Raw genomic sequence first — 124,942 nt, 5'->3', positions numbered from 1 at the left:
GTAGCTCAGAAATTCAGGTGCAGATTCTGAACTGTTACAATTTTGCAACATTGATTTTTCAACAGCATCTCTGGAGTATTAGAAACTATTGTATCAATTCTAACAGCTAACTTTAATGAAATGCAGGGATTCAGCTCAGCAGGAATGAAGAAGAAATGTATCGACTAAATGTATCCATTTAGAACAGTTTAGAGGGTCGGCGACCCCCCTTCCCAGAGCTGATTTAGAAGTGAAAAATTAGACTCCACACTGCCATATTACAACGGTCACAAAAAGAAAATAAGTAGCAATTGGAAAATATCTTTATTTCTAGTGAACAATCTGAAACCAACTGAACTGGAAAAAGTGTTTGGAAAGCGAACAACCCTTTTAAGTACTAGAAAATCATGTAAACATTAAATACACCCAATAACCTGCCTTTGCTTCCAATAAGGATTAATATGTTAGTTGGGATCAAGTACAAGGTATTTTTATTTATTAAAAGGAAATCATTTTTAAAAATTTGGATTATTTGGTTATAATGGAGTCTATGTGAGATAACATTCTGGAATTCGGAGCTCTCTGGATAATGGGTTTCCAGATAATGGATCCGACACCTGTACATAAAAGAGCATCCTTCTTAGTATCACTCTAGTTTTGCATTCACACAAATATACCAGTCTCTACACATTACTCATCCACAAGCAAACGACTAAGTTTGCCTCATCCTTAAACAAAACAAAATAGAAACCGCTATTATTTTTGGGAAATAAATGTATTTACAGTATTAAAATACAAAAATTACGCCCAGTGTTTTGGAACACAGGTAGGAAACTTTCTTGACCAACATCATTCAATAACTAGCTATATGTACTGTATGTATACTGTATATATCCAGACATTTTCCATGCTGGATAAAGGTTTTTCAAAATGTAGAAAATATAGCAAGAGAGCAGGAAGGAAGAGGACCAGCCTTAGGCATCAGAAACGGTGTGGTTTCTTCCTAAACCATGCTGGGATAGTGCTGAGTATCTTCTCTCATCAGCATATAGTAGCTGCCATGCACAAACACCAGATCATTTTCCAGCCAAATATGGCAGGGTGCTGCTCTGTGCTGGCATTTTATTTTTTTTAACTTACACTTTAAGGGAATAAATTAGGAGCATTGTCAGTATGCTGATCACAATGTAATTTTAAATATTTTGCTTTATATATTATGTTTGCTTAGTACAAAATAGATTTGACAACTGAATTAAAAATATAGGGCCTAACTGCATAACTACTGTTCCCATCAAGAACAAACAAGGCAGAATAAAAACCCTCAGATGTAACCAGAAACAGTACTTCGATACAACCATAATGATATTAAATAAATCAATTGATTGGCTAAGGGAAAAAAGCCACAAAGAGGGGGTTAAATCTGCGTTCGAGTCCCTCCGTGCCGACACAGATTATTGATCCTCTTACTGTAGACCCGGCTTTTATTGCCCCATTACACGTGATGCAGAAAGTCAGGCGAATAAAAAGGTCAGTGTGTATACAAATACATTCTACACCGAGCACCAAGTTCTGTAACTGAACAGGCAAATAAAAATACAATATACATCTGTGTCTGCCAGTCCTCCTTCCCCAACATAAGTGACTAAAATGGATTTAATGAACACTAGCTTAAATCACATCTAATGGCGCTACATGATTCCAATACGGCTATATACCATACAATTATACAAAATGTGTTAACATCTAAAAATACAACCAAAATAAAGAGAGCAAACAGAACCTATAAAGTTTTTTCTTGTTTTGTTTTTTTTTCTTTTTTACAGGAAAATACTTTTGAAGTATGCATGTAGTACAGTAACTGCCCATTCTTTTAAAGAAAATCTACTGCAAGCAAAGTTATCAACCTTCAGAAGAAATCACGTAGCAGAAGTAAGCATATCCCCAATAAGTGTACAATATGCACACTTGAAATTACAAATAAAAAAAAATTAAAAAAAAATTTGAACAACTGGTGTGTGTCCATTTCGAAGTGTGGAAAGTCCAAATTTAATATGGTGGTAGAAATTCAATGCACCTCGGCGACATTGTTCTCCTGCTTGGAAAAGGGGGTTGTGAAGAGGCAGGGGCACTTTACAAAAACACTCATGAAAACAGGATAACAGATCATCTTAAGCACTGAATCATAAAGAGGCTTCCTTTTAACAAGTTTTCTACAGTACATTATCAAAACGGTCTCTCGGCGGAGCAGGATTCTTTTAAAATTCATTTATTCCTGGAAACCATATACAAAGGAGGCGTATTGTTTAGCATAAACCAGCAAGGGTGCTACGAAGGATAACATGTCTTTCCATCTGTAGTTTTACTGGTTATTTTTGGCTTTAGCATGTGTTAAAATGTGGGATTTCAGATTGGTTGACTGAGCAAATTTTTTATTACAGCCATCGAAAGGGCACACGTAGGGCCTATCACCGGTGTGAATCCGCACATGAGTACGCAAATTGAAGTCCAATGAGAATCGCTTGCCACAGCCTTCAAACGTGCACTGTAAAGAAAACAGAGGAAAATTAAAAATTGTGTTTGCGATCTTATCATGTGTTTATCATAGTCTTAGAGAGAAATATAGTGAAGGATACATAAATGCTGCCCCCGTGTGTGTCCTTTCCTTCCCTGGTTGAAGAAGAGAATAGGGCACACACAGGTTGCAGCACATAGAGCATTCATTATGTGAATATTGGCAGACACACAGTGGGTGAAATAGTATCCATGGTCAGTAGAGGTTCACCTGTAAAGATGTAAGCAGTAAGAGAACTCTAACAAAAGTAAATATTTCTGCACACAATTAGCCATACAGCTACAGTTTGCTACTGAAGAAAGGTGAAACATTCAATAGGGTCTATCTATAGTAATAAGTCAAATCAACTGGACTTGCTGTATTTATCTTTTTCCTTGAAGATGTTTCACTATTCTGAATTGAGAAAGCCAGTCGGATGACTAGTGAAATGTCTTCAAGGAAAAAAAGAAATACAGCATGTCCAGTTGATTTGACTTATTACTATAGATATACCATGACCTGGATGAATGCGTAGCTTCACATTCAATAAGGTCATGTAACTTCATAAAGTAGTAATCCTGATGGTAGGGCGGCAGTTGCTTGTCAGCTTGCAAATGTTTAAGTGGATGTCTGGGTTTACCCAAGGTTGGATTCTGGGTTATCCAAGTAGCAGAGGTGGTCTGTTGAACCCTACTTTCACTATTTCCAGGGATTGGCAGTGGGTAGTAGGAAGGAACCTAAGCATCAGGAGTACTGTGAATGTGGCAGTAGCACAGACCATATTGCCAGCCAATATGATGCATGCTATGCTAATGATGCTATGCTAATGAGAAGAAGCATCCGCTTGCTCTGCTCTTTGTGCAACTGGATGTGGGGAGTACAGCTCTGAACACTCCAGTAAATACCGTCTTTTTAAAAGAAAAAAGGAAACTAGTGATTTTAACTTAACACGTCCCTAAGCCAAAATACAGTATATTATATAGTTTATACTGTATATTTTACTCATTAAGATACAATTTAAGTGTATTAAAACGATGTTTGTTTGCATGTAACAAGTGCACTAAGGGACAGCTTTATCAAAATGTGAGAGAGCTCACCACAGAAAAACTCACCACTGACAAATTCATTTCTATTGGATTTTTACAACGTATTTATCACATGGTGAACTCCAACTTTCATTCATTGATAAATACGCTTTTTAATAAAAATAGGAGGGTTTTTTTTTCAAGGTTAGCTCTTATCTCCATGACCCATTCCCTTAGCCCATGACCCATTCCCTATTTTACAGGCCTGTAGTGTCCCATCTGAGTAAGATACAGCTTGATTGTTATAAAATAGTGTTTGCATGAACTAAGTCTGTGACCCTTTCTCAAAGCTAAAATGTTTACTATTCCTTACCACTATTAGAGACTTCCTACATAAAATCTTCCTGTCAGCATGTGAAATGCATGCATAGGAATTGCAAGAGTGGCCATATAACCACAACAACATGGTTGTGGTTTCCACCTTGCTGCCCACCTTCTGATTTGTCAGGTGAGAGTAATATAAGCAAAGTAAAGTGCACTGGGAAATGAGGCTGGGACCTTCTTTCTAGAGCTGGGCATACACTGAAAGATCCACCCTCTGGCAACCTGCCACTAATGCATTGGGCCAAATTGGTATGACCCACTTAGCAGTCCTATTTGTCAAAGGTTCGATCATAATTGGGTTCTAGGGAGAGTTGTTGGAAAGGCCTGCATCAACATGCTACATGGTCACCCCATGATGAGATTTTCCAAACTGCCAGATTCAGTTGTGCTGGCCAACTGAAGGGCCCTATACACAGCCCAATAAGCTGTGGACATGGTCTAGAAGGGCTACACCAGCAGCTTTTAAGGCTGTGTATGGCCACCTTAAGGCTGTGCCCAAAATACGAGTTCAAACAGACTGTTCAATGGAGGAAAAAAAGTAAATTCAGCAAGTATGAATACACAACTGCCTCATCAGTCAACTTGTAAATAGAGGTATTATATTAGTTTAATACCTGAAACGGCTTCTCGCCAGTGTGGACCAACTGATGTCTCTTAAGTTTGGAGCTTTCGACAAAGGCTTTGCCGCATTCTGCACAGACATGTACTCGTGGACCATGTGTGTGTAAATGTTTCCTCATTGCAGAGTTATCCCTGAACATCTTTGTACATCCCTGTAGAGAAAATCCAGTTATTAACAACATCTAATAAAATTATATATATTTTAAACATGCCCACACATTTTGCAACCCAAACTTGCCCATTTGCTGCACACCTCAGTGAATGATCTCTGCAAATTACAATAGAATATGTTGGTCCTATATAAATAACACTAGATCTAATATCCTAATTTTTATTTAACATTTGTGGGTGCATTATTTTTTACAATACATTGTTAAATAGTAATGTGACAAATTATATCACTAAATAACATTTTAAGAGTATATTTTACAAGTTATTCATGGCTTGTGTATGATAAATGTATTATTCATTTTCATAACTGCAATTGAAAAGTATGTACATACCTTGTGAGGACAGGCAATGGTTCTTGGAGCATCATCTTCTTTTATTTTTCTAGGCTTCATTCTTTAATAGAAACAAAACAATACAGGTTCAGACAGGAATTTTATTTAGCACTAGTATTTCAGCATATAGAATAGTACTAACATATCAATAACAGCAACTCTGCAGTAACCTTTTTTCATTGATGTTTTTGGGATTCATTTTAAGACAGGCTTGAAGGCCTTTTTAGAAAGTGAGAAAATACAGGGTAACTGAAATTAAGATTGCTTCAGATTAGTTTTTTCACCTTCCTCTGGCTCAAACATGTTAGACCTGCTTCATTTAGACAATAAAGTTGAAGATGTTTATTTGCTTTACAACTATGTTAGGTATACTTACTGACATTCATGGTATACAAACTGTCAGACAGGGAGGCTTATACAGCAAAATTAAATCTAGTGTAAGAAGGGCACGCTTTCACAAAATAAATCAATCACGTACATATATTATGGGTGCAAATGGTACATGGCTTTTTCCTTGGGTTAATTATGACTAAAAAAAAACCATAATACAACTTTAAAAAACTCCAATGTACACGTTTGTAAATTTAGCACTAAGGGTAAGGCCAGACGAGGAGATTCGGGGAGATTTTGTCGCCTGGCGACTTATCGCCACGTCTTGTGCGCGACTATCTCCCCGAACTGCCTCAGCGTCTTTTCCCCATAGTCTACAACGCAAAATCGCCTGTGCTAATGCACACGCGGCGATGCGTTTTCAATAGTCGCCCAAAGTTGCCTCAGTGAGGCAACTTTGGGCGACTATTGAAAACGCATCGCCGCGTGTGCATTAGCACAGGCGACTTTTTATTCTAGCCTATGCGGAAAAGACGCGGAGGCAGTTCGGGGAGATAGTCGCGCAAAAGACGTGGCGATAAGTCGCCAGGCGACAAAATCTCCCCGAATCTCCTCGTCTGGCCTTACCCTAAATGGTATATGCAAAAGCAAAAACAGGCTTTAGTAGATTTAAAAATGCACACAGGTTTGGGACCCTTTATCTGGAAACCAGTTTTACAAAAAGCTCGGAATTACAGAAGGCCATATCCCATTTTAATCAAATGATTACCGTTTTCTCTGTAATAACATTACCTTGCACCTGATCCTAACCAATATATAATTACTGGAGGCAAAAAAAAAAAGCCTATTGGGTTTCATTTTTTTTTTTTTTAAGTAGACTTCAGGTATGGAGATCCTAATGATGCCAAGCCAATGAGGGCAACCGCAGATCCCAAGTATTCTGAACAACATGCCCCATGCCTGTACAGAAATACATCTACATTAACAATAATAGCATATACATACCACCAGAGCAAATAATCAAATATAACCGACAATGTGCAAAAAGGTGACAAACCCCAACGTTTCAGAAAAACTCCTTTGGATATTCCATTTAGAAAAGTATTTTTTCAAAAAGGTTGGGGTTTCTCACCTTTTTGTCTGCTAAGCTTGCTAATATGCACTGTGACACTGATGCTATGTACATGATATTGTTTGCACTGTACATGTATTGCTGTATATAGTTTTAAAAAAAAATATTAAAGCATGTTTTTGCTTCCGCATATTCCATGATATGCTAAATTTACTAAGGTGTTCACTGGGCTACTTTAGAAGTGGCAAATATTCAGGCCAACAGCTGCAACTCCCCTTCCTTTCCTTATCTGCCAATAAACAACGCACCTGCCAACACTGTTCATTTCATACAAAATAATTGTATAAGAGAATATAGCCTCACCCCAAGTAAATTGTTTATTACTTATGGAAGGGGAGTTTTACTTGATCCCTCTTATTACCACTTTCTTACATCATTCACATCTATACATAATCTAGTCTTTCTACTTCTGTTTTCTATAACCTGACTGAAAACCATCAATTGTCATAAATTAACTGAAAGGGTACAATCAAAAGTATCAACATTTGTTGCTCACTTGTTACCTCCAGCTTGGTGCTTGTTTTTTTCTCCCATTAATGTTGTTAGTGCATCTCGTTTCACTAGTTAAGAAGAACAAATCTGGTAATGGTGAACTGCAGCATGGCAAAACAATAGCTGCAGTACCATGTGCAAATATAGAAAGACACCAGCAAAAGAAAAATATACCTGTACGCTTATCTAGTGTAACCTGATGGCCATAAAAGAAAAGTGAGAAAGTGGGGTCTAGGGTTTGAACAAAGGCATCATTGTACAGAAACTGTTCCAGTTTGTATGCATGCTTAATTTCATAGCAGAAAATGCTTAATTAATGAAATAAATAAAACTGTTGGGCAAAATGTAGAAAATGTTCTTCATGCAATATAATGGGAATGCAGAGAATAAGACTGGATTACCTTGCAAACTCTGCCAGCTGCTTTGGATCTGACAAATCAATGCCTGGTATTCCTCCTGGTGGCAACTTCTTTCCAGTCATGTATTCGGAATAATCAGGTGGAGAATTCTCTCCAATAATCTGTTCTTCCACTACTGTTTCATGGTCAATGTCTTTCTTATCATCTAAAAACAAACAAAAAAATATTTATACTGATGTTCTGCAATACTTTACAGATATTATACATTATTCACATCAGTGCCTGTCTGCACCAGTGGAATTTACAATCCAAGATCCCGATTACACAGCAGACTGCTTCTTACTATTCATTTTAATAATTTTAAAGGGGTGGTTCACCTTTAAGTTAACTTTTAGTATATGATAGAATGGTCAATTCCATGCAACTTTTGATTGGTCTGCATCTTTTTTGTATAGTTTTTGAATTATTTGTGGCCAAAATTATAAAACAAATGCTCTGTAAGGCTACAAATCTATTGTGATTGCTACTTTTTATTACTCATCTTTCTATTCAGGCCTCTCCTATTCACAATGCAGTCTCTTATTCAAATCGGTACAATAATTTGGGCCCTAGCAACCAGATTGCTGAAATTGTAAACTGGAGAGCTGCTGAATAAAACCAAATGCATACATCACACTAAACGTTAACTTAAAGGAATAAGGTATATGGCACCTGAGAACACCAGTCAAAACACCTGGAGATCCATCTCCCTAAAATCTATAATGTAAGTGATTATATATGTTACACAGCACTGCATATTACCATGAGACACACTGTATTAGCAGAATGGTATTCTTCAGTTACAGGATTTTCATAAAACACGCAGGACAGGCTCGCAGATACATTTACTTTTTTTGTTACGCAAGTTAACTACATATAAACAAGGAAAAGCAAAACTGTGACCGTTTAATCTGTGTAATTGAAATAGGTACCACAAAACTTTCATTGATGTTGGATAATGCTTGAAGTTGCAACTAAGCAACAACTGAAGCCCAAAGACCTAGGTTACAGGTCTAATATTGTATAGTACAAACAAATTTTCATACAACGTGTATGATGGGAGACAAGCCGACAGATATCGGCAGAAGACTTTGATTTTGGTCAGCTCGTCTATCGGACTGGCTGGAAAATTTTGATCAGGCGCCTTTGAAAGCACCTGAACACCGCCCATTATTAGTGCTGAATCGTTGGGTACAGTTTGAATTCTATTGTTTCTACCTGTATATCTGAGGACTCCGCTCTACATGTGTGTATTGAAATTTAATGTAAAGAAGCATACTTACAGTAGTGCTAAAAAATATCTGCTTGCTTGGATAACTGGTGAAGCAAGCCGGTCCAGCCACACATGAGCTGCACCAGAAAAAAATTAAGTCCTTAGCACAGAATAGACCAGGTTAATGCCCTGTGCAAAAGAGTTTAAAAATCTTATTTGCTGATGTAGCATACATGCGAGTGTATGGTACGCCACCACATTTATGTACTGAACCTGGTGGGCCCATGTATGGCCATGTATTTACCACACACGGGTAAAAATTGAGTTTGCCTGGATACTTAATATAAATCTTCAATGCAGCTATAATGGTATCCATTCATGGTTTAATTAGGTCATAGAAGACGTTTACATACACAGTAAAGATGTGTGATATAAACTCAAGTGGAAAAACAGCTTTGTGTGGCAGCGGTCTTAGTGCAATGGCACGATGCAGATTTAAAGAAGAAGGAAAGATAATGAGGCAGATTATTGCCAATAGATTAGCTACAACAGTGCAAGCTAGAACACTATATTTATTCTGTAGAATGCTTTACCACACCTGAGTAAACAGTGCTAGAATCTCTGTGTTTGTTTAGAATAGCAGCTGCAGTATTAGCTTGGTGTGACATCACTTCCTGCCTGAGTCTCTCCCTGCTCACTCAAAGCTCTGGGCTCAGATTACATCAGGTAGGGGAGTAGGAGCAAACTGAGCATGCTCATGCAGATCCCTGTATGTCTAAGCTGAAAGAAGGAAGTCTGATACAGAAGCCCATGTATACACAATAGAAGGAAAGAAATGCAGTGTTTATTTTGGCAGAGGAATCTGAGCAGCCTTACTTTGAGGGATTACTACTGTATTTATATAAACCTTTCTGATAAAGCTTAATTGGTTTTAAACTTTCCTTCTCCTTTATGGATAGGCTGTGCAAAATAAAAAAAAATTCTAATATATTAAGTTACAGAAAAATGTAATGTTTAACGGCTGGAGTGACTGGAAGTCTAACATAACAGAACACTGCTTACTGCTTTTCAGCTCTCTTGGTTTCCACTGACTGGTTACCAAGCAGTAACCAATCAGTGACTAAGGGGGGGGGGGTCACATAGGCCATGACTTGTTTTTCAACCCTGAGCTGAAGGCTGGGGATCAATTGCAAACTCACTGAACAATAATGTCCCCCTTCAAGTCGCTGACTAACTCAGAGTTAGAGAACTGAAAAGAAGGAAGTTTGATTCTGGCTATTATATTAGACATCAAGTCACTCCAGCCTTTATAGATTACATTTTTGCCTAACTAACTACATTAGAAAAATTGTTTATTTTTCACAGTGTATTTATCCAGTTTATATTTTTAGACTGAACTGTTCCCTTTAAGCTGCCGATTCTGCCCTTCCAGACCAATTTGGCATCTTATCTATGTACGGGGCCCTCTGATAGTCCTACCTGACAGATAATCTGGGTGAAAATTAACCAGATGTCAATTGGGAAAAGTTGCTTTTGTGTCAGACCTTGAAGTCAGATGAGCCCCCCTCCCCTGAGGGCCAATTCGAATCAGTCCAATATCTCCCACCTTAACACGGGCATATCAGTGAAGGATGCCAAATGGATCTTATAACGTATGGCCAGCTTAAAGCAGACCTGTCACCTACACATAAAAAGCTGTATAATTAAAGTCCTTTGCAAATTAAAAATGGAACCCAAATTATTTTTTTAATTAAAATATCCATACCTGTTATGAAGGGTTTTAATATTTGAGCTGTAATTAAACATTACCTGAGGCATAGAGGTGGGGCAGTCAATTACTTTCACTTTCCATTCAGCAATTCCTAGATGTCTTAGCACTCCACACATTCCCCCTCCCTCCTAAGGCGCTATAATTGTGTAGGGCACTACGCATTAGGACCCCCATTCTGGTGCATACACAAGATTTTGGGGTGATACTTAATTTGTCTTAACAACATTGCTCACAAAATGGCACCTGACTGTATGCTGGAATTATTTATTAGGGTGCCAGGTCCCCTTTAAAGAGATTGTTGCTTTTTAAATTAACTTTAAGTATGATGTAGAGAGTGATATTCTGAGACTATACGCATTTGGTTTTCATTTTTTATTATTCATGGTTTTATATTTATTTGCTTTTTATTCAACAGCTCTCCAGTTTGCAATTTCAGCAGTCTGGTTGCTAGGGTCCAAAATACTCTAGCAACTGTGCACTGATTTGAATAAAAGACTTGAATATGAGAGGCCTGAATAGAAAGATGAGCAATATTAAGTAGCAACAACAATACATTTGTAGCCTTATTGAGCATTTGTTTTTTTAAAGGGGGGTCAGTGATCCCCATTAGAAAGTTGAAAAGAGTCAGAAGAAGCAGGCAAATATTTCAAAAAATAAAATAAAAAAATAAATAATCAAGGCCAATCGAAAAGTATCTTAGAATTATGATTATGCCATTCTATAGCATACAAAAAGTTAACTTGAAGATGAGCCACCCCTTTAAGTGCTGGGAACGCTGACCACATACATATTGATACTATAAATCCAATATGTACTATAGATATCTTGTTGGTTCACAGCTTGGAAATTAATACAAACCAAACTTGCTCATACACCAGATCTGCCAGTGTAAAGCAAATGAAGAGGAGGTGCAGCTTCCATTCAGTTTTTGTCATTATTCCAGCCCAAATGGTCAGAAAATGATCAGAAAAATAGAAAGGTACATGCCATGTATGGCTCCATTTGAACAGTTAGTCAGAGACTACAAGTATCGGCCGTGTATAGTTATGCCCATATACAAACGAGTAATATAGGACCCAGCGAACATCACAGACCAGCTGTGAACTGGGCATTGCAATTCAGCCAAACTGTCCACTGGTCAAAGAAAACTGCTAGGCATGACTATGGTCTGAATAAACAAAATCTGATGTGAATAAACTAAATCCAGGTACATGGACAAGAACTGCACAAAATGAAGCAGTGTGGGTGGCAGGGTAATTCCATGAAATGGGAGGGTGGGCAGTGGTAAATGTATGGAGCTGCCACTAGTAAGCTTCTAGTGGTTCAATGAAGAATTCCAGCCAGTCATGCCAGCATTTCCCATCAGATGGCATGTAATGTTATTGGCCACATTGAACATTAAAGGAACAGTAACACCAAAAAATTAAAGTTACTTTCAAATATCACGGACTGGTGTCCTGCACTGGTAAAACTGATCTATTTGCTTCAGAAACACTACTATAGTTCATATAAACAAATTGCTGTTTAGCATTGGTGGAAATTGAAAAAAGGCTTTATGGCACAGGCTAAATAATGGATAACAGATAACACCATTATGTTCTACAGAGCTTATCTGCTGTGTAACAGGAGTCTTTTCTCATTTGAATGGCTGCCCCCATTGCTACACAGCAGCTTATTTATATAAACAATAGTAGTGTTTCTGAAGCAAACAGCAGTTTTACCAGAATCTGACTTGCTGAAACTGGTGGCTAGAAGTAATGATTTGCATCTCACCAGAAAGCTGCACTTATAGTAGTTCTTGTGTGCAGCTCTGATTCCTGACACTTTCTCTCCCCCCCCCCCATAACTATTTTGGTGACAGGTCCCCTTCAAGCACTGACTGGAGAACTGCAGGTTAAACATCTTAAAACCTTGGAAGTTTCAGTCACATGTGAGTGGCTCATTGGTCCCTAAAATAAACAATATCACAGCTATAATAAATGAGTCTGACTGTCATGAACGTTAAGAAATGATCACTCAGTTCTAAGGTCCCATAGAGCATTATTAGTATTATTAATAACAGTTAAAAGGTAAGTGCAAATATTATCGTAGAGCAGAAAGCAGGACACGTGTAGTACAAAGCACTGACAAGCCATTATCACAAGCCCATGAAGACAAGGCTGAGCTCAGGAGAGCACGAAGCTGCGGCTTGATGGCTCTGCTGCCTAACGGGCTAAAGGGAAGCCGCTGGTAGAACAATGCACTAGAGAAGCACAATATAGAACGCAAGGAAGGCGCGAGGAAGAAGCCGCTGGTCGGGAGAGAGAGACACCGCACTGAGCACAGCCAGCGCCCGCCCCTCCCCCGCTCTCCATCAAGTGCGCCATTGCGGCCTAGTCCCCGATCCAACAGCAGCGCGCTCGCTCCCGCTAGGCCGCCATCTTCCCCGGCCCCACACGCCATCTTTTCGGGCCGCCATACTGGCCAGTGAACATGGCGGCGCCCAGCAACACCTCAAAACATGGCTTCCTTTCAAAACAAAATAAACATCTCGGCCAGGGAGACGGTTCCCGTGCTGAAGTTGCGGGCAGCACGGGCGCCGGAAAGCGCGGGGACACGCCCTGAGGCCTAACTGGGCCAAAACAATGAAGAAAAGCCGCGAACACCCACCTGAAGCCCACATAGTGACTGAGAACTCCCCCTCCAGGGTCTTGATCTGCACTTGTTTCTGCTCCCATTTCCTCCCGCTCGGCTCCGTCCCACTCAGGTAGCTTTTCTTGCTGCTCTTCTTGCCGCTCCCACCTCCCCCTTTCTTCATGCGCCCGCCAGAAGAGCTCTTGCCGGCCACTGTCACCAAGGTCTGCTCAATGTACTCATCCTCTCCGGCCGGTACAGGCACCGGGATAAGGATCTGGTCCTCGTAGCCATCGTCTGCCCTGAGATCAGAGTCATCTCCTCCGACCACTTCTTCCCGGGTCTGAACCAGGATCACCTCTTGGTGGTGGGGATGGACCAAGTCGTCTGAGTCCAAGGGCTGCAGAGCAATCATAGGCTGCTGGTGGTGCCCCTGGTCGTCATCGTCGTCCTCGTCGTCCCCGACCACGGTGGTCTCTATAGTTTCCACGGGGATACATTCCACCTCAATCTCATGCAGCTCCACGATCTCCGCAGGCATCTCGGAGCCATCTGAGGCGATGTAGAGCGTGTCGCCCGATGCCATGTTCATCCCCAGCTCAGTTTCCCCCCTCAGTTTATCGGCTTGTCCCCCCCACCCGCACCTTGCTAAGAATTAATTCCCCCCAGCCCCAGATATCTTCTTTTTTTACACCCCCCTTTTTCCTTCCTCGTTCAACACAAATATCAACTCGTCCAACCAAATCTCGTCGCCGCCGTCCGCTCCGGCATCATCTCGCGAGAGTAGGCATTTCAACGGCCAGGTTGGGAGGAGGCGGCTGGCGACATCCTGGCTAGGGGCATACAGGGGAGTGGGCGTGGTTCTCCTTGTGTCATGTGACGCGGAACAGTCGTACGCTGAAGCGCTAACGCACTTATGTCATTACTCTGGCTCAGTAGGGTAGTGAGCTGGATCACCGACGACGCCTAATAGTGACGTTAACCTTCGCTCAGCTGTATCGGAGGCCGGGGTACAGTCAGTTCATGTGCTTTATGACATATTGCATGCAGTCCTTGGCTAATTCAGTTTGGACAAGGAGTTTGTCACACATCTCGGGCTGTTTGGGGGTGAGGGTTTAGATAGAAGCACAAGGTATAGTGTCAGACTGTTTAGTTTCAGTATCTATGTTAGAGATACCAAATTTGCAGGCCTTCACTGTTGGCGGACTGCTCCTTCTGCTAAGGAATACTGAGAGTCCTAGATTAACAACAGTTGTGTCCAAAAAATGTATTCGATTTATTGCACAAATACTGAGTTTATGAATAAACAATTTCAGATTTTTTTTTTCATTACAGTGTACGTTTATTTGTATATAAAGTTTTCCCTGTTTTGAACATTTTGCAAACCAGTCACAACTGGTGAATACTAGCTGTATTGTGATTGGCTCTATGTATTGACAACATCTGATTGATTGTTTTATATTATATGAAACTAGACCCTCTGAGGCAGAAAACACATAAGGCTTGTTTTTTGATTTGTTTGTGTATTCCCCTAAATAAAACTTTTCTTGTACTGTACTTTTCCAGTGTTCTGGTCCATTCTTCAGTGCCAGCTATTTATTACCTATTTCTTCCCACCCCATGCTCCTTCCCTGCACCACCACCATTTAGCCTGAAGTGTCTCTCAAGTGCATTCTATCTGGACCAGGCTTCAACTGTGCATGCCCTTTAAAAAGCACCCATGACATCAAAATTGTTTTACACTCCGCTTGAGGAAAACCTGGGCTGTGGTTAGGATTTCCATCTTTTAATAAAATTTCCACCGGTCGGTGGTGAGGACGGGAACAAAAGGAGGTGTGCCGTGATGTAAAAGGGGGTGTGGCCACATCACGCAATGGCCAGAAGGAGGCAAAAGGGTAAGTTTTCAGGGGATCAGGGCCGGGCTAAGCGGTTTTGTAAGGGATATTACAAATTTACCGGCAGCTACATTGCAGGTAAATTTGTAATACCATGGCCTTGGCAGGTGTTTTTAGTAATGGGTGGAGGGCACACCAATTCAGCAAATGCTGTAGGTAAACAGTGCAAGAGGTGCAAACATCAAAAGGGTACCCCTACAATGGGTACCCCACAACGTAACAATATATAGATAGGTATGCACACTCAAAAGAAGGCAAGTATGGTATATTTAAAATAAAGTTTTACTTGTTTATGCAAATAATACACACAAAGCCACAATAGTAGGCCTGTATAATACAATACATAAGCTTACATGGTATATACCTAACGTTTAAACATAGCCACAATTACATAACAGTAAACAGTAAGTATTACAATTATACAGCAAGGAGCAGATACACCTACCACCAGTATGAGAATGGCCCCAACGTTTTGGCGTAAGCCTTTGAATCCCCTTGACAAAGGCTTGTAATACTTACTGTTTACTGTTATGTAATTGTGGCTATGTTTAAACGTTAGGTATATACCATGTAAGCTTATGTATTGTATTATACAGGCCTACTATTGTGGCTTTGTGTGTATTATTTGCATAAACAAGTAAAACTTTATTTTAAATATACCATACTTGGCAGGTGTTTTACCAGCTAGGCCTGTAAAATACTGGCCGGGTGCAAACCTTGCTGTGGGATATAAATCCTTCAACTCTGACTCCTCAGTTTATGGTACCTCCAACTCCTCTTCTTTTTATTATTACATTTTTTTTTATTAAATTAAAATATAAGGTTCTGTTAGTATGCACTATATGTTTGCTTCAGAAAGACTACAATAGTTTATATAGACAAGCTGCTGTGTAGCCATGGGGACAGCCATTCAAGCTGGAAAAAAGGAGAAAAGGCACAGGTTACATAGCACATAACCAATAAAACACCATTATATTGGACAGGGCTTATCTGTTATGTGCAATGTAACCTGTGCCTTTTCTCCTTTTTAACAGCAGCTTGAATGGCTGATTTAATACGTTAAAACACTTTAATGTTTTAATACTTTAAAACACTTATTTTTTGGTGTTATTGTTCCTAATGTAATTTCCATGTTGATTGAAAGACGTTAAGTACACAACATACAAGGCATTTTATCACTGTCAAAGCTTAAAATATAAACCATATCCTTTGATAATTCTAAACCAAAACTCAAAGTTAAACTACATAAACCAAAAACTATTGGAAAACATAAAGCAACTTCTATATTAATTGAATCTGGCATTTAGCTGTAGAATAGCTGATAACTAAAATCCAAAATTAACTAAAAGTATTGTTCTTAGAAAGAGAATTGCTTCTACCATATCCTCTTCCATAAAAGCTCTTAAATCTGATTTGATTATTTTCAGTGCTTATATATAAAGTTATTAGGAGTCTGAGTCCGACTCCAGATACCCAAAATTGCTTGACTCTGACTTCACAGCTCTGAGGAAAACAATAGTATTTCTTTAAGGAAACCCCTCTATCTAGTGCTATGCAGGCCCGGATTTGTGGCGAGGCCACAAAGGCCCGGGCCTAGGATGGCAAACTTTCAGGGGCGGCATGCCGCCCTGCTGCACCATAACGCAGCTCCCCAGCAATCTGGTGTATGCGTGCCTACACGCACGCTCAGGTGGGCAGTCCTCAGGCAGGTTCCACCTCCTGAAAGAGGTGGAAATAGGTGCAAGCGTGGAGCCTAAAATTTTTTTTATGAAAATTTTGATAATACAGTTTTTTTACAGATGGACTTACGTGAATGAATTAACATGTATTCTATATGGACAATAATGAATATGGTAGGATAAAAATACTAATAATTATGTAACTTGAATATTGTAAGCTATTATCTGGATAATGATCAGTAGTGTACTTTAATGAGAAATTGTATTTTCATACCTGGCCACAAGGTGGAGCTGGTATGTCTGATCACCTGACTAGGTGAGGGTTGGGGAGAAGGGTTTATTAAGATTGGTAAACAGTTGTTTTGTTTATTGCACCAGAAGAAGGATCTGTGTGATCCGAAACATGAAGTGCTTTCTACATTTACAAATAAATGTAAAACTTAACTCTCCAGTGGATCTTATTTGATATATGTTACTGACATTGGAGGTGGCGTCTCCGAACCACTGTCTTGAAGAAGTTAATATATGAAAAAGTGCAGAAGTTTCTGAGGACGCTTTACGTGTAACATTGGACAGTAGCACAGAGCACGTGCAGTGAATCAGTAGAAAAGAAGATGGGGAGCTACAGGGCATCTTTGGAGACACAGATCTTCCCTGCTAAAAGTGGTTGCCTTGAGCTGTCTGTTACAGAAGCCCAAAACATAATGTACAAGATTTCTAACCTACTTCTTTAGTTAAGCTTTAGTTCGTCTTTATTGAAAAGTTTATGCCACCTTCAAGCAGGTGTTAAAGGAAAAACAAACCCCTTATTAAAAAAAACCCAACCCCATATACCCCCCTCCCTTCTCCCCCCAGCCTAGCTGCTACACCGGGCAAATGCCCCTAACTTTTTACTTACCCCCTCGGTGCAGATACATGGATAAGCGTTCACAACAGCCACCTTCCAGGTCTTCGGTAATCTAAGAATGAGACCAGTGAAGTGGTGCGTGTGCCGAAGTTGGAGCAATTTTCTGGTTTGTGACAATTGCATGCGCCGAAATTGCAGAAGCGCCGGAAGAAGACACAAAGACCTGGAAGATGGCTGCTGTGAACTCCGATGCCTGAATCTGCAACGAGGGGTAAGTAAGAAGTTAGGGGCATTTGCCCAGGGAAGTAGCTAGACTGGGGGGGGGTCTATTTGGGGTAGGGGGGGAAGGTTTTTTTTAATAAGGGGGTTGTTTCTCCTTTAAAGGTTTGCAATGTGCAATTAAGATTTGCAATGCAATAAAAGCCTAATGAAGAACATTACATTGGGTGTTTAACCTATTTATTCTGCCACAGAAGTAGAACGCATGAAAATTTTGGGGTACAAGCCTTCATTTGTCAGAGTGCCCTAGTTAACATGTCCTCCAATCCTTCATTACATGCATTGACAAAATAAGCAAGTTGGGGCAAAATTATTTTTCTAAGCAGAGCAACATCACACAATGCTACTTTTATAAGAAAATTAATTTTTAGCTGACTGTAAGATAAAATGGCCAGCAGGTGGTGCTGTTATTTCACATTCATTATATTAGCAATTTAAAAACTACTTATATGTTGGAAAACTAGAAAAAAATATGTAAATGGCCAAAGTGCTCGGAAGAGTACTCTGAGGAATTTTACACAGATTTTTGTATTTACTATAAAAATCATAATTAATCAAATGGCATGTAACTATATGCCTGTTTGTTGTAGATACTGGGCAAATGTGCGCCTGGGCAGCAACCTATGGCAACCAATCAGTGAATTAATCTGTCAACTGGAGGCAGAACAATGAAAGCATGGGCTACCAACAGGGCCACTCAATCTGGGAGCTCCCTCCCGGTGTGAGTGTCCTAGCGCTGGAGGGGGGAAATCTTTTTTCAAAACTACTGTAACCAGATTATGGGCTCTATTAGCCTGCACCTTTGGTGGGGAAAATATTTTAAAACCAACAGGCGGCCTTTAAATGCAGTTAGAATTTATAACTATAACAATAGTTGCTAATATTCAACAGATGCTGCTGAAAAATGTATCAACTAAATGTTGCAAAATTGTAACAGTTCAGAATCTACACCTGGATTACTGAGCTGCCAGACTGAAATCCCAGGAAAATTAAACTTAAAACTTCAATTTTGGAAAAACGGTAAGAGATGGAAACAATCTGAAATTAACTCAACTGAAAAAAGTGTTTGGAAGTTGACAAACTAAGCACTGCTTGCTTAGACATGGTGGTAGTTCCATAGTTCCACTGAAATGTAGTTTCAAGTTTCCGCATTCGAGACTTCGGCTTTTCGGGACTTCGGAAGGATGCGGCACGGCTTTGGGCTTCGGCGCTGACAAGGGGGGCCCGACTCTTTCAAAAGTTCAGCACTGCCGGGCCCCCTTTAGGCCCGGGCCCGGTACATTCGTACCCCCTGTGCCCCCTGATGGCGGCCATGATTCTGGATAACAGGTCCCATACCTATATAACCATTCATAAATATTTCATATTTCATCCACACTTTATACGAACCACTAATTGTGGAAAAATCAATGGTTTAATATCTACCAGACACACCAGCATCAAGCACAGCAACACTTGGGTGGGTGGGTTGTAGTGTGCCTACCAATAGGAGAATAACAGCAGATCCAACAACATTTGCCTGGCCTAAATACATTGAAAACCTGGTGACGCTTTTGACTTTTGTGGTACAAAATAAAAACACAATTTGTGTCACATGCACATTGAGGGTTAGAAGTGGATAAATTAAGGATGTTCTTGGGCATTACAATATTCTTTATATAGGAAGCCAGAATAGTTCAAGAAATAATGCATAAAAGCAGTATTTATATAACCCTTAAATAATATCTGATTACTACTGTGAATTGGGAGAGTGTTATATGACTCTGAACAAGGTATGTTATTATGTTTAGGGGGAAAAACGAATTTATGTCAGTGTATGCGCATCATAGGTTAAGGAGAAAGTCACCTATCTGTATAAAAATTAGTGTATTGAGAATTATAGCATTGCCCTATCATTGTCTTTATCAGAACTAACAACACTCCCCATGCTGACTCGACAGCCGCTGATCACCATCCCTCACCCCTGCCTCATATGCCACTGGCTCACAGCTGCAAACCACCGCTGCCCCACACACACCTGATTCTGGCCCACCACAATATCTCACATTACCCATGTGGGCTATCTCTCAACCAAGTCCAGACTAGGATTAGAAATTGGCCCTTGCGTTTCAAGTGTACAGAAGCACAAACAGCCCCACAGGCCCAATAAATAGTGACTATGATATATTACAACAGCCCCTCTATACAGATTGCCATTTTTAATATGCACTCTTAATATGCTTCTTCTTTCAGTGAGATGCCCTATGGAGCCCTCTGCTTGTCTAATTATATTTTCCCGTTGCAAAAAATTCTGAATTTCAGCATGGATCTCATACTATCTTCCTTCTGTCCTCCCTCCCTGTAACTTTAACCTTTAGCTAAGTCTCTACATTTCCCACTTCTGACATTTCTAAATACCTTTAAATAGATCCCCAGCACCGCTCCTCTCAATAAATTTCCCTAATCTTGTTTATATTCTGTTGACAGCCATGCTCCAGAAACACTTTATAGCAGTAAATTGATCAAAGGTGGATTGAAAATACATACAAAAACATATACATAGAAATTAGGCTTTGGAATATTTTTGGAGAAATGTCTCTAGTTTCTGTCCCAAATTACTTAGCTGGATAGCTCTTATAATTTGAGATAACTTAGTAAAGTGGCACAATGATTTAGGTAGATAATATATACATATACAGTATAGTATAATGAAAAGTTAAATATCTGTTGTGATCTTATAAATCAACTTAAACGGGCTGTTTACCTTTGAGGTAACTTTTAGTGTGATGTAGAGAGTGATATTCTGAGATCATTTGCAATTGGTTTTCATTTTTTATTAAACATAATTCATAATAAATAATTCATTTATTTGTATTAGCGTTTTGATTCAGCAGCTGTCCAGTTTGCAATTTCACAAAACTAGTTGCTAGGGTATTTGATTCTGATTTAAATAGACTGGCACATGAATAGGAGAAGCCAAAATAGAGAGAAGAGTAATAAAAAGTAGCAATACATTTGTGGCCTTGTAGAGCATTTGTTTTTTAGACGGGGGTCGGTGACCCCCCTCCCGCATTTGAAAGCTGGAATGAGTCAATAAAAGGAGGCAGATAATTAAAAAGTTATAAAAAGGTAAATAAAAAAAATGAAGACCATTAACAAAGTGAACTTTAACTCAGGGGCGTAACTATAGAGGAAGCAGACCCTGCGGCTGCAGGGGGGCCCAGGAGGAATAGGGGCCACATGAGATCCTAATTCATATACAATTTGAATGAATATTGGTAAAACAAGTCAACCTCTAGATATTTTGGGGGCCTGAAAAAAAACTTTGTAACGCCACTGCTTTAACTTAAAGGTGAACTACCCCTTTAAGTTACCCACCATATAGCTATTTGTAAAAACACGCCCTGTGATTTTGTGAAGGACTTTTACATCCTCTACTACTCGCTGGTGTATAGGTGCGCTTGAACATTGCACTATATTACCTGGCGCATTAAGGATCGCAAGTGGTCAGTGGAGTCTCGCATTAGCCCCGCCCTCAGGTGAAGCGAGGTTATATTAGGGCGTTCTCCTGCGTTGAACAAGGGATTTCTATTGTGTGGAGGTTCGTTGTCCGTTTGGCAGCGGTAACGTAGAGAATGGGCAATACGGTTACTCGGGGTGACTTTGAATGGGTGTATAGCGACCAGCCTCACACCCAGCGCCGAAAGGAAATCCTAGGTACATTTACTTCACGAATTCGTGTTGTGGTACCTGCTACATAAAATAGTTGACCCCGGGCATTGCAATGAATCTTGGTTAATTTAGCCGCCATAGTGCTCATGCGCAGCATTGAAAAGATCAAAGAGTCAGGGGTGTGACTATAGGAGGTCGCAGACCCCGCTACTGCTAACTGTTTTAAGACAAACTGGGCCTTAATGGGCTTAGTCCTATTACTTAAGGGTTATGTTTGGATAGAGATAAAATATAGGCATTTCAGGTACATAGAAGCCCAAACAGCCCCATAAATAGTGACTGGCTATGGCATTTTACAGCAGCCTGTCTGGCCCAGTCACTTCTAGTTTAGCCCCTGCTCAGAGCTGATTGTTGGCCCTGGAGCATTGGCTTAGAATCACAATTTGAATTAGGTCTCATTCCGTCTCTCTATACATGTGTGTAAGTAGGGTTGCCATCCTAATGGTATTTATGTGCCTAGTGGGTGACAATCATGCTCCGCATTACAAAACGCACCATTTATTTTCCAGAAAAGGAACATAAGGATGATGGATTTTTTTTGTATTTTGATGGTGATTTTTTTTTTGTAGTCGTGGAAATCTATTCAAAACACAAATTTGAGAGTCATGTGAATGCTATCACTAAGCACCAATTTAAACCTATTCTATTACTAGAAGGATAAAGCCTTGCTCTTATTTGGCCTTCTGTATAGAACTGCAAAAGACTGGTTATAGTGCCTGTATTTGATAAGTGTCAATTGCAGTTCTTTACAGTGTGTTTGATGCATGACCTGCTGGTTCAATGGCAATTAGATATTTGGAGATTTATCACAAACATTTATAGAGTTGGAATTCTCTCTTGATTCTAATTTGACTAGAGGAAATCCACCATTCACAAATGATTAGGCTTGTCACTGGTTCTAGTGCATGCTTTGGGACTTGGTGTTTGCTGCAGTACATTATAGGGATAGTTAAACATTTTAACCATTTTTTGTAAAATCTAAAGTTAAAAGTTTGAGTAACAATTACCTTAAAGGTGTAGTTCAACTTTTAATGAACAATTAGGATGATGTAGATAAGTGATCCCCAACTAGTAGCTCGTGAGCAACATGTTGCTCTCCAACCCCTTGGATGTTGCTCTCAGTGGCCTCAAAGCAGGTGCTTATTTTTGAATTCCAGGCTTGGAAGCAAGTTTTGGTTATATAAAAACTAGATGCACTGCCAAACAATGTAGGTTGACAAGCGACATAGGCGCTACCAAATGGCCAATCACAACACTTATTTTGCACCCCAAGAAGATTTTTCATGCTTGTGTCATACCTCCCAACATTTTGGAAATAAAAAGAGGGACAAAAAAGTTGGCGCTCGTAGCGTGGTGAAAATTTTTGACCATGCCCATTTTTGTGGTCACACCCCCTTATTACTATGTTCATTTTACAAAATTTGGCAGGTAATAAAAGTTTGTAATAACAAAAAAAAAACAGAAATATGTTCAGTTTTGCTAATGAAGGTGAATTGCCCTTTGGGCTGTGAGTCTAACGTCCCCCAAGGAACCTGTTATCTTATATTGTTACAATTACTTATTTGCTTATCTAGATACATTTGAATTGTTACAAATGTAACTTATCTTGTGCTGTGGCTGTTCTGGGCTCTCTGCCTAAAGCCAATTAAGTTAGAAACGTTGTTTCTTTTTCTGGCTGTTCAGTGCAGAGAAAAACTGGACTTTCCAGTACAAATGAGGGACCGTCCCTCTAAAAACGGGACAGTTGGGAGGTATGCTTGTGTTGCGCCCCAACTCCTTTTACTTCTGAATGTTGCTCACATGTTCAAAAGGTTGGGGATCCCTGATGTAGACTGTGATATTCGGAGACAATTTGCATTGGTCTTGATTTTTTATTATTGTGCATTGTAACCCACCCCTCTAACTTTTTAAATTTAGTGTTAATGATGTGTATTTTGAACGCCCTCTGCAGTTTGGTCCCTGCAGAATAACAAAAAGTTATTTTCTTGCAGCAGGAGCCATCTCAAATGATTGGATATTTTGCTCCTATGACATTAGGAAAATGTGGATTTTTTTTAATAATTAAAGGAATAGCAGAATACATTTTCAGCAGTAGTAATGTCTTAACAAAATTCAATACATATGAGTATACTGCCACTTTAATTCCCTTGTTATAATGGAAGGTAGTCACAAAATACCTGTCATGACAAACACTAAAACAAATTTCCCACATGAAAGAACTTGTTACTATAAGAGCCAAATACAAAAGAAATAGATCATACATGGCTTAAACTTCTGTTTCTCTATAAAAAAATTCTTAATAGATAAGGGCACCCTAGAAATAAAAGTTCTCCAAGGGATAAAACATATAGCCAAAACAGATTATGAGAAGAAAAAAAAAAACAGCAAAAAGTGGACGGGAGACCACATAAATGTAGAAAATGAACAGCACCATCGATTTGGATGTGGTTTAAAAAGCCTTTATTTGTGCTCTTGTGGGCATCCCCCGCGACGTTTCAGGCCATGTGGCCTTTTATCAAGCTGAAGCTTATGAAGCTTGATAAAAGGCCACATGGCCTGAAACGTCGCGGGGGATGCCCACAAGAGCACAAATAAAGGCTTTTTAAACCACATCCAAATCGATGGTGCTGTTCATTTTCTACATTACATGGTCTGTCAATGGAAAGTGGTCGTTGCAGAACGTGCACCATCAAGGCAAGATACTAAGAATCGGTGTGCTGACTAAATTTGTTCTCCAAAGGGAGACCACATAAAAACATCTAATTTTATGGGCATTTATAGCCACTTTAAGTTGCAATGTGATTTATCAATTAGGTCTTACAGACTTTCAAATTTTGTACAGTGAAACCTCAATTTTACATCCCGTTATTAAGTTTGCCCTCATTTTACACAGTTTTTTTGTGGTCCCACCCATATATTATACTTAATACATTTCACTGATTTTATATTTTCCTTAATTTTACACCCTTTTTTTCTGGTCCCCTGAAAACATAAGAGGGGAGTTCTGCTGTAACTTATAATGCTAGTTGTCTGAAATGAGGATTGTATTATTTAAGCTATCTGTATTTTTCCTCCCGTAGCCAAATATCCAGAAATCAAGACTTTAATGGGGCCTGACCACCAACTGAAATGGATAGTTCTAGGAATGGTGTTTGCTCAGCTTGTTGCCTGTCACCTTGTAAGAGATCTGCCATGGAAATGGGTGCTGTTTTGGGCCTACGCCTTTGGAGGTTGTGTGAACCATTCGTTAACACTGGCAATTCATGATATTTCCCACAATGTTGCCTTTGGTAATCGGCAGGCAAAATGGAATAGGTGGTTTGCAGTGCTTGCTAACTTGCCCATTGGGATGCCTTATTCTGCTTCCTTCAAAAAATACCACATTGATCACCATCGCTACTTGGGAGGGGATGTCTTGGATGTGGATATACCAACAGACTTTGAAGGCTGGTTCTTCTGTACTCCATTTCGCAAATTCCTTTGGCTGGTCCTTCAGCCTCTCTTCTACACCTTGAGACCGTTGTATGTGAACCCAAAGCCTATCTCCTGGATGGAAGTATGCAATGCCGCAGTTCAGTTTTCAGCAGATTTTGCTCTCTATTATACATGGGGCCTTAAGCCAATTGTTTACTTGTTATCTGGCTCTGTTTTCTGCTTGGGGTTCCATCCTATAGCTGGACATTTTATTGCAGAGCATTACATGTTTTCCAAAGGCTATGAAACATACTCTTACTATGGACCTCTGAATTTCCTTACCTTTAATGTAGGCTACCACACGGAGCACCATGATTTTCCCAGCATCCCTGGAAGCAAACTGCCTATGGTGAGTATTTATGCTTATCCAATAAATTGTACAACCCCAAGCAAATGTTCTGACAATGACATAACAACACAAAAAAGCAGGTGTGCAATTAAAACTTAGACCAATGATATTATTTGGATGTTAGTTATGTTAATTAATACTTATATTAATGTTTTTTTGGTTTTCTGATCCAAGTCATGAATGTATGTGTAATTGCAAATAAAGTGACACCAACTATATGCATCATAGGCAATGGGGATACACAGTGCTTCCTACTCATCAATTGTCAAGCGGCAAATGTTTGGCAATGCACTGTAGTTTTAGAGCTGTACAGTCTGTAGGTTGTAGTAAATGCTGGGAAATTTGATTAGAAAAGGGGGATGTACATTTTGGTCTAGAAGAAGAGCCTCTAAATGGGCAGTTCATTTTAAACTGTTGCATTGGTATTGAGCTAAAAAATGTAATGTATGCTTTCAGTTGTGCATGAAATGTTGAACATGCAGCAGCTTTATATTTCACTGATGCTATTTTGTTTATCATACCTGGGATCAAAGGTGTTTTCGAGCCCCAGTAATTGTATTCCATTGTCATGGCAGGGGTTATGCAAGCAGGTTTGGATTAGGAGTGTGGCAGCTAACGGCTCCCAAATGTGCTGCTAATGCAGCTAATACAATTGTAGCCTGATAATTATTTATTTTAGATTTTGACTAATGGCGAGAATGGTAATGTCACACTATAGCCAGGGCCCTTTTTGCATGTGGACCTTGTCTTGTACACATTTTGTTGGGTGACTTCAGATGCAGTAATATGCAGTGATGAGTATTTATTATTTGCTTTTTCATATGGCTGATATGGGTGTTGGAATACTTTTTTTACTAAATATATGTAGTTTAAACACTGTTTTGCATGTATTTGCTTAATTTAGTCTAATTGAGTTGCTTACAGATTAGAAAGCATTCAGTGTAATGATGTTCAGATGTAGTAATAGGGGCACTTATGAAGGGAGCAAATACTTTTGCAGAGTGAAAACTAGAAAAAGTGGTGCTGTTTTATGCATTGCCCCCTGATTAATGATACTGCTCTTTGTTTAGGTAACCCAGATAGCATCAGAGTATTATGACAGACTTCCTCAGCACCAGTCCTGGACGCATGTTCTTTGGGACTTCATTTTTGAGAAGGAACTTGGACCTTATTCAAGAATTAAAAGAAAATGTTTACTTGTGAACAGAAGCTAAAAATCAAATGGAATCTTTGAAATATTTTACGGGCATATTATATTAAAGTCCTTACAAACACAATTCTGTTTTGTTTTGCAAACTGATCCTGCCGAGAAGATTGAATAAATTAAATAACTAATGATATGTGTTGATACAACTAAAATATGTATTGATTTTAGGGTTCATGAGCTGCAGTTGTGTGGGTGAGCTTCTTTTTCGAAATGAGGAATGCCTGTAAAGTTTTTTGACACATCTCATCAATTTAAATGCTGGAGGCTTGTTTTTGTGGGAGTTTTTTTTTTTTTTTTTGAGCTTGGTAGCATAAAATGTCTGGCAGCTCCTACACATCTCTGTTTACGGAATGGACAATAATCAAAATACAGGAGAAAATTTGTCCTTATTATCAGAGTTTTTCTGTCTTCAATTGTTTTCTAATGCTTAACCCTGATTTTATATACCCCAAGTTTATGCTTTCCCAGATTATTTGCAGTTTATGTTGCTTGGTCACTTGAGAAACTGTATACACGGCAGAGTATACAAGCATAGCTTTCTGAATGCACAGAATATTCATTTTCTGTATGTGTGTCCATTTACAGAAGGGGAGCTGCTCTTTTTTTGGGCTTTTTAGGGTCTTCCCAGTCCTACTCCGTTCTGTTGAACTTTGTGGTGTATGATCTGAGTTTCAGTCCTACATAGGTTTTATTTACCTGTTTCAACTTGACCCGTGTTTCTAGCAGCTTGACACCTGCGATAAATGTTTGCTCAATCTTGAAAACTCACATGCCCCTGATCTGGCATAAGAAGCAAAAAGCATCACTTATAATATTACAAGTTAGGTTTTACCGTGAAAAGGTTATTAAAAGCACCTCATTTAATGGGTACCTACTCTTATGCTGAACATTATATTAAACAAGTGATATACGAGATCTCCTCTCATATAAAGAATACTACAGATAAACTGATCTTTCCATTGATATGATATTTCTGTGTCTCGAGGGAACATGCCCATCAAGACATGAATTATTGTCATGGTGTTTATAATAAAGGCCAAATACTGCATTAAACACTAATGCATTTGCAAGTCTGCTTGGGAGTATTTTCTTGTTTGTCTGTTTGTTTTGTGTATACAAGACATGATTAAATCTTTATGGATGTGGCTACGTACTCTATAGGGTGTTCTGTAATTCCTAAATCGGAGCAACATGTCAATAGTGGACTTGGGCCTGTTTTTTAATGGTGGCACTGGGTAGTACAGCAAATCTGTGAGCAGCCACTTCTCGAAGGCCTGTTACACCATTAAGTGAAACTATATATTTTTACATTTAAAAATTGTATCTGTCCAACCAACACCTACCTATAAATAAACTATTTCTAAGTAACAAATATCTGTTATAAGCGAGGGTTTCATCCTATATTTTTAGAGCACCCAAAAATACCTTGCTGTTGGGAACTGCAAGAATTGCTGGGGCAAAACATATGAATCAAGCATAATTACAGAAGAAGCCATTTTCTTGTGTTTATGCAATGCATACAGGCCCGGATTTCAGTCTTGGAGCCCCTAGGCTGCTGGATCTTGGCACCCCTAGGCCTCGCGAGGGGTTGTTCATTTTCCCAACACTTTTTTCAGTTGTTTTCAGATTGTTCACCAGAAATAAAGATTTTTTTTTTCAATTGTTTTTGTTGTTTTATTTTTCACCATGTTTACAAAATGGAAGTGCAAATGTTCATGTTCCCGTCTCTAGTGTTTCAGTCTGGCAGCTCATTAAAGTAGGTGTGTAATGTCAGCAACAATTGTATCAATTCTAACAGCTGCCTTTAATGAAACGCAGGGATTCTGCTCAGACCTGATTCGCAACCCGCTGACCACCATTAAACCGGAAGTGCTCTTGCTGCAAACCGGAAGTGACATCAAAAGTGGGCGAGGAGAGAAAAAAGTTTTGTAAAATTTTAAAAGGAGTAAAATAAAGATAATATAACAAGATCAGAAATTTAGATGAGACCCAAAACCAGACCCACATCTATACCCGCACCCGAAAATCCTACCATCATCCCGCTGCAGGACTTTAGCCTGTGGTACTGTTTGCTGAGCACTGCACTGCTATCTTCTTTCATTCTCCCAGGCATCCTTTGCTACAGTTCTGTATTGCGCATGCACTCAACCATGCCTGGAAGACTGAAAAAAACATGCAGCCAGGTTCTCTGCTAACTGTACCCTAGGCTGGTGCAAATTTTAAAGAGTATTACCAGCTTTTAGTAGCAAGTAAGCGACTAGAGTGACTGGTGTATTTAACAACCTCACCCCACATAGACCCTCCTCCCCCCAGCCTAGCTGCTACCCAGGACTGTATTTAGGTCCGATGCTGCCCTAGGCATCGGACCCAAATACGGCCCCTACGGCATGCGTGTGACAGCACATTGTACTCATGACGTCACATGAATGAACATCGCGGAAGTGACGTCATACGCTGCATGCGTGTGAAGTCACTTCCGCAAACTAGCCCAGCCCCCTACCCTTCACCCCCCAGCTCTTTCACTGGATTTCCAATGGAAAATAATTTATAGGCACCCAAGGGCCGCCCTAGGCGCAGGCCCTCGGGTGCAGATTCAGGGATCGGAGTACACTGCATCCATCTTATGGGGGGGGGGGGGTTACACAATGTTGTTTGAGTAGAATTTCCACTTTACCCTTTGATTATATGTTAAGCAATGCTGTGAGTTATTGCCCAGCAACATATGGTGGAAACAAGGTTTTGAAGCTGAAATGTAGTGAGTGGTGAGCCCAGCCCGATGACCATTTTGAGTGAGAGCTGAGCTGAATTGTTGTGTGTGCCCTGGATCTGTTGCACAGTGACTATGTATAACTACAGTAGAAAACTGATTTTTATGTGCCTGGATTTTACTTTTCCCAGAATTTTTTCATGGTCCTATACAGTCAAGTAATGTCTTGCACCAAACTCCCCCCCCTGGAATTTACATTGTTTTGATGCCGTAACCTGGGAAATGTAAAATTTTAGCTACTCTGTTTTTATATATTTTTACATGGGTTTTCTCTGGGTACTACTCCACATTAGACGTTAGATTGTAAATTCTACATTGGCAGGGACTAATGCAAATGATGTATAATCTCTGTAAATGCCCTGCGTTGAATGTCTCAACAGTACATAAATAACACTTACAGGAATGGGACCTGTTATGCTCAGGACCTGGGGTTTTCCGGATAACTGTTTCATTATTTGGATCTTCATACCTTAAGGCTACTAGAACATCATTTAAACATTATATAAACCAATAGTTGGGTTTTGCTTTCTGGATAACGGATTTCCGGATAAAAGATGCCATACCTGTATTAACAATTACAAAAGAATTCAGAAACCTCTTGTATACAGATATTTTACCAAAATAGATTATGTAATTAGTCTTTTGCTAGAAAATACTGTGGGCCAATAGCCTACCTGAAGCCAAGAGGCCCAGCCCTGCCCTAAATTCCTAAATGTTAACATCCCTTGAATAGTTGGAAATGTGCAAAGGAAATATTCAGTCAAGGTATTTGTAAGTAAATAACTGCAATTAGTTTCTTCTTATTGCCACATAGTAAGAACTCAAAGTAACGAAGAGGGACTTGAACAATAAACAGTTTATTATCAATATGATTACATCTACGGGTGTGCACCAATGTACCATTTTAACATTGTGATGATGTGGAGACTTGTGTTGTCACCTCACAACACGTCTCTGGTTTTCTTGTGATTCTGCATTAAATTTTGGTTGGCAAAAGGGTCGTAACACTGCAGACTATCAGTACACTTACTTGGAAGTCATCCTAGAAAAGCAAATGGTTCACATAGTTTTTCCTTTAATCTACTACTAAATGAAAAATTATACATTTAAATAAGCAATTATATCATACAAATTAAAAAATAAAAGGCTGACGAATCTCGATGTGCAATGTCAGTTGAAACCAGGAAAAAAAAATCCAGAAATAATTTTATATTAAGACTTTTGAGTAAAGTAAATCCAAGGCAGCAAGCTTCAAAGTGTGCTGAGTCTGCTAATAAAAAGGGAACGGGAACAGTGCAGGGATCTTCAGTGTTCAATTCAACACTCCGGGTGAATCTGTTTGTGGAATCTATTGTACATTCCTAGACTGCAGTCTTAATGTGTCATTATGTTGTACTGATTCTGCTCAGTTCCTGCCTGATCGCTGCAAGCAAACAAACAAATGCATTATGGAGGCTCATCATCATAACACCATACAGTCTCCTGTTTTTCTCAGCTATAATGAATTAATCAGAAACTGTTTATTGTAGAAATAGATATGCAGACATGTCTGATCTTGTTCTGTATCTCAGTATTTTGGGAGAAAATGCAGAAAAGTCAAATTAATTAGACAAAAGTGCTTAAATATTTAAGGGGAAAACTACCCCAGTCACTAAAAATCTATAGGTAGATGTTGCAGGGCCTTATCTTTTACAACCAGAGAAGATAAAGGGGTGCAATAACATTTACAGTATATCCATTTGAATTTATGCAGCTGCTTAGATTTACATTTTCTTTCATTATGTCATTATGTAAATAGCATTGTGCCTTTCTTGTCTCATACTACACAACTGCTCTGTTTTTAAATTAACTGCAAGATTCATGAAGGGCAGGTGTAAATCACAATGGTTTTTTGCACTTTTCAAATACACTAGAATAGAGGCAAGCACACCAACATTGTAAATGATTCTGTTCAAACACCGAAGTACTGACATATGGGCCAAGTAACCAATGTTTGTATTTAGTTCTTTTCCCCAAATCGTATTTTTTAGCACTAAAAATCATGACATACTAATTATTTTAAACAATGAAAAAATTTGGACTTTATTAAACGAATATATAGGTTTGCAATCTAAAAGCTGTAGTAGAGGTCATGTAAAAGTCAATGGGATTTGTCCTTTTCAAATTGTAAAATCTTTCTTTTATTTGAGCTTTTAAAGGTTTTCGGGGGGGGGGAGGTTGCAGATTCGAAGGTTTACCTATTAGTATTGTGATTAGTTTTGCATTTTAGTTGTTGTGCTTTTTATATATGGCTCTTTTAATAAATTACTTGTTTAATATACAGTAAAACCACTAAAAACATGTGGAAACACTGTATACATTTCAGTACTGCAATACAGTATCAATTTATTACATTCTCCATTGGTTAGTGGGGCACTACACATCATATTACAGTTACTTGTTAAGTCAGTGTAATATCTTGTTATTTGTAACTTAGTAGTGCTGCAACCCCGGACTTCAATGATGTTCATAGCTTTTTCTTGTTAGCTGCTTCTAGAATCAGTAAATCCTTTGTTTACAGAATTAGGATTTCCGGTAAAGCCACAGCTATAGCTCTATATTCACATGTTAAGTGTATGTTTTAAGGGACTTTTAGTTAGAATAATTCCAAATATGTCTGAAACATCCCCCCTTAAAGTGAATGAGAATGGCGGTGGTGCAGATATGCAGGGCTATATTTTCAAGTGATACACATCTGTTGCATGACAGGACAGGGCACGTTCAGGTCATTCACATTTACTTTGAATATTGGGATTTTTTGCCCCCTCTCAAATTAAGGAACAAAAAAGTCAAAATATCCTTGTCTGGCACAAGATAAACACAGGTTGTAAATAAGTAACTTTGCATCAATTCTGAGATCTGACTGGTTGCTGTGAATGACTAGACCCAATAAACAAAGAGGAAGCCTATTATTGCATTCTCTTTCTAATGTTTAGTTTAGTAGTTACATATTCCCAAGCAACTGCACCAAGGACTTCATTTTCTTACCATCAATAATCTCTTCTTTGACCTTGTGCAACTCTCTGACAACTTCCTCTAGAATTTCCTTAGAGAAAATACAAAGAGACATTAATGTACTGATTTTCTTTAATCTGAAATACATTTGTCAAAAGGCAAGTCACTATCATTAGTTTGTACAGGCTAGGTCTCTTTCTGCAAATGTTAAAACCTTGTGTCTAACAGCAAGATCATTGAACCCCATGTGAAAGAGTAAGTGATAGCATTTAGGAATGGAGCAAATTCCCCACTGGCATTTTTCAGCTCATTTAGTTCGATGGAATCTGCCTGTCATGAACAGTGACATCCAGAATCAGCATGAAATGCTCAAATGCAAGTAGGGCTGAGAAATGAAATGTTAGAATAGGGGAAAGCCTTGGATGTGTTAAAGGAACAGGAACACCAGTAGATTAAATTGTTTTAATGTAATTTAAATAGGGATACACCGAATCGAGGATTCGGTTTGGGATTCAGCCTTTTTCAGCAGGATTCGGATTCACAAACATTCGGCTGAATACCGAACCAAATCCTAATTTGCATATGTAAATTAGGGGCATGGAGGGAAATAGTGTGACCTTTTTGTCACAAAACCATGAAGTAAAAAACTTTCCTCCTTCCCACCCCTAATTTGCATATGCAAATTAGGATTTGGTTCGTTATTCAGCTGAATCTTTTGTAAAACGTTCGGCTGAATCCAAAATCGTGGATCTGGTGCATCCCTAAATTAAAATATAATGTACTGTTTCCCTGCACTGGTACAACTGAGGTTTGCTTCAGAAACACTGTTATAGTTAACACTGTTATAAACAAGCCACTGTGTAGCCATGGGGGCAGCCGTTCAAAGCACACATAGCAGATAACAGATGCAGAATCCCATTGTATTCTATTAAAGAGCGTATCTGTTATCTGCCTGTGCCTTTTCATCTTTTTTAGTTTGAATGACTGCCCCCATGGCTACACAGTAGCCTATAATGGTCTAAAGCAATACATAACTTTTTTCAGTGCTTAGCAACAGTACTTTATATTTTAATTAGTTTAAAACACTTTTGTTTTTTGGTATTACTGTTCCTTTAAAGAGATACTGACACCAGAAATCAAACTCTTTTTTTCCATCTATTATAATATTGCCTTTGAAAGCTACTAATAACTTTGCCATAAAGTATTTGCACAATGCTTTTACATGACCTGCCTGATCCCCCATGTTCCTGTATGAGGGGGCTGCCATATTTGTGTAGCAGGAGTCAGTTAGCATTAGGAACTTTAACAGACAGGCTGAGATGCGACAGTCAGGTTGACAAAAACGTCAGGTTTAGAAAATTCAACAATTACTTACAAAAAAACAAACCTCTTGGCAAAAAACAATCAACATGACCTATAGGTAACTTTTAATGTACATTCATATTTTAGTTAGTATCACTTTAAGGTGTATATGTTTCCCTTATGATGCATGTTGGCTTGATTAGAATGCAAATGCAATACTGGATTATTTTAGGCACCTGCTCACAATGCACCAAGTAGCCACTTTTCAGATGACACAATTCTCATTTTAATTCTTCTATATTCACAACCAAGTGGAAATGAGCAGGTTTTTTTTGTTTTTAAAATTTTAGGGTACACAGGCAGATTCAGGGAGATTAATCTAATGGGCGACAAATCTCCTCTTCTTCGGGGCGACTAATCTCCCCGAACTGGCACAGTAAGCAATTCGTTTTCGGAAGTTGCCTGACGAGTAAACTTTGGCCAACTTCAGAAAACGAATTGTGCCGAATTGTGCCGGCGATTTACATTTAAGCCGACGGGAAGACAGTTCGGGGAGATTAGTCGCCCCGAAGAAGAGGAGATTTGTCTCCGGGGGACTAATCTCCCTGAATCTGCGTGCGCTGACCCTTACTAGACTATATGGCTGAACCTACAGATATTTCCAGCACCAGGCAACCAAATAGCTGCAACAAATCACTTGTCAAAAGTAATATTTTTATTAAATGGACAATAATTGACATCATAAAAACGATAGAAGTGTCTTCTTACTTGCTTCATTCGGTCAAAATCTAAGGCATCCGTAGACACATCATTACTGCTGCTCACTGGTTTCATCCTAGTTAGAGTGGGGTAGGGTAAATGGGAAAGAAAAATATAATACCAGCAGGGTAGATAATATGGCTTGCACTTATTATAATATGCAGTTTTCTGGCAGCTTAAATCTTGTTACTTATTTATATCTGCCAATAGATGGTGGTTCCAATTTATATGGTACACTGTGCCACAGAAGGAACGGCCTGATTTTTGCAATGTCTGTCTTTCTGTATATATAATAGGCCAAACCATTTTAGTAATGCTACAAGAGCAGGACATGATACATTTCAGGAACTGCAAAGGCACCCAATACAATCTCCTGTACTGAAATCATGTGAATAAAGGGATATCCAGGGCCAGGCAATATATGCAGTGGGTTCCCACAGCACTGTAGATGCCACAAAAATAAAGGAGGGTAGTTGCTGCATGTGTGGCATCTAATATTTGCAATATCATATTTTATTCCCCAGTTATTAGACACAGAGCAAGGTAAAACCCATTGGAGTTCTTAAATGGGATGTCAAACCAAAATAAAAATTTGCCTAATGAAATATAATGTCATTCAGACACTAGGGCAGAGAATATTAATACAGATGCTGCTTTCAATAGTATTTGCAAATAACTTAAAAACCACTGGAAATATATATTGGAAAGTTGTGTACAATTACATTTTCTTTCATTAGGCAAAATTTTATATTTAGTCATTTCCCCCAAGCCAAAAAAATCCATATTTCCTAAACCAAAAATTGCAGTGTCATAATATACACATTTTCATCAGTAATACAGCACACATGAGGCTGTCTACATGTGTTATGTACATGCCATAAATAAAGAGATGATTGGTTATTGATATCTTATATCTAATTCTAATGTTGAATAATACAATGCATTTTTACTGATTCACATTTACTGTTCAATACAATTTTCACCTTTATGTTCACTTTCAGTATGTTATAGAATGGTCAATTCTAAGCAAATTTTCAATTGATCTTCATTATTTATTTTTTGTAGTATTTGAATTATTTGCCTTCTGCTTCTGACTCTTTCCAGCTTTCATATGGGGGGTCACTGACCTCATTTAAAAACAAATGCTCTGTAAGGCTGCAAATGTATTGTTATTGCTACTTTTTATTGCTCATCTTCTATTTATATTCAAATTAATGTATGATTGCTAGGGTCATTTGGACACTAGCAACCAGATTGCTGGAATTGGAAACTGAATAGCTGCTGAATAAAAAGCTAAATAACTCAAAAAACACAAATAATAAAAAATGAAAGCCATTTGCAAATAGTCTCAGAATAACACACCATACTAAAAGTTAACTCAAAGGTGAACAACCTCTTTAAAGGGTTGCCACCTTTCCTAGAAAAAAAAATACTGGCCTTCCCATATTTTTATCTTTCTTCCCTATCAATAACTTTAGTAATAAACATAATTTTTATCTGCCAATGGCAGCATTATAACTTGGTTAACTTTGTTCTCTCTCAACAGTCTAACTGCCCACTGACTTCTTTGCAACAGGCTGGAAATGTAAAAGGCCAGATAGTACCATACAGGAGACCCCAAAATTGACCTTCCTCCTTTGTCCCCTGGGCATCTAGTTTGACATAAAGTGTGCTATGTCTCAGGCAAATGCCTCTAACTGAGCAAGCCAAATCCATGAAAAGTGTAGCCACGTTGTTGTGTTAAATATTGAAGGTGGATTGTTGAGTATTTTCTCGAGTTCAAAAACTTTTTTTTCTGTGAAAGCAATTCATGCTTGTTGGCCACAGGCCTAGCCTTTCAGAGGTTAGTCGAAACAGCCATAGTTGTCCATGTATTGCCAGCCCTAACATGAACTGAACCTTTCCTTACTGTGCCGTAAACCTGCTTGTGTAGTGAGCCAGCCTCATGGGTTTTGATTTATCTTTATTGATACCATGAGAACATTACATTCTGTATACTATATTTCCCATGACATAATGCTGTCAATTTTGCATATGGAAACAATATGGGGGACTACAAAGTGAAAAACAGAACATGCTGCAAACAAAGAGCAACACCAAGACGACACTATACAAGGAATGACATGAATTTGCACGGGACAATGTGAAACATAGATCTGTGCTTCGGTTTGGTACCTAGAGGGTGGTTGAGATTGTATGGGACTCTTAGCTTCTGGACTCTTCACCACTGGTGGGGTTCTATGTCAATGGAATGAGATAGCACATGAATTTAGCGCTCTACAGAGTAATCTCATGCATTAACAATATAGATGATGATCCCACTTACCTAGAGAGTAATGAGGGTACAGGCTTTTCAACTGAATTGCTCCTTTCCCAAGGTTTTTTACCCAAGTCTGTAACATGATCACATGAACTATTAATATGTAAGAAAGTTATGGAATAAAGCGCAAGGCATGCAAGGCTGAATTCTTATACTTGGGCTGATCATGAATATTTAGTAAGGTACCAGGAGTTTCATTAGTGTTCTCCCCATGCTGTTTTAGCAAGGCCCAGCTACTTTCCCCTGCTGCCCATCTCTGCTCGGAAGGACTGTGTTTGCTGAAGTGCACAGACCTATCAGCGCTTAAAAACACATATATTCTAGAGTGGGGAGAGATGGGAAGGCATGTTATATTTATTTATTTTCTCTCTCCAATTTTTTCCCTTTTTGGTGTTTATTTTCTGGGGATAACTCTGTTCATTATCAGTAGTGGTTGGTACCCCTGTTTAAGGAAAGCTGCCCTATAGCCCATGGCATACCAGGTGATTGACCACATCAGTTCTGTCTGAGCAGTACTGCAGTCATAAGAGCTCTTCCGCACCTATTCATTCTTCCCTTAAATTATTTTTCCTTATTAATGAACTTATTGTAAAGCTGTGCACAGAAGTCTTCTTTCCACACATACTCAATCTGACACACTGGCATTGTGTCTGGCAAATACAAATAGACAATTTGATGTTAAGCACGTGGTTCATTTTGAAGCATTTTAATGTTTGTTAATCTGCAGCTACGTGAAGGTCTATACCTTATATAACTCATTATCCACCTGATAATAAGGGGGGTAAGGACTATTTGCACCGTTTAGTGTTTATGGCAGATAGTTTTGAATCTTTAGGATACACAACAGGGATATTCAACCGTCTGCATTCCATATGTTTCAAGAATAGAATTATCATTATATTTATATATAATTTTCTGGTATTGGAGGGATACTGGTAGTTGTGCAACTATCAGTCGTGCTTTATAATCATCATGATATTTCTAACAGACAGAATAGAGAGAGCTTCCTGTTACAGTAAATGGGAACCATTAAAGGGCAAATCAATCGCAAAATAAAAATTTGTCTAATTAAAGAAAACATAATTCTGAGCAACTTTGCAATATACATTTGTTACACATTTTCTATGGTTTTTAAGTTAAATTTGTACATGGATTGCTATTTGTGTTTGTCCCTTTCTATTCTCTGCCCTGGTGGCACAGACTGTTGATACAATATAAGACAAGGCAGCTGATTAACAGACCTGTCTTTGCTGGGGAACTATGACTTTTGCAACATAGTTTTAAAAGTAACAACCAGGCGTTACGCAAATGCTGCTTTCAATAGCAATTGTTTTTACAAACAACTTTAAAAACACTGCACGTTTTTAATTAATGTATATTGGAAATTTGCTTAAAATTATGTTTTTCTTTTATTAGGCAACTTTTTTTATTTTGAGTTCACTTGCCCTTTAAGCATTTCCCCAAATACCATGAGGTACAATTCTTGGAATTGGGGAATCTCATCTCTACTAAGACTGAAATGACCTACTGCCAATACCGGGTTTTGATTGCAATAATACATTTCCTCGAGGAAATACATCTGTGATTATCCCAGCTGCCTTTTATGCTCAAGGTTCTGGAATACTGTATGGTAGAGCACTTTTCTAGCAGTCTATGCATGATATCAATATAGGAAAAAGTGAAAGCGTTGATTGTTACCGGAAGAATTCTGTGGTGTAGGGCCTCGAGTAACAGGAGAAGATGAAAGACTGGCATCCTCCTATAAATAACATATTACAAATGATCTATGTGATCAATTAGGGCACATAATTCTTTAGACACATATTTATCCACATATCCTAGCTTGTCATATGCATTACATTATTAACTGTAAACATTACAAATTTTAGTCTAGAGAGAAAATTAAGAATTGGGGGGGGGGGCTGAAGCCTGTGGGGTTACAGTAAACCACTTACATTTTGGCATTCCTCTTCTTTTTTGTCACCTGGTTTATCTGTATACGATGCTGCTTTCCTTCTATAGTTTACAAAAATAGAATTGTTATAAAATATTAATCTGTTTGGCCAGTGCAACCATCATATTGGTGCTGTTATATATTTTATTGTTTGTAATATAGTTTAAGCAAATAGGTTATGAAAATAAAAAAAATATCATTGTATTCCACCCTCGTTAATATCCTGATGCATCAAGCACAATGTTCCAGGTCTCATTCTATGGGGGGTTGAGGGGCTAAAATAGTCACAGCTGTTTTTGTTGCTATATCATGTTTTTGTTTACTTTGATACCCATGTTAGAATGCTGTAAATACAATAGTAAATCAGACCTCTTTGCCAGCAATTTATTCATCTCCTCCATAAGTCCTCCTCCACCTCCACCACTACTTGTTCGATTGGCATCAGTTTTAGTTGCTCCACAAGGACTCGAGCTTCCATCTTCTGACTAAAAACAAGACACTAATTAGAATAAGGGATGAAACTCAACAGGGGGCTTATAAGATGCATATGAAGCATGGGAATGATAACTTTATCGCAAAAATGAAAAATTAATAAAAGCTTCAGTATAAATTTGGTACAGTTTCTGAAATAATCAAGTTTATCTTCACTTTCTCTCTCTCAGCATCGGTTTCTCCTCATTCTGTCTTCATTCAGGAGTTGGGTTTCAAATGAATGATCCAATATATCTTATAGGGGGGCTCCTTTTGTCTGGAAGATGTATTAGAGCTCACTCTATTAAAATCACCAGAAATCCTGTCTCTCTACATGCAGGGTTTGTGCAAACGGCAGTTATTTTGTTTGATTTTGTTTGTTCTAGAATCAGTTATTTCAGTGAGCTCTAACATATCTGCTAGGAAAGGAACCCCTATTAGATATATTGGATCATTCAACTGCTGCATGAAGACAGAATGAAGAGAAACAGATGCTGAGAGAGGGATAGTGAAGATAAACGTGCTTATTTAAGAAACAATGCAGAATATTTAATTGATTGTGTTTAGAAAGCTTCTTATTTCAATATGAGGAAGCTTATATTAAATTTTCATTTTCACGATAGTTCCCCTTTAAGTATGCTGGCTGTTTTATTTTCATTATTCAAATGGGATAAACTATAGACCTGATTGCATGAGCAATACAAGTCAAGAGCTCAGACTTGCTCAGTGGGCACAATTTACAGGTGAAAGGTAGGGACCAGAGTTCTGAAACAGATTTAATATTGGTCCATCAGATGTAATTCAAGACTCTCCTCTTCTCAATAATTTTCTGACAACTGTTTATAGCAAATGATCACAATCAGCCAAACTGCTGCTGCTTCAAATTCTAGAGTCCAAGTCATAACTGTTCTTTTAAATGCTTCAGCACCGATAATTGTCAGAAAGCTCACCCTTTGTACTTTCCTCAATTTGGCACCAGCCAGAGCTGCAGCCAGCCCTGACGCAGGACTCTCTTCATACACTACTCCTTGGCTTGCCCCAACTGGGAGAGGGGGGGCAGGTGGTGGTGTACCTCCTGATGGTGGTGGTGGCCCAGGAGGTGGAGGAGGTGGCGGACCACTAGCTGGGGCAGGGGCTAAGCCTACCGATGCTACCATTGCCGCAGAAGATGGATGACCAGGTGGAAGCACAGGACCTTCAAGAAGAAGGAGATATATTCTGTTAAAACACATCAAAAACATCTTCTTCCTACTATAAAAAACATAGAGTATGGCAATGCAAATACAATTTGTATTCTGCACTGGAATAAATGGAGTCAAACGCAACATTATGTAGGGCATTTATGTCTTGGCTATTCAATTTCATTTACAACATATAGTTTCTGCTTCATTGTGTTTATATTACTGAATGGTACAAATGCAAACTATGTTTTAATGCAATAGTTTATAACTATTTGGGTTTATCTCATCATCATAAAAATGTTTCTTTCATGTTCCAAAACAACAGTAGTTGGTGCTACTATTCCTAAACCCTATATTATTGAGTGTCTTCATTGTGCAGAGCTGAAAAGAAAAGGAAATTTCAAGGTCTATATTATTCAGAAGCGCCTACAGCACTTAGTTACAGTGTTTGGGATTTTCAGACTACTGTAAAGTGAGGACAGTTTTCTGTGTCAAAACACTTGTAGAAGATATGCAAGTGTAGAATGCTTTACTGCAACAATCACACCCCCCCCCCCCCGAATCATTAACAGTTGATTTTCATCGTTCTCATCTCCTGGAGCCATTCCTAAAGAAAACATGACTGCGTTGGTTAGTTATCAGTGACAGTCATTCCAGAAACAAGTACTTACTGAACTGGGTAATGGTTGATGATGTCATGTAAGGTGTAGTTCTCTTGGGCAAAGTCAGCTCAGACACAGCAGCATAAGGGGGAGGTAATGAAACAAAGTGTGACATGGATTGGTATGATTGCTGTGAAGGATGAGTGGAAGATTGGAAGGGCTGAGGAGAAGCCTGGGTAAGAATGCCAAAAGGACTGGTTATCATTGGCAATTGAGCAACAGGTACAGTTTCTATATAGGATAGGAAAGAACGGTCAACGCATTTAACCTGCGTCCGGGGGGAACTTAAAGAAATTTGAGAAGTTAGAGGTTCTTCTGCTTGGTCGCTTGGGCCTGTCTGAGGTACAATTGGATTTTGGACCATTTTATCTGAGCATCCTCTGATCCTGCTATTCTGGACAGGAATTACAGGTAGGACCACTGGAATAGGTGACTGTGGAGATATATTCTTCTGCACTGATGAGGTCACTGAAACAGGAGGAGAGGAGGAACAAGGAGAAAATGACAGAGAGGGATGTCTTACAGACTGATGCAGGGATAATGGAGAATGGGAACCTGGAGCAGGCGGTGGGGATAAAGAGATTTGCTTGATGCTCCGGGATACAGTCCCATTGCTTGGCCTTATTGGAGAAAATGCAGAACTTTGGGATGTTGAAGGCTCTGATCCACAATGGCTGTTCTGCAGCTCTGGGGGTTCGCTGGTTCTGTTACTGGACTTGTTTGTGGATTTACTACTAAGTTCAGGGGAAGCAGCTGCTGAAGAGATAACTTTTGCATAAGATGGAGGAGGGACAGCGCCAGTAGAAGGAGAAGCACTGAAGTTACTGTAGTCAGGAGGAGGAGACTGGCAGTGGGAAGGGGAAGAAGACACGTTTATCTGAAGGGTAGAAACTAAAAGAAAAAAAATGAAAAGAACAAAATGGGCATATATCAAGGAAAGCAAACAAGGCAGAGTGATTAGGAGAGCTGGAACGGACAGATGGAAACAGAAAATTAAAGATGTTTCATGCACAGATTTGTTAATGACGTACAAATGAAATAAAACAGTTTGTCTGCTTTGTTTCAAAACCATTATTATAGGGAGGGGAATTGACTCAATGAGAAATGGGTATCAACTTATCCCTCTAATCAGACACAGCAACATGCCATTTTTATGCTGTTTTGACCTTTATTTCTTCAATGTCGACTCTACCACTACCTGAAAAGACAACACTGCAGCACTCTGGTGCTTAGCAATTCCTTAATGCGTATTAGCCCCTTAACTGTGCTATATAGCAGCAACAATTTGTGGACACTGAGGGGCAGATTTATCAAAATCCGAGTTTGTGGATAAAAACTATTCAGAAAAAAGTCGCATGCCAGTGAGAATCTCATTGTCCCATTCATTTTCAACAAAGCTGAAATTCTCGAATGTTTTAATAAACTGGGAAAATAAATGAATAAAAAAAGTTGTCAGAGAACATTGCCATTGACTTCTGTACAATCTCCCCAGCTTTAACATGCCAATTTTTTTCTGGCAGCCTTTCATGGTTTTATTCTTTAACAAATGTCGACTATAAGGTTACAAAGAATATTCTTGAGTATATCCGTACTCGCGTTTTATCACTGCATTTTTTCTCGAATAGTGAAAATACCTAAAACTCGATTTTTGATAGTTTCATGTTTTGTGCTAATAATACGCAACAGCTACACACTGAAGAGCTGCAGTATAACCTTCTTTGCATTATGATAGCACTCTCTGGCAGAAGCCCTAATTGGCTTTTCAGTGGTCTGTTGCACTTGCTACTGCTTGATACACTCAACTTCTATGTCAATTGGTTTATTCTTCATGCATGAATAGGGACCAATTTTTACTGTAAGATTATTGGAAATGCACCAAGCTGAACAAAGCATCCTAAACTGCTAGGGTCTCTAACTGCAACCGGGTATGTGAACACAGATGGACAGCACTCCCTGTATGGCCTGGCACAGGGGCGTAACTACAGAGGAAGCAGACCCTGCGGCTGCAGGGGGGCCCAGGAGGTACAGGGGGCCCCATGAGGCTCTCATTGATGAGCAATTTGAACATATATTGGTAAAACAGGACAAAAACACTGGATATGTTGGGGGCCTTAAAAATAATTTGCTGTGGGGCCCAGCAACATCTAGTTACGCCACTGGCCTGGCAAATGGGGAGGTGCAGTGAGTTTCTTTCCCAGATTACCCTATCACGTATCATTACATTGGCTTTCTTAGTATTCTTTCCTGAACAATAGCATTCTTTGTTGGTGTAGGTAAATTACTGTTTATAGCAAAATTTTGAACTTTGTGTTCCTCTGTGTACTACATGCTGTATCTTTTATATTTAATGTCAGCACTGAAATCACTGGGACCATGTGCAGCTACTGCCAAGTGTAGATTGGAGGCAATGTCCTAGTTGTCAAGTTTAAATTTTTTTAAATCGTAAATTCAGCTCTTTTATTAATGCAGAGCTCCCAATTTTCTTTGCACTAATGATGCACCCCACCTCCAAGTGTGAGGTATGTGCAGGTGAATGGGATCTGAGGCTGAAGCAGCTCCTTAAACACCCCAGAATTTCATCAGATATTGCACATGAATATACAGGGCAACATTTAACAGATGTTCCTGCACACTGTTTTCTTGGCACAGTAAAAGCTATTTCCTTTTATAGAATACCTACCCAGTGTTTATGTTGACATATATAGTGGCCAGGAAAGGAAAATAAAGTATGAAGACAATTTTCCCTTATTGTGTGCAAAGAGACAAACGTCTGACAGCCCCACATCTACTATTCAATCTTCACAACACTCATGGCCCCAACAGTCCTAACAAGTTCTGCTGTACTTCTTGTTATGCCCTTCATAATACATGATAAGGAAAATTCAATTTACTTAAAGTGCAATGCAAACAAATGCACCCGCTTAAACTCTATTCACATCTATACTTGCATTTATACACGCTCCCTTATTTTTGTAGCAAAACAATGGTGGCTTGCACTTTGTGAATAAAGTGCTAGGTGAAAAGTACAAGGGTACAAGGCCACAAGGGAGCCCTGGAATTGATTCCTGTCTAACAGAGGCAGTATACACCTAAATACATATTTTATTTTCAACATGAGCAAGAAAAATAAACTTTTACAGAAAATACTTTTGCCTATTCCTTTAATTTAAAAAAAATGCATATTTCTTAGTTATTTCTATTATAGAGCAATAAAGGAGTATTTTTTTTCTTTCACACTATTAATTAGCTGGTTTCACTAGAATTAATTTAACTAGCGATAATGTGCCCTGTATGGACAACCTCCTCCCTTCACCCTTTGTTGTGACTTTTGGCGGATGCCACTATTATTGGACATAACACTGCGGGTCATTTGCTGTTGCTTGGTGATTAAGCTTGGATATGCTGCTATGTGACTGTAACAAGCGGGATACAATGGGCAAGTAGAACCTGCTCCTTTAGGCTGCTGAAATGCAGCAAATGCTATATTAAAGGGGTAGTATACATGTACAAAAAGGTATTGTTTTCATACAGTGCTTCAATCACATTCAATAAATTATCATTTACAGTTTCCCACAATGAAAGATTTGTAAAGGAATAGTTGTTCCTCTGCTTTATTTCCCAGTAGCTGTTCAATGAGAAGTGTCCAATACAAAAAGCACTGTCCTGCATGTGTGTTTTACCCTCATTACTCTGTCAGTAGCTTTTACATGTGTTCTGTCATCTTATGTGCCACCTCACCATATTTTCCTTTATTAATAATACCTCCTCAATACAGGAAGCTTTGTACTTAACTAGAAAGAGATCCCAGGATATACCCACCTATGTGTTCTTTGCATAGTTACCACTTTGTAATCAGGGATAGATACACACCTTCAATTAGAGAGGCCTTGAGTGAGCAGGGCAAATTCCCAATAGTGTAACCAGCAAGTCTGATCTCACTCACAAGGCCCCTCTGCTTGAAGCTGTGCTGGTGATGGACATTGGTTAGTAAGTGAAGGCTTGGGGAGGCATTGGAAGTCAGACAACTCAAAAAGTTGGTTAGCCCTGGGAAGGTTTATATAGGCATAGTGACACACTCCTGTCAAAATCTGGAACATGTCACTGGGTCTTTAAATGATTGGTGTCCATGATCTTTGTCATGAAAAAGAGACCAGCTATATAGCTCTTCCATCAGTTTTTTGGTAATAATTTATTTGAAAAGAAAACATTTAAAATGTAAAAACATTTGCTTGTTATTTGCAACACAAATCAAAAGGGGGCAGTCACATGGGATGTGGTTTACAAAGCAACAGCTATTTGCAGCTTCACAACAGCTGTCTCAGCTAAGAACTACTGTATGATCGTGGGATGGTCTAGTAGAGTATATTTCTATACTGTAAATATGGCAGAAATGTTCCACTTTAAGCAGTACCTTTCAGCATTCCTCAACACACACACTGTTCTCTGACAGTATAATGTTTTTCTTCAAACATACACTGCCTGTCCAACATCTCATTCCCAAACCAAGGGTAGTAATATGAAGCTGGTTCTCTCTTTTGCGGTTTTAAAAGCCTTTGCTCTACTGGGAAGGCTAATATATATTGGAACTTTGCTGGTGGGATTTGCTTCCATTCAGCTAGAGAGCAGTGCCGGGCCAAGTCGGCCAGGTGCCCTAGGCAACCAGGCTGACTACGTCACCCCCACCACTTGTGAATGTGCATGTGCAAAAGAGCGGCGAGGAAGCAGGAACAGGCATGCGCGAAACAGCATAAGCAATAAAGACGCGGAAGTGCACATGCTCCGAAGAGAGCACACCCACATGAACTGCCACAGCTTCTGCACAAAATGATCTGAACTAGGGAAAGGCATCAGAAGAGGTAAGTGCCTGGTGCCCCTCTACTTTTCCGCCCTAGGCACGTGCCTCTTCTGCCTAGTTCTGGCCCTGCTAGTGAGATTGGGGATTGCTGTTAAGGATGGGGAAATGCCACGTATCACTCCAGAGAAAGCCTTGCCACTGCTCCATAGTGCAATGGGGTGAACTTTAAACCACTCCAGCAGACACTTGGCATTGTACATGGTGATATTAGGTTTATTTGCACGTGATCACCCAAAAAAGTGCCTTTGCTCCATATGAATAGTTCTTGAGCTGACACTTTATAGAATTGGTTTGGGATAGAGCAGTGAGCATTTCAGAGCATGTCATTTCTGATGGAGTATCTGACTAAAAATGTGTCCGAATTGGTAAATATGGTGTATACTTTTTAATTCTAAAACAGTGTGATCTGTCACATGATCTAACAGTTGCTAAAGCATGCATATTAATATCAAAACAAAATAAACAGAACCTTTTTAGGAGAGCAGATACTATAGTTACTCTTCCAACTGTGGTCATATTTACCAAGCCGACAGAACATCGTACAACAGACATACTGTACAAGCATTGACAGAAACGTGTGCACACTTACCTGTAGTAGAGGTCCTTCGTTCCAGGGTCTCTTGACGTTGCTGTTGCTCCAACATTTGCCTAAATGATCAGCGAACAGAGAATAAATACAGACTCTGCACATGCCACTTACTGGTCACACAGGCACATTGGCTAAGGCTTCTGTAATGATGTTGTACATGTAATGATGTTGTACATGTAATGATGTTGTACATGTAATGATGTTGTACATGTAACAATGTTGTACATGTTGGTGCATTGCATGCAGTTTTCTGTCTCACCAGAAACCTATAGGGCATCTCCGGCTTCCATGGTAGAAAATCAAGTAGGGGCAAAGCTTAGTGTACATGATAAAACTATGAGAATAGGATCTAAGGACTGCACACTGGAACTTCTTCCCATAAAGGATTGTTCACCTTCCAAACACTTTTTCAGTTGGTTTCAGATTGTTCTTCAGAACTAAAGCTTTTTTTTCGATTGCTTTCCATGTATTTTTTTTACCATGTTTCCAAAATCTAAGTTTAAAGTTGTTACAATTTTGCAACATTTAGTTGATATATTTCTCCACAGCATCTCTGAAGTATTAGCAACTATTGTATCAATTCTAACAGCTGCCTTTAAATAAACTCAGGGATTCTGCTTAGCAGGGCCAAAGATAAGAAATGTATCAACTGACGTATCAATTTAGAACCCCCCCTCCCTGAGCAGCTTTAGAAAGGTGCAAAATTAGACATACGCTTCAATATTAGAAAAATGGTCACATGTAGAAAATAGAAAGTAATTGGAAAACGTCTTTAATACTGGTGAACTATCTGAAACCAACTGAACTGAAAAAAGTGTTGGAAGGTGAGCAACCCCTTTAAGACAAAAGCACATACAAGAATCCTTTATTCATAACAAGAGTTTAAGGAGAAGCCAATGAATTTTTTATTCATCTCATTCATGCACAGTTTGTAATTGTGACCACTAGAGGTCCTTCTTTTCATTAGATACATATGGGAGATCTATTTGCAGACAATAGGCCTCAATTACTATGCCAGAAGCACCATGGAAAGAACGATATTCATATACTTTGACTTGTGCCCTAAAGCTGGCCACAGACGCAAAGATCCATTCGCACGAATCAACGTACGATCGGACTTCCCCATCTCCCGACCTGCCGCTAACCATTCTGATCAAATAAAGTACAAAAGAACAGATCAGCTCATGTTCTGCCCCTGACAGCAATCGTACGAAAGTTATGTCCATCCAAAGCTGGTGATAGTCTCCCTCTGAAAATCATACGATCGGCAATACATGCAGAGATATTACCCACAGCCGACAGAAATCTTTTAATCTGTCCGATTGACCAAACGACCGATCTCCGTCGGACGGAAAATGTCGGGACTCTCCACACACAATCGGAAAATCTTACGAATCCTCGATTCGTATGATCAGATCTTTGCATCTATGGCCAGCTTTAGGCACGGCTCTTTGCGCTCCTATTATGGAAAACAATTGTGTCTTGCAGGTGCAGGGATGTATTTAGGTCTGGTGCTGTCCTAGGCACCGGCCTGCCCCCTTTTCTTGCTCAGTGCATGTGCACACAGTCCTGTTGTATTGTGCATGTGCCGATCTCTGCTACCCAACCCGGTAACTCGTCCTCCCTCTCAGCTTCACCTCCAGCCTGAAGCAGGCCATAGACGCAAAGATCCGATTGTACGAATTGAGGATTCGTATGATTTTTGGACCATGTGTGGAGAGTCCCGACATTTTTCATCCAGCGAAGATCGGTCATTTGGTCGATCAGACAGGTTAAAAGATTTCTGTTGGCTGTGGATAATATCTCTGCGTGTTTTGCGGATCGTACGATTTTCAGTGGGAGACTTTTGTCGGACATTACTTTCGTACGATTGCTGTCAGAGGCAGAACATCGGCTGATCTTTTCTAATTTATTTGATCTGAATGGTTAGTGGCAGGTTGTGAGAATCCTCGAATGATCGGATCTTTGCATCTATGTCCAGCTTTAGACACAAACATCTTGCAGTAAGCTGGGTAATTTTTCCTATGGAAAAATGTCTCTTGGTCCTACCCATCCATTCGTTTTTATAAGAGATAGATTGGCATGACCAAAACATTCATCTCCTTATCCTTCTGATTGTGGCTTTTATAGGAGAAAGGTCGCCCACTTCAACACCTATTATTAAAGGAATAAGACCACCATTAAAGTGATAAGAAACAACTAAAAAGACTGATAGTAGTGAGTCAGGACAGTGCAACCATGGTTTTACTATGTCCTGCTATGCGGTAGCCTGAAAACCTGTAACTAGCAGCACACAATCATAATTATATTCATGCTCTATCCACTAACCACTCTGCAAGCTCAGTTGTTGAAGAGCCATTTTCCTTTGTACAGGCTCAGGCAACTGTGCTCATAGGGGAAAGTGCTACAATATTGCACCATTGGGAGCCCTCAAGGCTTAACCTGCTTTAACCTTTAAGTAAAACAACACTGCACATTTGCTATGGTGTGTTGCCATTAATAACATGCGGCACAGTATAAATCAAAGCAAAACTGAAAAGTAGAATATGTGCTTCAGCGCTATGGTACTTTTACACTGATGTATAGATTTACGATCTAGGGCACTAAAAGGGCTAATAAATGCTCACATATTACTACTAATAGTTTAACAACATGCTATAAGATACATTGCCACCCAGCCTGCAGTCTAATTATAGGCAAGTCAAACTCAAGAATGCAAGGCCTCCCCTACATACAGGTGCCACTGTCACCCAGGCAGAGTAACAAACTGAGAAGTTGAACCAATGCTTTAGAGATGGAATGTGATCCTTAAGTCATCGCACAGCACTGAAGCTGTTTTGCAGCTGTAGTTGCACAATTTTGCCTATGTGCTGTGTATTTATTATATTACTTCCTTAAAAACACAGTGACCACTAAATCCAAACCACAATATGTGTTTTTACATGTGATTTTGTTACAGCTGCCAAGTGGCTGTGCCTACAACTCCTCCAGCAAAATGCTCAAGGTGCAAATGGCGTGACAAAGAAGACTTAAGGTGGCCATACACTGGCAGATTTCATCTGCTGATCTAGGCCCTTTATACCGATTCAGTAATTTAGACAGGCCCATCTGACCGACATCTGACCAGAAATTGGCCTGATGTCAATCAAACAGGTTTGATTTTCCTGTCAGATGGGGAACTGCATCTGCTAGTTGATGCGTCCCTCTCTCCAATATACCCACCACTGTAATCTGATCGGATTAAAGATCAATATTGTCCAATTTAGTTGGGCATATCATCGAGGTCGCTCAACAAGCAGATCTCACAGAAGCCACCTTAACACAAACCAAGGGACAAAGATAAGCTAAGTTATAAGATAAGTAAGGCTGCCCCCCCCCAGGTGTCAGTGTGGCTCCTATCAGTTCACCTTCATTATCCATCCATGATCATCACCTTCACAAATATGTCCTATTTCCCATATATATATATATATATATATATATATATATATATATATATATATATATATATATATGAACTGCTCATTGCACACACAGCACAATACACTTTTGGGATTCTCACCAATTGTAGGCTCTATCCCCTCTACTGCTGTGGTTTCCATACTTTCTGGGTTCCTGAAATACTTTGTGGCCCAATAAATTATTTAGTACCAAGGTTACAGAAAAAAAACTTTTTTTTTCAGTCATCCTGCTACTAGTCTTTTTATTGTGCTAACATTTTTTAAGGCAGCAATAAACATTTGTCCAAGGCTCATCCCACTTGGCCTTATATTTGGGCTTTAACATCCCCTGCTTTGAGACCCCTTAACCAGGGGAGCTAGCCCCACACTTTAAGAACCTTAAGCAATGCGTTTTTTTTCCATTAAAAATAACTGTGAATTTCAGTTGAACTATTTTTCCGAACCTGTAGTTAACCTTTAAACATAACCGAACAGTGATGTGATATAATTTTTGCACCCTAGGTGTCTCTCAGAAAGGAAGAGGTTAACCATATCCTTAGCAACACTGCTTTGCACAGGAGTTAACTGTCTGTACATAAACTGCACTTGTATGTATGTACAGTAAGTTACTGCAGCTCCTGATATACCCCAGCATCCTTTGGCTGCAGTGAGATTACTGAGAGCTGTAGTTCCAAAGTTTTGGGAGGCTGCTCATTTCTGCTCCACAACACTAGGCATTTTTGTGTACCCTGTGCTCTATTAGACTAGGGATGCACCGAATCCACTATTTTGGATTCGCCCGAACCCCCGAATCCTTTGTGAAAGATTCAGCCGAATACCGAACCCTAATTTGCATATGCAAATTAGGGGTGGGAAGGGGAATTTTTTTTACTTCCTTGTTTTGTGACAAAAAGTCACGCGATTTCCCTCCCTACCCTAATTTGCATATGCAAATTAGGATTTGGTTCAGCCGGGCAGAAGGATCCGAATCCCAAACCGAATCCTGGATTCGAAGCATCCCTAATTACGACCATATTACACCTAGAATACTTTGCTATTGATGCAGGTGAGTAGTGAGGAAAACAACAGCAGACATGGATATCCTGAGAATTGGTTGAAATGAGGCATTAATAAACCAAGCCAGAAGAAGTTTAGCGGCTTATTTAGGGCACGTATCTGTCTGTAAGATCACTTGGTAAAGAGCTACTGAATAACCACTGCATATCAGATATTATCCTATATATACAGATGTATCTATTTTACCAAAGAGAGGAGAACTAACGAGGCCATGCACAGACACTCCCTAACTCCACTCTAATCCCTGCCAGCCTCCTCTCCTCACTGGGACAACTGCCCCTTTTCACAAAGAGAGTGAGAATTAATATGAGGTATAATGCTGCTCCTGGCCTCCTATTGTTTGAAGATATAACATAACATATTTCATAATGTTACTAATGCAAACATGAGTCTGTGTCAGTGTTGCTTCTTGTCAGAACTGACAGAACCTTTCCCCCACCAAGCCCTGTAGTGCACCAACACAATAATATATGAATCTTCTTACCTTCTCTGTATTTCCATGTCATCTGGGGAGGGTCCATTCTGTATGTTCTGAGCTTGGCGCTGGGCAGCAGGACCTGAGCACAGGGATATGAAGAATCATGAAGTACAGCACATAGTGGAGGAAACATCTTTGTTTTAAGTACATGAATGTAAAGCAGAGCTAAAGCTTTAGCTAAAATGTACTATTATTGGACAGCCCTCCCTCCTACCACCTGAACCACAGCAGTTTTCCTCCTTCACCCCACACACTGAGATAAAGCAGAGTAGAGCAGCGGGCACCATCACACACATCTAACTCTTCACTAATAAGTGAATTTATACAGGTAAAACTGATTGACTTCAACTGCACATGCTCAGTGTCGGCAATCATAGGCGCAATATTTTAAATTTCTACTAAATGCTGCATTTTATTGGCAAAGCATACTTTCCTGTACCTGAGCTACAGTATGTGCATTCCTTTAGGATTAGAAAAAACTCTCTTTCCCAGCATTACTTCCATTTTTACATGAATCTTTCTGATGTCAGATCCTTAATTTTTCAATTCTAAGGAACTAACAGGATAATCAGAAGTGTAGTATCCTCCGGCATCCCCCTCCCTTAGGGTTGCCACCTTTTCTGGAAAAAAATACCGGCCTTCCTATATATTTATCTTTTTCCCTATTAATAACATTGGGATCAACCATAATTTTTACCGGCCAGGCCTACCCTACCCTCCCTCCCACCCACAGAATCGAGCTTTGCATAGAATCAGCCATCACAACATCATTCCACAACCTCCCTGCCCTCACTGTGAAAAAAAACACCTTTGTTGCTTTAAAAGAAAGTTCTTTTCCACTAGTCTAAAGCTGGCCATTGACAGGCGGATTTCAGCCTCATATCCGACAAATGATCTTACTTCGCAACTTCCAATCTGCAACTAACCATTCAGATTAAATAAAGTAGTAAAAGAACAAATCAGAAGATGTTCTGGCCATGACAGCAAACATACGAAAGTTATGTCCGACAAATAGTAATGACAGTCACCTATTGATATCATCAGATAGGCAGTACATGCAGAGATATTATCATTAGCTAACAGAAATCTTCTAACGAAACACATTTTCGTGCAACTTTATCTCTACGTCTATGGCCAGCTTTAAGGGGTGTCCTCTGGTATGTTGCAAAGAGTCGTCATTCCCCCTCACAAGTATCTTCTTTCCAGGTAAAACAACCCCAACCATGACAATCTACCCTCATAGTTTAAATCTTCCATCCCCTTAACCAGTTTAGTTGCACGTCTGTGCACTCTCTCCAGCCCATTTGTATCCCTTAAAGGAGAACCAAACCCTTTATATTAAAATCCCCTACCCCCTACTCTACATAGACCACCCTCCCTTCTCCCCCCCAGCCTAGATGTTACTCTTGATAAATGCCCCTAACTCTTTACTCCCCCTCGTTGCAGATTCAGTGCATCGGAGTTCACGGGCGCCATCTTCTTCGCTTCTGTAACCTTCGTGAAGTAAGCACCTTATCAGCGCATGAGCAGTTGGAGCAATCATCGGGTTGTTGTCAACTGCGCATGCGCCAAAAGTGAAAGAAAGTGCTGAAGCGCCGGAAGAAGACCCGGAAATTACTGAAGAGAAGAAGTTGGTGCCATTGAACTCCAATGCACTGAATCTGCACCGAGGGGTAAGTAAAGAGTTAGGGGCATTTACCAAGGGTAACACCTAGGCTGGGGGGAAGCAGGGAGTAGAGTAGGGGGATTTTAATATAAAGAGTTTGGTTCTCCTTTAAGGACTGGAGCCCAAAACTGCACTGCATTCTCCAGGTGAGGCCTTACAAGGGACTTACTGTATAAAGAGGCAAAATTATGTTTCTGTCCCTTGAGTTAATGCCCTTTTTTACACATTGTGAAGAATAACAATGTAAATAATATGTGGTTGAGCAAATAAATTAATTAAAGAATGAGGTAAAAGATATAGGGGTAAATTTATCAAAGAGTGAAGTTCCGCCACTAGAGTGAAATTCCGCAGCTCTCAATTCATTTCTATGGGATTTTGAAAGGCGTGTGAATGGGTGAAAGTGAAAGTTCACCCTTTGATAAATACGCCTATAAAAATCCCTTAGAAATGAATGGAGAGTGGCGGAATTTCACTATTAACTTCACTCTTTGATAAATATACCTCATGAGGTCTCATTATACCATTCATAAACATGTTTTCATGTGCAAATCCATCATATTGATTTGGCTTGGTCAGCGGAATGTTAAACAGCTGTCCTAGTTAGTAGTCCATTTTATCACTGATCAGGCCAATAATGCTCTCATCACCCAGACTAGAGAATTTTAGAATTAGCTCCAGAATGCTGCTCATTCTCTGCACCTACTGTTAAACCACAAAAGAAGAATATATTACAAAATATGCAGATGGCTCAGCATTTAGACTGCTGGTAGTTCAGCCAGTTTCTTAACTTAAATAGTTACAATTGTATCTTTGCTTGTGTTAAATAGTTACAAATGTATCTAAGTGCAGGTGCGAATATTCTGGGCTCTCTGCTAAAAGCCTCTTATTTAATTACATTTCAGAAACTGTGTATGTTTTTCTAGCTGTTCAGTGCTGCAGATCAAAGAGAAACTCGGGACATTCAGTAACAACCTCGGGACTGCGGGCTGAGCTGTCAAAACTGTGACTGTTCAGTGAAAAACTGGACAGTTGGGAGGTAAACACTAATAATAAACTTGGTACATTTTCTCTCTAATAAAGAAGTCCATATACCACATAAAAACACTTTATATAGCATGACATATACTGAACTACACAAAGGGGCCCATTTACTTAGCTCGAGTGAAGGAATAGAATAAAGAAAAACTTCGAATTTCAAATGATTTTTTTGGCTACTTCACCTTCGACTACGACTTCGATTCGAACTAAAAATCGTTTGAATATTCGACCATTCGATAATCGAAGTACTGTCTCTTTAAAAAAAACTTCGACCCCCTCTTCGCCACCTAAAACCTACCGAAGTGCCATGTTAGCCTATGGGGAAGGCTTTGTAACAATTTTTAGGTCGAAGAAAAATCGTTCGATCGATGGATTAGAATCTTTCGAATTGAATGATTTTTCGTTCGATCGTACTATTTGCGGTAAATCCTTCGATATTCAAAGTCGAATGATTTACATTCGGCAGTCGAATATTGAGGGTTAATTTACCCTTGATAATCGACACTATGTAAATCTGCCCCAAAATGTTGCCAGACACAGTTGATTTACTATGGGAAACTCATTGTCCAGCATTAAGTTGTCTTTTTCATACCTGGATGGTAAAGCTACCGATATATAATTCAGTAGAGAACTGGAAACAACAACACAGTTAATGCCATACATACACCAGCTGGTAGAAGAGTACACAAGGTCTGTATCTCAATGGAACAGGAGATATTCTCCATCTGCTTGAGGCTTTTTTTGTAAAAACTGTATTCATAGGGTTGCACTGGGGGAAGATGCCTAAGGGGAATAATGGTATTTGTGTAACACAAATACACTTTCCAAGGGACACTGACAGCTTCTAATGTTTCACTGACTGTTATTCTACTAAAAACTCTGATAGCTAATATTTAGAAGCTGAAATATGCTGTATATTAATTACAACACATTGAGCAATGGAATAATGGAATTAAAGACAATTTTCAGTCAGACCTCAATACATCCCATATTTGTCTATAAATCAATAACTAATAACTATCTCTAACATCTAGTACCAGGCATGGAAAACAACTACAAATGTTGTTACACTACAACTCTCAATGCCCACTGACATCCTTTGGCGCTTGGTGGGATTCTGGGAGTTGTAGTTTATTTACATCTGGTGAGTAGCAGTATAGATATCAATTATATATATGGTTTCAGTAATATACTGAATTTAAAGTGAGGAAGCATGACTTGTGCCTGTCTACCAGTTCCTAGAAAGCCATACAGTTACTTTTTATAGAGGATGCAGGTTAACCGGCACAGAACCCAGGCAAACAAATATAAATCATAATGTGAAACACCTGAAGAAAATACAATCCTAATCAAATTTTGTTAAATTTCTACCAGTACATTATTACAAGAGCCCTCCTCTCCTAGTGACATTTAGACAGCTAGTATAGGAACCATCACTTATGCACACAGAAAATTAAAGTAAAAGTAAATTAAAATATGTCCCACAACTCTATTAAAGTAGAAGGAAAGGCTTGGTGCACGTGGGGGGTGCCAAATGTTAGGCACCCCAAGTGATTGTATTGACTTACCTGAAACCCCGGGCCAGTGCTCCTATCAGCAGAAAACTGCACCGGCCCAGGGTTATATCAGTGAGCACCACGGAGCAATCCTTCTTCTTTCTTCAAATTTCCAGGGCAAACGCATGTGCAGTTGAACGAAAGTCGACTTTTTCATTAATGTTTGGCTATTCGTTCTACTGCGCAGCCGTGTGAAGAAGGAGGAAGACGGAAGAAGATCGCTCAGTGGTGCACACTGGTATAACCCCGGGCCAGTGCAGTTTTCTGCTGATAGGAGCACCGGCCCGGGGTTTCAGGTAAGTCAATACAATCACTTGGGGGTGCCTAACATTTGGCATCCCCAAGTGCACCAAGCCGTTCCTTCTCCTTTAACAGACATTTTAGGTATGACTACTGTACATATGGAGAATTAAGTCAGACCCTGACCCTGACCTACTGGCAATGTAATGAAAATGTGCTCCCTGTCATTGTGTTGAAAGACAGTGACCAGGTCATCAACATAAGAGAACATGTAATCACACACACATATATCTGGGTGTGTGTATACTGTATATATATATTATATATATATATATATATATATACAGTCCGAAGCTGGTGCACTCGTTACACAAAGGTAATGCCTGGGTGCTGGTTAGAAACAATCATCTGTAGTGCACAAAAGAACCGCACACACAGGTCTTTGTAGTGAAGAAAATAGTTTGCTTTATTGCGACGTTTCGGCTCCTAAACTCGAGCCTGATGACGGCTCGAGTTTAGGAGCCGAAACGTCGCAATAAAGCAAACTATTTTCTTCACTACAAAGACCTGTGTGTGCGGTTCTTTTGTGCACTATATATATATATATATATATATATATATATATATATATATATATATATATATATATCATATACCATTGAGTAAGATCCGCACTCGCAGGTCTTAAAAAATGAAAAATTGTATTCTTAAAGAGAGGACTAATGTTACGGCCCCCTCCAGGGCCTTTCTCAAAGTGGTAAGTACTTAATGAAAATGCCATATATATACACATGTTGGCGGGAAAGCAACTACTTAATTAATGATGACATCTCTTCCCCCACCCCCAGGGCAAATACTACCTAGACTTCACACATTAAAACATATAAAATGTGATCAATGCATGAATGCCTATTGTATAGATAAATAACATCCTAATCTGACCATTACATTTACACTGATAAAAACAAGATACTTTGCAACTGCATACTAAATTGCTAGCAGCAAATCAATTACTTGTGTATGTTACTAAAGTATCAAAAAACTTGAGCTATTAAAAAGTCTGTTCTGGAGAATATGTGTGTGTGTGTGTGTGTGTCTATATATATATATATATATCTACACACACATTTTTCAAATGTAATGAACATGAATTACATTACATATGTAATATGTAATAAAAGGCACTAAGTTTGCCCAGGAGCAGTAACCCATAGCAACCAATAAGATGCTTGCTTTAAAACAGGTGACCAATAAATGCTACCTGCTGATTTGTTGCTATAGGTTACTACTCCTGGGCAAACTTAGTGCCATTTATTACATAACCCCCTAAATCTATTATGTCTATACAACCCTGAATGGACAATAAGGAGCAGCTCTGGGATGCTGTAAGTAGCTGTTCCCACTTTGCTTTCTCACAGATATCAGAAACATATCTGGCTTTGTAAGAATCTGTAATTACACTGCTAATTTACAGCTGGAATACACATATACATAAGAAGTAAAAAGCCAATTTCATCAGTGCTTTCAAGTGACACACTCTGTGACCTGTTTGCACTGATTAATAGTAGCGATAACAATCCAAGTTATAGAGTTTATAATGAGACGTACAGATAAAGTGGAAAGGCTAACTCTATGCTTATCGTTAGAGTAATTTGTTAATAAGCATTACTTAACCCAAATACCCTCTATTATAGATTGCCAAGAGATATTCTGCCTTAACTTACCATACAGTTGTCTACTAATGCTATGTTTTTTCTTCCAATATCTCCCCCGTGCATAAAATGTAAACAAACACATACCATCCAGCATGCAAGCAACAGGCATGATAAACAAGAAATATGGCAGGAAAAGGCAACCTTGCACTCTGTCAGGCAAAGGATTAAGCAATAGAAATTGGAAAGCCGTCATCCATCACCTACAAGACATTCTGCACAGGATGAGACAGTCGCAGTGGCACAGGCAGAAACAATGAAAGACCCACTCCCTGCTGACCATAGTATAACAAGGCCTTGCTCTGAACAATTCTCAATGCAGCCTATTCATTCCCAGCCCTTACCTGCCCTCCCACAGGGTACCAGGTTACACAAAGTGTAATCAATCCCTAACTCCAGCAGAGAAGTGCACTTCCCTTTAAATATTTCATTGTAGTCAGTTTGCCAGCCCCAAGACTACAAAGTATAAAGGCAGGTGCTGTTTAGTGACCATCATTTTATACATACAGTCATTTGTCTAATCTCAGCACCAAGTCCAGTACAACCATCATGATCAGTCTATAGAATTCAGCAGTTATCGGGGGATCATTATGGGAACATAAGGTAACAACAATTAAGGTAGCACGTTTTTGGAAATTAAATATTAATTACTCAACTTCACCATCTGTCTTCTGATGTTTCTTTCAGTAACCTGTTTGACTAGATACATACTCGGGCAATAAATCAGTCTGACAGTGCTCCTTCCATGATTAAGGGTCTAGGTTTTTCCTTTCCATATATGTTTCCTAATGTTATGTCTGCGTCTCACAACTCTAAAGGCTGTACCAGCTGCTGATGGCTTCTGTGTGAGATTGATGTTTATATAAACCATCATGCTAAAATAATGAGTGTTGTAATCTCCTTGAGACTGAATGAGTCCATAACTGTGCAGCAGAATCTCTGCCACCTCAGAAAACTGTCCAATCATCTAATGTATATGCAACATCTCTCCATCTAATACCTCCTTAAGCGGCATCTAGCAGTAACTGCTTTTGTAAATATTCATCTTTCCAGGTATGCACAGAATTCAGGATTCGGCCTTTTTCAGCAGGATTCGGTCGAATTCTTCTACCCAGCCGAACAGAATCAGAATCCTAATTTGCATATGCAAATTAGGGGCGAGGAGAGAAATAGCATGACTTTTTGTAACAAAACAAGGAAGTAAATTTTTTCCCCTTTCCACCCCTAATTTGTATATGCAAATTAGGATTCAGTTTCAGCTGAATCGCACAAGATTTATGGCCAGCGTTAAACTGAAAGAAAAGATTTTCACTGGCACACAGGATTTTTAGCTGCAGAGCAAGCCCTTGCAATTTTTTAATGCAGTGCAGGTGCAAACTGAGCTTTAAACTGAGTCAACCTTATTCCATAAGGGAAAGACGAAATTTAGTCATGTTTTTGCACCTTTTTTGTTTACGTATTATAAAACTGCCTTTCTCATATCACTCTCATTTACTGTCTCAAATGAGACAGTAAATGCTGAAGTCATTTCTCCAACATTGTGGTCATTAGGTAATAAGGTTAGACTGAATTTTCTGTTTTTGCCATTAGATCTCTTTTTAATATACAGTATCACCTATTTCACTATTTCTATGCATTTTCCAGAGATTATATATCATTCCCATCTGTTCCTGCCCTACTGGACTATCCCCATTCACGCACAGTAGGGCCAGTTAACCTGTCTGTATGCCTTTGGAGCCTGAGCCACTGGTGAACAACACAGTTTAGCTGTGCCCTAAGCAATCATGGCTTATTCATGTGTGCATGTACCTAAAAAATGTAAGCACAGAGGATGAGGGTGGGAGAAAGGCTGTCTCAGCACAGGGACCAGAATCTCCATTGGGTATGGTCTGGTATTGTGTTGCAATGAGCACAAGTCTATACATTGAAGTCTTCAAAGAGACAATTTTAGTTACTTTGTTTTTCTCATTTTCTGATACCAATCCCACGTATTGGTCCTTTACATACACATTGTCTGAGTGAGAGTCCTACCCGAGGTTGTATTTTTATTTGGGTGACTCTTAATTCTTGTGCCTTCCTGTCATTCTCTCTTCATATGTAGAGAACTTCTCAGGAAGAAAATGGGGGTCAGAAAAAGTAATTGTTTGGTTTCAATGCTCTGCAAATATACTGTAAATCTAGTCAGATTCTGTGCTAAGCGTGGGTTTAAATGTTGTGACAGGAGGGACAGATGTTGCTTTCAAGTTATAAGGGGGGCCCGGCCGAGCTGCGCTTCCTGGATTAGCCAGGCCCCCCTGAGTCACTGAAGTAGCAGCCAAAGCCACTGAAGGATGCCTAAGCTGTCAAAAGGATTAAACCAAATGGATGTTATTGGTACATTATAAATGCAGAAAAATTCTAAAACTATGTGCACTTTAGGTCAGAGAAAGAACCTTCTTAGAGAGGCTACCTTGATGTGGCCGCAAGCTCCTTTGCCAAAAGTGTGTTTACTGTTTAGCACTCATGCCTGGGTGGCCTTTTTACTGTGGTGTGGGCCTGTGTCTGGTTTCTGATGACAGCCCCATGCTGTGCTACTATATATCTTATTTGTTTCCATGAAACAACTGGTTCCATTTCTGTATATAGTTAGAAGGTTGTGCAGCATCACGATGAAGTAAAAGGGGACAAATGAATCCTTCATTGAGACAAAAATACTGTTTTAAGTGAAGTTAGTAGATTGTCTATAATTCTTGTTACAAGTATTTAATGTATTTATACTGAAAGCACTGTTAATATTGCTTGTTAGTCTCAGCCAATCTCACTTCTGCCTTCAGCATTTTGACAGGGAAGGTAATTTATAGCTGCATATTGACTCCACTTGGCTAAAGGTCAGTCCTTCCTCTCAGGGTCAGGGGTCACTTCTTTATGAAAAGGCTCATTAGCTGGATGACAACTTTTTTCCTTCTTGCCTTATGTGAAAATATATCAATAGCAATACCTACTATATGAGTGAGTGGAATATATGGTACACTCCAGTATTAGTATTGGTTTTCACATTATTGGAAAATCCTCATCTTGGTGATCAATCTTTTTTAAAATATATTTTTATCTATTAATACCCCTGCCTTTCTAAACCTGCATATAAATTTGACCTCTGTAAATTATAACCAGTAAGCTGAATAACTCTTTCAGCTCTCTAGTACAGCAGCTCAGCAATCCAGTATTTGTGTCCATACACCACAGTATTGCTAGCACCATAGGATTACCAACAACTACCTTTAATGAGCTCAGATGTACATAATCATTTCCAGACAAAGGCTATTATTATTATTATTATTATTATTAGTGAAAATACAGGAATTAACATTATCCATAAAAGACAAATCTTCTATTAGCAGATTAGCGTTCCTAAAAAAAATTGTCAAAAAAAACGCTTGCGTCTCTTCCTTTTTCAGGGTGATAGGCTGAAAAAGAGCGTAATTTTTTTTTGAGGTAACCGGTTTCCCCCCTACATTTCCTTACATATGACACATAAACTATACACTGGGCTCATGTGTAGGGCAATATAACAACTTTATTTTATTAAGGTTTCCCGGGCTTGTGTAGTGTAATGCATTTGCTGCAACATATACGTCCATTCAACTTTAACTTCCCACAGTATGCAAATTAGGCAACGGTAGTGCAACTTCGCTTTGCTTGGCGCAGTAACGCTAGCGCAACTTCGCCAGCGTTCGGCGCCCTGGATGCAACTTTGGATTTCAGTGAATTAGCGTTGTCCTGGTGAATATACGCCTGGTGAAGTGTTGCACTGTGATCGAAGCCGTCGCTGGCGAATTTTCGGAGATTAGTGAATTTGCCCCTTTTCTGCTAAATCAGCCTCTACCAGATACTCTTCTGGGAAAGCTTTCCACTAGATGTTGGCAAATTATTAGATGAGATTTTCTCATCGAAGTAACAATATTCACCCCCCCACATGGGTGCTCCCAAGCCACCTGGAAATTCACTGCCCACCACCCATCACCTTCTTCTTCTGGGTCCCCCTGTGGCTGTGGGGGTCTACTTCCACCAAAATTTTATGGGATACCTCACCACCAATTTGTAGGGGGTCCCTGACCACCAATGAATTTTCTTTAACGTGTATTGAGGGGGCCCTGGTCACCAATGTTTTCTTTTAACGTGTGGGGAGAGCCTTGGCAACTAATGGATTTTTTTAAAGTTGTGTGGGGAGGGCGCCAATATTTTTTTTTTGTCTGGGTACCCTGGCCACCAATTTTGTGTATGGGGCCTATGATTTCTAAAGGCAGCCCTTGGCATTCCAGTGCATCCCAATAATGATCATTTGTTGTCTGCAATGATGCATGACACTTAAAGGGTGGTTCACCTTAAGTTAATTTTTAATGTTATACAATATCCTGCAACTTGCTTGCCAGGTATGCAATATTTATTCTGACTTTTCATCACTTGTAATTGGGAAGATGCTGACATACAGTAATGTGCCTGTCCCCTCCCTGCTGAATATTATACATGACATCCCATATATCATGTGCATAGCTGGCAAATAACAAGTGAGACTTTATTCAGACACAACTACAGGTGGATAACTGGAGCCATCTAATAACTGTGAACAGACTAATATTGGAAACAGCACTGTCTGTAATTTCCCTTTTAGCCCTGCCAGATTTAGAGCAAACCGTGAAGCATCCAAAGTGTCATTCTCAGATTAGAAATGTGGTGCGTAATAAAAATAAGATTAAAACTCCTTGGAGCTGGTTTGTGTTGGTTGCTAGGAACGTAAGCCTTTAAACCGGGACTCCAAACCATCTCAGAATTCCTCCTATAATAACAATGTCCCTCATTGATCAATCCCCCGGGAGAGATAGTTTCCTCTCCAGAGGGGTATTTATTGCACGAGTGAAAGCATCGCTGCTCTGGGAAATGCCAGCCAAGATATTCCTTTACTGAAACTGCAGAATTGATTGTTAATAAAATAGCTTTTTAAAAATAGGGCTTTATGGCTCGGCACATTCTCTCAGCTCATCATTGCTGCTTGAAACCTACTAAATTTCCAATATTACGTTCCTGTAAATGTGACATTCCAAACCATCAGACCCTTTCCCAGTGCTCCTTCTAACTCCAAGTGATACAGTGAATGAAACCAGTTCTTCCACATATTAATGGAGCAGTATATTTTACAGACTTCAAAAATCAGTAGAAATGAATGTTGTCTTGTTACAGTATTGGCAGTGACCATAAAAGAACTACAAATGTGCTTCAGTTAAATTCTCGCTTTACTGTATCCACAAGAACAGTCTCCCTCCTCCCATAAGCAGTATTTCCAACATAATCACATCTAGGTGTATCTATATACTGAACATAGAGTAAATGTTATATAGTATTGTTTATATAGTATTGTCTAGTGAATAATGTAGCACATATTGTAATACATAAGGGCATTAGAAGTCACCCAGAAACTCTGTAGCCAAAGGCCAATTGATTTCCTACAGGTCAGGGAACTTATTTCTATACTAGCTATTATCTGTGAAACTGTAATTCACAGATCATGTATCAAAAGTGATCTCACTAAGCGTTGTTAATAACTGATGACATCACCATGCAGTGCTTATAAGGACATATTTTGCAGGGTATGCATGGTTTTCATTTACTAAACTCAGCTTGTAACATATTGTTTTATTCATAGTCATTCATATAACAATTTCAGAAAACAAGCAAACCAACATATTACAGCAACTTCTACAACTGTAATGGTATAATGACATATGTCTTGTTACAGAAGGATGTCAAGCACACAATAAACAATGTTTGGCAGCAGAATCCCTTCAGTTAAGGGTTGGAAACAGCCACAGATGCTCACCCACCCCTGAGTTATGTTACTACTTGAGTTAGAGTCCTGTGCGGAACCAATTTGTTAAACCCTGAACCCTACCCGCAACCTGGACCTGCAACCCGCATACTTACCTGATTGGACCTGCTAGCCGACACGCAAGTACCTTATCCGCAACCCGATCCGCGACCCGCTGACCATCAAGAAACAGGAAGTGCTGTCATTGTAAACCGGAAGTGACATTATTAAAAGTAGACATGATCAGAAAAAAGGAGTAAAACTTGCTATTGAAAAGACCCACAACCAGCTGACCCGCGTCTATACCCGATCCTGAAACTTCTACCTGCAACCCGCAGGGTACCACAGGTTTTTGCAGGTAACCCGCCGGTACCCAACCCGCTGCAGGACTCTACCTTGAGTCTAGAGTGATCACCATCCTTTCCCCAAACTACATGCAATTGATGCAGAAAGACCTCTCCCAGGTCTCCCAGTCTATCACTGGCACCCTCTTCTACTATAACACACATTGACCTGCGCACTTACATAAAGCTGATTGGAATTACATTAAAGGTTCTGTCTGCAGGAACATTGCTATAAATTCTTTTACCAAAACCTTACGGGACTTCATCAACCACTAGAATGAACAAACTTGAAGCATATGAACAAGCTGCAACAGTTCTGCACAGAGAATGAAGACCTTTCGATAAACACATTTTTTTAGGTAAATGATGCTTGAAAGCATTTCTTAAAGTGATACTGACACCAAAAACTACTTTTTAAAATATGAATGTACATTAAAAGTTACCTATAGGTCATGCTGGTTGTTTTTTGCTGAGAGGTTTGTTTTTGTAAGTAATTGTTAGTTGAAGTTCCTAAACCTGATTGTTTTGCCAACCTGACTGTCCCATCTCAGCCTGTCACTTAAACTTTCTAATGCCAATAGACTCCTGCTGCACAAATATGGCAGCCCTCTCATAGGCGATCACAGGGAGTCAGATAGGTAATGTAAAAGCATTGGGCAAATACTTTATGGCAAAATTCTAATAAGCATGCAAAGTCAATTTTATGTAAAAAAAAGGTTAAATTTCTGGTGTCAGTATCTCTTTAATTCAAATGCAAGGCTGGGCGTGTGTAAAGGAGCACATAAGTACGTATTGAGATTCCAGCTATCAAATGGAGTCACTAACCCCATCAGCCGAAAACTATTACTTTAAGAGTTTATACATCTTCCAGTCTCTAAAACACTACCTGGTTGCTAGGGTCATCTGAACCCCAACAACCAAATAGCTGCTGAATTGCAAACTAAAGAGTTGCTGATCAACAATCTAAATAGTTCAAAAACACAAGGAGGTCTATTTATCAAAATTCAAATTTAGGTTTTTTCAACCATGACTAAACTCAAAATAAAAAAGCATGAATGTCTACTTATTTATTAAAAAATCCCAATATGAAACGCACAAACGAATAAAAACATGGAACGAATCCGAATAAGAATATGAAAACCTCAAAATCCTTGTTTACTCAGAATTTTTCATGCATTTACAAGCAAAAAGAAATTTGAAAAATTCTAAAAACCTTGAAGTAACTAAATATTATAAATTTAAGGACAGATCCCATTGGCTTCTACAAGACCTCAGCAGCTTTTTCATTACAGTTTTTACTATTGAAAAATATGGCAAATCTTCAGTTTTAAAACCATTCTTCACATGCAAGATTTTTGGCTCTAGAAAGTTTGAAAAAATACAAACATTAATAAATTGGCCCACTAGTCTCTCATTCCAACCACTGGCTGGTTGCTAGTGTAAATTGACCCTAGCTGCTGAAATTCCAAAGTGAAGAGCTGCTGAACAAAAAGCTCATTAATTAAAAAAATGAATACCAATTTCAAATTGTCTCGGAATATCACTTTCTACATTATACTAAGAGATAGTATATGAGGTAGAATATTGCCTTTAAAGGGGAATAAAATAGAATAATGCTAGAAATGTTGTATTTTGTTTCTGACACATAAACATGAACTTACTGCACCAGAAGCCTAATAAAACAAATGATTTATGCTTTCAAAGTTGGCCGTAGGGGTCATCATCTTGTAACTTTGTTAAGCATCTTTGCAAGACCAAGACTACGCACATGCTCAGTGTGGTCTGGGCTTCAGTTGGGAGGTTAAGCTTAGGGATCGTCATAAATTATCAAAACAGCACAAGTTAAATCATTTCTATTATTACAGCAAGACTGATTAATAATAAGAATATGCAGACTGCACTGGGCCTACGGATACAAATCTCTACACGGTCACTGGCTCCTGTACAGGGAAACAAACAAAGCTGCTTGAGTTCTGGGAAGTAAGGTGGGGGGCTCTGTTTCCCTGCAGAGCAGTTAGGGACCGTCTGAAGTTTCCGATCCACAGCAGTCAGAGCAAGTAAAACGAAGGGGGGAATTTCACTGCATACAGTCATGTTTCTTATAAAAATTATACACATTTTTTTAATTGGAGATAGATTGGAGAAAGTAAAAATTGGATTTTTTTTTTTGCTTTTACATACTCTTTAAGCATCAGTGAATATATTTTCTGTTTAGTAGAATATCTACTGTTTAAGTCTGTTTAAGAGTGAATATTAAGTCCTGGGCTCTACTGTATTTGCCTTGGTAATGGGCAATGCTTTCCGTATAAGTTTATAGATACAATGTTGGGCCCAAACGCACCCCATCCCATAGTAAATAAACTCTATTTTGATTACAGAGGACAGAGAATTAGGAAACAGATAACATTTGTTGTGGAGAATAGATTGCAGGTTTCAGGATCATTTGGGCTACTGGGTTTCATTAGTGGTGATGCCATGTGGCCATGGATAAGATTGTCACCACCTGACACCACAAGTGATATTCCTTTGCATGAGCCTGGCTTTTTTGCTTTCATCTACAGCCTCTTTTTGGGCATTTCCCTGCAAACTTCACTGGCTCCTTTGCTGTGCAAAGCACATGAGTGACATTCCACAGAACCATAAATTCAAAGTAACAGGAGGCAAAAAAACGATATAATTAACATTATTGTATTTTGAGCACATCTTAAGTTGCAAACTTTTTTGTAATTGGAGCCACGCAAGATTTGGATTTTAAAGAACATATTATACATATTCCAGCTATTACAGATGATCTCATACAAAGATGCGGCAGTAAGCAAAGACTGTGAAGGGTAGCTGGGAGTTGTAGTTTACCAAAAACTGGAGGACTGCTTCTGGTTTGTCACCACTGTCTAACAGAGATAAATAAGCTTTTTATGTCAGAGAAACATCACTGAAATTGCTGGTGAAAGCATGTTTGGTTGGGTTACTACTATTCTGGTTTGTACTGGGCCAATGGGAAAAAAACCCAGTGGGCCCCGTTGATCAAGGTCTGCCTCTTCTGCCGACAAGTGCTTGTGATTGGGGATAGAACACTGCTCCTATTAGATACATAGGGGCATATTTATCAAGGGTCGAATTTCGAATTAGAAAAACTTCAAAATTCAAAAAGACCAACGAAAATTAAGTTGAAGTTTTTTTTGGCCAAATAGGTCCGTTTTCGATTGAATAGGTCCGTATTCGACCGAATTAGAATCGTACGAATTGAAGTAATAACGAATTTCCCAAAAATAACTTGTAACTGATTTTTCAAAGTCCACCAATTGATTCCAAATTGATTCTAGGAGGTCCCCATAAGTTAAAACAGCAATTCGGCAGGTTTTAGTTGGCGAATGGTCAAAGTCAAAATTTTAAAGAGACAGTACATGATCAATTTCAATATTCGAATTTTCAAATTTTTTTCAAATTCAAATCAAATTTGGACTATTCCCTAGTTGAAGTACACAAAACATAGCTCGAAATTCTAATTTTTTGAATTCGAAAATTCACCTCGACCTTTCATAAATCTGCCCCATAATGTACAAAAACACGGAAAGGCCATTGATCATCAACAAAACACCCAGTTTTCACTAACACTATGGCAAATTGTTATAAAACTAAATTTACATGAATGATAGCCACCATATTGTAACTGGGCAAAAATTATTTAGGGGTAGATTTATCAAAGTGTGAGATTAGACACCACAGACTACCACCCTTCCACCACAGACCACCCATTTTCTATTAATTCCTATGGGATTTTTAGAAGTGTATTTATCAAAAGATGATCTCTAACTTTCACCCGTTGATAAATACACTTCTAAAAACCCCACAGGAGTTTCTATGTGATGTGCTCAAATCTTGCGCTTTGATAAATCTGCCCCTAAATCTTTATTCCCTGATACACAACAATTATATTTGTATATTCCACATATTTAAGCAAATATATTTATATAGGCATACATCTATTAGGCCTCCTGTTAATTGTGGCCCCATTATTAAAGGTTCCAAAGAGGAAAACTGGCTACATTTTACAACTATATTTCACACTGATTTCGACAAATGTGCCTTCATTTGGATAAAGCAGAACTAGGTTGGATTTTCTTGTGTAAGAGGTTAAACTTGCCATTTTTCAACCAACTATGAAATTGTAGTTCAGTGGACGTCCTAGGATCCAGTCTGATATGCTAGCAGTTGGAATGAATGCAAACAGAATATCTGAAGGCAGTATTAGCCATAATCACAAACCAGTGATAACAGTGCTAGCACAGACTATTGTGCATTTTACCATGTGTAGTTTACAGCTGGCTGAGAATGATGGGAGTTGTATACAGCAGCAATATATATGCCAAGGCAATTCTGAATGTGATTAATTTGTTGGTGCTGGACTGGCAGGGTCTACCAGTATTAGTACACCATACTACTCCCTCTAAATACCCATGCTGGTAATGCAAGGGGTGCAAGTAATTTTAGGATGGAATGTAACCCCCCTTCAGTAGCTGGGAAGACACATAATACAGTGCAGAATAACACAGCCATTATATCACTATGCATTATGATACTTGCAATTTGTTATTAATGAGGTAGGGGGTTACTGAAAAAAGGGCTTATAAGAAAAGCCTTATACTTACACATCAGGTCGATAGTTGCCCAGCTGACTCGTTTAAGATGACCTTGTCGAGCCCGACGGACTGGCATCTTAAAGGAACCAGATTATCTGGCAAATTCCACCATGAAAATGGGCAGATTAGCAAATCCTTCAGATTATTTCCCGCATAGGACAGAAAGGAGAGTGTATCCAAATGACACATCAGGCAAAAGTATACCAACACGCTGGGTCCGAATTAGTGTTGAACACAAATGAGGAAATCCCATGAGCACAGCAAGGGAAAATAAATTCAGTTGAAATCAAGCCAAGATTCACCAACCCAAAACTGCTTGGGATATTTTGGACTGAAAGCCCTCCAATCACGGAGTGGTGACAAGAAAAGCTAACAGCAGCCCCAGTACACCATATATGTATTAGATTGTAGCAGACTGGGGACACTGAAACTGGAGATGGGTCTTCCAGATCAGACCTTGCCTCCCTATAAGAAGCATCACATGTCACTTGTCAGTGTGAAATAGAGTAGGGTTAAGAGGTCCTGTGTGAAACTCAGGGCCATGTGCAGAGGGACATATGTGAAATGAGATTTTAATCTCTTCTAAAGAAAGAAATCAGTGCAGCTTGTCATTATAACAATCCAGACTAGCTAATACTCACATGGAACTCAGCTCATAGCTGCCATTGGTAACCCAAAGCCCAGTCAACACAACGGCACTCGATGGCTAGTGGCATGGATGGCAAACTTTACTAAAAAACTAGGAATACTTACTTTAAAAAAAATTAAAATAATGCCAACTTTGTTATTTAGTGGCTATTAAAAGCACTATCTGTATGCTTTGCTCTTCTATTCACAACTTGCCTGATTATGGAAACAAATCAGTGGTAGAAAGCTGTCTTCTGGCTAAGGTGTCCTTTCCCACAATGCCTGGCACACTTCTGTTATTGTCTCAAAGAACTCTCAATGCATTGTGGGAATTTAAGCCTATGCTGGAGGAAAACTGACAACCCATATAATTACATGCTCTTTCATTATGCAAATCAATAAGCAAAAAACAGATTAATGTGTGAGTTTGGCAGAATGTGTTCTGTTCTATGATGTGAGAGAGAAAACTCACAGGTCCATATCGTGGCCACTCTTTCGTTGTGTTCTGTTCTATGATGTGTTGCACAGTAAAGCTTTCTCAGCCTAAGCCCACACTAAAGTGCATTTTGCACAGTGTATACATACAACTTGTCTTAACAAATTCATTTTGCACCCAAGTGGATGATCCTAATGCTTGCACCCATTTAGATTTGTCTGAAATGGGGTTGCCATATCCTGGTAAACTCTATGTAAGTATCCTGAAGAGAAATGTTCTGCGCATACAAATTACTATGCGCTACTATACAGTGTATATTAGACCAAGCAAATAGCACAAAACCACCATTAAAACTATACACTATATAAAGTTTATAAAACATTGTTCAAAAGGATGTTCTGCTGTATGTCATGATCTTTATAGCCATGGTATGCAGGCAGCCATTGTCAATTGTCTTCTTTTACAATTATCCTTTTTTTATCCGTCTTGCTGTCCTAATCTGACACAGATTGGCATTTCCTATTACAGGTATGGGACCTGTTACCCAGAATGCTCAAGAAGTATTTCCATAATTTGGATCTCCGTACCTTAAGTCTGCTAAAAATGAATTCAAACATGAATTAAACCCAATAGGATTTTGTTGCCTCTAATAAGGAATCATTATAGCTTAGTTGGAATCAAGTACAGGGTACTATTCTATTAAAAATAAGGAAATGATTTTTAAACATTTGATTTAATTAAAATGGAGTCTATGGGAGATGACCTTCCTCTAATTTTGAGTTTTCTGGATAACGGGTTTCTGGAGAACTGATCCCATACCTGTATGTGCAGCAGGATTTCCTAACCTTTTTGGATGAGATTATATCTAGATATTAGCTATGTAATCAAAGATTCTCTTTAGAAATGCCAATGTACATCATTGTATTTACTGTCATTATTTGAACATTTCATCTTATTAGTGTTAAACTAACGCATCATTACCTCCATCTTGCGAGTTCATGATATTGAGAGCAAACAGCATTGCATTGGAGAAAGTGGTGGCTTCTTCTTTGCTTGCAAAGTTCAGACCGTACACCTGCCGGGCATCCCTCCATTGGTGGAAGGTTGGCGTGGCCTGATTGTATTTCAGACCTTTCACAAGAGAATAATTAATAACTACCTGTAAAGAGAAGGGTTTTTTTTTTTACTTAACACTGAAGAACAGCTTCTTGTAAAAACAAAACATATTTATAACCCATTTATAAGTAGGATTTTATTTTATTTTCCTGTTAAGTGTTCTGTAGTTGGTACTATAATTAAAGTCAAACTAGGTGTAAGTATGTGCCCTTAACAACAAATCAGCTATCAGTTTTGCAGTGCATATTTAGAGGAATCAGTTATTTAAACATTTGTATTAATCAATACAGGGAGCTGCAATCTCACACACAAGTGATCTTGTATTACTCAATATGATAAATGGCCAATAGTTATAAATGGATGTAAGGTAACAGGTGAATCACTTCTCCATAGAACCTAGCCAGGAACATGTGGAACAGTTCAAATAATGTCCCATATTTCAAGTGTATTTATTGGGGAAATGCAGGCACCTCAAATCATAACCCTTTCAAGATCAACTACTCCCTTATCTGTCCATTTTCACTCACTATTAAAATATAGAAAGAAACAAATTGCTCCATGGTTTGCTGTATTATTTCTGTATTTAGGTTTACTTATAAGAATAGAATCATAAACACCGATGGGTAGAAGCAGTAAATCTTTCCAGGTCTCAAAAGTGAAAAACACTTGTAACCCTTTCTTGGCAAAAATATCCAGGGCCACACTGTGGCGCTAACAGTATAGATCCCAAGCCTCTGCTAAGTGGGAGATTTGCAGGGTTTGGATAAGTTAAGTGCCTCCAGCCAGGGCTAAAGCCAGATATTGGTGGCATACAACTACCTGGGAACTGCAATAGCAGTGATTTTGGTACCAATTGTAGCAGACAATAAACCACACAATAGGCAGATATGCAGTTATATGTAATATTAGAAATGCAATATATGCAATGCAATAAGTGAAATAACAATAATACAATGAATATTAGACAATATCACCCTTTGTATGTTAATATCCACTGTCACTTTAAGAATGGTGAGTGTGCACACTTGGGGTCTGCAGGATATAGCAAAGTAGTAATATCAGAGGTATGTGTTGCAACACCAGATTGATGCACCCCGGGGTGTGAAAAGTAAAGGTCAGATGTAAAGTAAAAATCAGATGAAAATTGAGTGTAGGACTGGCCAGATATGGGATGACTTTGACGTAGTTGGCCAGCTTAAATATATTGCAATATACAGTATGGACAAACAATCCCTGTTTTGTTTAAAGGGTAAGGCATTTTTCAGTAGCAGTATGCACAAAATGTTTCTGTCTTAAATATATTGATAATGGGTTGAGCGCAGAGGACTCTTGTATTTGTCTAATGTAAAGCTCTCACCAAGTCTCAGTGAAAGAAGAAAGAGATCCTGTGAGGCAGAGCAGATGCAGGGAAGCAGTCTGGCAGCTTTAGGGTTGGGGCAGACAAGCAGATTCGGGGAGATTTAGTCGCCTGGCGACTAAGCGCCTCTTCTGCGTGGCAACAATCTCCCCTTCCGTCTGCCTTCCCAATGCTTGAATGAAGAGTCACCTGCGCTAATACACTCACAGAGGTTCAAATTCCACCAGGCGACTAAATCTCCCCGAATCTGCTCGTCAGCCCCAACCTTAAAGCTGCCAGACTGCTTCCCTGCATCCACACTGAGCTTGGAATGCTGGTGTAGGAAAAGACTTCCTGAATTCCTGAGGAGATCCACTGCACGTGCCACGGAGGCTGATGGGAAATCCACAGTCCAGATCCGGTGTGCACGCTGGCAACTCACTACAGGGCTGAAGGCCTATCTATCCTACAGGGATTACTTCCCTAGCAATAATTCAGGCAGCTGCACTAGTTCCAGTCACTATGATGTGCTCCCTGTGCTCTGACTATGGGATTCCCTATATGGGTAAATGTTCTATAGGTGAAATCCTTAGCTTCCTACTCAAATAAATCAGCAGGGACACATTGGCCAGGCTGTGGCTGAAAACTGTCTCACTGCAGTGCAAGCAGCAGCCATGTATTTGGTGGCTCCAGATTTAAAGTCACAGGGTTATGCAGTTAGGGAAAGAGCAAATAACACTTCCCTACACACTCACCAGTTTAAGGAAGAGGTCCAGGTGCACCAACCTGAACTTTCAGCTGAGGGAACCAATCTTCCAAGCAGACTTTTTCAGTTAAAAAGTATTTATTTATTGAAGAGCACTAGGACACAGCCTAATGCGTTTCGTATCAACAGGATACTTAATCATAGGCTCTAAGTGCCTGCTCATTTTCTACAAACGGTTTGCTTATAAGAATGACTGGCCTAATGCTGACCTTTTATTGCTACTTACTTCTTTTTTGAACTATGGCAAAATAATAACCATTACTGGAGATTTTGTTTTCTTTAAATTCAAGTGATATTAGGGTTCATTAAATGATATGGTAATGTCATTGTTCCTATCTGATAACAGAACTTAATCCCCTATATGTAATAAAAGGCACTAAGTTTGCCCAGTAGCAGCAACCCATAGCAACCAATAAGATGTTAGCTTTTATACAGGTGACCAGTAAATGCTACTGGCTGATTGGTTGCTATGGGTTACTGCACTATGGCAAATTAAGTACCTTTATTACATAACCCCAATGAGTCTACACTGCACTTCTTATAAAACCTTTGAGGCAAATGTTTATACTGTAAAATGATTTGTTTCCCTTTATTGATATTGTTAGAGAACATAGAGTAATACAGTAGAGTAATACAGTATTAAAATTAGCCACCGAACTTCAAACTCCAAAAACCAAAATTTGATAAAGAGGCCCACATAACACAGAAACCCCTAATATACCCATCACAGTTATCTGTTTTATCAAAAAGTATGAATAAATGCCATTTTCTATGCTGAAATTCAGCTGTTTAACAGTTCTTCTCTTTCTGCATCATTTGAAATCCTGGCAGGGAAGGAGGGACTAAACACTGATGTTACAAATTGTAACAACTTTTCCACAGCTTACAGACAGCATGCAGGAACTACATAACCCACAATGCATTGCACTGTGATGTTCCTTTCCTTATTGAAATCACACATGCAGGGAATTGTGGGATTTGGAGGATGCAGGCTAAGGACAGATGGTTGCTGATACAAAGTAACAGTAGTCAGCCAGCTCAGCAAAGTAGTCAGACAGATCAGCAGAATAGCAGGGGGCTAGGCTTAGGGAACTGTTCCAAACCATTAAAAATCATGAAAAGTGTGCATAGTTTTTAGTTGATGTATATTGCAAAGTTGCTTGAAATTATGCTTACAAGTTATGTTCTTGTGGAGTTCCCCTTTAAAACAGGGAATAGTTTGATATTAGAACTGTCTCAGTTGCATCTAGATTTTCATATGACATATCTGCTGCTCTTACCTCAAGGATTATTTCTTGTGACAACTATATTATAATGCATAAAGGAGAGGGGCTTTCAAAATTATCTCAGTTTTATTAATTTACTTTTTGGCCAATTAAAAGAATATTTATAGACAGGATAAATGGCAGATTTGATTTTTAGAATGATTGCACCATTTAAGGAGTACCAGTGTGAAACCTAGATATTTATGTAGTATATTTACTGTAACTCTGCACAGCATACTGTAATAGGCCAAGACTAGATACCCAGTCACTGCTGGTGCTATTGATATTATTGAATTCAGTTATTTGCCTCCGTAGTAGAGGAGAGGGCTTTCTATTTCAACATTTATTAATTGTGCATTGTTTATGCTGATTCTCTGATATATGTAAAACTGATGCTCTACGCCCAACATGTCCATTTGTTGGTGTAAAAAAGGGGGTTGTGGGTGCACAGCAAACCTCGACGTGGTATGGTGGCTTATCAATTTTATGATCATAACTTTGTAACAAAAAACCCTGTTTTTAAAATTACATGCACTTGCATATTTACTTGAATTACTTAGACAGGGCTTTAGATATTTTGAAATTGGCCCCAGGTGTGCACCCACAACCCCCCCTGTTTTGTATTCATTTTTTGGTGTGCCTCACTTGCATATATTGATAATGAAGAATAGAAATGAAGATATCCCTCGCATAGCATAAAGTAGTTATCCTGCAGAGAAAGTATTTAGAAAATCTACAGGTACTTACTTGTTGATCCTGAAGTTTAACACCGACTACTCTAAAGGTATTATTGGCAGTGTTGTGATATATATTAATCCTGCTGAACCCCTGTTGGCCTGGCTTGATTGGCACCCATTTTTTACTGGTGTCATCATAGATCATAACGGAAGCTCGCGCTTGGCAGATACTCTGTTCACTGTAAAAGAAGAGAGAAGAATGTATTCATTATGATATTACGATTACATGTTGGCTCACAAAATATTTCCAAGGGGGTGTCAATACTCTAACAGTAATGTCCACCCTGCAGCCGTCATTTACAGTTCCTAGCATACCTTATATAGGCGGTACAACAGCAGCTAGCTGAAAAGCAGTCACCCCAACAATATTCCATATGGTACAAGTAATTTATAATTTATTTAAAGGGGTTGCTCACCTTTGATTTAACTTTTAGAATGATGTAGAGAGTGATATTCTGAGAAAATTTACAATTGTTTTTCATTTTTTATTTGTGTTTTTTAGTGGTTTTTTTTTTTTAAATCAGAAATTACTAGCAATATTATTTGATATTTGCAACCTATATATTCCTCCCATGATATTGCAAGCAGTATTTCTCAAGTCGCAGGAGGGGAAACTCAATGCTTGTCATCTGTGTAACAGGAGATGAGAAGAGAAACAGCTCTGATGCATTAGTTCCTGTCATATGAAGGTGTACATAAGCAGTTTTTTAAATATAGCAAAACACATTCATATTACACAAACATACCTCCCAACTGAGCGGGACAGTCCCGCTTTTGACAGCTGAACCGCAGTCCCGGATTTGTACTGACATTTCTCGAGTTTGTCTTTGATCTGCTGCATTGAACAGCCAGAAAAAGATACAGAGTTCTAACTTAATTGTCTCTTGGCAGAGAGTCCAGAATATATACTTAAGATACTTTTGTAACAGTTTTAGATAAGATAACAAGGAAGACTCACAGCTTAAAGGGCAATTCACCTTCATTAGCAAAACTGTAATAACATATAAAAACCATAGAAATGTGTTCAAACTTTCATAACCTACCAAATTTTGTAAAATTTTGGTAAATAGGAGGTTTGGCGAGGTCAAATATGTCACCGCGCAAATCTTTTTGTCCCTCTTTCTGTTTCCAAAATGTTGGGAGGTATGCACAAATGAGTTTGACTACATTCAAGTACACCAATGTTCACTAATCCAGTGATTTAACTGTTAAATACATTCAGGTTGAAGATCCATGTAGCAACATACTGTCAGTTCTTTAATAGTATATACAGAGGCAGTACACTGTGTGCCTGAGTTAGAGATTATTCCCTTATAGCTAGTGCAGTCTCAAGCATCTACGTGCAGTAAGGTGGCTGTGGGATGCTGTCCTTTTGCTAAATAAAGTAGCTGCGGCTTGGAGCTCAAGGGAAGTGGACACAGTTGCTGCGCTTGAGGAGACCTCTGGTTTTTGCTCTAAAATACAAACGATCATGTTCCTACCACAATATACATACATAGCATACATAATATGTAAGATTCACCAGATGAAACTGACCCTAATGCCTTTGTGACTGTAATAAAGACAGTGGCGGAACTACCGGGGGAGCAGGGGGTGCGAGCGGGCCAGGGCCCGCACCCCCTCAGGGCCCCCGGCAGCTCACCCGCCACTGTCAAATGCGGCCAAAATCGGCCGAACGGAGGGGGACGGGCCCGGCGGCGCGGCACGCACCAGGGCCCGTCCCCCTCTAGTGACGCTACTGAATAAAGATTTAAGAGCCTAAGCTCTGCTGGGGCAGGGAGTGATGTGACTGATGAACAATCTTCATAAAGCACTGTGTAATGTGTCAGCTCTTTATAAATGAAAGATAAGAACAATAATAATGAAAATCTGCATACATACAAATGTGATTGGCCTGACTGTTTACAGCGGAATGTTTGATTCAGTGAAAGAAACACAGCACCCTCTGCTGTCCCTGAGTTCATACTCAGACTCCCACTGTTCTCTTATTCACACGCGACACTGTACTGGATACATTAAAGAACACAAGCATGGGAAAGTTCCTCTACTGTTAGGCTTCTATAAAGTCCCTGCACACTGGGTCTTTTCTTTTTGTGTCCTGCAGCAATACTTTTAAGTAGCGAATGAAAACTCCAGACTTAAACATCATGATATAATTTACAATATTTCCCCATATTTGTTATGCTTTGCTAATACAAAATTCGTAGAAACACATGGCAATTTGAGAATGTACTCCTAATTCAAACACAGACACCTAGATATGTAATTCACCAGATAGATAGATAGATAGATAGATAGATAGATAGATAGATAGATAGATAGATAGATGGGCAGATAGATAGATACTGAATATACTAAGTGCCACTGTACGTGGTTGTACAAACAGCGCACAAACTTAAACCTTAGCAAGGGTAAGTGAATGCAAAAATATCCTTAGCTAAAGGGCTGATTAGGACGAGCAGCTTGATCCCTATTAAGGAATATACATTGGGCTAGAGACCCAGCAATAGGTGATCAATTAAATACATCAATTAGAGATGTGTTCAGTGCACAGCAGAACAATATGAGGTATTTATCTGAGTAGGCCCATTAGCTTGTGTGACATTCCGAAAAAGGCCTCAGAGCACAATGGTGAGTTATTCTTTCATTTCTTATATTTCCTGTGGTGTACTCTAATTGACATTTAAAGTATTTTAACTGCTTGTATTAGTTATTGTTTAATAGACAACTGTTTGTTTGTTGGTTTAGGTCCCCCACCAAAAAAAGGTCTAAAAACCACAGGAGTGCAATGCAATGTGGCGGGGTCCAGATTAGGCTTCTTATATACAATGTTACTGCCTATTTAGCTTTATTGAGGCATTCTGCAGGGTGAGGGGATGCTCTGGAATTACTGTTGGCGATGTGGATGCTAATTTGTCCCCACGTGGTTAAATTGCACAGAAGGTGCATTCATGTTTTGTTTACATCAGTAAATGATTGAAAAAAAATTCTGGAGCAAGGAGATACTTGCAGCATTGGAAAATGGCTCTAATGTGCAATAAAGTGGGTGCAAGTCATTATGTTTAGACACATCAAATCAGATGATAATTCTAGGGTTCCCTTGTATCTGCCGACCTTGCATGGTAACATTAGTAAGTTAGGGTGAAAAAAGACACAAGCATCAAGTTTAACCTTTTAGGTCTATATATAACCTGCCTAACTGCTAGTTGATCCAGAGGAAGGAAAAAACCTCTTATAAAGCCTCTCCAATTTGTCTCAGAGAGGGAAAAACATTCCTTCCTGACTTCAATATGGCAAATTGCACCAGTACCTGGATCAACTTGCATTATGAGATATTGTCCATAACCCTGTATTCCTTCACTTGCTAAAAAACCATCCAACCCTTCCTTGAAGCTATCTTGTGCAAATCACAACACTATTCCAGCCTTGTCTCGCCCACTTCTTTGCTCTCCAGAGGTAACCATGTCACCCAAGTGGTACCTGAAATTCCATGGTGCCCTAGAAGAGAGCTGCAATAGAAGAGCTCAATGTATTTCCACAGGGATAGGAGGAGTGAGCACATAGAGAAACTCTCCAACTTGGTGTGATGGGAGCATTTCCTGCATAAGTATCACTTCTATATTTCATGTGTTAATTCTATCTCATTCAAGAGTCAGAAAGCCTGGCTCAGTCTTATCTGCCATGAATAACCAGGAATTGACTGCTGTTATTTTGCAATATATTCTGCTGCTTTCAGCTCTTAAAGTATTCTGTACTGCAGAAATCTTGCCAATGGGTTGGTCCCTTCCTGTATCTGCTGACTTTGTGTGGTCAGCACTCAGCTTTGGCTTTCACGTGGCCATTTTATAAAACCTTATTTATAACTCCAGTAAACACAGTGTTATGAGACATTGCCAGTGACCAAATACCCACACTCTCCCGTGGCCAGACCACACTCTCCAAACTATTTCCAGGATCATCGCCCAGACTTCTGTTTTTCAACAATTCACCCAAAGAGCATTTTAATGCTCCCTCTGTTAGATTTCCTAAACCAGCAAGCAAAATATATGTAAGCTAAATTTTAAAGTATTTACTAGCAATTAGATAACAGGGTATATAAAATAGTGTTCCGTGCAGCCATTCAAGGTTGCCATCCAGTTTATTTTTCCAAAAATGACCTGCCACATTTTATATCAGGAAAACAGCCCTGTTGTGTGTGTATGGTGAGTTTGGTGTTCAGTTATGCCAATGCACAGATATACAGCATACAGTACAATGCGCAGATCTTGTATCTTAGAAAAGAAGACTCACATATGATATGTGCAGCTCATTAAAGGGTGAATGGAATAGTAACTTGGTACTAAAAAAGTACCACTGACCCTGCTGATTCCTACTGATTTGTTTGTATTTGTGTTAATCTTTAGGCATATGAAATGAGCGTGTTTTGCTTGGTGAATATTTTCTACAGTCAAAAGGCAGTTCATTACTTAAACATTTTCAAAATATGGCCATTCATGGTCATGCAAAGTGGCATGCTGCATGGAAATAGCTCTCTCTCAGTACAGAGGGTTTTTATGTTTTTATTGAAAACTTTACAAAAGAATAAACATAATATAGACTAACATTACAATAACATACACTCATACAGAACCAACCCCCCCCCCCCCAGTCCACTGGCCAAATATCCTCATAGATAGAATGGCAATCTACAGTCTCAGTCTTATGATGAGTTCTCAGTTTTCAATATGAACTTCTTTATTGTATCTCACTCCATTCTCTCTTACCCCAGTTCTTAAGATTTTTTTTCAGTTATATGAACAGAGAATAAAAGCTAAATATGTGTCTGATCCATAGATAGGTATGAAAATAGTTTTGTTTATTAAGTAAATTTACATCAAAATTCATCTTGTGCTTTGCACTAAGTGCCAGTCAGTTCCAAGGAACATATACACATTGCTTCACAATTACTGTATCCCTTTCTAAAAATATAAAAGACAGTATAAAATAAACAGCACAGATAAAGACCCCACAGTCAGTAAAACCACTTACAATAAAGGTTCTTGCTTCAAAATGTGCCCCTTTCACTTGCACACTTGCTTCTAAAGAATAGGGTGCAGACACCAGAATTTACACCAGACGTACTTCTGTCTGGACAGAAAGATCAATATCCAAATAACTACACTGAGGTTACTGTATGCCAGATTAAAGGGCAACAAATATGTTTCCTAAATTCCAGAACCAATTCATTGGTATCAGGTGCTGGTGATTAATTGTGCTCATTGCACTTTTTATAGGTAGAGCTTGTTCATACCAGCCCTTGCCTTATCATCACACAGAGCCTCATTTCTTCAAGTACCAAGGATACAAGTTTTATCTTCTAACAGCTAAACAACATGGCACAGACTGAAGACATAATACTCTTTGTGGTTTTCTATCATAGAATCAATATCTCTCTGCAGAATAAAAAAATATCCCTCAACAAGCTTTTACATAGGCAAACCTCAATAACAATTAAGCTTTATGTCCATGCCATTGAACAATGCTTTTGACACAACCATTGTTAATATGCTTCACAGTACCCTGGCCCATTCACTCCCAGCACTGAATTCAAACTTTTATGACTATATAAAACCTGCCTAATTGCTAGTTGATCCAAAAGAAGGCCCGTCCCAGCTTTTCACCTAGATTTTAAATCACTCGAGCACTGTGCAGGTGAGTTGGCGCCTACGCAAAATCGTAGGTGATCTAGCTGGTGTCTTAGGTCACCCACAATTTTGTGGGTGGATTTGTGAATGATTATGCGAGAGAATTGAATATCTGAACAGAAGGAGAATCTTCAGTTTTAAAAAAGAATTGGTTACATATATATCAAAATATTATTAAAATACCTCTTAAGGGAGGGGGTGGGGGAGATAGACAGCTGCCATCTGGTGTCATTCTCTCTGGTGGTGGCCACTAAGCCAGTTGTCCAGCTCTGCATTTGTAAACCAACTAGTAAAGAGATTTATTCAATAGCAGCGTGGGGCATTATGGAATCCCCTTGCCTCCTTTCTAAATATATATAGATCCTAGAATATAGTTGGAGCCCTCCTTTCCATGCAATATACAAAAATCTGAATTTATATATACATTCTGCTTTATAGTGTGGTATGGTGGCAAAAAGGTCCCCAAAAGTGATTGATGGCATTTACATTGAACCACAGATTCTCAGGCATTTTTACTGGTGAGGTGAGGTGAGGTGAGGCCAGTAGTGTTATTAGCAGAGAAACACTTTGACTCTCTGCAGGGTTTTTGTAATTTGTGATCTGGGGTGGTTTTAATGGGAATCCGCAAGAGTAGCGTGGGATGGATTCCCAAATCCACAGACCATGTTTTCTGGAGGCCCTAGGCCTATTTAGTAGACCTGACACTGAGCAGCAGGTGTGTGTAAGACAGACTGCTGAAGTGCTCAGTGTCGGAAGGAACAAAAGCATTTATTTTGTGTTAGCCAGGAGGCTGGACATTTCTGTTGAACTGTTACTTCTTCCACGGTTACCTTCCCCCTGCGAGGGGAAATTCTGCAGCCGCTGGAAAATAAACGCGGGCAGGAAGCCCTAAAACCGATCCTGGTGTGTGGAGTCGCCTCATTGCAGCCTACCATCGAATGAACTCCCCACAATAGCTTCATCATTAGTGTTATTTATTGATGAGTTGACACCCACACAGTCATCCTCTCCACCATGAGTAGCCTGCCAATACTGATATTTCTTTGGCCCACTACAAGAGAATATGAAATGTTATTTATTCACTAAGATAGCTTGAATGTTTAATATAGGATCCTCTTGGTTTTAGCTTTTGTTATTTGCAGCCCATATATTCAATTATTATAAATTAATAATGCTGTTAAATCCTAACAAAATACTATTTAGCGATATCTAGTAAGAAACAATGGAATTTACTTGTGGGGGATGTAATTTAACAATATCTGCTTCAAATTGCCCATAGCTGCTTTTATGAGCTCTGTACATCTCAGTATGTGGTTCATGTATAGATTTTTGTTTGCTCTGAACCTCCCCCCCATTCCTGTGTACAATTTGGGGATTTTCAAATCTATATCAAGTGACCCAAAACTGTGAGATGAGCTCTTGCCTTGCTGCATTGCACTGACCCATAAAGAAGGAAGTATTGTATTTTCACAATAAATCCCATTCAGCTGACATATATATATATATATATATATATATATATATATATATATATATATATTTTTTTTTTTTTTTTTTTTTTTTTTTTTTCTTTCTAAAACAATTAGATATTCATAAAACCATGTAAGGAGTGCAAATATTATTACACATAATTCCCCAAGATCAGTGTAGCCTCTGGAATGAGAGCAAAAGAGAGAGATTAAATGAATAGGAATGCTGGATTTTATTCTCCTGAAAAGGTGGCAACCCCACTTTCAATTTCCTATATAATATCTATATGCTGAAGTAGAATCAGCAACAATAACCAGTGATCATAAAGACACTGTCATGACTGAGATGGTAAAATCACAGTGTATATATTTGGGATTTATTAATCAGAATGCTTTGGTCCTGGCGTTTTCTGTCATTTGGATCACTATACAGACTATAAGGTTACCATATATAATAGGGCTACTAAAAAACATTTAAACATTAAGCAAGTCCAATAGAATTGTTTGCAACCGAATTTAGAAGATTATTAAAGGTCAAGTATAAGGTACTGTTTTATTATTAGGGGAAAAAGATGCTCTGGGTATCAGGTATCCAGATAAGGAATCTCATACCATAGTAAACATACTGTAAGCCCTTGACTGGATGGCAAAGTAAGGGTTACACATCTATGATGCTTGTACTACCATCCCCTGCGCCCTGTTATACAGTTTTATTGATTACCTCAGCCGGCCTACAAAATACATATATATATACATATATAACTAAATTGTTGTCTACCAATGTAACTGAATAAGGTATGCTTAGTACCATGCCAGAGGTGGGGAAAAACAGTGGTATCCCCAGTGCACAAATGCTTTTGGAACCCTGTGTCTCAGAACATTTATGTAAAATCAATTGCATACATATATTTTATCGGGCTCGTAAAAATCACTGGGCGCTTGTACAAACCTCTCTGATACACCAGCCCCATTCCCTACCTCTTACCTCCCTTTGTCTGCATGGTGAATAGAAATACAAGTATGTGCCTTATCCACTTGACTTGAGTGGTGAATAGTAAACAAAGCAACATTCCTGCCACTGTGCTCTTCCCAAATTTGTGCTTATGTACCTGCTTGGCTTTTGATCTCCAAACTTGTTTCACATATATGAATAAACACTCATTGCCAGCGGGGGGGGGGGGGCAAACAACATTAAAAATAATTCTTGTACAGGTAGGGGATCTGTTATTTGGAAACCCATGATCCAGAAAGCTCCAAATTACGGAAAGGACATCTTCCATAGACTCCATTCTAATATTTAAAAATGATTTCCTTTTTTTCTGTAATAATAAAACAGTACCTTGTACTTGATCCAAAGTAAGATATAATTAATCCTTATTGCAGACAAACCAAGCCTATCGGGTTTATTTAATGTTTCAATGTTTTTTTTTTAGTAGACTTAAGCTATGAAGATCTAAATTACAGAAAGATCCATTGTCTGAAAAACCCCAGGTCCCAAGCATTCTGGATAACAGGTTCCATACCTGTATATATATATAAATGGTCAGATATAAAATATGAGACATAGTTGTAGGTGTCTGGAAAGGTGTTCCTCTTTAAGGATATTCTTCGTCTCGATGCCTGGCTGCTCTGTGCAGTACTTACCTAGCTGCCATGGCTGATGTTATGAAGCGACTTTGCTTGCTCAGAGTTCAGAGAGCATGACGGTTCCAATATGGATGAGCTCTTCGAGCACAAGAGCAGTATGTGCTGTTCAGCTTCACATACATTGCTATACCCAAACAGGAAAAGGATGGTTTACCCGAAGCAAACACAGCAGGAAGTAGGTATTGGTTAAGAAGCTTAGGTACAGAGAACCGAAACAAGTCTCTTATGCTTCATACTGTATACACACTTCATATATTGTGCCTTCCTGTGAAAGTAGCACTTTAAGTACCTCATTAATGCAGTGGTTACTACTTGTTTCAGCACCAGTATGAAACAAAAATCCCAGCATTGCTTGTCTAATCAATGAACCAACATCCACAGTACAAAGACATCAGTCGGGATTGTCACCCCAGTATACACGTACCACAAATTAAATGAAACATCTGGCTGGCTTAATTAAATACCGATCAAGGATATGAAAACCAGAGAATTAATGCAGTGGCCATGGCCAATCATAACAGCTAACACACCACAAGATGTGACAATTCAGTCAATGGATCAGGCGCTGGAGTATCGATAGTAAAGTAATAACTGAGCCAAAGCACAGAAAAGATAATATTATAAAAGGTACAAGATTTGCTACAGTGCTATTAACCATGTAGGCAGCATTTACTGTTCTAGTGTGGGAAAGCCAATATATCCGCTTGGTTGCTATGGGTTACTAGACCTGGAGTAAAGGATGTGCTGCTTATTACATTATCCCCTTGTGAAAAAATTATCAAGAAGAATAAATACAACATCCATATATCATATATTAGAAGCAATACACACAAGTAGTACTAAGGTCATTAAATACAATTTGAATCTGTGTTGTGACTATATATTAAATCAAATAGAAATTTGCTGATTCCTGAGTGAAATACATTTCCTCTTTGATTAGGACGGAAAATGTTCATGTTCAGAGAGTGAAAAAAGTAGCAAAATATTTCTGTTGCTCAAGGGCTGTACAACTGGAGCTGATGTGTCCTTCTAAGGGGCCAATAGACTTCTTTATATAATACCATCATTTTATTATAATCCGCCCATTGAACATGTGGTGTCATAATCTGTCTGTCTGAGGGGCAATGCCTCAGACAGACAGATTATGACACCACATGTTCAATGGGCGGATTATAATAAAATGATGGTATTATATAAAGAAGTCTATTGGCCCCTTAGAAGGACACATCATACATTTTTCTTGTATTATAAGGTCCTCTGCCTGATATTTGAAATTATATACATGACCACGTTTATTGTAAAAACCAAAAACTTTTCAGACATTTTTCCCACAACAGCATACAGTTCAGATGATATTCATGGGGAAATGTACCTTCAGTTTTACCTTTGCTCCCACTAATGATTTATAGGCTAAAATTAAAGGCAACTTGAATTTTACTATACCTTTCAGATATACTTTCTGCAAACTTTCCTTCCCCAAAACCTGCTCAAGTCACACCCCTTCATCTGACTTCTGCCAGTAACATAACTGCACCAACCCACGGTGCCCATACTCAAACCCACATGCCCGTATAATCCATAATAGAATAATGTTCTGCTTTTACGAGATTTGAGGTCACAGCTCCACTCAGCAAAATCGACAGTCAGTATATGAGCTAGATATGAGCATGATGGGAACAGAAAGACTCAGGGAGGGACTTGGGTGGTGGCTTGACAGCTAATATAGAGTACTGGTTGTCAATCAATACTATACAATATATACAATAACACACAATCAGCCCTCATTTCTGCCTGGCCTCTGGAAAGGTTCTCTATGCAGCTCAGATATAACCACTTCGCTAAAAGCATAGAATTGTCGCCTCCAGTAGCCGTCTGAATCAGTGGAGCATGGAGGAAATATATGTCACATCATATATATATTTATTTGGCAAATTGTATAACAAAAATATATCTATAGTATCTATAGCACCCATACTGCACATTACTGCAGTATATGTAATATATATATTATTCACTAAATACCCTGTAAAGACTGTAATGGGTTATCTGCATTAGTACGTTGCATTTGTTTATTTTTAAGAATAATTCTGTTTTATGTTTATGCCAGGGAAGGGTTAAGCAGCCATATTTAGTTGGCGTGAGGCACAAATCAGATAAGTCTCAAGGGCTGACCTCTTTCTATAATTAGGAAAGTAATGGCTTGATTCATATCTGTAGCCAGGGGGCAGTGTGTGAGACATTTTCTATATCCCACATATGACGGTCTGTTCAAAGCCATGGTTCTATGTTTGTGTTACACATTGAAAACTGTTAATGTCACTGCTTTAAACATGATCAATTGAAAGGTAACCTATTAATGTATAGACATCTAGTTGCCCTTTATATTACAGTATTCTGTATTGACCAATAAAAGACAGCAGCCTTTGTGTAATATGTACTCATTGCAGTATGTAATAAAAGTCATTAATGTGAACAATATACTGTATGTGTGTGTGTGTGTGTGTGTGTTCTGTGCATACAAGCACCCACAAAATGATTAATAAAACTACCAAATCGCATGTACCATTTCGCAAGCTCCTGTCTGGTTGCTGTTGATTACTGGGGAAGACTTTGCACCTAGTATTTTATGAATGTATATTTTAGACACCTTTCGTTTATGGATGAAAATTTTACATGATGACTGAGCTGCTCGTATCAGAATATCTGACTTCCAAAAACACTTTCCCTCATTTGAATTTCACTCGCCAGCAGGAAATCCTGTGTCACTCTAAAAGCAACTGACGCCCAAAACACACAGTGGCACGTGGTGGGTGCTTGCAGCTATTAGTCAGTGCACCTGCAAGGGTGGAGCGTTCATTCCCAGAACCAGGCGCTGAACTCACGCTGACTTATTGCCAAATGCAGCTTTCGAGAAGAACAGCTGCCACCCTCTAGCTTTGCTGGGTGCTATAATTAAAAGGTAATTACGCAGGAATGATCTGACTCGTCTGATAGAACTGTTATCTTTATCTGTCACAGAAGCCCCATCATTGTATTTGGGAGGAATGTGTCACTGGCACAGGTAAATGCAGATATAAGAGAAGAGAGGCCCTGGCAATGCAGAAAGGCTTGGGCCTACTTTAGCGCTTGGTGGGATGCTGGAAGATGTAGTTCTCCGTTCTCCTGTGTCACTATGCAAAGTGGAATTGTGCCTAAATAATCCCGTGCAGATTTTGACAGTGAGCTACGTAAATAATGCCATCCTGAATAAGAACATTTCATGGCAAATGCTTCCAATTTGTGTTGAAATACATGCAAAACTTTGTTAAGTTCTATGCATCAGCAGCAACTGCCCCTCGTGGCCATAATGACACTGGAGAAGAAATTCTGCATTCTTGTTAATACAAACATGGTGAATTGTGTTGAAATTTCGTCGCACTTACATAAGTAATGACCCTGAAGTCTCATAAGTCAGAAGATACGAGACAATAGGGGGTCATTCATGACTCCTGGGGGCATAAGTGTAAGAGCACTAAGGGCAAAGTGAAAAAAATGACCAATTGCAGTCTATTTTTGCATTTTGCATACTGCGTGGGCTAATTTTAAATGAGCCCCAGTATACCCCTGTGTGCACTATAACCCAGTCAATACCTTAGAAAGTGGCAATACCCTTTTAATAGCTCAGAACTGGGTTTCGTGGAAGCTTTACTTCTCTTAAGTCAAGCTCATCAAGAATGGGACATATTTACTCCAAAGTTCTATTATGATTAAAGGTAACAGATGTGATTTCAAATTTTGCTAGCGAAAATTCGCCAGAAATCTCATCCGCAGGGACATTGCCAATTCACAGCCGTAGAAGACAATTCGCTAGCAAATCAGACCGCCGATAACGTTCGCACCCTATCGCCAGGTGACTTTTTTTTACTGAACGTTACCTATTTCCCAGAGTTTATTTCACCACCACAGACCAGGTGAACTGATAAAACGAAGCTACCTACATCTTCCTCAATCTTATGACATCATATCCTGTATGCTGGAAATGCATTAAAGTTGTAAACAAACGCTGGCAACTTTATTTTAATGCGGGATCGCCTTCAAAAAGATTAAAGATTTACGTGTGAACAATTTTTTAAGACTAATTTGAGGGGCATGTCATATTTTTTTAAGTGTGGGCTCATGTCTAGGGCATTAGAGGATCTCTTCTGTCTTTATTATGGCTCATTATACGTGTTTGAAAAAGTGGCCACTTCAAGCATTTGCACCAACATTACTATTAAAGACGTCCATACGACTTTTAGGTACCCGCCCTATTCGAATTAACCTAAGCGCAAGAGTGTTAGGCAGAAATGAATGCTAGCGAGAAATGCTTGCCCAGCCAAAATAACACTAGCGAAAATTCGCCAGCGCCCAGCTGCTGAGGCGCAACTTCAAATTTTAGTGAATTAGTGTAGTGGTAGCGAATTTGCGCCTGGCAAAGTGGCACGGAGTGTCGCGAAGCCGTCGCTGGCGAAAATTCGTCCATTAGTAAATTTGCCCTATTGAGTCCTTGTAGTTCAGTAGCTCTAGGACAAAAGCTAGACCATGTACAAGAAGATCCTTGAGATTGACAGAAGACGTCAGCAAAGCAGCTACAGACTTCCTGTAATGTTCTTCTTCTATAAATAAACCTTTAACACTTTTTTCCCCAACAGTAAAAAGATGAACATTGAGGCCAATGATTTTATGTTTCATTCAGCTACTCAGGTAATTGGAATACAGCCAGGAAAGCATTAATACATTGAAAGCACAGGATATAAGCTGCCTGTCCTTCACTGAAGCACAAAGAGGACTGTTATAATTGCTGAGTTAGCAAGGAGTTGATTGCACATATATTCTGCACACGCTTAGACACACTTTGGGTGTTAAAAGGTGCCCTCCACTCCATAAAAATTCCTTTTTTCCTAGACCCACGCCTAAGTTTCTGTAAATTTCATAGGGCAATAAGGCAGCAGCTTTTCACTGTGTAATAAAATAGAGGAGGCCCATATCTGCTACAAAGAAGCAAAACAAAAGACTGAATGAGGCATTTGGTGGACAAGATTCTTCTCCACAGTAGTAATATCCAGTGCCAAAGTATGGTTAAGGTAATATATGCTACAGATATACATATACAAGTGTATAGGGATGTAAAACAGGTGTGTTGTTGAATACTACATGATTTTAGGGAATACCTTATTAAAGGGGTTGTTCACCTTTGAGTTAACTTTTACTATTATGTAAAGAGTGATATTCTGAAACAATTTGTATTTGTAATTTGATTATTTGTGTTTTTTGATTTATTTAGCTTTTTATTCAGCAGCTCTCCAGTTCTTTCAACCTGGTCCCAATTACCCTAGCAACCATGCATTGATTTGAACAAGAGACTGGAATATGAATAGGAAAGAGCCTTAATAGAAAGATGAATAATAAAAAGTAGCAATAACAATACATTTGTAGCCTTACAGAACATTTTTTTTAGATGGGGTCAGTTGAAAGCTGAAAAGAAAAAGGCAAATCATTCAAAAACTGTTAAAAAAAATAAATAATAAAGACCAACTGAAAAGTTGTTTTGAATTGGCCATTCTATAAAATACTAAAAGTTTACATGAAAGGCTGAACCACCCCTTTAGTTAGAGAGAATGTGTTTGTTGAAGTGACCAATTTAGTTCCTTCACAAGGCTAACTCAGAATATTTAGGGGATATTATGGGTAGAAGGCTATTTAGGGTCTGGCGTCATGGGCAGAATCGGGGAGATCAGTCACCAGTCAGATCTCCTCTTCTTCACGGCGACTAATCTCCCCAACATGCCTTCCCCTGCCTTCTGCCGGCTAAAATGAAAATCGACTGGGGGCAGGCACTCGGAGCGCTTCGTTTTCTGAAGTTTCCTTAGAAAGGCAATTACGGGTGACTTCGGAAAACGAAGCGCTCTGAGTGCCTGCCCCCAGGCGATTTTCATTTTAGCCGGCGGAAGGCAAGGGAAGGCAGATCGGGGAGATTAGTCGCTGCGAAGAATGGGAGATTTGTCTCCTGGCGACTAATTTCCCTGAATCTGCCCGTGTGGCCAGAACCTTAAGAGAGCCCAAAAGAAATGGGAACACACCAATTAACACACTTTTCATACCCTCTTACCAAGCAAGTGCTCATTTTGCTACTGGTTTAACTATGAGCAGTTGCCATCTGCAGCAGACAGCAGTTTACCCTTAGATACTAGAGCAGCTTTTCTTTTCAATGGTATTTTCCCCTTTGATCCATAATATACATTTCCCTACATATTACTAAAATGAAAATCCCCTCTACAGAAACATCTATACAGTTGCTTATGAATTCCTTACGCAGCTCTCATAATAGCAAGACAACCAAGACCACTTTCGGACAAATTATACATTTTTATATTATGACTGTGCCCCCTACAGCTTCACTGTGGGTTGTTCTACAGCTGAACACAACTGCTGCATTCTGTTACAGAGGAGGTATAAGATATCTTGTACTGGGCTCTATAAAACAAAAGAAACAGAACAACTATATTCTCTGATAGTGATCATTGAGGATACAAGGATTACAGGCTTGCCATGAAAATTAAAGATAAACCCAGGATCTAATATGTTGCGGGGGGAACATAGGTTGCTAATAGTTACCTAAACCTATCTTGAAACCCATTATAATGAGAACTAATGAAGAGTTGTAGAGTTCTACAGCTGGAGCAAAGAATCAGTTAAAATGTATTATGAGCTCTACTTTAAGAGCATCTCCCATGATCCCTGAGCTTTATTTTTCTTTCTGTATCAGGATACAATTGATATGATTTGTTCGCCAAGATAACAAAATCGTTTTCTTTTTATTAAACTCACATTTATTACTGGGGTTCCTGTAAAATACCACTGTTCTTATTTTTTTGCTAGTGAAATGCAGACAAATCCGTTAGTCTTGAGGATAAAAATGAAGAAATTGTTCCCAACCTCCTTCGTCGTATTTATAGTAGTTAGCAGCCAGGATTCAACCTATGCAGCTGGCTATTTTAGTTCATAAGACAGACACACACATATATATCTTAGAGCCCTGTGGTTTTATACTACATTGGTAGACTCATACACCTTAGCATCCCCAATAGCAATGCATCCAACAATGCTAATTCTGGACACAGGTCTTTGGGGGGAAATATGAACATCAGGTTACAATTTTTCCTAATATGGAGACTGTACTAAATTTGATTTGTCCCACTAACTAACACATAATAGTAACTACTGTATGTGTGTATATGTCATCTGTGTTTGGTGTGTGTGTGCCCTCTTCTTTTGTACAGTGTTACAGAATAAGTTGTCTGAATACCGGTAAGTTAAATGCTTCTTAGTATTAATAATAGCACTGATTAAATCACATTGGCTAGGGAACCAATCATTTATCCCTTAATGCAGACAGCTTCAACTTGGTCATTGAGCCAGGGCATTCTGACCATAGAGCATAGTGATCACAAATCCTAATGTAAACGTTAAAGGCGCCCTGCCAAAAAAGCCCCATATCTGCCCATAAGCTTTACTGTGAATAGCACTAGGAACCACTTAAAAGTCCATTTAATGCAGTGCTGCACGTTCTTGGCACAGTTGCCTTCTCAAGTACGACAGCAAATGCAACAGACTTATCAGGGTACGTCCTGCTACAGCCTTAGGTCGGCTGTAATAAGACGGTGTGTGTATGTATTCACTTTGTGACGTGATAACTGGGAACTTAACAGCCTTTTATCACTACTGCTCATATTTGTTCTACAATATACAAACATAACTCTTCACAGCCTGTGCCACAACTGGGAACTTGACCAATCTAAAAATGCTAAGCATTTGGGTTGGCAACTGGCCCAACCACAGGTCAAACCCACAACCACTTTCCTATCAACAAACTAATTAGACCAAATTTACATTATTCCAAGCTGATGTATCCCAGTGCCTAGTACTGCTAATGTTGAACAAAGATTTACAGATCTTATACACAGTGGAGCTTACAATCTACAGACAGACCAGATCAGTTAAGCTCCCCATAGATGCGATGATTCTTCTTGCCGAACGACCGATTATAGGGAAGCCCGACCGATCCTTTGAAATTATCGTGCAGTTAGTGGGATTTGAACGATCGTACATCTTATGATTTTTTCTTTTTAGTTGATGGTAAATTCGTACGATTGTACGATCGTTCTGAGAAGATTGTGGTCTCACGATCAGGATCTGATCTTTTAAAAATCTCAACATCTATGGCCAGCTTTAGACCTTTCTCTAAAGCAATGAGTACCATTTAAACAGGGCCATGAGGCCGTTGCTTTTGTTTCTAAACCCAAGGTGCAAATAACGGCCATTACAATGGCACTAGCAGCAATGTTTTGCACTCCCAGCCATCTACATTCAATTTGAAGGAAAGTGACTGTTATGTCCTCTCACCATTAATGTTTATACTGATAACTGAAAGCTAAGTATTTCTGACAGCAGGTCTGGGGTGTGTAGAATACAATCTAATAACGGCCTCGCAGAGATCTAAACAGCTGCCTGCGATCCTCACAGGGATGGAATTCCTAGCATGTGTTTCTCACACCACATTGCACTTTTCTAAGACCTTGGAAGAAGCTTTATATCCAAATAAGTCCTTGTGCTACCGTTTTCTGCTGCTTTAGTTTAAACAGGCACAACTGATTGGTGACGGCAGACAAAATATGAAAGGAAATGATGGACAACATTAGGCTGTGAGCTTGATAACATTTACACAAAGGGAAATAAATATCTTACACTTATTCCCCTTCAGTCACAGTGTAAGACATAAATTATTTCTTTGTAACACTTAGGGGCACATTTACTAAGGGTCGAATTTCGAAGTGAAAAAAACATCGAAATTCGACCATCGAATTGCAATAGTTTGAAATTCTACGTTTTTTTTTGATCGAATATGGCTATATTTGATCGAAGTAAAATCGTTTGATCGATTGATTAAATCCTTTGATTCCAACGATTCAACAATTTAATCGATCGATCGATCGAATTTTTTTAAAAAAACCTTTGAATTCTAAAAACTTAGCCAAATGTTGGCTATAGCTTCTAGGAGGTCCCCATAGGCTAGCATAGCAATTTGGCAGGTTTAAGGTGGCGAAGTGTCGAAGTCGAAGTTTTTTAAAGAGACAGTACTTTGATTTTCGAATGGTCAATATTTGAAGTTTTTCCAATTAGAATCAAAGTCGAATTTGGCCTATTCGATGGTCGAGGTACCCAAAAAATTACTTGAATTTCGAAGTTTTTGAATTCGAAAATTCACTTTGAATTCACTTCGACCCTTAGTAAATGTGCCCCTTTTAGGGAAAAGGGGTATTTGCCCAGGGTCCTCACCAGCAGTCATAAAAACGGCAATAACCTTGATTCAACCATCCCCCCCACAAATGGTAGGCTCCTCATTTCAGCTGGACGATTGTTACATTATTATATATAATAAAAGGGCTATGTGGCTCCTTCAAAAGAAGTGAAAACAAACACACAACATGACACCTGTTTTGAAGAGGAAGCATGAACTGAGCTGGATTTCCTTTTAAACACTTGCATCTATAGGCCAGTTGATACATTCTGGGTCATAGAAAAATCACACACAAGGCACTAAATGAATGCTATCTACTCCTTTATTCCCTTTAAGATGGATAAAAGAAAATACAAAAACCTTCTGGGTCTAAAGAAAGAGGTTGGCAGAGGGGAATGATGAGCTGGCAGCATGGTCTATGCAGAAAAGTGATAATAGGCAGCACTGGTTTGAACAAAACCCACTTTTATTCCCACTAACAGGCACAGGTGCCATTTCGCTAGCGAACAGGACCGTCGCTAGCGTTCATTTGCACTCTATCGCTATCGTTACTCCCCAAATTCACTAATATGTGGATTTTACTGAACGCTACCTCTTTCACCAGAGTTGACTTCACCACCTCAGACCAGGCAAAGTGCTAAAAAGAAGCGGGATCTTCCTCAATCTTATGTCACTTACATCATATTCTGTGTGCTGAAAATGTATTAAAGTCCTTTTTTTAAGCGGGATTGGCTGCAAAGGTCCCAACTTACTTTTTTGGTTAAGTGGTTTTCTCCACATATTTTATAACATATGGAACATTAATTTTACAGTGGGCTCATGTGTAGGGCATTATATTAACTCTCTTGTCTTTATTAAAGTTCCCTGGACATGTGAAATATAAACCGGTAACTTTAACCATTTACAGCAACATTTATAATAAAGACGTCAAAACAACTAAATTTCCTGCCCTATGCAAATTGACCTAAGCACAAGATCACTAGCGAAGTTTCGCTAGGCACAAACGAACGCTTGTGCATCTTCGCTATGGAATGCTCGCACAGTCAAAGTAACGCTAGCGAAAAGTCGCAGGAGTTCAGGCGTATGGGACGAAACTTTGAATTTTAGTGAATAAGCGTATTAGTAACGTATTTGCACCTGGCAAAGTGGTGTGATGGGTGCGAAGCTGACGCTGGCGAAAATTCACCGTTAGTGAATCTGCCCCCTGATGATTACAGCAGAAAGGTTTAAGAGGAAGCCTTTTACCTTACAAGCTGAATTATATAATAATGAACGTATTCATGGATAACTGCTATTTCCTGACTTTATGCATTCCAAGGCCAAACTTCATTTTGAGATTTATATTTTATTTCCCATTCTGTTAAATGAAAATAATAATGGGAATATTTATTGCATCTCTTTATTCCCGTGAGACCCCCAAAGCATTTTACATCATTTAAGGTCACCAGATTAGTCTGACTGCCTTCTCCTGTCCGTTCATTTGTAGCTCTAGTGTGTTTCTCCCATGGCCGGAACAGTTCACTGTTCTCATAAAGAGGCATGTAAACTAAAGATTAAAAATGTGATATTGCCACTGCAGATGTTCTTAGACTTTGAAATACTTCCTGTCCAAAAACCAGTGGGAATATTTTTATTGTATTATGCACTGTTTAATAGAAATCATATGAACAGAAATATGTCACAAATATAGGGCACAGATCAGAGGTAATCTGATTTTACAGAGGATGTGGTGGGGTAAAATAAATCACAAATAGAAGGGGTGCCACAAATAACTGATATAAGTGCACTTACCAAAGTATAGTGGTTGTCCAGGTGCACAGCCCCAGAACTTCAGCTAAGGAGGCGGAATAAACCAATAGCAATACGGTTGTTAGGGGAGTTGCAGGCACTCTGAAAAAAACCATGGGGGCCTCAAAAATATATTAAAAAAATCTCTGTTTATTTGTTTACAATTAAAAGAAGTGAACATTTCCCATGGGCCCTAAGTGTTAGTCATAGACTTGGGGTAATAGAAGTCAAACATGCATAAGAATTAAAAAGCAATTAAAAGGCAAAAAAGCAATAAATTCATCTCTTATGGTAAAAACATTGTTCTGCTTTACATTGAAGCAAAGGTTGCAGTATTTGCAGGGCTGTATTTGAAGGGCCACTGGTTGCCCAAATTTCTGGTACTGGGACACTTCAAAATGCCATGTCTACTGGAGCTCAGGAACTGCGGTTTTTGTGTTTGTTTTAGCACCCACCAGCTCTCTATTTAATGTCTGAGGAAGGAGGTTATCAATATCTTGCTGACCCTAAAGTCTGTGAATATAGGCTAAAGCTCCCCATAGACGCAAAGATTTTTCTTGCCGAACGACCGATTTTAGCAAAGTCCGACCAATCCTTCGAAATTATCGTGAAGTTAGTGGGATTCGAGCGATCGTACATCTTACGTTTTTTTGTCCGACATCTGTCAGAAAATTGATTGACCAGGTTAAAAAATCGGTCCCAGTGCAATGTATCTATGTTTGCAGGGCCAAGCAGGGAGCTATCCTTTGTTTTCCTGGCAAATGGTTATAGTTGATGGACAATTCGTCCGATCGTAAGATCGTTTCAAGATAATCGTGGTCTCACGATGACGATCGGATCTTTTAAAAATCTTTACATCTATGGCCAGCTTACCAGACTGAGCAGTGCAAAAGAACTCTGGCACTCTAGATCTAACAGTAGACCTTTAGCTGGTGATCAGTAGATCTCAAGACACTCAACAAACAGCTTGTCTAAATCACCCTCCTATTCATGCTTTTCATTCAGTCAATATTTAAGTAATACTTTCCATGGAACAGAATGCTAACAATGCTTTTATATAGATGTAGATCATAATGGGACAACATCAATAAAAGTAGTTCTCACATTAGTAAAGTATGGGCACTCCTGATTGAGAGGGTTGAACTTGATTGATTTTGGTCTTTTTTCCAACCCAACTTAACTTAACTTAACTATTACAACATGTCCCAACAGTCTTTGTGAGCCTGAGATACTAGAAGCTGCAGTATAGTAACAGCTGGAGACCTGGCATTTGAACATCTCTATCTGGAACATTTGCTGTAGAACAAAAGACATTTAAGTTAAAAGGTCTCCAACTCCTGGTGAAGTCCCAGCATGGAAAGCCAGCTGCTTGTCATGGAGAACCCTCAGAATCCTCTAGCAGCAGCCGTGTGCAGTTCAGCAGAGAACTAAACAGCCGCAGGTTTAAAGTCCCAGCTTTAGGGGCAGTTTCCTGCTGGTCTTAGCAAAGCTGTTATAATTGCTGTTACACAACCTGACCAGCTTCCAGCAAAATCCTTTCACTGAGGCAGCAGTGTGTATTATAAATAGTGTTAACAGCTATTATCTGCTGAATTCTGCTAGCAGGGCTTGAAACCTGACATGCTTCTTGGGCTTTGTTTTACAGTATTTTTATGCTTGTGTACCAGCGGCACATTATCCATGACTATAATATTTTATGCACATTTTAATGACCATTACCTGCATTGGCAATAAACACTCTTTATTTTCTCTCTGACAATTAAAAATAAGCACATGACAGCATTTTACCACCAGCCTCATACACAAAGCCAAACTGCCCCACATGGAAACCAATGAGCTTAATAATTGGACCCTGAGAAATAAGGCAAGTGATGACCATGAAGGTGTAAAACTGTGTTCGGTTAATACCAGAAAAACCTTTGTCCCTGCCTCTCCTGCCAAGGTAATACACCTATCTCACAGCAATGGACCTTACATTTATATAGTGGCATCACAAAAAATCTACCTTTCATGATGATTTTTGGCCACACAGTTTTGGGAATTTTTCTTAAAGTACAGACAATCAAGAAATATAAAGGTCCTAAAACTTATAAACAACCAAGAGGCAAGGTGCAAAGGGAAAATAACAGGCATTGTGTTGTCTGCACTTAGAGTGCTGTCTATAGGTGAAACTCTTTTCGTTTGCAGAATGGAAGGTTAAGCCTGTTTATATAAGTGGCACCAGGACTGCACACTACATGGGTGGCACATGGACTTTCCACAATGTCTTTTGATGCTGCAGAATGGCCGCAGGTCTCTGCTCTTTTATAAAAGCTCTGGACACAAGTGCTATGAGGCATCATATTGTACCTCCTCAGTGATCAATTACTGAGCACTTACATCTGCTGGACACAACAGAACCTTGTACTGACACCTGCAGGCAGGCATGTTGGAACCCCCTACCTTGGGACACATTTACTAAAGGATGAAAGTGAAAAATTTGGAGTATTTTCACCAAAAATAAAGATTTCCCTCAACATCACCAATTTACTAAAGGACGAATACACCATGTCTTGGAGAAATAACTTTATAGTGGTAAAAATTCTCTTTTCATCTGTGTAAATTCCCCTCTTCTCCAGGTGAACTTTCTGCAGTGAAAATTCTCTTATTCACTAAGAGCACAAGATCATGTTTTCACCAAGAGAAATTTCTCCAGGTTCAGGCTTGCAAACTTTCATTATAAAGTAGGGATGCACCAAATCCACTACTTGGCATTCAGTTGAATTCCCGAATCCTTCATGAAAGATTCGGACGAATAACGAACTAATTCTGAATGCTGGTTTGCGTCTACAAATTAGGGACATGAAAAAGTGGATAAAAAACATTTTTCTTCCTTGTTTCATGACAAAAAGTTATGTGATATCCTTCCTGCCCCTAATTTGCATTTGCAAATGTGGATTCGGAAGTGGTTCAGCCAGGCACAAGGATCCGGTCGAATCCGGAACCGAATCCTGGATTTGGTGCATCCCTGTTCTAAAGACAGAGCAGGCACATTTAAATGTCATTATGAACATCGCCCTTTCCATGCTAATTTTCTCCATGGCGAAAATTCTCTAGAGAATTTTCCCCACTACCATTGTATGGGGAAAATATACTGGTGATTTTCACAGAGAATTTACACCAGGATAAAATGCACCACATTTCTCTTGAAAAAAAATGGACTTACGATTTTTAGTACATATGAGATGTGTTGTGAAAATACACTTGGCTGGCAAATTGAAGTGAACTTTGGTGAGAATTTCATACTTTAGTAAATGTGCCCCCTTGTGTATCTAAATGCAAGGGGATATGATGACCCTTACTGGTCCTTTGCGCCCATTTTTGCACTGTTCACTGTGCCCCAACAATAGTAAATGATGCCCTGATTCTCTCACCACCATGCTGTGTTCTAAAGTACATTACACTCTGCTTCCACACAAATACAAACTTTATTTTTGATGACAGAGTGTGTTACAATAATGGTTAACAGAACAGTACTGGACAAATCCAGAGAAGCAAAGAATGTTCTGTTGATTCCCAGAGAATGGTCCCTGCTGATAAATAACAGAGCAATATCTTTGCCCGAGAACTGTTCCACTTTCATCTTGATAAATGCTCCCCAGTGTGGAGAATGGATAGGGCTGCCATTTGCGTGCAGTTTGTAGTCATATGTGATTGCATCTTTTATTTCTTAACATGGGAGCAACAATTATAGGGAAACAGGTCATTTCTCCCCACTCCTACGGTTTCTCTCACACTCTCTGATGGAGATTGAAATACGCTTTTTTAGGCACATTTTTGATTAAAGAATTCTAGGTGCAATTACATTGTACTCTCACAAGCTGCTCCCAGACACCGTTTTTTAATGCAGCATGCCGAATAAAGGATTGAATGATGCTAATATATGAAAAACAGGGGTGGGATGTCACCTTCCCGTGGTATAATTAGGGTGGTATAATTCAAATGTAATGAACCAGCAGCACTTTTGCTTAATTACACTGACAAGAAAGAGTTTATGAAGAAACCCTAAGCTGTAAAGGATCATTTATTTAGTCTAAGCACAAAGATATCAGATTAGAGAAAGCCCTACCTGAGTTCTTCAGAGGCAAACATGGCCTATAGACATTCTCAGCTGAATCAGTATAAGCAGTAAGTCCTGTGTCAGTCCATAGATGGGTGCATGCAGGTGGTGGGTATGCAGTATGCAGGCAAACCTATTACCCCAGCAGCCTCTGGTTTATGTAGCAGCTAACAGCAATCATATAGAGAGGCCCATGTGATCATTCCTGCATGTCTAATTAAAACATCTAGTGGCCTTCTGCTCATGGAATGTGGGGGACTAGAGATTTGTACTAGGCAAACAGTAAAAAAAAAGAAAAAAAAAAGTTGAAGCTTTTTCAAAGCAGAGAAGCAGCAAGAACAATGATATCCGTGTTCTATGGTCACGTTCAGGGATTCTGTCTTGCTCAGCACATTATTATTGTAATTCAAAGCTCACAAATGGAGATGTAATGTATCTGTCGGGATATTTTGCACAATTCCCTGTGGGAGCAATTTTAAACTTAAATGGGAAATTAAAATTTAATATAAGCTTCATCTTACTGAAATAAGACACTTTCTAAATATAATCAATTAAAAATCCTGTACCATTTATGAAATAATCAAGTTATTCTTCACTCTCCCCCTCTGAGCAACTGGTCTCTCTTCATTCTGTCTTCATGCAGTAGGTGGAGTCAGTTTTTGATTGACAATTAGGTCTAATACATCTATGGGTGGGGTGTACTCTTAACCCAGGTGTTCAGGCAAAAATTACGCCTCTGATGGAAATCCTGTTTCTCTGCGTGCAGAGTCTGTTATTTTGTTACCTTTTGTTTGTGCTGGAGTTGGTTATTTGAGTTATTCTGCTAAGAAAGGGAGCCCCCCCTAAAAGACGTATTAGACCAACCTGTCAATCAAAATCTGACCCAGACCTCAGCATGAAGAGTGACAGGTTGTGGATAGTGAGAAAACTAACTTGATTAATTCTTAAACAGTACAGAATTTTTAATTGATTGTATTCAGAAAGTGTCTTATTTCAGTGAGATGAAGCTTACATGAAATTTTATAAAAATTAGCAATAGAAAATGAAAATTTGATATAAGAGTAAATGAAAATGTAATATAATCTTCATCATACTGAAACAGTCCTATAAATTCTCATTTACTACAGGAAGCAAAAACAACGGGAAACACTTTGATTGAGAGACGAAGTGGAAGTCATTGAACATGTACATACTGTTAAAGGAAGGGTCTTGTGATACAAAAAAGCATTTAGGAGGCTAAACCTTTATGGTACTGGCTGACAAATCCTCACCAACAAGGAAACAGGAACTGCCTAATCCAATAATGATCTCTGAGCCAGAAATATAACCCTATGATCCTTTGGGGACTAGTACCAGGATAAAGAGGGAGGGCAGGCTTTAACTGCAGATAGCTTCCATTGTATACACCCTACACCCACATATAACAGATGTGCAGCACCTGGTCTTCTCTAGAAGCTAAGTTGACCCCATCCATTGACTACCCTACAAATAAGACTCTGCTGGAAACCTTGCAAATATACTGATTGTGATAAATAAGTTAGTGTTTAGTTACACCTGAGAATCACTAGTACACTGGGTGAATATCTGTGCTTAGTTGCTACAGACACAAACAATAAATGGTTGTTTAGGAGATGGCAAGGGCCTCTTGTTCCACAACAGCTGGCATCTGATAGGCTGTGCATCCTTTCTTTAGAGGAATCCAAATAACATTTGGAAATGAAAAAAAAAACGCAGTCATGGTTATTTCCAAATCCCTGGCTTAGTCATTTCTGGGCAAAATATCCAGCATTGTCCTATACCAGTCCTGAGGTAGATGTTTCTTTAAATGTGGGCCTGAGAGCAGGTTGTTACTTAGAACTCCCACATTAGTCTATTAGGAAGAATATACCCATATCTTATTAACTTCAAATATTTGAATAGGACAATGAGTCTGGAATTCCTACTGTATTCCCAGCTATTTGCTATCAGAGATAAAAGGATTAGATACAAAGCAAATACAGCTGTGCCCTAATGCGCTCAAGACATTGTCATGCATGACAAACTCTACATGTGGCATGATGCCCTATTTTCTCATGTTCTCTTGTTCCTATTTCAAATTTTTTCCAACGACATCTAAGAAAGAAAAAAAATCAAAAAGAAATGCACAAGAATCTGAACACAGAGATCACAGATAAAGCATTAGCTGATCTTTTTCACATCTCTTTGCCATTGATGTAATTAGAGTGCAGCAGACCCAGTGGTCGCAGGAGGACATGGATTGCAGGGTCTGCTGTGTAGAATTCCCCTTCCTACCTGGAACTTTACACTGCACAGTGTTCAGGGAAAGGGGTGGTTAGGGAATGCTATGCACAATGGTCCCCTCAAAAGATTGTTTTGTGGGGGGTGTGGGTCGCTGTCTAGTTAGGCCATTGGTATTTGCTTTGATCCCCAGACTTAAATGGGGGCACTTGTCCAATAAGTGGTGTCCTTTGTAAAAGTGCAAAAAATATATTACCTTCTCTTTATTTAAACCAGGTATCTTACAATAAAGAGAACTTGACAATTTATAGGAGGATTCAATGTAGGAAAAGCCGTGAACTTACATAGAGTCAGTGTCAGGATTTCCTTACACTGCTGCACATTAATAGGTGTATTAAGTCTAGGGGCAAGACAATTTAGATGCAACCTTATAGTGTATGTTGTATTTGCTCACTTTGTGTATTCTCTTATCAGCAGACTGGTGCAATTAGTTGTCCAGAATTAGGGTTGGGGGAAGTCCACTTTCCAGGACCATGGAGAGCAACCCATTCAGTAAAGAATCCCATATATGTACAGAAATGATCTACAGTCTGGGGTTGCCAATCTGTTTCTAGAATCAGTCTCTTACTGTGTCCACACTCATGTCTATTGGGGGGTTTCTGAGATATGTAGCTCAGCATCTGAAAATCAATCAATACAGTTGTAGTTGCATGATATAAAATGTGGGTTTTGTCATGATATGCGGTGAAACGTCTGGATCAGATGTTCAAATACCAGCATCGCTGTAACAAACTAACCTGCTATGCCTTCCCCAATGTAACCATAATCAACGTGCCCACCAAAAACCTTTCTCATGAATACACACTGTGCACTTCATTTATTGTCAATAACCACAGCAATAGAGGACATCATTTATCAACACCGGCACTATTTATACTTTCAAAATTAAGACTGCTGCTTGTAAAAGCCTTGGACACTTACAAGATTAATGACTGCCAAATGACACAAGCAAGTGCCAAATAAAGCATCAAACCTCGGAAACTGGATTTTAAGTCTATACTGTATATGACATATATATGGGAGGCCAAAATAGCAACATTTTCTCTGCACACTTTAAGAAACATTATAAATGGGGCATACAGATTTATTCCTCTAGTCAAATAAATCTCTGGATATTGTAGACATGTGGCATTTGTTTGGGCATATATTAAATACTTATATTTAAATGCAATAATAGATCAATAAAAGGTTTTAATTCAGAAACTCTAAAGTTCCCAGAGGGGCTCAGAGCGGGGGAAGCAAAGCTCCAGTATGGGGGTATAGAGGGTGATTTGGGGGAAATGTCTATTTATACTTCTGACTGTTTAACTTAAAGGTTAATTTATGTTAGAGCTGACATAAATGGGGGTCTCAAACATAAAACTATCCAAAAAACACTACTCTCACCAGGGCACTCCCTGGTGTACAGCACTGCAAAAAAAATCATTGTGCGTTTATAAATTGGCAAATAACTCTTTCAAAAACAGTTAACTCTTTGGTAAATTGAATACAATCTTTAAATAGTCTCTACATTCTAACATTTTCTTGGATTTAACATGTCATTTGATTGAGTAAACAAGCATTTGTATTGTGGACTGAAGCATTTTGTATAAGGCAGACAGGCTGTGGCTACGCTCAAAGTGAAATGTCAATAGTAAAAACCACAGCATTCTGTTTTTACAAAAAAAAGTAACCGGTTCTCACGTGCTGTGATATTTGCACACTCACTGTCACAAAGAGTAAGAGCAGGCGTGTCCAACCTGTCATTCGCCGGAACGGTGGTATAAAATTCCCCGCAGGCCACTGTCTGGACATCCCTGAGTTCATGTGAAACAAACAAGGGGACAGACAAGGTAAATTTCAGCAGCTCCCAGTAATTCAGGGCCCCCACAAATAAAGAACCTTAACCATATAAAATTCCTTAAATTGTGTATAGCAGCACTATTTTATACATGTTAAATTCTATTAACAGTGAAACCTCAATTTTAAGTACCCTGATTTTAAGTTTTCCCGCATTTTCCATTTTTTTTTTGTGGTCCCACCAATTTATAATGCATTTCAATGGGTGCATTTCCCTGATTTTAAGTAATGTTTTCCCAGGTTTTACATCACAATTTTTTTCCTGATGTACCCGAAAACTGCTTTTTTCCCTCTATGAATGTTGTTTGTGAAATAAAGAGGTTTAAAAAAACTAATCAGTATATTTTGCCATGGTTCTGCTTGTAAATGGGCAGTTCCAATTAGTCTGCAGTCCTGCACCAATCACTTATTGCTTTAGGTTGTGTATGTGACTGAGGCCTTGCACTTGCCCCCCCCCCCATAGTGTAACATTACACTGCAATGTTTAACCCTTGTTATTAACTTAGTAAATATTGTATCTCAAAGTGAAATGGACTCCTGTGCTTATATCCTTACAGAACTTTAAGAAAAAGTTAGTTTAACACATTTCCCTGATTTTACATTTTCCCGGATTTAACATAATTTTGTCCTGGTCCCCTAAAAAAATAAAATGGGGGTTCTATTGTAAATATTTAGACTTCCATAGTCCCCAGAAGCCTAAACTAAACCAGCATTTATGCTACAGGCTTGTCTTTGCATGTGTCTTGCAAAGAAGCCACATTAACTTTACTAACATGAACACTAAGGGCATCATTTACAAGGTGCAGGACAGGGTGCAAATTACAATAAATAGGCACAACCCGCCATGTTTGTTTGAATTTTTGCACCCCATCCCACACTTTGCACCTTGGGTGCAGGTCTTTACATTGCACAATGAATATAGAAATTCCTGTGTTCACAGTGCTGCATTTATGAATGCCAATTTGAAGAGGCACATAGGCATGTCCTTCCCATCCCATAAATTGTGCATCATTGCTTTAAGTAGTGGCAGCAGTCATAAGGTGCAGGGTGCAGCAATACCTGTTCCCAAGTGCTCAGCGAATAGTAATTTTCTTATGCTTAGGTGGAAGTGCCAGAGCACTAATGAGAGCAAAATAATACATAGTAAAGCATGCACAGTAAAGTTTAGCGTCCTCTCCCATCTATGAGGATGATCAAGATAAGGGTGTTGGATTACATACAAATGAGGAAACCTACTTTTCTTCAGATGCCAGTATGACATTCCTTTCACATAATATGGCAACATTATCCCTGTTTTCCTATGATATAATATCAGAGGATCATGTAACAGTAACCTACTTAAAATGTGTTTCTCCTTGTCACAGGCTTTCCTTGGGCTTTTGGGTTTCTGCCTATAATATCCTTCCTAATCACCTGCCATACCTCCTTCTCTCCTTCACCCTTCACGTCCTCTGTGCACAGTGTTTCATAGTTATATTTCACTGTTATTTTGTCCTTCAAAGTCAGCCCTTCTGTTCCTGTTTATCTACAGTATCTTGCATTTGCATCTATGATTATTAAGCAACTCAGTGTTGGACTACCCCATATTTAATTATGGATAGCGTAATAAAATAGTTATCAGTATTTAATTTTTTAGCTGGCATCTCCATAGTTTTACTTCTTTCACTGTTGCCAAAGAAGGTAAATGGCTCAGGTCTTTCATAAAGGTATTGCCCAACAGTTGACAATCACTCTTATAAGATTTAGAATGGATGGGTGGGAACTTCGTGGTGGGCAAAACCTTGGGACATCTCTTTCTTACAGTGCTAGTTCATTCACTGGACCAAAATATCCCTGGAACTATAACAGACTAATTGATGCAATATATTTACATATACTGTATCTGTAACCTACAAAAAAGCAAACGATACTGCAAACAAGAACACCAAAAGCTATCATTACTAGTATTATATAAGGTTTACTACTTCAATTTTGTCAATTGTACATATATATTAGTACTTTCCATTACTTTCTTACTGTAGGTAATTGAATTTTTTGATACTTCTAGTATATCAGATGTGCATGTGTGGCTGGGAAAAGAAATTGTAAGCGTTCACTGATTTGAATCGCTTAGGGTTGCTACATCGCAGATATTTTACTGGCATCATCTGTTGTTTGATGCCACTATTATTAATAGAGGAGAAAGATATAGAAATGTTGGTATTTTTTCCAAAAAAGGTGGCAGTCCTAGCTACAGAAATAATACTTATAGCATTACAATATAGTGCATGGGAGGTACTTTGTGATCCTGGTAGTAGAGATTAATATCCTATTAATCATTTAGAATAGAAGTTGCATGTTTAGTTTGTTTTTGGGCAAGGCATCCTGGTAGCTGTAGTTCTAGAACTGCATGGAGCCTATTTCTGCAGCAGAGAGAGCAACTGATCAACACTGTAGCTGAGATTGTCAGCCAGGCCCTCATCATTATGTTGGAATAAAGTAAAGAAGAAGAAATAACACTGGTTCACTAATAAACCCTGTGCAAATGTAGCACCATAGAGCTGTCACAATGAGGAACCTATGCAACTGGTTGACATGGAAACTGATTCTAGTCCTGCCTTTTTGCAGGCCTGTGACTGAAGGCAAGCTTTTAGCAGTCACACTAGGATGCCCATACTCAGGCAGATAACTGAGCGACGATTGTGCCTTTCCTAACTGTCAGCATCTTATTGGCTCATGCATGGGGCACAGATACAGGTCAAGCTGCATTAATAAGCCAGTTGCATTACTCTGACCCATCCAGTAATGGGGCCAAGGGTTGATAGGTTATATGAGTCAATTTAACCTACCATGCTGATGGCTGAATTGGGTAATGATCCATTTGTTATTGGCCTGGCCAAGCTTTACGGATCCCGGCTGTTAGGTATATATGTGTCTACATTTTACTTTATATGCCATTGGCTTTTAACCAGCTGGAATAATAATACATGCTACTAAGAAAAGGATCTCATCTATAGCCATCAACCAACAAATGGACTTTGTGATGGTGGGAATGAGAAGGAGCCCTATAACATTATCAGCCTATTGACACCCCATGAAAAAATATTTCATTTATGAGTAAACACATGCATGGTTTATGTCAAAGTAGGCATTTACCCTTTGTCCCTACCCTGAATTAGAATCCCTGTGCTTATAATATGTCCTAATTGAAAATACATTATCAAGCCACTGGAAATTAAATGTGGGTGCCCTTTAGACCTGTACTAAGTGGAGGGATCATAATATGCATGTGCAAAGGAACCATGCACTCTTCACAGGGTATTTGGTACTTTCAGTACAGGAGGGCCATGCGTGTGGAACCTGAACGGAAAGTGGAGCAGTAACTTTACACAGTATTAGGATACTTGCCATGGGAGGTGACACAGACGCCCCTTGCCATAATATGATTTAAAATAGACAATCTTTATGGCAGGATGTAGATTCACTTCAAAAGGTACTGTAAAGTTAGAAATGAACCCGATCTTAAAGACTATGACATATAGTCATGTCTTAAACTGTGTTTTTTATTCTTGTGCTGTTGAATCACAAGAAGTCAGTGAAATTTTGGGGCTAAAAGAATACAATCCTGGGGGACATTCTTGGGTAATTATACATTAGTATCTCTAAACAGACAAAGACTATGAGGTTTAAAGCTCAGCAGCAGCAGTTCAAGGCCTGGAAGTTACACATGCAAGAAATCTTTGCAATTCCTCTATTTGTGATTCCCCTGACAGACTGGAACTTGTGTGGCTTGAATGAGGAACATGAAACTGACTATCCATAATGGATAGGGACCCTATTTTGCTGGCAGGAACGATATAAAAACAGTAAAAATGTGTGCCCTGGCCATATAATGATGGACAGTTTTGCAGCTCTGGCCAATGGTTGCACAACTCAGACTTTTATATTAAATATCCTCTTGCTTTAAACACATTGTATTTCATAAGGTGCAACTGTAACAGCATGCTCTTGGAACATGTGGGAGTTGTGTTTGGAAAGGAATGTAAAACAATATTTCTTTAATGTCATAAAACTTGTTTTATTCCACAGAGCATGTAGTAACATTTATAACTTTCTTTATGCTTCACATAAACACTGACCCAATTGCAGAATAACCTGTTTTCCCTTGTCTGTAAACAAGGGCAGGGATCATTTCTAAATGCCATAATGCGACTTTTCTTTTAATTAAAACATTATTACATGATACTAATGATAAAGGCACAAGTGCACTTACACTAAGAGGTGCAAAGTTATGCATCTACAGAGCACTTGCACCTCTATGATCATGTTCTGGTTAAGAATCTGGTGCAAAATGCAGACAGCAAGGGTATCTGTGCTTACAGCCTGCATATGGCTCCCTAGTTGGCACGCCTAAATGAAGTATAAGCTTAGGATTCTGCCAAGGTTTGACTGCATCTAAACATATTAGTTCATTGATTTAATTATATCCTGCCTGGTCTCATGAGCATGTTGTTGTGTTTTATTCCATTTGCCTTGCTACATTTTCTTGCACTTGATGTGCTATTAGAAGATAATAAAATAGAGTTTTTTTTAAAATGGACAAAAACGCACTAATAATCTTTTTGGCACTGATTACGTTAAGGAACTGATACCTTAAGCACCATCATGTAGCTCTCTCAAAAAAGTACCAGTATATTGCGCTGTCTTTAGCATATATAAGGTCTTACTTACTTCCTTCATCTACAAGCACCCTCTCCTGTCTGGGTTTGTAATCAGGCTGCTGCCACAAAAAGAAAGTGTTTTACGAAAGGGAATTCTGGGAAATGTAGTCTTTCCTCCATATATCTGCAATTTGGATGGGGCAGGGCTCTGAGAACTGTATTATTACTGATAAAAGAAGCAGCCCCTATGTCCTTGTTAATGCCTTGTAAGATTGATATAAATGTAGTTAAGTCCTTTACTATTATAAAAATAAACTTGCTAATGTTATTTGTTTGGACCTTCCATTGGGTGGAGGAGCTGCAGGGATAGATGAAAGCTCTAAAAAGCCAAGAAAGTTTAAGTTTTATTTTGGATATCATCATCAATGTCAAAAAATAAAATATTGGTTTTAAGGTGGCCATACATGGGCAGATATTTTTGTGTGAAATGTCTGATTTTAGCAGGATCCATAATCGCCTACTTATCATTACATTGATTATTTGTGTGAGATCTTGCAGCCTAAACGACAAAGATATAACCAGGCCTGCGCTGCCTCGGGGCTATCGCCCACTAAATCTGGCGCTGCACAAATAGTTTACCATGGATAGGTGAATCGTTTGTTCAAATGATCATCTTTCTAGCAGATAGGATAGTTGTCATAGCTGCAACAAAACCTGCCTGTGTATGGCCAGCTTAACAGGTAACCAGTCGCTATCAATCCCTATTTTCAGTAGCAGAAATAGAGGATGTTTTTGGTAAGTGACCATTGGGCTCCAATAGTAATAGAGAGAAACCGAGTGGCCCTCATTCACAAACATTGCAAAAAAATGCATGAAACCTTCGAAAAAGATGTATGAATCTTCAAAAAAGATGTATGAATAAACAAACCTCGGCCTGTACACATGTTAAGTTTAATGCACTGTTTATTAAATAGGGTAGGAAATAGCACTGACCTGTGCCAATTTGGCCTGTTGTTTGTGCCCTTGAGTTGTAGTGAAGACGATGGGGCTATCTGGGTAGAATATTTTGTGCAGAAGTGGTGCTGATAAATATTTGTAAGCCTTCAATCATCCCTTTCACTTCAACCAGGTCTTTTAATGAAACCTATATCACTTTAGACATTATCAGTATGTGTGAGAATCTGCAGGCAGCAGCAACAGGCCCAGTCATCCACCTTCTTGTCTTTTGCTATCAATGCTCCCTGTAGCTAAGTGAAACGTCACATATACATATAGAGATGGCCTTTCTAAACGCATTCTTTTTTGTTCTACAAATAGATTTCCAGTAAGAGAGACCTCAAGCTTGCAGTGTTTGGATCTAGCGCAGAGCTGTCCATGGAAAATTTAACGATATGCAATTTCTCATGTTCAATTCCCTGTTGACCTTTGTGTATAAGAGTCTTGTAGGAAGCCTTTTACGTGTTTATGTATTTATACATCCACTGTATATTAAAGAGTGCCAGGATATCATCTTCCCCGTGTCTAGTCTTCAGTTTAAAACATTTTAAAACTACTTGGAAAGCAGCCCAGAGACGATTGGCCGTGCATCTAGTTTGAGGGATTAATGCGAGTTATAAATCTTGTGCGTAACACAAATCAGCCAGTCACTGGAGAGTGATGCTACTTTTATAACAGAAGGAGATCATGCACTAAACTGAAAACCTTGATTAGGTGCACGGAAATTAGCATTACATACACCTGACCTTTGCAATGATAACAAGTGCTGTATGGTTAGGAAGCCATCATTATGGCTTGTGGTACCACCCATTAGAATTTGAGCAAAAACATATACTCAGATGGAGAAATTTCCCTTATTTCATGAGAAAACGACAACATATGTGTGGTTTCTACTTCGGTAGGTGCCACAACATATGACTAGGTATGGCTCAGCAATAAATTAGTTCAAGTAACACCACGTTATAGTAGCTCACTAAAGAGTGCAAACATGCAGAAAATACTGCGATTTTTATCAATGAGATGATGGCACAATTCACAAAACATACTTGATGTTAACATCACATCATGTGGTAACAATGGCAACAACACTTTATTCACGACAGTGAAAAACAGGCCTTGGAAGTGTTAAGAAACACGTCAGAATAGGTGGTTTGAATGCAAAATGGACTGTATTAATAGCATATAATGTCGTCAATTAGTGTGTTTAATACAAAACAACTATTAGTATTCATTTTGGCTCTCTTCTGCAGTCTGTTTGTCACAATTTCTCTCTTAATACCTGTCCTGGTTGATGCTATTTTATCTATGGGGGTATTTGCCCTGCAGAAATCAACAAAACCTATTCTATCCAGCTAAGAGTAGCTGCTACTTATCACCAGCATATATTTTGCAAGTTTATTGTTTACTTTAGAGAAAAACTTTGAGTGGAGTAACTAGATGTTACTTGGCCCCATAGCAAATTAATTTTAGGGCCTCCAAAATATCAAGGGATTGTCCTGTATTTGGGCCTCATGGGGCCCCCTGCAGCCGCAGGGTCTGCTTCCTCTCTAGTTACACCTCTGGAAACTTTCCATGCTATATACAGTACATCAGCGCTACATGCCATAGAATCCTAAGTGCAACAAGAATGTACAAGTGGTAATATTGCAAATCTAAGTAAAAACATGCCATTATTCACAGTAAAGCCATTGAGAGACAAATAAAGAATCACGGCCAAAATGTACTGTCAGTAAATTAAAAGATCTTTCCTTTAAAGGAAGATACTTGCAGCATTTTGCAATATTACCATATGCATCCTGAAAGCCATACAACACCTTGCTTATTTTGTGTCTACATTTCACAATTTTGGCAGATATATATATATATATATATATATATATATATATATATATATCTGCCAAAATTGTGAAATTGTGGAGGACTGTCCGGAATCCCCAAGGGACGTGCACCGCTGAACCTGCTGTAAAGCGTGAGTGCTGTTGCTACTTCTTTTTGTACACATATATATATATATATATATATATATATATATATATATATATATATATATATATATATATATAATGCTGACTCTAAATTCCTATTGACTGTGTACCAAAAAATTATAATTTTGCACACTTATAAAAACTGTGCACTGGCCTAAAATTTGTGTGTGTGCAAATGCCCTCTCATTTTAGAGGTTACACTGTGTGCTTGTAATAAACCCATTTATAAATAAGGGATGAACCCAATCCAGGATTCAGTTCAGGATTCTGATTTGGAATTTCCACTTTTTCCCTTGTCAACCCTAATTTGCATAGGCAGATTAGGGTTTAAATTTGTTTCTGTATTCGGCCAAATCTTTCATGAAGGATTAGGGGATTTGGCCAAATCCCAAATAGTGGATTAGGTGGATCCCTGATATAAATAAAAGTCTTTTGGAACTTCCAGTCTGGTGCCAACGATAAACAGTACCAAATCCCATCAAGAAATTTGTTTCAATAATTCTGTGTCAGGAAGGGTACCCATGGAATAGCCACACAGCAGTCAGGACTCGGGTGTGTGTGACAGTCCATGGGCACTCTTTAGGGGCAGTTGGTCATGGATTGAGTAAATTGGTACAGGTTCGGGGGCAGGTCTGTGTGCAAAGATGTTTGCTTTTGTTATTCTACACTAAATCCATAATGTGAGCTGCTGGTTGGTTACTTTAGGTTACTGGACCTGAACAGATATCAAAATACTTGTGGAGCCATGACACTGGAAATTCAAGTTCATCTTTGGTCCAAAGAGAGATAATTTATAGCAATCATAATTAAACAGTCTAATTAATTCACCTAAACCTAACTTTTAGGTTCAGGGTCAGACTGGGGACCCCAGGGCCCACCGTGGCTGCTGTCCAGGGACCCCCACCCCCTGTTGTGCCGCCGGGAGCACGCTACTGACGCAATATGCAAAATAGGATTCGGATTCGGTTCGGCCAGGCAGAAGGATTCGGCCAAATCCGAATCCTGCTGAAAAAGGCCGAATCCTGGCCGAATCCCGAACCGAATCCTGGATTTGGTGCATCCCTAGTTTTGATGTGCAGTTTTATTATTGCAGTTCTCTCAAAGGAATACAGTCAAATATCCTTAAGTTTTGGCATACACTTCCCATCTTTCCAAGGAAACAAGACTACTCAAAACAGGCATACAAAGGCAGAGAATAATACAACGTTGTTTCCAGCTATACTAACTCAGGCGTGCCACAGGCAGTGAGCTTCCCGTTCTGTTGATGTTTTTTGTATCTAGACAGGGGAGCAGCACTGAGCGCTAACACTACACAGAGCTGGTTGGTCAGAGCTAATCAACTAACAGGAGTATCAACTTTAAAAGTCAGTTAAGTTTTCATAAATCATAAAGTAGACCGAGCTGCTGAATTCCTTCTGGATTCCCCAGTTTGATCCTTAATAAATCTGCCCCACAATATAAGCAGGGGTGCTTCGCCAATGAGGCAAGTTGAGGCCGTCGCCTCAGGTGGCAGCACCCCACTAGGTACCAGGGGCAGCAAAAATGCTGCTCCTGGTACTTTAAGAGCGAATTTCCGGGGGAGGGGGGGGGCAGCAGCAACTGCTGCTGCCTCAGGCGGCGGAGGGGCCAGGATCGCCCCTGAATATAAGAGCCTCTCTACCATCTCGCAGAATGTTTCGATTGCCAGCTTTGGCTAGCACCACACATTCATGTTTATTTGATGTCAAGGATTCCACTACTATTTGTCACCTACAGCTCCCTAAATTCAGAACAAGTGCTAGGCTAGGCTCCCTGGTCATGGTTCAATCTTCTGCCTGTAGCAGCCGCCTTTGGCCTCGGGAGGAGCCCTCAGCTACTCAGATGCTGCAGCAAAGCAAGAGTTCTGAATGAGCAAACGTTTGTTTCCAAGGTTTTGGATGGAAGGCAACACCAGATTCACATGGATTAAACAATAAAGCGTAGTCAGGCAGGCCGGGGTCGGTACAGGCGGAGTTCAAGGATAGTGAGGCAGGCCAGGGTCGGTACAGGCAGAGTTCAAGGATAATCCGGGAGGCCAGGGTCGGTAGAGGCGGGGGTTCAAGGATAGTCAGACAGGCAAAAGGTCAGAATTGGAAGAGTTCAGGATAGTCAGACAGGCAGGGATCAAAATCAGGATATTCAGAAACAAAATCACAGCCAGGAAACTAATCAGATTACACCTAACAACGGGCAACGATTAGAGGCCCGCAGCTCCTTTAAATATATAAAATTTTGTGCCACCGATTTGATGATGTCACGCACCCGGCACATAAAACCTGAAGTGCACATGCCCAAAGAGAAACCAGCATGAGAGGAGGAAGAGCAACGTGAAGGGCGTCCCCGCCGGCCCACCGGACCACCAGGGTTACCCGTTATACTATCAAATCAAACCTTGACAAACCTATTCTATAACATCTATTATATTTATTTAAATGGTTCCATTCCTTTACAGAGCTTGTTAACTGGGATCCATAGAATGCTTGAACTGGTCTCCTTCTGCAATGATAGCTTGGCTCTGTGGGTAATGTTTAACTGATTTTTACAAGGGGAGATATAGGTATAGTCAGTTATTACTGTCTGCTCTACTCAGCTTTCATAACAGAGTATACTTTACTTAATGAGTTTAGGGACTTTATATCAAGTGACTCTCTTCTGGACATTGCTAACATGGTTATGTGCATCCAACAACTCTCCTGTTTATTCATTCAGAAAAGTTTCCGGTTCATACTCACTTGTCTCTTTCCTCATTGCTCAGTGGCATTTTTTGAAGGATGTTTTTTCAGATTAAACATTTCATATAGTTAAGCTATTAGGCTCCAGTTTTGGAATGTATATTACAATTGAGTTTAGAAAATCTGATGATTTGTTTCACTAGCAATACTTGAGGGACTCAGAGCTAACTTTTAATTAAATGGCACCCTTGCATCAGAAAAAAAAGATTTTTTTCAATGACTTTTTACTGTTTTCTATTTCTGACCATTTTTCTAATGCTGCAGAGAAATGTATCAACTAATGTAGCAAATTGTAACAGATCAGAATCTGCACCTGGATTATTTGAGCTGCCAGACTGAAACACCAGAGACATGGACATTATACTTTCAACTTCAGTTTTGGAAAAACAATAAAAAATAACACATGCAAAGCAGCTGAAAAAAGTCTTGATTTCTGGTGAACAATCTGAAAACAATTCAACTGGAAAAAAGTGTTTGGAAAGTGAACAATCCCTTCGAACATTAAATAAATACAATAGGATTGTTTTGACTTCAATAAGGATGAATTATGTTTTAGTTGGGATCAAGGTACATTTTATTATTATTACAGAGAAAGAAAAAAAATATTTCTCTATAGGAGATGGCCTTCAGATAATTTGGAGCTTTCTGGAAATTGGGTCTCCGGATAATGGATCCTACACCTGTACCATTATTTACTTTGTTAGACTAAATAAATGTCAACATTTAACTGTGGTTTCTTACTAAATCCCATTAGATATGTGACCACTAAGGCTGAATTATTTATAATGTGGTTCTCACCAGAAGCCCATCACAGGTATCACATCAGTTTTCAGAATCAGGGAGCTGGCCTTCTGATACTATACTGTCATATATCCAAAGCTGATAAGACTTGAGACATTCAGTGGTGTATCTAAAATGATTTGTATCTTGAGTTCTATAGAAACTATCTCATGCATCTCAAGCATACAAGAACCATGCAACCTCTTTTGCTTCTACATGTGATACTTTGCAATAATTTGACCTCAGTGGAAAAGCTTTCACTCTTTTATTAACACCATTTGTTCTCATATGACCATCTGCTAATATTCGTACATTACAGAAAACCTACTTACTTCCTGTATGAGAATTCTTAGATTATTTCACTACATGCCCTATTCTGGAACAAAAAAGTTACTATATGATAGTCAGAAAGATCGGATGAAATTAACATTACTACCATTTAGTATTCTACGAGAGTAGCACATTCATCAAATACCCAGATATATCATTTGGGAGAAATTTAAAAACATAGGGCAAATTCACTAACCGGCGAAGTGGCTAACGCAGCGTTACGTAATTTTGCCACTTCGCCAGTTTCCTAAAAGTCCCTGGCTCAAAAAAAGTCCCAAAAAACAAGTTTTTTACTTTATATAGGGTGATAGGCTGAAAAAGCCTTAGGGTACCCTCCTTCCCCCCTACTTTTGTCAACATATGGCACCTAAACTATACTGTGGGCACATGTTTAGGGCATTAGAACACCTCTATATTTTTATTAAGCTTCCCTGGGCTTCTGTAGTGTTATTTATTTGCTGCAGCATACGCGTGCATTTAAACTTCTATTTCGCGCTGTATGCAAATAAGCTTTTGCTAGCGTAACTTCGAACTGCTGATCGTAACATCGCTAGCGCAACTTTGCAAACGATCGGTAACTTGTGCACAACTTCAGATCTTCGTGAATTTGTGCAGCCCTGGCGAATCTACGCCTGGCGAAGTGCGGCGAAGTCAACGCTGGCGCAACTTCGACCACCTCCAACCCAACGCCATCTTGAAGTGTCATAAGCAGCAAGTACCAACAGGCTGCAGGTGCCAGGGGCAGTTTGGTATAAGAAGAAGATGGTGTCTCTAATAAATATAATATTGACATGCTCCCTATCACTCTAACACAGTATGTTCTTTTTCAGGGACTTTACACATCAGTGGAAAACAATTGGATTTTACTGCTCAATGCAGTCAAATCAATACTAACTAATTGATACATTTAAAAATGCCTGGAAAAAAAGGCTTTGAAAAATGTTCCAAACACTTTTCTCATGGTCAGGAAACTGTTAATAACTCCCTCAGGGAATCCCTGCATTACATTTTAATACATCTGCCCTGTAATTATACTAGTATTTGTAAAATTTACAAAAAAAAAAACCTCCCCATGGTCTCAGACTTGATTGGCAGATCCGCAATTTCAATGAGAGTCTATAAATATGAGGGGAAAGCATTGTTTTGTACAGAGCCATAAAGCATTGGATACTGTGCTGACGTTAAGGAGGAGTGCCAAAGCAGAGCATAATGGTGAGTAATGTACTACCTGCCTGTGCTGCTGTTGCCAGGCCATGTGTCCATGGAGTTTCATTTTCTGGCAGACTGTAACTATTGGATGAGATGATGAGAGATCCATGCAGCGTGTGTGAGCGAGGAAACTGACTATGTAATCACTCCCTGGGCTTTCTACAATCACATTCAGGAAATTTTGTAAAGCAAAAGAAAGATTCTGAAAAATCACACAGCTGCAGCACAAAGCTCTATATATGTGCCCCAGGTGATGCTGGAATTCTGGGAAACAATGAAGCATTGTGGGTAAAATACATGATGCATTGCTTGCGAATTTAGCACTTAACGTCACTTGTGAAGCAAACGCAACGGGTCTGGAATACAATAAACTCATGGCGTCAAACAAAGAATTCAGCGGAACACAAGCAGCTGGAGACCCATAAGAGTCCTATGAGGGCCCCTCGGCCCCAGTTGAACAGACTAGGCCCTGAATTGTCCACATCTTACATCATGTAATGCTATAGGCTAATATTCTGTGGTATATTCCACATTTTCAGTGCAAGAAATGACAACCCGTAAATTAGGGTTAGGACGCAGATTATATTATAGCAATTAGGCAGGTTAATATAGAGTTAAAAGGTTGAAATTGATGGACGTGTGTTAATATGTTACTAACGTCTACCATATACAGGTATGGCAGTTCCCAAAGAGTAAGTTTAAAGTTGAATATTCCTGTCTTTGGTGTTTTGAGTCTGGCAGCTCAGTAATTCAAGTGCAGACTCTGAGCTGTTACAGTTTTACAACATTTAGTTGATACATTTATCAGCTCCTCTGGAGTATTAGCAACTATTCTATCAATTCTAACAGCTGCCTTTTATGAAATCCAGGGATTCAGCTCAGCAAAGATAAGAAAGGAATCAAGTAAATGCAGGACCGCCATCAGAAATCACAGGGCCCCATACAACAAAATTTCCTGGGCCCCCGGGACTGCGCCCACTGCAAGCTCCACCTACAGGTCCGTCCTCCCCACCACACAGTAAAATAACAAAAAAAAATATTGGTGGCTAGGGTTCCCACATGTTAATAAAAAATAAAAAGATATTGGTGGTCAGGGCCCCCCATAAAAAAACATTTGTGGCCAGGGCCCCCCATTAAAAAATATTGGTGGCTAGGACCCCACATGAGAAAAAAATAATTGGTGGCCAAAATTGGTGGCCAGCCCCCCCCCCACACACATTATAAGAAAATTGGTGGCCAGGGCCCCTTAAACGTCCACGCCTTTCCCAAAGTCAGCAGCTCTCAGAAAGATTGGGGCCCATCTAATCAAGTAAGTGTGGCGTGGCCGGGCCCCCCTAACCCTCGGGGCCCCTACAACTCTCCCCCCTGTCCCCCCCTGATGGCTGCCCTGAGTAAATGTATTAATTTATATCAGTTAAGATAGAGAGTCGGTAACCCCCTCCTCCCAGAGCTGCTTTAAAAGGTGAAAAATGACACTTTACACTTACACTTCAATATTAGAAACTCGGTCATACACATAAAATAGAAAGTAATTGGAAAAAGTCTTTATTTCTGGTGATCTACCTGAAACCAACTGAACTGAAAAAAGTGTTGGAAGGTGAACACTTTAAGGAAATAATTCAAATATGTCTTAATGATTTCCTTTTTTTCTGTAATAATAAAATAGTACCTTGTAGCTGATCCTAACTAAGCTGCATGAATCCATATTGGTGGCAAAACAATCATATTGGGTTTATGTTATATGGTTTTTAGTAGACAAAGTATGAAGACACAAACTAAAGTAAGATCCCTTATTCAGAAAACCTCAGGTCCCAAGTATTTTGGACAATAGATCCTATACCTGTATAATGAATGAAAAGCTGGTAAAGATATTTTAGTCTGTTAAACTACAGCTCCCATCATACACAGCAAACCACAGTGTTTATCCTTATTCTATTAATCCCTGTTTCTTTCATGAATGTATGTAACAGTCACCAGGCTCTCTTTCACACACCAGCAAAGAATGAGAGTCCCTTTAAGGGGCAGCGGATAATTATTTAAAGTTATGTGAAAGCACAGAAGTTGCCCATCACTGGGATGAATGGTCAGACACCCCAGAGGGCCTCAAACGAGACATGCACTCTGGTGATCCTCAGCCTATTTTAAGTCTGCTTCTCTTGTAACCTTATAAAATAAAATGTGCCAAGCCAGAAAGAATGAGAGGCCAAACCCTTGTAAGCTCCAGTAATATGCGTGTGTCACTCTCTCTTGCTCGATGTAAGTGCTAGGGAATAAGCATGGGTTTAATGCATGTCTGTGCGCACATAGCAATATTTAAAGGAGATTAGGGCATTAGATCAAGAACGCCGATTACAACAGATGATAGGAATGGTGCATGCAAATCCTGGGAAACCATTCAGCCTATAGTAATCTAGGTCAGGCAGCAAAACTAGAAGCATCCAAGCATTTGTGTACTACAACTCCCACAATTCTCCATTAATCAACTAGTGAATGATTCAGAACTCAAGTGCATCACCCTATGTGTCCAGGTCAGGGTTAAAAGGGCATATATCTCAGCTGAGTAGCCATCTAGGGCTCCAAGGCTGGGAAGTCTAGGTTCTTTACCCACCAAAGCGCTGTAATATTCTAGACACAGGTCTATCCAATCAAGCCTTGCTACTTTTTGTAAAAGAGCATCTGATTCTTTAGACCAAGACTCTCCACATGACAGTGAGCAGTGTGACTAATGATATTGCATTGGGCCCATAGTAGCACTGCCTTTATCCATTCCCACACCTGCACATCACATTCCCATAAGGTGACAATTTCAGCTCAAAAGTAAAAATCCTTAGAAAATCTGCCTGGCAACGACCTTGACCTTTAGTAAATCTGGAATTGTATGGTGGTTTTCCATTGCTTTGGCAGAGATGCCATAGTATGATGTCTGTTAAAGGCAAACTCCTCAGCATTCCCCTTTATTGAAAAAAAAAAACAGCTGTACATTTTGCAGTAACATCTTTGAAACACAAAATCAGGTGCATTTCACTCTTTAACTGGGAATGTGCAAGGAATACACCTGTAACTGGACTGTGTGGAGACTTTAATGCTCCATGCACAGCTGTGTGTACCTTTGTCATGGGGAATGTTGCAGGGACAGTGTGATATTGTGCAGCAAGTGACTTATGTACATATCTTGGTAGGTCAGATCCCCCACACGCACTCACACGCACACACATACACACACATTCTCACACATACACACATACATACACACATACACAAATACACACACACACACACATATACACACATACATACACACACACATACACAAATACACACACACATACACACACAGACACACACACACACACATTCACACACACACATACACAAATACACACACATACACACACAGACCACATACATACATACATACACACATACACACACATACACACACAGACCACATACATACATACATACATACATACACACACAAATACACAAGGGCATCTCCACTACCACAGTACAATGTAGTAGAGGACAGGGATATTGCCATTCCCAGCCCATAGAATTGGCTATAAAGGTGTCACTGGGCAGGTTAGAGGCATATTATTAGTGGAGCTGATGAGGAAGAGCAGTAAATGACACGTGTGCAGTGCCAGGCTCATACACAATGCCGGGATACAGTGTGTAACCCACACAAGGGGCACATATAGGTGTCACAGCTATAGATACTTCTGTGGCTGTGGATTAACTGTATAAGACCTGTGTGTTGGGCAAAAACTATAGGAGCGCCCCCTAGTGCTCAGAGGGTCTCAGCTCACGCTTAGCATCAGGCTCCATTAAATGGTATGACATATATGCGGCTGATTAAATGCGCGCTACAGTCGCCTCTAAATAACCACCGGCAATAGATCAAGGACGCCGCAAGTCATTTCAGCACAGGACGGGTTAACTTAACCCTCGCTGCGTAAGAAGCGCCTGTGAGACCATTATTGTTATTTTCTCGGGTTAGTTGGGGGGATGGGGGGCTAGCGAGCGATTCCCTGCTGCACATACAGCTGCACATTCCCACAGAACAGTCACTTGCCGTGACACACACACATATATGAGATCGGCCATGTCCCTGGCCGTTACCGTGCCCCTACAATGAATGAGCTCTTCCAATCCCAGCATGATCCATATAATGTCACTGTCTGCAGCAAAGGACCCACATATCCCCCCGCCGCTCCCCTCACCTCATTCTTGTAGCAAACGCTTGGCGGCCCCCGCTTTCTCCTTGGTATCTTCTGTGCCTGGCAGGCTGAGCGGCGGGCGGCGGTGCGGGGGGCAGATTAGCGGCGGGTCTCCGGTGCTGCAGAGGGGGATTGCTGAGCGTGCATGTGCCGAGCGCTTGGGGCTGATGGGGAGAGCTTCTCAGTGACAGTCCTTTGGCGGCTCCTGGATGTGCGGTATATACTGTCACTCCAGGGTCCCCTGCAGTTCATGTTTGGCCCCAAACTAGCTGCAGAGATGCTCCTTCCCGACTGACAGCTGTTGTAGCGGTGCTGCCATCTTTCTCTCCACCGAGTAGGTGAGGTTACAGCAGCAGTACAACGTACAAAGGCGCCTGAGCTCTGCTGCCCACTGCTGTCAGCCTGCTCCTCTCTGTGCGCTGCATCACCCCTCCCTCCTCTTCCTCTCTTCCTCCTCTCATTCTGTACATTCACTCACTGGCACGGGCACCTGCATCTCTGCCCTGCGTGCGGGGGGAGCCTTTATCCACCCCAAGTGCCAATTTAGACCTTTTACCCACAATGTCTGGCTTGGCTGGGCTGCACGATTTATTTTTACTATTTTCTGCCGCCATAGTGTCTCTGCCCACACTGGGTGCCAGTTTATATTTTAGGATAGCCAGCACTGGATCTGCCCACACTGGGTGCCAGTTTATAGTTTAGGATAGCCAGCATTGGATCTGCCCACACTGGGTGCCAGTTTATAGTTTAGGATAGCCAGCATTGGATCTGCCCACACTGGGTGCCAGTTTATATTTTAGGATAGCCAGCATTGCAGGTCCGGATTGAGAATTAAACTAGGCCCTGGCATTTCAGGTACACAGAGGCCCAATCAGCCCACTCAGAGGCCCAAACAGCCCCCACCAGCCCACTAAATACTGACTTTCTATAGGACCTTATAGCAGCCCCTCTGGCATTTGCCAGAGCCCACAGATTGCCAGTCCGGGCCTGCAGCATTGGATCTGCCCACACTGAGTGCCAGTGTATAGTTTACGATAGCCAGCATTGGATCTGCCCACACTGGGTGCCAGTTTATTGCACTGGGGCATACATCCACTTATACCTGCCCTAATTTCGGAAGCAGTAAGCTGGATCATGCTAGAATCCACAGATTGTCAGTCTGGGCCTGGGTATTATAGTGGCATTTATTAAAGGTTATTAAAGGGTGATTCGCCTTTAAGTTAACTCGTAGTATGTTATAGAATGGCAAATTCTAAGCAACTTTTCAACATTTCAACTCTTCATTATTTATTTTTTATAGTTTTTAATTTATTTACCTTTTTCTTTTGACTCTTTCCAGCTTTCAAATGGGGGTTACAGAACCCACCTTGAAAAGAAATGTTCTGTAAAGCTACGGATTTATTGTTATTACTAGGGATGCACCGAATCCAGGATTCGGTTCGGGATTCGGGCAGGATTCGGCCTTTTTCAGCACAATTCGGATTCGGCTGAATCCTTCTGCCAGGCCGAACTGAATCCGAATTCTAATTTGCATATCAAATAAGGGGCGGGGAGGAAAATCGCGTCACTTTTTGTCACAAAACAAGGAAGTAAAAAATGTTTTCCGCTCCCACCATAGTTTGCATATGCAAATTAGGATTCGGATCCGGTTCGGTATTCGGCCGAATCTTTCACCAAGGATACGGGTGTTCGGCCGAATCCAAATTAGTGGATTCGGTGCATCCCTAGTTATTACTACTTTTTATTACTCCACTCCTATTCACATTCTAGTCTCTTATTCAAATCAATGCATGGTTGCTAGGGGAATTTTGATTCTAACAACCAGACTGCTAAAATTGCAAACTGGAGAGCCGCTAATTAAAATGCGAACTAACTCAAAAACCACAAATAATCAATAAAGAAAACCCACTGCAAATTGTCTCATCATACTAAAAGTTAATTTAAAGGCGACCAACCGCTCTTAAAAGTTCCCCTTAACTCGAACTCCACCAAAAAAAAATCCCTCATATCAAAATCATATCAATCTTTATGCTTTGTCATGTGTTTTCCCACATAAGTATTTTTTGACCAATAGGGTGCACTGGAATTTAAAAAAAAAAATCATGTTGGGTTGGTAACTACATTCAGTAGGTCTATGGCAACTTGGCACCCAGAATAATAAGGGGCTCATTTACAAACATTGGTGCAGTTGCTAATACCAATGCCAATTAGGTCTTTTCTTTCATTTTCTGCACTGTAGTAGACCTTACAAAATAAATTTCTGATTGGTTGCTACTGACCAGCTACATCTTTGTGGTTTTTGTAAATGAGCCCTTGAATGTCTAGGCGTATTTACAACTGCATCACCCATTGACTCCGACAGCAGTGCAAAGTATTACAGGCAGATTTATACAAATCCGAGAAACATTTTCATTTCTTCTCAACTGACCTTGCAAGCGAGAAATCTCAAGTGCCAATTATTGCTTTATCTCTCTTTTTCTGCACATACAACAGTATATAACATAACATTCCTTTTAATCTGTAGACATTAAAGGGGAACTGTTTTGTCTAATAATGTCAAGATACAGACATGCAAGGGATTAGCAGAATAAACAGGGGATGGGACTGTGTACACAGGAGTCTGCAAGACAAATTTTTGGCTGCTGCATATTTCTAAGCAGGGAAATTGTAGAGTGCCTGCTCTACAATTTCCCGGTTTTGAACTGCTCCCTTTGCAGGGCGGTGCACCTGGGCCTCTCCCTTCACTTGGTGAGTTATGATGATATTAAGGACTACTTGCATTTGTATAGCAGATTTCTGGCAGTTCATCAAGGTTTATTAGATGTATTTTACAGGGGAACGCCACCAAAAATATATAGATTAATTTAAAAAAAAAAAACGTAAAAAGTTATTAGTAAATTTAATTGCTATTGATATCAGTATCCGCCTGTCTGTGTAAATTCTCTGCATTGCTATTTCTGACTCATGAAACAATGTAGCAGATAAAGACTAATATGGCGATCAATTGGAATGAAATGTTTATTTACACCAGAAAATTCTACATTTCTAATCATCTCAGTGCCATTTTTTATTTTTTTTGTCAAAAAGATGGGAATAATTGTGCCAGTTTAACTTAAATTTTTTGAATTTTATTTTATTAGCTCCAGTGAAATCCTTTGAAACATCTGTTAATATTTGGTGCCCCAGATTCACTAGTCTATACAAATGATAGCTGCCAAGAGAATAGATCTGAGGTTTTCAGACTTTTCAAGTTAAAGCCCTATTTTGGTGGTCCAGCATTTATCAATGACCCTTTGTTTGCCTCGTAAGGTTAAAGATCTATGAAACTGTCATCTTGCGATAGTTCCAAAGGATATCTGAATTCATTCCAAATTTTATTTTAACTGGCCTTTAGTCCCCCTCATTCTCCCATAATATATTGGTTTGAGCTTGCCAATGGAGAACCAGCAGTGCAATACAGGAACCCATGCAGTGACTTCACTGTGCCAGAACACCTTGAAAACGTATATACTTTAGTGTTCTGACAATATTCTGTTTATTATGGGGCTTTATTGACTTGTCTGAACACAGCTGAGCTTCTGTAGGACTCCACACTTGCACGTCATACATATGTGAAATATTCATGCATCATGTTTTATTGGCACAGCCAAGGCAAGTCTGTAATAATCATTTTCAGTAAGGGTGTGTTCTAGGAATACGCGCTGGTCTAATAATCACTGTCAAGCTTCTTAATTACTACACCTCCCCTCTCATTTTCCGAGCGAGATTATTTGAGCTAAAGAATGGCTTCAGCCTCAGCATCAGGCAAATTAAAAAGTTCTGTGTTGAGCTTTAAAGCTGGAAGGAAAGGGTTTGCCTCCAGCACAGTCCAGTTGTGTCTGATAGTATTCTGCACTGTGCCCTTGCAGGGAGTGTTTGCATGCAAGCTCTAATTAAAGTGACACTATCAAGTTCCAGGAAAAAACAGCTATTGACTCCTCATAAAAACACATGTGCTATATTGTTAGTGATGGAAATGACCATGAACAAGACAATGGCTTGGGACCTGTCTTGTCTTGATCAATCACAATTTTTGCCTCACCCCGAAGCTCCAGGTGCCACTGTAATGTGCTCACTATGGAAAGTTTTGCCCTTGTGATTTGCCATTTTTTTTAAATCAATTTCTACCCCTTGCAAGACATTGGAGGGTATACACACAACATGGCGTCTCATCTTGCCTGTCGGGGGGGGGCACTGAATGTGAGTTTCTGTGTCTGGGAAGACAGGTGTTGAGACCCTTATGGTTTTAGGCTTCTTCTTCTTCAGATCATTGGCTGGACCCTTGCAATGTACTGCAATGCTGGAAATGGAGCCATTCTATCCAAAATCCCTATACAATGTGAGTGCCACAGGATAGGAAGATTTCCACTGCTAAGGAGTAAAGTATTGCAGATAATGCTGCAGTCATTACATTGACGTCAGTTCCCCAGTATTTGGTTGGCAAAACCTGTTTTCCCTAGATCCTTCCTACTTGTCAGGGATAGGCTCTAGTCTTATGGATAACACACAAATCCACCTGATAATCTGCAAGGACAATTGGTAAAATGCACAAGAGCCATTAATATCTTACAGAATAAAATATATACAGTGTCATGAGTCACAATGAGGTATATATGATTTTAATATTACAATATGTGCATATTATTATTATTATACAAGTTGCAGTTCTGTGACCTGTATATGATCATGTAACCCCCCCCCCCCAGTGACTTTTCATATCCTTGTAGAATACAATAAGGGGTATATTATTCCCTGTTTAATCCATTTAAAATATTTTGGGGGCAGGCTATCCTTGGCACGTGTAATGTTTTTATCATCTGACTAGCCGCACAAGTACGGCTCTTGCATTACAAACACCATCACCTAATAACTTATTAAATAGGCAAATTCATAATTATATTTATGAAATGTGTTTCCCGGTGTTTCTGTATCCAAGGGAAAGCATTCAGGTGTAAATGTAATATACACCTGAAATATTTAATATATGTATTAAATATGCACACCAGATGTCAGATGCGTTTTGCAATGACAAAGTACTAAAGGTTGATTGATTGTCTGTTTTAGATGCCACCTTCTCTTTTTCATCAGACTACTGGAACAATTTCCTTCACACCCTGTATTTCTTGTGCAAAACACGTGTGACTGACAAATGTAGTTTCCTCTGCTCCTCCAAAACAAGCATACAGGCCCGAACTGGCAATCTGTGGGTTCTGGCAAATGCCAGAGGGGCTGC

At 39.3% G+C, this 124,942-nt stretch overlaps 3 protein-coding genes across 14 annotated transcripts; 1 reads left to right on the top strand and 2 right to left on the bottom strand.

Moving 5' to 3' along the window:
- Positions 1–735: 735 nt before the first annotated feature.
- yy1.L (YY1 transcription factor L homeolog) lies at positions 736–14,530 on the bottom strand. 2 transcript variants are annotated; one of them, NM_001087615.1, is given in 6 exon segments: positions 1,793–2,521; positions 4,554–4,712; positions 5,064–5,124; positions 7,029–7,085; positions 7,419–7,581; positions 13,049–13,792. In NM_001087615.1, coding segments are annotated over 6 exon segments (1,173 nt in total). In that variant the 5' UTR covers positions 13,599–13,792; the 3' UTR covers positions 1,793–2,338.
- Positions 14,531–21,136: 6,606 nt separating this feature from the next.
- Positions 21,137–27,523, top strand: degs2.L (delta(4)-desaturase, sphingolipid 2 L homeolog). Of its 4 annotated transcripts, XM_041572054.1 has the most exons (4): positions 21,238–21,408; positions 24,504–24,979; positions 25,191–25,246; positions 26,317–26,455. In XM_041572054.1, exons 1-4 carry the CDS (start codon positions 21,327–21,329, stop codon positions 26,318–26,320), a joined length of 618 nt encoding a protein of 205 aa, XP_041427988.1. In that variant the 5' UTR covers positions 21,238–21,326; the 3' UTR covers positions 26,321–26,455. The 4 variants fall into 4 exon arrangements, with proteins under 4 accessions (XP_018084507.1, XP_018084506.1, XP_041427988.1 ...); XM_018229018.2 differs by lacking the exon at positions 21,238–21,408 and adding an exon at positions 21,137–21,230 and having other exon boundaries at positions 24,504–25,246; positions 26,317–27,523; XM_018229017.2 differs by having other exon boundaries at positions 21,143–21,292; positions 24,504–25,246; positions 26,317–27,523.
- Positions 27,524–30,058: 2,535 nt separating this feature from the next.
- evl.L (Enah/Vasp-like L homeolog) lies at positions 30,059–120,117 on the bottom strand. 8 transcript variants are annotated; one of them, XM_018229163.2, is made up of 15 exons: positions 119,674–120,117; positions 74,631–74,799; positions 70,382–70,559; positions 51,309–51,381; positions 46,308–46,366; positions 40,873–41,754; positions 39,971–40,215; positions 38,919–39,034; positions 38,551–38,611; positions 38,294–38,354; positions 36,602–36,668; positions 36,451–36,513; positions 34,285–34,351; positions 32,248–32,305; positions 30,059–30,643 (listed from the first exon to the last, which is right to left on the bottom strand). In XM_018229163.2, the coding sequence occupies exons 1-15, from the start codon at positions 119,676–119,678 to the stop codon at positions 30,606–30,608; spliced, it is 2,142 nt and encodes a 713-aa protein (XP_018084652.1). In that variant the 5' UTR covers positions 119,679–120,117; the 3' UTR covers positions 30,059–30,605.
- Between the last annotated feature and the right edge of the window lie 4,825 nt (positions 120,118–124,942).

The sequence above is a fragment of the Xenopus laevis genome, chromosome 8L (assembly GCF_017654675.1).
Source record: "Xenopus laevis strain J_2021 chromosome 8L, Xenopus_laevis_v10.1, whole genome shotgun sequence".
NCBI lineage: Eukaryota > Metazoa > Chordata > Amphibia > Anura > Pipidae > Xenopus > Xenopus laevis.
The sequence above is the reverse complement of the archived record's forward strand: the minus strand, read 5'-3'. Positions and strand labels throughout refer to the sequence as shown.

What these genes read in the sequence shown, in the direction of transcription:
- yy1.L (XM_018228688.2), bottom strand. Translation starts at nt 13,604, where the DNA reads ATGAACATGGCATCGGGCGACACGCTCTACATCGCCTCAGATGGCTCC. An exon ending in AGTCACTATGTGGGCTTCAG is followed by an intron (nt 7,582 to 13,048) that starts GTGGGTGTTCGC and finishes GTTTGTTTTTAG; the next exon opens with ATGATAAGAAAGACATTGAC. An exon ending in CAGCTGGCAGAGTTTGCAAG is followed by an intron (nt 5,125 to 7,418) that starts GTAATCCAGTCT and finishes TTTCTATTAAAG; the next exon opens with AATGAAGCCTAGAAAAATAA.
- degs2.L (NM_001093631.1), top strand. Translation starts at nt 21,327, where the DNA reads ATGGGCAATACGGTTACTCGGGGTGACTTTGAATGGGTGTATAGCGAC. An exon ending in GCGCCGAAAGGAAATCCTAG is followed by an intron (nt 21,409 to 24,503) that starts GTACATTTACTT and finishes TTCCTCCCGTAG; the next exon opens with CCAAATATCCAGAAATCAAG. An exon ending in CTGGAAGCAAACTGCCTATG is followed by an intron (nt 25,247 to 26,316) that starts GTGAGTATTTAT and finishes CTCTTTGTTTAG; the next exon opens with GTAACCCAGATAGCATCAGA.
- evl.L (XM_041572136.1), bottom strand. An exon ending in ATCAACCATTACCCAGTTCA is followed by an intron (nt 40,216 to 40,872) that starts GTAAGTACTTGT and finishes TTCTTCTTGAAG; the next exon opens with GTCCTGTGCTTCCACCTGGT. An exon ending in CAAAGAAGAGATTATTGATG is followed by an intron (nt 30,644 to 32,247) that starts GTAAGAAAATGA and finishes GTTTGCTTGCAG; the next exon opens with CGATCAGGCAGGAACTGAGC.